Source organism: Trachypithecus francoisi, unplaced genomic scaffold (genome assembly GCF_009764315.1).
Source record: "Trachypithecus francoisi isolate TF-2019V2 unplaced genomic scaffold, Tfra_2.0 Lachesis_group14, whole genome shotgun sequence".
NCBI classification, from domain to species: Eukaryota; Metazoa; Chordata; class Mammalia; order Primates; family Cercopithecidae; genus Trachypithecus; species Trachypithecus francoisi.
Genome location: NW_022681459.1, coordinates 26,138,960 through 26,283,138, shown reverse-complemented (window position 1 = coordinate 26,283,138; position 144,179 = coordinate 26,138,960). Strand labels below are relative to the sequence as shown.

The 144,179-nt window shown below is 46.6% G+C and overlaps 3 long non-coding RNA genes across 4 annotated transcripts; 2 read left to right on the top strand and 1 right to left on the bottom strand.

The window, feature by feature from the left end:
• The first annotated feature begins 61,790 nt into the window (after positions 1-61,790).
• On the top strand, positions 61,791-90,109 carry LOC117095787. Its single transcript, XR_004442182.1, has 6 exons — positions 61,791-63,034; positions 67,578-68,048; positions 68,993-69,130; positions 73,896-74,072; positions 75,095-75,174; positions 85,061-90,109. It is a non-coding gene; the product is annotated as an uncharacterized LOC117095787 (long non-coding RNA).
• A 22,579-nt stretch (positions 90,110-112,688) lies between these two features.
• Positions 112,689-125,986, bottom strand: LOC117095785. 2 transcript variants are annotated; one of them, XR_004442180.1, is made up of 4 exons: positions 125,816-125,986; positions 118,266-118,354; positions 115,567-115,714; positions 112,689-113,766 (listed from the first exon to the last, which is right to left on the bottom strand). It is a non-coding gene; the product is annotated as an uncharacterized LOC117095785 (long non-coding RNA). The 2 variants fall into 2 exon arrangements; XR_004442179.1 differs by lacking the exon at positions 118,266-118,354.
• On the top strand, positions 115,394-118,722 carry LOC117095786. The gene is made up of 3 exons (XR_004442181.1): positions 115,394-115,458; positions 115,602-115,716; positions 117,307-118,722. It is a non-coding gene; the product is annotated as an uncharacterized LOC117095786 (long non-coding RNA).
• Positions 125,987-144,179: the final 18,193 nt, after the last annotated feature.

The window sequence follows — 144,179 nt, the reverse complement described above, 5'->3', positions numbered from 1 at the left end:
TGTCCCTGCTGCCCCGGCGCAGACCCCAGCTGGCTCCTCGTGGGGTTGAATCAGAGAGAATTTGAGCCTCAGACGTCAACGTGGGGATCAGCTTCCCAGAGTGCTGTCTCCAGCTGTTGGTCCTGGATCTGGTTCACTTTTAAGGAAAGGGGTGAGAGCCTGGCTGGAGCCCTGCATGGGGAGGGGCTGGCCCTGCCTAAAGACAGGACAGGAGTGTCTGAGAGCACCGACCTGGCACCAGCATGAACTCCAATTTGGGCTTTGCCTTGGCCAGCTGTGGGGCCTGGGGCACCCTCTTGTCTGCCTGACAGTCCCCACCTGCAAGGTCATTATGACAGCAGTACCTATCTCGGGGCCAATGGCGTGGGATGTAGTTAGCTCCAGGGCCAGGAAAGGCTCCTCATCATCATTGTAAACGCATTGCAGCCGTGACTGTCTCTCAGCGTCATGTTTAGTTTAAGAAGCACAGTTTGATCATCGAAGATCAATGTAAAGGAAATCCCATCATTTATTTGCACTTCTGGAAGTACATTAAAGGGGATCCAGCTTATCCCCAGCACCTCTTCTCATTTCATTTCTCCTTCTTCCGGCATTCCAATTTTCCCACACTGTCTGACCGCATTCTTCTGACCTCCTTTCCAATGCCTCTCTCCGGCCATGACTGAAGCTCCTGTCTTCTCTTCCCAGTTCTCCTTCATCTCCAAACTCAAATGCCCCCCAACACAGGGCAGAGGCAGCGTCTTCCTGGGAGGGTGCAGGAAGGGCAGAAATCTGGGGTGCAGAGCCGATCCCTCCAGAGTGGGCCAGCAGAGAGCAGTGGTGGAGGTCAGCTGAAGGCTAACTTTTATTTTGATATTAATAATACGTAGTGATTAATTTGAACACAGATCTGATGAAGCCTATTCCAAGGTCCTTCTCCCTGCTTTTTTTTTTTTTTTTCTTTTTTTCTGAGATGGAGTCTCACTTTGTTGTCCAGGCTGGAGTGCAGTGGCGTGATCTCGGCTCACTGCAACCTCTGTCTCCCTGGTTCAAGTGATTCTCCTGCCTAAGCCTCCTGAGTAGCTGGGAATTACATGTGTGCATCACCACGCCCGGCTAATTTTTGTATTTTTAGTACAGATGGGGTTTCACCATGTTGGCCAGGCTGGTCTCGAATTTCTGACCTCAAGTGATCCACCCGCCTTGCCCTCCCAAAGTGTTGGGATTACAGGTGTGAGCCACATGCCTGGCCCCCTTCTCCCTGCTAGACAGCAGATTGGAAGGGCCTGTACCTTAGAGGCAGGTTAACTGTAAGGCAGCATAGTGTTCAAGGGGTGCTACTGCCTTCTTGTTTTTGTAAAGGATCCAAAGCTCACTCCTAGGCTGCTGGACAGATGCCCAGTTGATCTGGAACCATTCTGAGGGTGTGGGCACATCCAGAAACACTCATCCGCAGCAGTGGCCATGTGGTTTCTTACTTTTGTGCTTGACCTCTATACTGCCGTCCAACACTTACTGAGCACCTTCATGATCAAAACTCTCTGGGGTGCTGAGTCATTTGAAGGAAAGAAAATAAAACAAATATTGACCCTGCCCTGATGAGACTATCATTTTTAGTGGGGAAATAAGACAAAGGTTCAAGAGAGCCCCAAAGTGCTAAATACTCTTGGAAAGCAACGGCTTCTTCACCTTTGGAGAGCAGGTGGATCAGCCAGGGCTGGAAAGGGCTAGGGAAGTTTCCCGGATGGGGGTGCTTGAGCTGGTCTGGGAAGGGTGAGGGAAGAGCGGAATAGGACTGGAAAGGAGTGGTAAGGGCTTGGAGGGCTCCATGTGTTACGTGTAAATGAGAAGGACTGGAACAGAAATGCAAACGTTCAAGCCAACTTAAAGGGGACCCCCAGCTTTGTTCAGAGCCATCACTAGAATGAGCTGTTCATGTTCATATAGGAGCAGAGGCATATTTGTTCTGTGCTGTAAAGAAGTAGAGAAAGCACACCCCACATTGGACATTGCACTCCTGGGACTCTGAGGCGAAATGCATAAGGCATGGGGCAATTCTTTTGCAGCTGCAGAGAAAGATAGATTAAATTGGAGCTGTAAGAAGTTAGCCAAACTGAGGGCAAGGCCTGCTCTCTCCCCATACAGCAACCTTCCCTGCAAATACAGGTACCCAAGGAGCTGTGTTCTGGCACCTGGGAGAGGGAGACAGCAGGCAGCTCCTTCTGGCCCACGTGGGGTCTCCTGGGCAGTCAGTGGTGAGCAAAACTCATTCACTTCTCTTAGAAGCCAGGGAGAGCCCCAGTGCTGACTCAGCACCAAGTACCACACTCTAAGCTGTGACCAGGACAAGTCCCTGGCCTTGGGAAGCTCACAGTCTACTCCAGTGGCTCTCACCTGGAGGGCGGGGCCCCGTCCCGAGTTTCTGACTCAGGAGGTCTGGGGTGGGGCCCAAGAATGTGCATGTCTAACAAGCGCCCAGGTGACACAGGTGCTGCTTGTCTGGGGACCACACTTTGAAGATCACTCATCCAAAGTAGGATCTCGAACTTTAGATGCCTGAGAATCATCCGGCCTGGTTTCTGGAGATGCTGATTCATAGACTGGGGTAAATGGAAAGGCGTGGATTTTGACAAGTGTCTGGAGATTCTGATGCCCATCAGTATTCGGGAACCATGGGCATATGGGGGTGCTTGTTGAACTGCAGGTCCCCAGAGTGGGAAGCTGGCTTCTGTAGCTGTGGGACAGGGTCTGGAACCTGTATCTTTAGCAAGCACCCCAGGTGTTGACACTTGTGCTGAGCATGTTAGAGACACTGGCCAGAAGGTGGAGAGAAGGTGGGAGTGGCAGCTCCTCCTTCACTGTGGAGGAAATGTCTGTTCTCTCTTTGTGAAGCCCTGGTTATCTCCCACCTCCCACTGCCAGGACTGGCCACACAGCAGTACAACCACTAGCGTGGGTCCAGTAAGTGCCCAGCTGTCCATCATGTTGTACTTGGCACCCAGCAACCTGCGCACACCATTTGGCATTCTCAACTGTGGAAATACCCAGAAGATGTCAGGAAAATTTTGACCTTGCTCAAGCTCAACAGGGCTAGGTCCTGAACTTCACCATCCCCTGCCCGGCAACTTTCAGCTGCTGTTGACTCTTTTCTTGCTTGGAGACTCGGTGAGTCTCTGCAGCGTTTTCTATCCTTACCTCCAATCTCCCAAGAAAGTAGAGATGCTGCCCAAGGGCTGATGATATGCAGGTGGTCATTCAAATATGTGCACCTGAATACTCGCTCATCTTGCACTAACAAGGTTTATATGCAACCTACTGCAGTGAGTCACGCCACTCCCACCCCTGCCCACCCCCACAAGCCCAGGAGACAGAGAGAGGCTAAACACCAGAGCTTCAAAACAGAGTGCAGTTTAAACAGGATCTTGCATCCTAAGCAAAAATGTTCCAGCTCCACCCCATGTAATTCTGTGACGAGTAGTTTCGGGAGATTCCCTTCAAAGAAGTTCCAGAAGCTGGAGGGAAGTTTAAGAGGTCAGAAGACAAGGGAAGAGGACAAAGAGCTGTTTTTGCCAGAAAGTCCTTTTGCGGGGCAATCTTGACTGTAAAACAGAGAGGAAGGATAATTCAGTCTCATGCAGCAGGCACGGAGCCCATGAGCCCTTGTTGCCCTACATTGAACCAAGAGGGGAGGGTGGGGACTCAGGTGCCAACCCGGCTTGCACACACACTGGTGGGCTCTGTTTTTGAATCTGTAAAATGGGAGGAAAAGTGTCCTTCCTACTCCCTGCACGGGGAGATGAGAGGACTGGTGTGCATGAAGCTGGCTCCCCTGGCATTGCTAGGCCACCATCCAGGCCAGCCCAGTGACAGGGGCCAGGAGCTAGAACCCTCCCTCTCCAGGCCTTGGATTTTATTGGGAGGCCCAGCTGGAGAAGCAGCAGGAGGACTGTAAGTGCAGCGGCGGGTCGGGAAATGGAAATGGCGCACTACCTTTGGCATGCATTTTTGCAGATATTCTGGGGAAAGTGGACCGTCCCGCCTAGTGACCATTAGTTATTGCTATTGTTTACCTTTGCATGGCTTGTCATGGCACTGGGACAATGGGGGGCGCAGCACTTCAAGCTTGTGAGAAGCCAAGGGACTCCCAGGACAATAAACAAGTGCATACTTGTCCTAATGATCATCGTCACAGGGTGTCCCATGCACCTAAGTTCATACCAAGGGGCTGGGCACCGGTGTGGAAGGCGGGGCCAGGGGGCGGGGCCAGCACAGGGCGCATGCGCGGTATATGCCCGCAGGTGCAAGGTATGCCGGCGCCTGGAGCGGCAGCCCAGCCAGGTGCCTGGACTTGGCGTCAGAAGACAGCTGCGAGGCTTCGCTCTGCCACCATCAGATGAATTCAATGACTCTGAACAAAGCATTACATTCCTTTGCGTCTCAGCTTCTTTATTTAAGAAATGATAACATACCCAGCTTGCCAGCCTAGCAGTTGTGGGGTTCTAGTGCAATGGCTTGCATACTGTCCGTAAACTGTTATGTGAGAAAAAAAAATTACCGTCAGCCGTTTCTGCTCCACAAAACGCTTTGAGTCAGTTTAGTTATTATGAAGTGTGAATGTGGCGAAGATGCTGCTGGATGACCGAGGAGTAACCATCTCCCCGCAGCCTCTCTCGGAGTCTGCACCCATCTGGCCCACAGCCTTGGTTAGGGGTCTCCTGTGTGTGTCAGCCCCGTGCGCTGAGTTTTTGATGAGGGCAGGGGTTCCTTCCTCTTTGGGTGCCATGACCTCTATGGGCCCCTTAATAGGAGAATGCTTTTGAATGTATAAAATAAAACACTCTGGGTTACAAAGGAAATCAATTACACTGATATATATTTACCCAAATATTTGTTTTAATTTGTGCTCTTTAAAAAAGTAATGTTTTCATAGATCTATCAACAGTTCTGCTAACTACTCTCATTTCCATGTAGTGATGGGCACGAACGCTCTTCTGAGACTCATGAAACAGACATAGTGTCATATGAAAGTATCTGTGATTTCTAAATGGTGACCAAGTGCCAGGTACTGTTCTTGCTTCTGTGACTTGTTGTGTATGTTCATGATGGAAGGAAATACTAATGTTCAGCTCAGCTAGAGATTAGTGGAAAAAAAAAAAAAAGTCATTTTTTCTCTATGCAAGTTCCAGACTGCTGGAATTCTGTCCACAGACAGGACACTTTGGGGGTCTGTGATTAGACCCCTTGAATGAGAGCTTTCCTACTAGGAATGTCTGCCTGGCACCTGTCCTCTTCTCCTTCTCCTTCTCCTTCTCCTTCTCCTTCACTTTCTCCTTCTCCTTCTCCTCCTCCTCCTCCTTCTCTGCCTCCTTCTTCTCCTTCTCCTTCTCCTTCTCCTTCTCCTTCACTTTCTCCTTCTCCTTCTCCTCCTCCTCCTCCTCTGCCTCCTTCTTCTCCTTCTCCTTCTCCTCCTCCTCCTCCTTCTCCTTCTCCTCCTTCTTTTTCTCCTCCTCCTCCTTGTCCTCATCCTCCTCCTCCTTCTCCTCCTCCTTTTTTTTTTTTTTTCCTGAGATGGGGTCTTGCTCTGTCACTAGGCTGGAGTGCAGTGGCGCCATCTTGGCTCACTGCAACCTCCGCCTCCCAGGTTCAATCGTTTCTCCTGCCTCAGCCTCCCAAGTAGCTGGGACTACAGGCACGTGCCACCATGCCCAGCTAATTTTTATATTTTTAGTAGAGATGGGGTTTCAGCATGTTGGCCAGGATGGTCTCGATCTCTTGACGTCATGATCTGCTCACCTCGGCCTCCCAAAGTGCTGGGATTCCAGACGTGAGCCACCACACCTGGCCCTCCTTATGGAGGGGAAAGGAGAGGGAGGGCTGGTGCTGAGGGGCGGAGGCCTCGCCCTGACCTTCAGCGGGACATGGAGCCCTGGGGGTTTTGATGTTCTTAGCTGGTAACTTAGAAGGATGCCACCCATTTTGACTTGGGGAAAAATCCAACACCTCAAGAAAAGGAAGACATAGAGACCCAAACCACAGAACTCCCAGCAGGATAAATGGACAGGGATTGAGAGGGGAGCCTCTCAACTGAGTGGGGCACCACCCTCCCCAGACCCCGTTTTCCTAATCACACACAGGCTGGCGATGGCGTCTGCCTAGGGGTCTGGGGCTCAGATAGTTTGTGTAACAACAGGCTGGTGACTAAAATTGCTTTTTATAATGTTATTTATTTTAAAAATAAACCTTAGGGGATCCCTTTGTAAGTGTTGTAAAATAAAGATTGTATTCTCTGGGTTGATATTTCACAGGATTTGTTGCCGTTTATAACCCCCCGGGTGCTATCAGATGTGCTGAATGCTGGAAGAATCAATACTCTAATCTTTGGTTCCTGAGAATCTGACTCAGGTTCATGAAAAATCAGAACTTCCTCTGGTGCGAGCTTTGCTTATAACTTTGACATAGGGGACCAGGAAGTTCTCATGGATGCAGAGAGACATCCGTTGGTACCTATTAGAGACTTTCACATTTAAAACTGATTTTTAATTGGAATTTGTTACATTTAGAATTAATGTTATGCCCTGGCCTCTTCAGGAAAGAAATGAACATCCCATTGCTCCCCTTAGGGAAAGCCCTTGCTGGCTGGCTTCTCCTGCCCTGCCCGCTCTCCCTGGCAGCACAGTGGGGCCACAGGATAGAACTGCCAGGGGCTCCAGGCAGTTTTTCCTCTCAGGGACTCCCGGAGCCCTGGGAGCCACTCCTGAAGGGTGGTTTAGACAGTGGCTTCAATCTCCCTGACTGTAACTCACAGCAAGAAGCCCAGGTTCTATTGTGTGTGTGCATATACATATGTGCAAAACCAAAAACAATTTAACAAAATACATATATACATACGTACATATGTATATATGTGTGAATATATGGATATATACATTGCGAATACATATATATAATAATAGGAAAGGTTTGTCTGAATAATACTTTTTTTTTTCACCTTTATTTTTTGTTTTTTTGAGACAGAGTCTCACTATATTGGCCAGGCTGGTCTTGAACTCCTGTTCTCATAAAATCCTCCCACCTTGGCCTCTCAAAATGTTAGGATTACAAGCACGAGCCACTGCGCCCAACCAGTACTTACTCTTACCATACATTGTGCACACTGCACGCTGACATTGTTGATTCTAGTCTGTGTAAGTGTGCCTATATCCTTATGTAGATGACATAAGCAGGTCTACATATGTGCATATTACTGAAAAGGTTTGACACAATACAGTACTTCCCCTAGATGTGCTAAGCACTCTGACCTATTCTAGTTTCACGTTTATCCGTTGCTGGCTGCAGACATTGGAATGGATTTCGTAACTATTTCGTGGGTTGCAACTCTGCACAGACTGCAGTTTGAGAACAGGATCTTGCAGGCGTGTGGGCAGGAAGAGGTGAAGCCTGTGATGCAGCCAAGTATTTCGTGGAGGCTCTTGCAGGGGTGGGGTTGGGGCGCCGCTTCTAGTGGCTTCTGCATTTGGATGGCTCAGTTGTGCTTCTTCCCCTTTTCTCCTGTCCCTGACCTCTGCCTGCCTCCATTTCCTCCAGACTTTATTTTTTTCTTTTAATTGAATCCGTAGCCCCTCCATGGCACTTATGAGCCATCTCTACGGTGTTTCTGCACCTTCTTCTGTTTAGCCACAAGAGATCGGCCAGCTGGGAAGGCCTGCTGACTTAGTAATAGCTCATGGCTCCGTGTGGCCACTACAGATGGCGTGTCTCATTCCATCCCACAGCCATCCTATGCAATTGGTACTATTCTAACCTGGTTTTACAGTTGAGGAAACTCTGCCTCCTCTAAGAAATGACGTGCCCCAGGTCCGCCAGCTAAAGGGAAAAAGAGCAGCCTTCAAACCCAGACCTGCCAGGCCCCAAGGCCTGCGTTTTTCATCTCTGTGCTGTCCAGCCTCTCATTTGCCTTTTCTGGAGACAAGGTTATTTGTTTGTTTTTGTTTTTTGAGACAGGGTGTCACTCTATTCTGTTGCCCAGGCTGGAGTGCAGTGGTGCCGTCATGGCTCACTGCAGGCTTGACCCCCTGGGCTCAAGCAATTCTCCCTCCTTAGCCTTCTGAGTAGCTGCTGGTACCACAGGTTCACCCCACCATGCCCAGCTAAGTTTTTAAGTTTTTGTAGAGATCGGATCTTGGTGCATTGCCCAGGCTGGTCTTTAACTCCTGGCCTCAAGCAATCTGCCCGTTTTGGCCCCACAAAGTTCTGGGATTATAGGCCTGAGTCACCATGCCTGACTGAGACCATGGTTTAAACAAAGAGTTCTGATAATTTTCTTTCCTAATATCTTCTTCTTTTTTTTTTTTTTTTGAGACGGAGTCTCACAGTCGCCCAGGCTGGAGTGCAGTGGCCGGATCTCAGCTCACTGCAAGCTCCGCCTCCCGGGTTTACGCCATTCTCCTGCCTCAGCCTCCCGAGTAGCTGGGACTACAGGCGCCCGCCAACTCGCCCGGCTAGTTTTTTCTATTTTTTAGTAGAGACGGGGTTTCGCTGTGTTAGCCAGGATGGTCTCGATCTCCTGACCTCGCGATCCACCCGTCTCGGCCTCCCAAAGTGCTGGGATTACAGGCTTGAGCCACCGCGCCCGGCCATCTTCTTCTTAATGGGAAGCAGTTCCTTAGAATTCAGTTGTCAACTTTGCCCAAGTTTGGGAACATTTCAAGATGTCTTGGGTGTGAAATTGATTTTTTTCTGCTTTTTAAAAATACCAGGAGTGAGAAGAGCTGTAGTCAGTGTTTCTGTGTTGGTTTGCTTGCTATTTCCTCATTTCCTCACCTGTTCTCTGTGTACCTGTTTATGGTGGAGGTGCCTGTTGATATTTGACTGGTGGGAAGGAGGTGTGTAAGCATACTGGTGAGGTTTAGGTACTTCTGAGGAGCAAAGAACTGCCCAGCCATGGGGTAGGATGCCCTGTGTAGGTAGTGAGCACCCCATTACTAGAGGTATCCAAGCCAACTTGCCAAAGAAAGCCTCCAGGAATGCATCATTTTAAATACTTAAGATTTAGCATAGTGCCTGCACACAGTAAAGGCTTAGCAAATGCTTGTTGGGTGAATGAGCTTTTGAGCATGAGCGGCCCTTTTTCCCCGATAAATCTCAGAAAGGGTGAATGTTAGAAAGGACACCAAGAGATTGGTCAAAGTACTCAACAAACTTTTATTCTGAAAAACCACCTGAAAGATGGTAGCCTGACTCTTAAACATCAATAGAGAGCACAATGCCGCTGTTCATAGCAGAAGCACATCCCAAGATTTCACATATTTCATAATCAGTTTCAAAGGAAATTCCTCAACTCTCTTCTGCCACAGGCTAGGTCCATCTCCTTTGCTCATTTTCATTGGCAATGGAAAGCTGGGTTGGAGGAGGTGCCCCTCCTGTGAAACGGGGTGCTTGGAAGAGGCTGCATCCACTCGGGCTTGTCCTAGAGCTGGGGTTGGCAAACCACAGCCTGAGGCCCAAATCTGGCCCTTTTTGTCTGTTTCTGTCAATAAACTTTTATTGAAGAGCAATACACTTTTTACGGATTGTCTGTGGTTGCTTCATGCTACAAAGGTAGAGTTGAGTAGTTGCCTCAGAGACCATCTGGCTTGCAAAGCCTAAAATATTTACTATCTGCTTATTTACAGGAAAAGTTGGCTTTCCTTGGCCTCTAAAAAGATTCAGAATAAAGACTGGAAAAACGAGAGGATATCATGATGAAGATGCACAGCATTTCCATTCCTGGGTATGTACCCAAGAGAGCCAAAGATAGCACTCAATAAATAGTTCTACACAAATGTCTGTAGCAGCAGCATTCGTGATAGCTAAAAAGTGGAAGCAACTCAGATGTCCGTTGTTGGAGGCATGGATAAACAAAATGTGGTCTGTCCACATACTGGACCATTATTCAGTCATAAAAAAGAGTGGAAGACTGGCACATGTTACACCCTGGATGAACCTCGAAAACATGATGGTAAGGTGAAGAAGGCAGATACAAAAGGTCACATGTTGTACGATTCCATTTATATCAAATGCCCAGAATAGGGGCATTCAAAGAGACAGAAAGCAGATTAGTGGTTGCCAAGGGTCAGGGTGAGAGATGGGGGAGGGAAATGGGGAGTCGCTGCTTAATGAGTATGGGACTTTCTTTTGGGGTGTTGGAATGTTCTGGAACTAGATTGCTCAACATTGTGAATGTACTGAATGCCACTGAATTGTTCCTTTGAAAATGATTAATTTTATATTATGTTAATTTCATTTTAATTAAAAAGAATAATGGGGATGCTAAGTGGTATGATGACATCCCAAGGGGTCACCTACAGCCTGGGAGTCCTTAACGCACCAGCCACTTGTGAGCCTCCATCCCCACGTTTATGCTGTATCTGTGCATGATGCATTTATGATGGTTCTAAGCCCCTTATGGGAATACTGTATACATTTCCACCTCAGAATTTATTTCCATGAAGGAGGCAGGCAGAGTCTTATTATCCCTCTTTGGAATTTCTCCATCAGGTATGCCCCATCTGCTGCTGATAAACTTCCCCATTCCAACCTTCACAGTGCTGGATTCCTGCACCTGCAGTAGTTCTTAGGTAAAAGACTTGTTTGCACAACCTGTCAGTGTTAGGATGTGCGTTCTTTTCTTGGCAGAGTGGGGTTGGGGGTTAGCAGGCAGGGCAGTCAGAGAATGGAATGGAAATGCATTAACAAACAGGGTCTTGTGAGGTTCTGAAAAGGACAGGATGGTGATGGCTTTGGGGAATGGTCAGAGAAAAAGTCCATGGTCAGAGAGAAATGGGCAATTAATATGATGACAGGGGTCTTAGGTTGGGGAGTAGTGAATTTGTTGAAGCCATGGTTGCTGTGCTGTGCAGTTTTGGAGGCATGCTCACATCATGGCTATGCACATGGAGTTCTTGAGGTGGTATAGTGCACAGCCTGTGCAACTGTACATGGTGGTCTTGAGTTAAAATCTATTCACTAGGCCAATCAATTAGCTTATTTTTTTTTGTCTCTTATATGTTAGCATAATATAAACAACTTCAGTGCTAGATACTGCAATTTTGGTTACTGATGATAAAATGTGTTTTTCGTTATATTTATTAACCGAAACCAAATTCTTGTTAATGTTGTTAAAACATTTCTGTTAAAGTTCTTAAGCAATCCTATATAACACTGCAGTCTGTTAGTTTGGCCAATTTAGCATCTTGGTTATTTGGTCAACTGGTATTAATTGAACAGATTTGTGGCCAGTGCCCTAGGCCCTGGGCAAAGCCATTGTCTGGCAAATGTCGACAATTGAGATTCTATGTGTACTGCAGTTTGCACAAGCCTAACCCTTCTTGATCAAAGACAAATCAAAATCCCAAGGAGACAAACAGATCCAACTGGACTCAGCAATGAGAGAACCAAGAACAAGGTCAGGGCTCCCTGTCTTCAAGGGTCATGTGTGTTTTTGGAGCATGCTGGGGCTATAGAGACATCCTTGGATGGGTTTGGACCAAATCAGATCTCTGGCCCATCAGACCTCCCGCCCACTGTGGCTATTCTGGGAGCCAGTGTGCTCCGCCTGGCCTTTTCACTGAAGCCAAAGTAACCATGACTCATGGGAATGGTGAGCTGCACTGATGGATCATGGATCCTTCTTCAGAATCTAATAAACATTAGGGGCCTTCTCCCCAGACAAATGTACACATGATAGTGTGTTAATTTCCCAGGGCTGTCAAAACAAAGTACCACAAACTGGGCGGCTTAAACAACAGAAATCTCTCCACTCAGTTCTGAGGCCAAAAGTCAGAGATCAAGCTGTTGGTGAAGTTGGTTCCTTCTGAGGGCTGCGAAGGAAGGCCCTGCCCCAGGACTCTCCTTGGCTTGCCGATGGTCTTCTCGTTGTCTTCTCTCTATGCATATCTATGCTCATGTTTTCCCTGCTTATCAGGACACCGGTTATATAGGATTAGGGCCCACCCTAATGACCTGACTTTACCTCGATGATCCTTTCTCCAAATAAGGTCACATTCCGAGATAGTGGGCAATGTTAGAACTCTAACATATCTTTTTTTGGGGGACACAATTGAATTCATAACAACCAACAATATAAATTTGCCTGCAATGTAGAGGACTCAGAGAGCCTAGTAGTTGCTTTTTTCCATAATTCTTCCTTTCCTTCCAGCCCTTGCCATGGCTTTCCTGGAGTATTTTTTCCAACCCCATAGATATTAGACTTGGCCACATGACTTGCTTTGGCTATTGGCAAGTGAGCCTAGGTGATGTAGGCAGGTGGAGCCCATGCTTGTGTGGCTTGGCCTAACTTCTTGGGCTCCCGCCATTTCCCATGAGAAAAACGTGCCCCAAACAGATGCTGGTAGGTGAGCCTGGTCCCAGAATGAGAGACAGGTGGAGCCCACCTGAACCTAGTCTGCAGCCCAGAGCAGAGCTGTGCCAGCCAATCTGCAAAAATGGAGTTGAGCAAGAAATACATGTTTGTTGTTCTAAGCCAGAAGAGTTGGGATTGTTATGTAGCATTATCACAGCAATTGCTGACTAATACAGTGGATGGCGAGCCTCAGATTTAGAAAATTCCTGCTGTGCTGTGTACGATAATTAATGGTTTTAACTTTGGCATGCAAATTATAGGTTTCTATGAGATCATTATGTAGTTGAGCACTCTTATTTTGTAGATGAGGAAACCAAGATCTTGAGAGTTTCAGTGTCTTAGCCAAAGTCACAGAGAAGTGACTTTGAGCCAGAATTCAATGCTCCTTTCCTGATGCTCCTCGCATGGCGGCATCACTGAAGACATTGGTGAAGAACTGAAATGGAACTGGAAAGTCAAGTTTTGAAATTTCCTCCCCTAGGCAATGGCTTCATCACCCTTGTCAAGACCTTTAAAAGGGACATTAATGAGCAGCAAGATGAATTTGAATCTCATCTTTTGGTTCTTCGCCCCTGGAGAAAGACCTGGGCAAAAAGTGGGTCAGCTAGAGGCATGTGGAATAGTGGATGGGTTCCAAACAGGAAGAGGACAAGGAAAGGGATAAGGGGAATTTGGAAGGAAAATCTTAGAGGAGGGGAAAGAAAGCTGAACCCTGTACATGAGAAGGGAGGCAAAAAATGGAGATTAGAAAATAAATGTGGCTGATGGCAGAGAGATTTGGTTCCACACAAGCACACCTTTGGAATCAGCTACTGGTGGGAAATTAAATAGCCCCAAATCTGCTGGTTCATGGGGCTTCAGGCAAGTCTCCATCCAGCCTTCAAGTTGCTATGAGCAACAATTGTCCTTTAAAAACCACAGTCTTACAGAGCCAAAGACAGCAGATTCGACACTGGGTGTTGCCAAGGCCAAGTTGGAAGAGGATCCAGACAACAGCTCATACAGCACACACAGAATCAAAAACAATCTTTTGAACCAGCCAGACACTAATTAAATTAAAGCAATGCTGGAAACAGCAGCACGTGGCAGAGGAGAGGTGCCAGGCCAAAGGGCTCTAGTCGCTTAGAAGGAAGTTCAGGAAAGAATAAACCAAGGCATCTGTCACATTTCAGTGATGGGAGCATTTTGTGCAGCAGCTTATGTGTTATTAGGTACACCTGTCCTTGGACCAGTGACACCATTTGTGAGGCCCCGTGCAAAATAAAAATGCAGAACCCCTTGCTCAAAATGTATTAAGAATTTTAATACGGTGACTGCAGATTTTTGAATCAAGTGTGGGGTCCTGAGCGCAAGGCCCTGTGTGGCTGCCTGGGTCATGCACCTCTGAAGCTTGCCTGTCTGTTATGAATAGTTTAGGGTTAGGGTGATTACACTCATTTCAGGTGGAACAGTTCATTTGCGGGCATGCATTAAGATGATACTACATTTTGAACCACAAATTAGGTACATTGCAATAACAGAAATTTGTGACCTACGTAGGAAATGCAAGAATCAAGCTTTCTACTCCAATTAATTGTTCCTTGGAGCAATTAAGTTTCTGCTTCTCACTGTGGAAGCAGAAGTGAGCTCATGCCAAACAATGAACCCTGTCTTTTGGCCCAGCCTCATGGAAATTCTCCCAGCCCGCCTCATGGCACCAAACACATGTCTTTTCCAGGGAGTTTAGAGTATTTCAAAGATGCTTATTATTTAGGTTGCCAGATAAAAATACGGGACATCCAGTTTCAACATGAATTTCAGATAAACAACAGAAAAGTTTTTAGTATAAGTATGTCCGAAGGACATTACTTATAGTAAATACTTATACTAAACACTTATAAATAGTATACTAAATACACTGAGTTATCTGTTGTTTATCTGAAATTCAACTTGAACGAGGCATCTTCTATGTGTATTTGTTAAATCTGGCAACCTACAGAATGCATTTTTAAGATGCTGAGACTACATATGGTCACCCCCAGATCACTGACATGTACTAGGGGACCCAGGTGGGATGGTATGTGGGAATGATGGCAATAAAAACCCCCCAAAATCATGGGAACTGTTAGAATTCAAGTCTGTATGAGTCCTGGGGATGCTGTAATAAAATGCCACCAACTCGGTGGCTGAAAACATGAGAGATTTATTCTCTTGCTGTTCTAGAGGAAAGAAGACCAAATCCAAGGTCTGCAGAGCCGTGGGGAGAGATCTGTTCCAGGCCTCTCTCCCAGCTTCTGGTAGCTCCAGTCATTCCTTGGCTGTGACAGCCTGAGTCCAACCTTCTCATGGTTCTCGGCGTCTCCTCATGTACTTCTTCCTTTGTATCTGTGTCCACATTCCCCCCTTTAACAAGGACATCAGTAATACTAGGTCAGAGCCCACTCTTTTAATACCCTCATTTTAACTTGATTATCTCTGTAAAGACCTTACTTCCAAAGTTTGGTCACATTCTGAGATATCAGGGGGTAGGGATTCAATACATCTGTTTTTGGGGACACAATTTAAGCTATAACATTGTCCCAGGACTGTCCAGGGCTTTCCTGTTCTCAAACTTCATGGGATGGCCTGCGTTTACTGAGCTGGAGAACCCTGATGTACCTGGTCTTTGTGTAATCAGTCTTAACTGAAGACAATTCAAAGAAGTGACAGCCACAGTGAACCAAGAGGTGTGAAATACCAGAAGGGCAGCTCATCAGAGGACACAGTCGTGGAGAGTTCCATGGCCATCCATGGAGTGTCTGTTCCACACTCCACCCATTGAGCCGCCATGTGGAAGTTTTCAAACAGAGTGGCAAACACGCAGCTTTACTCCTGCAGAGTAAATATTTCTGGCAGTGGCTTGCTTCATGGGAGCAGCCCACACATTTTGCACAAATGTTACACAAGCAGCCTGTGGCTTTGGAAATCATGGATGGAAATTATTTGCAAATTCTTTTGGAGCCTTATAACAAATGTTTGCTTCGGTCTTGAAGTGTTAAGCAAACAACCCCTCTACTTCAAAAATGTCTGCTAATGAGAAAGACATTTCAGCTGAAAGAAAAGAAGTGATCATTAGGGAAAAAAATGGACTGGATTATGCTGATCAAGCAAAAGATCAACTTGGGACTCTAACCACATTTGTTGCTTTTATCAGAAATTGGAGTGATAGTTGGTCTTCAGATAATATTATGTTGAATGGACTTAATAGTCATTTTAACAAAGACAGGCCTCTCTTATCTGGAATTGGCTATGTAAAATCAAAAGCCACCAAGATATTATTCAAAGGAAGCCTTGGCCATTGTGTGGGACAGGTTATCTGGCTTTGATCAGCCGTTTCTCTTGCTACTTCCTAGTGAGAAGAGGTGGATGGATAAGACCTTTTTGGCAGGCTGGTAAATTGTGTATATTTCGAAGGAGAAGGCAAGCATATAAAACCATTTCTAAGAGCACTTTCAAGAATTTTAGCTTTAAAGCTTGCAGAGTCTTGTAGATCAGTGCTGACCAATAGAAATATGGGGTGTTTTTATAATGGAAAGTTTTCTTTTAGTCACGTGTTAAAAACTGAAAAAAAATAGTGAACTTCCAGCTTCATTCATGTCTTTTGACTAACGCAGGAACAGAAAACCAAACACTGCATGTTCTCACTTTTAAGTGGGAGTCGAACAATGAGAACACATGGACACAGGAAAGGGAACATCACACACTGGGGCCTCTCGGAAGTGGGGGAGGGCAAGGGCTGAAAACCTAGATGATGGGCTGATAGATGCAGCAAGCCACCATGGCACGTGTATACCTATGTGACAAACCGGTGTGTTCTGCACATATATCCCAGTATTTAAAGTTAAAAAATAAATAGTGAAGTTAATTTTGATACCATAGCTAATTTAACCCAACATATCCATAATATCATCTCATCATATATTTGATATAAAAATGATTAGTGAATGATTTTATCTTCTTTGTCTCATTCTATTTTTGAAACCTTGTATGTATTTTTTTAAAATTATACTTTAAGTTCTGGGATACCTGTGCAGAACGTGCAGGTTTGTTAAATAGGCATACACGTGCCATGGTGGTTTGCTGCACACATCAACCCGTCATCTGCATTAGGTATTTCTCCTAATGCTAACCCTCCCCTAGTCCCCTATTCCCTAACAGGCCCTGGTATGTGATGTTCCCTTCCCTGTGTCCATGTGTTCTCATTGTTCAACTCCCACTTATGAGTGAGAACCTACAGTGTTTGGTTTTCTGTTCCAGTGTTAGTTTGCTCAGAATGATGGTTTCCAGCTTCATCCATGTCCCTGCAAAGGATGTGAACTCATCCTTTTTTATGGCTGCATAGTATTCCATGGTGTATAAGTGCCACATTTTCTTTATCCAGTCTATCGTTGATGGGCATTTGGGTTGGTTCCCAGTATTTGCTGTTGTGAACAGTGCTGCAATAAACATACATGTGCATGTGTCTTTATAGTATACTGATTTATAATCCTTTGGTTATATACCTAGTAATGGGATTGCTGGGTCAAATGGTATTTCTGGTTCTAGATCCTTGAGGAATCACCACACTGTCTTCCACAGTGGTTGAACTAATTTACATTCCCACTAACAATGTAAAAGCATTTCTATTTCTCCACACCCTCTCCAGCATCTGTTGTGTTCTAACTTTTTAATGATGACCATTCTAACTGGCGTGAGATGGTATCTCATTGTGGTTTTGATTTGCATTTCTCTAACGACCAGTGACGATGAGCTTTTTCTCATGTTTGTTGCCTGCCTAAATTTCTTCTTTTGAGAAGTGTCTGTTCATATCCTTTGCCCACTTTTTGATGGTTTTTTTTTCATGTAAATTTGTTTAACTTCTTTGTAGATTCTGGATATTATCCCTTTGTCAAATGGTAGATTGCAAAAATTTTCTCCCATTCTGTAGGCTGCCTGTTCACTCTGATGATAGTTTGTTTTGCTGTGTGGAAACTTTTTAGTTTAATTAGATTCCATTTGTCAATTTTGGCTTTTGTTGCCATTGCTTTTGGTGTTTTAGTATGAAGGCTTTGCCCATGCCTATGTCCTGAATGGTATTGCCTAGGTTTTCTTCTAGGGTTTTTATGGTTTTAGGTCTTACATTTATGTCTTTAATCCATCTTGGGTTAATTTTTGTATAAGGTGTAAGGAAGGGGTCCACTTTCAGTTTTCTGCATATGGCTAGCCAGTTTTCCCAATACCATTTATTAAATAGGGAATCCTGTCCCCATTGCTTGTTTTTGTCAGGTTTGTCAAAGGTCAGATGGTTGTAGATGTGTGGCATTATTTCTGAGGCCTCTGTTCTGTTCCATTGGTCTGTATACCTGTTTTGGTACCAGTACCATGCTGTTTTGGTTACTGTAGCCTTGTAGTATAGTTTGAAGTCAGGTAGCATGATGCCTCCTCCAGCTTTGTTCTGTTTGTTTAGGATTGTCTTGGCTATACAGGCTCTTTTTTGGTTTCATATGAAATTTAAAGTAGTTTTTTTTTCTAATTCTGTGAAGAAAGTCAGTGGTAGCTTGATGGGGATAGCATTAAATCTATAAATTGCTTTGGGCAGTATGGCTGTTTTCACGATATTGATTCTTCCTATCCATGAGCATGGAATATTTTTCCATTTGTTGTGTCCTCTCTTATTTCCTTGCGAAGTGGTTTGTGGTTCTCCTTGAAAGAGATCCTTCACGTCCCTTGTAAGTTGTATTCCTAGGTATTTTATTCTTCTTGTAGCAATTGTGAATGGAAGTTCACTCATGATTTGACTCTCTGTCTATTATTGGTGTATAGGAATGCTTATGATTTTTGTACATTGATGTTGTATCCTGAGACTTTGCTGAAGTTGCTTATCAGCTTAAGGAGATTTTGGGCTGAGAAGATGGGGTATTCTAAATATACAATCATGTCATCTGCAAACAGAGACAATTTGACTTCCTCTCTCCCTATTTGAATACTCTTTATTTCTTTCTCTTGCCTGATTGCCCTGGCCAGAACTTCCAATACTATGTTGAATAGAGTGGTGAGAGAGGGCATCCTTGTCCTTTGCTGGTTTTCATTTTTTGAGACAGACTCTTGCTCTGTCGCCCAGGCTGGAGTGCAGTGGCCGGATCTCAGCTCACTGCAAGCTCCGCCTCCCGGGTTTACGCCATTCTCCTGTCTCAGCCTCCTGAGTAGCTGGGACTATAGGCGCCCGCTACCTCGCCTGGCTAATTTTTTTGCATTTTTTAGTAGAGACAGGGTTTCACCGTGTTAGCTAGATGGTCTCGATCTCCTGACCTCGTGATCCGCCCGTCTCGGCCTCCCAAAGTGCTGGGATTACAGGCTTGAGCCACCACGCCCGGCCGTCTTTTGCTGGTTTTCAAAGAGAATGCTTTCAGCTTTTGCCCATTCAGTATGATATTGACTGTGGGTTTGTCATAAATAGCTCTTATTATTTTGAGATACATCCATCAATACCTAGTTTATTGAGAGTTTTTAGCGTGAAGGGTGTTGAATTTTATCAAAGACCTTTTCTGCATCTATTGAGATAATCATGTGGTTTTTGTCATTGGTTCTGTTTATGTGATGGATTACCTTTGTTGATTTGCATATGTTGAACCAGCCTTGCATCCCAGGGATGAAGCTGACTTGATCTTGGTGGATAAGCTTTTTGATGTGCTGCTGGATTCAGTTTGCCAGTATTTTATTGAGGATTTTTGCATCAAAGTTCATCAGGGATATTGGCCTGAAATTTTCTTTTCTTTTTTTTTTTTTTGGTTGTGTCTCTGCCAGGTTTTGATATCAGGATGATGATGACCTCATAAAATGAGTTAGGGAAGAGTCCTTCTTTATCTATTGTTTGGAATAGTTTCAGAATCTTGTGTGTATTTTATACTTGCAGCATATTTTAATTATAACTTGCTGCATTTCAAGGGCTCAACAGCCACAGTAGGTAGTGGCCATCGTATTGGGCAGCTCAGCTCTAAATCTTTGCTACTTAAAGTGTGAACCAGCAGCATCTGCATCAGCTGGGGGCTATTAACATGCAGAATGTCAGGCCGTGCCAGACCTGCTGAATCTGCATCTGGATTTTAATCCGGTGAGAGGCTCTGATCTAGGGAGCTTCTTTTCAGACCTTTCAGCTCGACGAAGGATGCATCCATTCCATCTGGGTGCACTCTGGGAAACTGTGGGTTATCTAAGTTCTTCTACTTTCCATAAGAGTGATTTCCTGAAGCTTTTCTGCCTTTCATGGGTAAGTTTAGATTCCCTTATATGGGACTCCTATAAATGGCAGTTCCATCCTGTGAAATCTACATGGAGGTCAGTCTGTGCATTGCACCTCTGGCTCATTTGCCTGCTGATGCAGGGGTAGATGCGGTCACGGCAGACACACCTGTGGTTAAAGAAGGACGCCTGGTGAGGAGGAGGGTGCGTTAATGCAGCCTCCGCCTCCTTAGGTGTCTGAGTGGAGCACTGGGCCTGTGTGTGTGTGTGCCCCTCGCTGAGGCCGGCCAGCGTGACTGGAGCGGGGTCCAGGCAAGGGTGGCCTCACTCCTCGCCAAGTCCTCTTGGTGTCTCTATTTTCCCATTGATAAAAATGGAGCTTACAGCCCCAGAGGGTGGTTTGTTGAGATTGGAGAAGACATTTGAGAGCCACCAGGGAGTGACGGAATGAAGTACAAATGCTGGAAACCACACGTATGTGCAGATGCAATATGGAGATGTTGGAGTGATAATCTTCAGGCAGGAAATCCAAGAAATTTCCAAGTTAAGATTTTACCAGAAAGGTCAAATCATCCTCAGGGAGGATAGCAAGAAGAGGAAAAAGAAAATAAAACAAAACCACCAAGAAATCTAAGAGATTATGGACAGAACTATCCAGCCAGATCTTCCAGGGTGCCAGTGACTCCATGGGAGAGGAAAAGGCCTGATGATGGCTGTATTAATATTCTGAATGCTTCTGGAACTTTCTGGGCTTGTGGGTTATGTAGGATTTGCTCAGATCTCTCTCTGCATTTCTTTCATATGATTTTAAAGAAAGGTTCCTAAGAGGACGCTGGCATAAAAATTCCTTTTACACAAACACTCCACTGGAAAGCAAGGCCCTGCTTATGGGAGGTGCTGGGGCTTCGGGCCTCTGAGGAAATGTCTGCTGAGAGAGCCCCCAACCTGACATGCTGTACCCTGCTGAGGGACTAACGGTCTGCTTTTCTGTGGAGAAAGGCAGGAGAGGAGTGCGTGTACTCCTCTGGATCACGTCTTGCAACAGAACAAAAACAGTAAAGTGTCCAAGTTGTCTCTGGCATGGAAGTTTCTAGAACAGTGATTACCTAGTGATAGTCATTTACCAAGCTCTGCTCCTTTGGGGACATCTGAGGAGTCAAATATGTGAGATTATTGGACTTTTTTCCTTCCTTTGGTCATATGGAGTGGAAGCATAAATGTATCAATCCTTTGCTTATGGCACCTCAGAAATGGAGTGGCACACTTGCCACCTTATACCAGATGTGACTTTTAGGTGCTAAGAGTCACCCTGGGGTGGTGCCAGCTCCCTCTGAAAGGATCTTACCTAAACACATCACTCAAGACTCAAGACTCGAGAGTGTTATTTTGAATGGCTCATAGTTCACCAACTCTTAAAAACTAAAGTAACTATCTGTTTTTCCTAATTCGCTAGGTCATATGTGCCCGTTGTATTAACAGAAAGTTGGAAAATTAGTGTAAAGAATGACATTTATCCATAATAATCCCACCACCCAAAATAGCCACTGCAAACATTTGGACATTGAACATATTGATTTGCATAGCTTGGATCTTACTATATTGGTATTTTTTTCCTGCCTTTTCCCACTTAATATTGTATCATAGGCATTTTCTATGTTACTGAAAATTATTTGTCAGCATGGTTTTTAAAAAACTTCTTACAAAAAATTTAAAAACTTATACCAAGTTAGAGAGCCGTTTATCATGAAGCGAATGTACTAACCACTCAGCCTCAAAAATTATCAATTTAGCCAATCTTGTTTTTTCTGACCTCTTTAATCTCTGCCTTTCCCCAATTGCTTTGAAGCAGTGTCCAAGAAGCATATAATTTTATCTCTAAATATTTCAGCGTGTATCTGAAAGATAAGGAAAAAACAAAAAACTTAAAAACAAATAACCACTATGCCGTTATCTCATGTAAAAACAATCTTTTAAAATATCAGCAAATACCTAGTCAGTGCTTACAGTTCCTCAATTGTCTTAAAAATTTTTTTGGATGATTTGTTTGAACTGGAATCCAAACAAGGTTATTCTGTTTAAATTGGTAATAAGTCCCTCTCTGGTTGTATGGTAATTTACTAATTGAAAAAAATTAGTGCATCTGCCTTGTAACTTCCTAGAGTGCCATGCTTTTGTCCAACATGTTTCTCTATACTTTGCTTTTCCTAAACTTTAGTAGTTAGAGCTAGAAGTTTGATCAGATTCAAGTTTAAATTCTTGAGTGTTAAGATGACTTCATAGACATTGTTGGGCTCTTCCATCAGGAAGTATTTAATGCCAGCATCTCTCGGGTTTTCTTGTAATTTCCATTGCCTTGATCCGTGAATTCATTAGGAGTTTCAAAATGTGACATTAGATAATCCCTTCTTTGTTTACTAATTGGAATCCTTTCCCCCGTCAATTCTTTTGTTATCCTGCAGTTTGTATTGTGAAGGCAAAGATTAGTAAATGCCTGATCTTTTCTCTTTAGCAATTTCAAAGTAACGATGTGGTTCATGACCATCTTCCAGTTGTGAGCAGTGAGCTTTTTAATATTATTATGAACCTATGGATTCGGCCTATTGTAGTTATTATTCTTATGATGCTTAAATTATATCTTTTTTTTTTTTTTTTTTTTTTTTGAGACAGAGTCTGTTGTCCAGGCTATAGTGCAGTGGCACCATCTGGGCTCATTTCAACCTCTGCCTCCCGGGATCAAGTGATTCTTTTGCCTCAGCCTCCAGAGTAGCTGGAATTACAGGTGTGCACCATTATGCCTGGGTAATTTTTGTATTTGTAGTAGAGATGGGGGTTTCACCATTTTGGCCAGGCTAGTCTCGAACTCCTGGCCTCAAGTGATCCACCTGCCTCAACCTATCAAAGTGCTGGGATTATGGGTATGAGTCACGGTGTCTGGCCTTTATTTTTGATGAATAAGATTTTATTCAGATGAACTCCTGATTTCTTTTGGCATGCCCCTAGTAATGTTTGGTAGCCTCTTTGATTTCTGAATGGCACAATTTTAGATTCATTGTGTGTATTTTCAGTTTGGATCTGGAATCAGCCATTCCTGCAGGCAGCCCCAGTTCTTTTTGTTAGAAAATGGTATTTAGAGACCACAGTGCAGCACGACAGTGCTCAGTGCTGCTAGGTTGATGATATATTTCTAGGCCTTTTCAGGGGACAGTATCTTCTTAAAGATGGTTTATATTTCCTTTGAGGTCAAATGCATCATGAACTTATACTGATAGATGATTTTGTGAGCCAGGCAATTGAGCAGGGACTGGTGAGGTGATTCTTCTGTTTCAGGAGTCCTGGACAGAAGTCACTTAATTATATTCAGCTGTGAATGGGTTGGTTTAGAGTATTTGAGTGGCTGGTGACTTCCATGTCTAGTGACTTGAAGTGGATGCCAGAAGGTGAGCCCTAGCTGAGGCTCAGGCCGAGCACCTGCAGAGTGCTTGGACTTCTCACCTGGCTTCAGGGTTCCTAGAGAGTATGTTCAGAGGGGCCAGGCAGAAGCTGCAAGAGTTCTAATGGCGAAATTCACACTAGGGGGCGGAGCAAGATGGACGAATAGGAACAGCTCCAGTCTCCAACTCCCAGCGCGAGCGACACAGAAGACCGGTGATTTCTGCATTTTCAACTGAGGTACTGGGGTCATCTCACTAGGGAGTGCCGGACAATCGGTGCTGGTCAGCTGCTGCAGCCTGACCAGCGAGAGCTGAGGCAGGGCGAGGGATCGCCTCACCTGGAAGCGCAAGGGGGAAGGAAATCCGTTTTCCTAGCCAGGGGAACTGAGACACACAACACCTGGAAAATCGGGTAACTCCCACCCCAATACTGCGCTTTAAGGAAACAGGCACACCAGGAGAATATATTCCACACCTGGCCGGGAGGGTCCCAAGCCCACGGAGCCTCCCTCACTGCTAACACAGCAGTCTGCGGCGATCTATCCGCAAGGCAGCAGCGAGGCTGGGGAGGGGCGCCCGCCATTGCTGAGGCTTATAGGTAAAACAAGCCACTGGGAAGCTCGAACTGGGTGGAGCTCACAGCAGCTCAAGGAAGCCTGCCTGTCTCTGTAGACTCCACCTCTGAGGACAGCACACAGCTGAAGTCCAATAGGGAAGCAGCGGGGGCCGGTGCAGACGTGAACGACTCTGTCTGACAGCTTTGGGGAGAGCCGTGGATCTCCCAACGCGGAGGTTGACATCTAAGAACGGACAGACTGCCTGCTCAGGTGGGTCCCTGACCCCTGAGTAGCCTAGCTGGGAGACATCCCCCACTAGGGGCAGTCTGACACCCCACACCTCACAGGGTGGAGTCACCCCTGAGAGGAAACTTCCAGAGGAAGAATCAGACAGGTACACTCGCTGTTCAGCAATATTCTATCTTCTGCAACCTCTGCTGCTGATACCCAGGCAAACAGGGTCTGGAGTGGACCTCAAGCAACCTCCAACAGACCAACAGACAATCCTTCTGACTGTCAGACGGAAAACTATCAAACAGGAAGGACACCTATACCAAAACCCCATCAGTACGTCACCATCATCAAAGACCAGAGACAGATAAACCACAAAGATGGGGAAAAAGCAGGGCAGAAAAGCTGGAAATTCAAAAAATAAGAGCGCATCTCCCCCTGCAAAGAGCGCAGCAATCGCAGCGCAGCACTCGCCATCAACTGATCAAAGCTAAAGAGAATGACTTTGACGAGATGAAGAAAGCGCTTCAGTCCTCAAACTTCTCAGAGCTAAAGGAAACTACGTACCCAGCGCAAAGAAACTAAAATCTTGAAAAAAAAGTGGAAGAATTGACAGCTAGACTAATTAATGCAGAGAAGATCATAAACGAATGACAGAGATGAAAACCATGACACGAGAAATACGTGACAAATGCACAAGCTTCAGTAACCGACTCGATCACTGAAGAAAGAGTATCAGCGATTGAGGATCAAATGAATGAAATGAAGCGAGAAGAGAAACCAAAAGAAAAAAGAAGAAAAAGAAATGAACAAAGCCTGCAAGAAGTATGGGATTATGTAAAAAGACCAAATCTACGTCTGATTGGGGTGCCTGAAAGTGAGGGGAAAATGGAACCAAGTTGGAAAACACTCTTCAGGATATCATCCAGGAGAACTTCCCCAACCTAGTAGGCAGGCCAACATTCAAATTCAGGAAATACAGAGAACGCCACAAAGATACTCCTCCAGAAGAGCAACTCCAAGACACATAATTGCCAGATTCACCAAAGTTGAAATGAAGGAAAAAATCTTAAGGGCAGCCAGAGAGAAAGGTCGGGTTACCCACAAGGGAAGCCCATCAGACTAACAGATCTCTCGCAGAAACTCTACAAGCCAGAAGAGAGTGGGGCCAATATTCAACGTTCTTAAAGAAAAGAATTTTCAACCCAGAATTTCATATCCAGCCAAACTAAGTTTCATCAGTGAAGGAGAAATAAAATCCTTTACAGACAAGCAAATGCTTAGAGATTTTGTCACCACCAGGCCTGCCTTACAAGAGACCCTGAAGGAAGCCCTAAACATGGAAAGGAACAACCGGTACCAGCCATTGCAAAAACATGCCAAAATGTAAAGACCATCGAGGCTAGGAAGAAACTGCATCAACTAACGAGCAAAATAACCAGTTAATATCATAATGACAGGATCAAGTTCACACATAACAATATTAACCTTAAATGTCAATGGACTAAATGCTCCAATTAAAACACAGACTGGCAAACTGGATCAAGAGTCAAGACCCATCAGTCTGCTGTGTTCAGGAGACTCTCCACATGCAGAGACATACATAGCTCCAAATAAGGGATGGAGGAGATCTACCAAGCAAATGGAGAACAAAAAAAAGCAGGGGTTGCAATCCTAGTCTCCTGATAAACACAGACTTTAAACCATCAAAGATCAAAAGAGACAAAGAAGGCCATTACATAATGGTAAAGGGATCAATTCAAAAGGAAGAGCTAACTCTCCTAAATATATATGCACCCATACAGGAGCACCCAGATTCATAAGCAAGTCCTTAGAGACCTACAAAGAGACTTAGACTCCCATACAATAATAATGGGAGACTTCAACACTCCACTGTCAACATTAGACAGATCAACGAGACAGAAAGTTAACAAGGATATCCAGGAATTGAACTCATCTCTGCACCAAGTGGACCTAATAGACATCTATAGAACTCTCCACCCCAAATCAACAGAATATACATTCTTCTCAGCACCACATCGCACTTATTCCAAAATTGACCACATAATTGGAAGGAAGCACTCCTCAGCAAATGTCAAAGAACAGCAACTGTCTCTCAGACCACAGTGCAATCAACTAGAACTCAGGACTAAGAAACTCAATCCAACCGCTCAACTACATGGAAACTGAACAACCTGCTCCTGAATGACTACTGGGTACATAATGAAATGAAAGCAGAAAAAAGATGTTCTTTGAAACCAATGAGAACAAAGATACAACATACCAGAATCTCTGGGACACATTTAAAGCAGTGTGTAGAGGGAAATTTATAGCACTAAATGCCCACAGAGAAAGCAGGAACGATCTAAAATTGATACTCTAACATCACAATTAAAAGAACTAGAGAGGCAAGAGCAAACACATTCAAAAGCTAGCAGAAGGCAAGAAATAACTAAGATCAGAGCAGAACTGAAGGAAATAGAGACACAAAAACCCTCCAAAAATCATGAATCCAGGAGTTGGTTTTTTGAAAAGATCAACAAAATTGACAGACCGCTAGCAAGACTAATAAAGAAGAAAAGAGAGAGGAATCAATAGACGCAATAAAAAATGATAAGGGGATATCACCACCGACCCCACAGAAATACAAACAACCATCAGAGAATACTATAAATGCCTCTACGCAAATCAACTAGAAAATCTAGAAGAAATGGATAATTTCCTGGACACTTACAGTCTCCCAAGACTAAACCAGAAGAAGTTGAATCCCTGAATAGACTAGCAGGCTCTGAAATTGAGGCAACAATTAATACCTACCCACCAAAAAAATCCAGGACCAGATGGATTCACAGCTGAATTCTACCAGAGGTACAAGGAGGAGCTGGTACCATTCCTTCTGAAACTATTCCAATCAATAGAAAAAGAGGGAATCCTCCCTAACTCATTTTATGAGGCCAACATCATCCTGATACCAAAGCCTGGCAGAGACACAACAAAACAGAGAATTTTAGACCAATATCCCTGAGAACATCGATGCAAAAATTCTCAATAAAATACTGGCAAACCGGATTCAGCAGCACATCAAAAGCTTATCCACCATGATCAAGTGGGCTTCATCCCTGGGATGCAAGGCTGGTTTAACATTCGCAAATCAATAACGTAATCCAGCATATAAACAGAACCAAAGACAAGAACCACATTATCTCAATAGATGCAGAAAAGGCTTTTGACAAAATTCAACAGCCCTTCATGCTAAAAACGCTCAATAATTCGGTATTGATGGAACGTACCTCAAAATAATAAGAGCTATTTATGACAAACACAGCTAATATCATACTGAATGGGCAAAAACTGGAAAAATTCCCTTTGAAAACTGGCACAAGACAGGGATGCCCTCTCTCACCACTCCTATTCAACATAGTGTTGGAAGTTCTGGCTAGGGCAATCAGGCAAGAGAAAGAAATCAAGGGTATCCAGTTAGGAAAAGAAGAAGTCAAATTGTCCCTGTTTGCAGATGACATGATGGTATATTTAGAAAACCCCATCGTCTCAGCCCCAAATCTCCTTAAGCTGATAAGCAACTTCAGCAAAGTCTCAGGATACAAAATTAATGTGCAAAAATCACAAGCATTCTTATACACCATAACAGACAAGCAGAGAGCCAAATCAGGAATGAACTTCCATTCACAATTGCTTCAAAGAGAATAAAATACCTAGGAATCCAGCTTACAAGGGATGTAAAGGACCTCTTCAAGGAGAACTACAAACCACTGCTCAGTGAAATCAAAGAGGACACAAACAAATGGAGAACATACCATGCTCATGGATAGGAAGAATCAATATCATGAAAATGGCCATACTGCCTAAGGTTATTTATAGATTCAATGCCATCCCCATCAAGCTACCAATGAGTTTCTTCACAGAATTGGAAAAAGCTGCTTTAAAGTTCATATGGAACTAAAAAAGAGCCCGCATTGCCAAGACAATCCTAAGTCAAAAGGACAAAGCTGGAGGCGTCACGCTACCTGACTTCAAACTATACTACAAGGCTACAGTAACCAAAACAGCATGGTACTGGTACCACAACAGAGATATAGACCAATGGAACAGAACAGAGTCCTCAGAAATAATACACACATCTACAGCCATCTGATCTTTGACAAACCTGAGAGAAACAAGAATTGGGGAAAGGATTCCCTATTTAATAAATGGGCTGGGAAAATTGGCTAGCCATAAGTAGAAAGCTGAAACTGGATCCTTTCCTTACCCCTTATACGAAGATTAATTCAAGATGGATTAGAGACTTCAATGTAGACCTAATACCATAAAACCCTAGAAGAATATCTAGGTAGTACCATTCAGGACATAGGCATGGGCAAGGACTTCATGTCTAAAACACAAAAGCAACGGCAGCAAAAGCCAAAATTGACAATGGGATCTCATTAACTAAAGCTCTTCTGCACAGCAACAGAAACTACCATCAGAGTGAACAGGCAACCTACAGAATGGGAGAAAATTTTTGCAACCTACTCATCTGACAAGGGCTAATATCCAGAATCTACAAAGAACTCAAACAAATATACAAAAAAAAAACACAACCCATCAAAAAGTGGGGAAATATGAACAGACATTTCTCAAAAGAAGACATGCATACAGCCAACAGACACATGAAAAAATGCTCATCATCACTCGCCATCAGAGAAATGCAAATCAAAACCACAATGAGATACCATCTCACACCAGTTAGAATGGCAATCATTAGAAGTCAGGAAACAACAGGTGTTGGAGAGGATGTGGAGAAATAGGAACCCTTTTACACTGTTGGTGGGATTGTAAAGTAGTTCAACCATTATGGAAAACAGTATGGCAATTCCTCAGGATCTAGAACTAGATGTACCATATGACCCAGCCATCCCACTACTGGGTATATACCCAAGGATTATAAATTATTCTACTACAAAGACACATGCACACGTATGTTTATTGCGGCACTATTCACAATAGCAAAGACTTGGAATCAACCAAATGTCCATCTGTGACAGACTGGATTAAGAAAATGTGGCACATATACACCATGGAATACTATGCAGCCATCAAAAAGGATGAGTTGCCGGGCGCGGTGGCTCAAGCCTGTAATCCCAGCACTTTGGGAGGCCGAGGCGGGCGGATCACGAGGTCAGGAGATCGAGACCCTCCTGGCTAACACGGTGAAACCCCGTCTCTACTAAAAAAAAAAATACAAAAAAACTAGCCGGGCGCAGTGGCGGGCGCCTGTAGTCCCAGCAGGAGGCTGAGGCGGGAGAATGGCGGGAACCCGGGAGGCGGAGCTTGCAGTGAGCCGAGATCGCGCCACTGCACTCCAGCCTGGGCGACACAGCGAGACTCCGTCTCAAAAAAAAAAAAAAAAAAAAAAAAAGGATGAGTTTGCGTCCTTTGTAGGGACATGGATGCAGCTGGAAACCATCATTCTTAGCAAACTATCACAAGAAGAGAAACCAAACACCGCATGTTCTCACTCATAGGTGGGAACTGAACAATGAGATCACTTGGACTCGGGAAGGGCAACCACACACTGGGGCCTATCATGGGGAGCGGGGAGGGGGAGGGATTGCATTGGGGAGTTATGCATGATATAAATGATGAATTGATGGTGCTGACGAGTTGATGGGTGCAGCACACCAACATGGCACAAGTATACATATGTAACAAACCTACACGTTATGCACATGTACCCTAGAACTTAAAGTATAATAAAAAATAAAAAAAAAAAAAAAAAAGAGTTCTAATGGCCTACCCTGACAAGTCTCAGAATGTCACTTCACTTCCACCATGTTCTTTCTTCTTTTTTCTTTTTAAGAGACAGGGTCAGGCTGAAGTGCAGTGGCATAGCTCACTACAGCCTGGAACTCCTTGGCTCAAACAATTCTCCTACCTCAGCCTCCTGAGTAGTTGGGACTATAGAGTTGCCTTTAATGCCTACCTGTTTTTTTTTTTTTTTTTTTTTTTAATTTTAGCAAAGATGGGATCGTGGTACATGGTGCAGGATGGTCTCAAACTCCTAGCCTTGGGTGATCCTCCTGTCTTGGCTTCCCAAAGTGCTGGGATTACAGGAGTGAGCCACAGCACCCAGCAAAGAAGTAGCAAAGAATATATATATATTTAGAGACAGGGTCTGTAAATCATCCAGGGTCTGTAAATCATCCAGACTGGAGTACAGTGGCCCAGCAAAGAAGTGGCAAAGAATATATATATATTTTAGAGACAGGGTCTGTAAATCATCCAGACTGGAGTACAGTGGCGCAATCATAGTTCACTGTAGCCTCTAACTCCTGGGCTCATGTGATCCTCCCACCTCAGCCTCTTTAGTAGCTGGGACTACAAGTGTGTACTGTCACAGCTGCCTAATTTAAAATGTTTTTTGTATAGAGAGGGTCTCACTGTGTTGCCCAGCTTGTCTCAAACTCCTGACCTCAGGTGATCCTCCAAAACGGAGATCATTTGATCCATAAGGAAAGTGACAAGGAACTCTCTTTGACATAAGTCCCCGAAACAGAGTTCACAGACACTGAATTCTCAGTATCCATGAGGAGGGTTGATATTTCCAGGGTCTCATCTTGCTGATAATCTAAGCCTCCTCAACTACGCAGCATTTTATGGTATTTTTCCACGAGCAAGAGTGGTCACTTTTATAATTTATAAAACTTTATAGCTTATATAACTTTAATAACTTGCTAAAAATAACAGCAATTATAATGCTTGAATCTGGGACATTTCTCAGTGCATGAGAGGAGCTTGCAAGGATTAAGAGAAGATTAAGCATGATCATAGGTGGTGGCTGTGTCCTGGCGTTTCTGTCTGTATGGCTTCTGTGTCATTGATCTATGTGTATGTATTTGTGTGTGTGTGTGTGTGAGACAAACTTGAGATTCACATACTGAAACTGTTTGAGGTAGTCAGCATAGGCTAACCTCTGTAACACACAACCCCAATTTTTCAGTGGCTCAGTACAATGGAGTTTCTTTCTTACTCATGTAAAGTCCAGGTGACAGCGGAAACTTGCGGGGGAGAAAGTCTACTCCACAGTGTCATTCAGGGACCCAGGCTCCTGCTTTATGGTGGTTCCATTCGCCAGGGCCTTTCCATCTCCTCCATTCAGCTGGAGGATGTGGGAGGAGAGTGCGTGCATGAAGGACCACACAGAAGCCTTTTTTTTTTTTTTTTTTTTTGAGATGGAGTTTCGCTCTTGTTGCCCAGGCTGGAGTGCAATGGCACATTCTCGGCTCACCACAACCTCTGCATCCCAGGTTTAAGCAATTCTTCTGCCTTAGCCTCCCAAGTAGCTGGGATTACAGGCATGTACCACCATGCTGGCTAATTTTTTTGTATTTTTAGTAGAGACGGGGCTTCTCCATGTTGAGGCTGGTGTTGAACTCCTGACCCCAGGTGATCCGCCCACCTTGGCCTCCCCAAGTGCTGGGATTACAGGTGTGAGCCACCGTGCCCGGCCCACACAGAAGCTTTTTATGAGCCAGATCAGGAAGGGGCATAAGTTCCTTCTGCACCTATTCCATTGGCCAGAATGGTCACACCCTCACCCATCTGCAAAAGACACTGGGAAATTTGGTCTGGCCATGTGTCTAGGAAGCAGAGGAGCAGGTGACAAGAATAGATGTGAACACAAGGCATTCTCTGTCATCCTGGCCAACCTGAGAATGAGTATAGCAAATGATCCCGGAAATGGCAAATCAGCTTTCCATGGAATCAGAGGATAGTAAGTTAGTATCTGCTATGTTTCCTTGGGATTGCATTGCTTTTCAACTCAGTGAGAAGGTGTGTAAAATTAATATTTTGTTCTTAAAGTCTTTCCCAGTGTTGAGGCAGACTCCATAGACCAAATTTAACTTATTTGTATAAAGGCCTAAGATACACACTTTTAAAAAGCATTGTGAAGAATTGTGAGCTATCTGAGATTTTACCTTACTTGCAAACTAACAAGTGGGCCTGCTGTAGTTTCATGGATTCTGGCAGAAGACTCCCAGGTCAGAGATTTCACCTGTCTTGTTCACTGTTGTCCACATAGTGCCTGGAAAACACTGCCTGACACACAGAACCCTCAATCAGTATTTATGAATGAGTGAATAGGTAAATGCTAGCTATTATTATTTCTTTTTTTTTGAGATGGAGTCTCGCTCTGTCACCAGGCTAGAGTGCAATGGCATGATCTTGGCTCACTGTAACCTCTGCCTCCTGGGGTTCAAGCGATTCTCCTGCCTTAGCCTCCTGAGTAGCTGGGATTACAGGTGCCTGTCACCACACCCGGCTAATTTTTTGTATTTTTAGTAGAGATGTGGTTTCACTGTGTTGGCCAGGCTTGTCTGAAACTCCTGACTTCAAGTCATCCACCCACCTCAGCCTCCCAAAGTGCTGGGATTACAGGTGTAAGCCACCGCGCCCAGCCAATGCTAGCTATTGTTATGACCTACTCTCATCAGGTCCCTTTCTCTCCCTGTATCCCCTGTCTCACATCTTTATTCTCAGTTGCCCAAATCAGAAATTAAGGGCCACTGTCAACTCTCTCTACCATGTGGAAGCCATCACATGCATGAAAACACCTACCACCTGAAAATGATTCTTGCATGTGCCAGCTCATGTTGACATGATTCTGTCATTGCTGGCTTGGAAGGAGGAGGAAGGAGCCATGGAATGCAGGCAGCCTTGTCTAGAAAACCAGTCAAGGTAAAGAAACAGATTCTCCCCTGGAAGTTCCAGAAGGAACCAGCCCTGCTGACACCTCCATTTTAGCCCAGGGTTTCCCATTGCAGATATCTGGCCTCTAGAACTGCAAGATAATCCATCTGTGTTATTGTAAGCCACTGTGTTTGTGGGAACTTGTTATGGCAGCAGCAGGAAGGCAATACACCTGACAAGGAGAGAGGGGGCTCACCAGGAGCCCTCCCTCCTGGTGGCAACTGGCCAGTGCTGCTGGCCATGCTCCTGAAGCATTTTGTTTGTAAGATGAGCACAGAGGGGAGAGGAGTGTCCAGTGGCGGGGTATGAGCAGGGATTGCAGAGTCTCTGAGGAGGTTTCCAGGCGAGACTGGAAAAGGAGCGAGGAGGGAGTGTATGGGCTCCTCCTTCATCTTACTGTGTCTTCAACATGCTCCTAAGGGCATGGGGGCAGGAGGGAAAGGAGTGGTTAAAATTAGCACACAGGTGCACCGTGGCTCCATAACACCAAACCCCTCTCTATGTTGTGAGAAGAGAATTTTGCTTTCCCTTGCAGGAATTCTGTGACTTTCCAATTTGCCTCACATCGGTGCAGTTAAGATCCAGGAAGCTTTCATGAGCTTGATTTTCTATATTCTGGTTGTTGTGAGAGTGGCGTTTTCTGTTTCCATGTCCTTTTTAATATTCTTGTCGTCTGCCACTTGTTCCTCTCTCCTGGTTTTCCAGTAGAACTTGGAACTTAATGAGGAAGAAAAAAATGCAGATAAGACTTCAAAGGCGAATGTTCTAAGTTTCTAAAAGGAGAATACTGAAAAGGAAAAATGTTCCAAGCAGCATCTCAAAGGGAAGGAAGAGAAAAAAAGTGAGAGCAAATTAAAAATGGGATTAGGCAATAGCCGTGAATGATCAGGGGTGAGATGGGAAGTAAAGAGAAGAAAGTGAAGGGGTCCCAAAGAAAAGCATAGCACCTGCCGGTGATCCTGTCTCCCAAAGAAGGGGACATGGGTGGAAGTATAACAAGGAAAGAGAGGCTGGGTATTGCCCAAAATGTTAAAAAGATCTAAGAAAGGAGGCATGCTTGACAAACATGATTGTTTGATTTTTCTCTTCTGATCTTTTCTATTAGATGTCTTTCCTCAAAGCTCCATGACGTCAGAGGGAACAAATGGCTTCAGAATTAATGCACTTTCTTTCACAAACTCTTTGAATAGTAATGCCGTTAATATAGAGATTGCAGAGTCTTGGAGCACAGATTCCATTTTCTTTCACCTGTGGCATCTTGGTGCTCTTTTGTTCCGTGTGAATTTGTATACAGTACACTTTTCACCTGATTCCAGATACAGAGATGATCCTGATGATTGAGAGGAACAGTATTGAATGATTTATGCAGGTATCTATTTCTGAAAAATGCAGAATGCTTTGTCTCGCCCAACATAATGGAATTTGTATGTCCTTGTTGGGTGATTTTGTGGATTTTTCAGTAATCATTCTCTCTACAACTGCTTAGATGTTGGAAAATGTCTCTTGATATTGGCAGGTAGCTGTGCCTCTGAGCTGACAAATCATCTCAATACAAAGATGTTGCTAAAGACATGTAGACGTGTTCTCTTGCTGTAGACACGTTCTCTGGTGCCTTTCCTTTCTGGTTAGAGCTTTGATTTGCAGCTGTTTTTTTTTTTTTTTTTGAGACGGAGTCTTGCTCTGTCGCCCGGGCTGGAGTGCAGTGGCCGGATCTCAGCTCACTGCAAGCTCCGCCTCCCGAGCTTCTCCGCCATTCTCCTGCCTCAGCCTCCCGAGTAGCTGGGACTACAGGCGCCCGCCACCTCGCCCGGCTAGTTTTTTGTATTTTTTAGTAGAGACGGGGTTTCACCGTGTTCGCCAGGATGGTCTCGATCTCCTGACCTCGTGATTCGCCTGTCTCGGCCTCCCACAGTGCTGGGATTACAGGCTTGAGCCACCGCGCCCGGCCTGCAGCTGTTTCTCAGTCACGTTTCTGTTGGGTTAATTATGCTTTGTTAATTTGTTAAAGTTTCGTGTTTGCTGTCATGTGTAATCATAACATTGTAATAAAAGCCAATAATTTGTAGGTGATGGCAGATGGTGAGGACCCAAATGAGTGCCAAAAGAAAGAAATGAATTTATAGATCACATCACAATATTTTTGTCTTCAAAGTTCCTTCCTGTTTCTCCTGTAAAATCCTTGCGTGTGTGTTGGGGGTGTGAGTGGAGGACATGAGCCTTTGAGGTAATTTTTCTCCGGGAAGTCCTTATGATGCCAGCTCTCCATGACAACTGTTGAAAACACACTGCGATGTTTTCCAAAACAACCAACACAATAATAATAACGAAATTACTGGAAGCAAGGGTAGAGAGCAGTCAAGGCAATTAAGAAGTTTCTGAGCAGCAGATCAGTCATTTCAGTCATGTTAGAAATTGTCATTGTCTTGAATCCCTTTGACGAGAAATCTCTCTGGATCCTTTGTAACTCCTTTGGAGTGAGTGTCTTGGAAAAAACAAGTGTCATTTCTCATTTCTCTTGGGGAAGAGGAAGATGGAATATTTTTTTCCCACTCTTGAGCAGTGTGTGATTTTGCCAGATTCCCTTGTGTAAACCTTGGGAGCAGATGGCATTGATGTGATAAATGCCACATGGTTCTGCAAATAATTTGGAATCCTGGGAATTTTTTCTGAATTGACTGGAAGATGAGGACTGTGGCACTTCCCAGGGAAGTAAATACTTGATAATGAATGGAGTTTCCACCATGGTATACAGCTGTTTCATGCCAGTTGCCCACCTAGAGAGGGCAGACCAACCTGCGCATGTCTAAGCTGGGAATGTTGACCAGCCTCAGCCCTTGGGGTGGCTGAGCTCTCTGAGGCCTGCCCACAGCCAGTGTAGCTGTGTCCCACAACTGCAACTTCAAGTCAGCATTCAACTACAGTTACACTAGGGTGGCATCCAAATGAAGATCTCCCCTGGGGCTCTTGTTCCGACTGCCATTACGAGAGTAATTCACTAATCTGGAAAGCAGAGGCCCTTCCAGTGGGGAAAATGACATTGGAATGGGTCTTTGTGTGGATTCTGGCTACTGTCACTGCACACTTGCGGGCTCTTTGGAGAGGACAGCCCCACTCATGGGCCTCTGGTTACAAAGACGTAGCCAACCCCAGGTCTTGCTGCCTCCACCCCAGAGATCTGGGTGTCTGAAGATGGGAGAGGAAGAAGGAGTTTGTCCCTTTCTTCCTTGACCCTCCAGGGGCTGATTTTTCCTTGAGGAGTGAAATCATGGTCTCCCCTTCTCCATAACCTCTAGCACTATGAAATGGTCACATGTTCTAGTTCATCATTGGAGTTTTGAGAATCTCAAAGTCTTTGAGAAAGATCCTCTAATTCACTGGAGTCTTCCCTGGAGTTTTCTTGAGGCCCTCAATTTAATAAGAACTGAGCCAGCAGTTAAGCCATGTTTGCATAGATTCATAGAAACATTGGAAGCTCCCTGATCCAAGACTCTGCCTCCAGGGCCTTTTCCATGCAGCACTTACTCCTTCTTGTGCCAAGCCAGGGTTAGTGAAATCTTCACGAGCAGTCCTGGAAACCTACAGCTATTATAACTCCCTCAGTGCAAGGAACTCCAGACCCAAAGAGCGTGCTGCCATTCCTGCCATCCCTGACAGGGTGACATTCCCAGCTACAGCATGTGCATGCGGGTCTGCCCTCTCTAGGTGAGCAACTGTCATGAAATAGCTGTGTACCGTGGTGGAAATCCCATTCATTATCAAGTATCTACTTCCCTGGGACGTGGCACAGCCCTCACCTTCCAGCTATCACCTTCTCACTGATGAGTCCATAGCAGGGACTGGTAAACTTTCTCTATAAAGAGCCAGACAGTGGGTATTTTAGGTTTTGCTGACCATCTAGGCAAGTACTCACTTCTGCCATTCTGGCCTGAGAACAGTTATGGACTATATATAAGTGAATAGGTGTGATCATGTGCCAATAAAACTTTATTTAAAAAAACAGGCAGGGGGCCAGATTTGGCTTGTGGGCTCTAGTTTGCTGACTCCCTGGCTATAGTAGCTCTCATTCCATAAAAAATGAAAGGGCGTGAATTAGGTTTTTTATGATCTTAGCTTATTGACTGTAAAGGCATAGTTCTCTCACACTGTGGTAAGAACAGAACAGATAGAGGAATGTCAGACAGATGGAGGGATGTAGCTAGTGGAGCACAAAGGAGGGCCCCTCACCTGCCCAAGTGGGGGCTAAGGTCGGGTGAAGAGACTTCTAGGTGGAGAGGGTGTGGGGGCTTCTCAGGTGTAGTGGTGATTAAGGTGGGTTTTGAGGATAATATGAGCTCCATATCAAAACCAGAAGAGTATTCAGGGGAAATTGACACAGCGTGTGCAAAGGCGCTGGGACACGGCAGAGCTGGGGTGTGGGGGACACCGCATGTTCTCTGGAGTGTAACTGCTTGGTCAAGGGGGCTAGCCTTAGCAGCAGAGGGGGCTGGGAAAGGCAGCCAAGACCGAGTCTGAGTGGTCTCACATCTCAGGCAAAGGAATTTGGGTTGAGAATTTTTAAGCAGGTGGCAGACATGATCAGAACTGGGAGGGTGGTGAGAAGAGGAGACCCGAAGTGGGTGGGATTTGGCGTGTGGGAACCAATGCTTGGCCCTGGCCTGAGGACCTTTAGGTGAGCTCTGAGTTCTCTGCAAGCTTGGTCCAGGGCTCTGGCTCATAATTCCTTCAAGTCTTCCAAGTTCAGCCTTTCATGTCTGCGTTACTTTGGGTCACTTAGCGGGTTCCGCACCCTGTGTGTGTCTCAGCAGCTTCATCTAAACCGTGCACCCGCGCACCTTATCCAACAACAGAGAAGCATTTCTGATGCCGTGGCTGGTTCTGTGTGTCAGGGTGCCCAGACTGCAATACCCAGTTGTTTAATCAAACCCTCGTCTAGGCATTGCTGTGGAGGCATTGGGTCAATGTGGCTAACAGCTGCAGTCAGTTGACTAATAAAGGAGGTTATCCTTGATAATTTGGGTGGGCCTCATACAATGAGTGGAAAGGCCTTAAGAGGCAAACTGAGGTTTCCTTGTGGAAGAAGAAGTTCCATCTGCTGACTGCAGTGTTAGCTCCTGCCCGAGAGTGCCCAGCCTGCCGGCCTGCCCTGCAGAGGTCAGACTTGCTTGGCCTGGGCCCACAATCATGTAAGCCAGGTCCTTGAAATCAGTCTGTCTCTCCTCTGTCTCTACAAACATTTTATACACACACACACATGCACATTTAATATATATTTATAAAATTACATTATATATTTATATACGTAATAGTAATATATATTCATCTAACAAAGTAATCCATAGATATACATATTTAATATATATTATGAAATATATGTTATATATTTATAAACATAGTAATATATATTCGTGTGTATGTGTATGATGTGTATATATCATCAGAATGTGTATATATACACACATTATATATTTATAAAGTATACATTATATATTTATATACATAATAGTAATATATTGGTATATACATATGTTTGTGTATGTATATATGTGTGTGTGATGTGTGTATACATGATCAGAATGTGTGTATATACATACATTTAACATGTATTTATAAAACATACTTTATATATATTTATATACATAATAGTAACATACATATTTGTGTGTATGTATGTGTGTTTATATGTGTATGTACATATGTGTTGTGTGTGTATGTGTGTTTGTGTGTGTGTATATGATGTGTATATACATGATCAGAATGTGTGTATACACACACACATATATATGAAACTGATCTGTTTTTCTGGTAGAATCTGACTGGTACACATAGTAAAGGTAAACTTGACAATACATTTCATTAATAAAGTGAAAATTTAATAGTATGTTTCCCACTATGAAGGTAGGAAAAAAATAATCATTCTTTGACGGATGAGGTTGGTCTATTTTTGCTTCTTCTGCCTTCATCCCAGAGGGTCATTAAGAGACACCAAGGCTTCTGTTGACACAAATTCTTTGGAATGTGTAGCTGTCCCTCCCCACCCCTCGAGTTTTCGATGGGCCTGGGCTGCGTGTTCAGCCATGATTCCCAGGGATGAATCAAAGACTCAAGGCATTGTGGGTGATTGTCTGACTCCAGCTCTGCAGGCAGGATTATTCCTTGTTCTCCATACCCTAGCAGGGCTTTGGGGAAGATCCAGTGATGTGTTCAGGCATTATTCACCCTTGCTAATGGATAAGTCATCTTGCGCAGATGACAGAGCTGGTCTGGGGAAGTAACTTCATGGGCTCAGAAGAAAGTTATGAGCCATGTCAAGTCTGAGCCTTAAAGTAAATTGCCCGGTTGACTTTCAGGCTTAATGCCAGGCAGGGGACAGCATAGGCAATAGGGACGGGGTCTTTTCACAGGCATTCTGTTGAGCCGCCTCAACACCAGCTTGTAGGAACAAAGTCCAACAAGTGTTTCTCTAAGTTCTCACAGGCAGCATCCACTGTGCAATTTGACTGACGGCCTGGGGGACCGGAAGAGGATTTCTGTGAACCAAGGTGGCAGAGGACAGGAAGAGCAGCCACTGGCTTGGTTCAGAGGCCCTGAACAGAGGGAAAGCCTTCTGATGCCTGTCATCATGGCCAAAGGCACAACTTAAAAGGGAATGGAGGAGATATAGGAGACCTGGACCAGGGGCCTTGTTTCCAGGAAGAAGAAACATTCGTAAATTTTAGTTGCTGTTGCAGGATTTAGGCTCCAAACTTGAAGTAGAGTGGAAGATTAGTCCAGATAGTTGAGCCCTAGCCAAGAGCTGGTTCCAATGAAGGCCACGTCAATATCATAAAATTAACAACTGCACCACTGTCATCACATGCCGCCAGAGGCTGGGCCCCGTGGTCTCTCCTGTGCAGCCCCCACGTAGTGTTTAAGGCCAAGCGCTGAAGGAGGGTGTGGATTCATGCTGAGAGGAAAGAAGAGAATGAACGTTTTCCTGGAAGAGATCAACCCTAACCCACTGATGCTCACAGAGACCCTATACTTGTTCCAGTTGCTAAACCTGTGCCTAGGGTTGCCAGATTTAGCAGATGAAAATACAGGATGCCTGAAAAGAATGGTGCTGGCACAATCAGACACCCACACATGAAGTTGGGCCTGTTCCCTACACTGTATACCAATATCAATCGTTGGCCTAAGTGTAAGAGCTAAAACTATAAAACTCTTAGAAGAAGACATAGGAGTAAATCTTGGGTCATGAAAACCTTGGGTCATGAAAAGCCTTCTTAGCTATGGCACCAAAAGCACAAACAACAACAATAAGAGGCCAGGTGTGGTGGCTCATCCCTGTAATCCCAGCACTTTGCAAGGTGGGCAGATCACTTGAGGTCAGGAGTTCGAGACCAGCCTGGCCAACATGGCAAAACCCTGTCTCTACTAAAAATACAAACGTTAGCTGGGCACAATGGCGTGCCTGTAATCCCAGCTACTTGGGAGGCTGAGGCAGGAGAATCTCTTGAACCTGGGAGGCTGAGGTTGCTGGAGTGTGCCATTGCACTCCAGCCTGGGCAACAGAGCGAGACTGTGTCTCAAAAAAACAACAGCAACAACAACAACAACAACAACAAGAAATAGATAAATTGGACTTTATCAAAATGAAAGAGTTTTGTGTTTCAAAGGAGACCATCAAGATAGTGAGAAGAGAGCCCACAGAATGGGAGGAAAGATTTGCAGGTCATGTATCTGATAAAGTCTAGTATCCAGAACATATAAAGAACCCTTAAAAATCAATAACAGAAAGATAAACAACTCAATTAAGAAACAAGCAAGGGATCTGAATAGATTTTTTTTTTTTTCCAAAAAAGATACACAGGCCAGGTGTGGTGGCTCTATGCCTATAATCTGAGCACTTTGGGAGGCCAAGGCAGGTGGATCAGCTGAGGTTAGGAGTTCAAGACCAGGCTGACCAACATGGCGAAACCTGATCTCTACTAAAAATACAAAAAAATTAGCTGGGCATGGTGGTGCGTGCCTGTAATCCCAGTTACTCAGGGTGCTGAGGCAGGAGAATCGCTTGAACCTGGGAGGTGGAGGTTGCAGTGAGCTGAGATCGTGCCACTGCACTCCAGCCTGGGTGACAGAGCAAGACTATGTCTCAAATTAAAAAAAAAAAAAAAGAAGAAGAAGATACATAAATGGCCAATAAGCACATGAAAAGATGTTCATTAGCCATTAGGAAAATGTAAATCAAAATCACAGTGAGATACCACTTCACACCATCAGGATGTCTATCATGAAAAAACTGGAAACTAATAAATGTAGTGAGGATGTGAAGAAATGAGAACCCTTGTACATTGCTAGTGAGAATATATGTGTGTGTGTATGTGTGTGTATGTATATATGTGTATATATATTTATGTGTGTGTATGTATATTTGAGACGGAGTCTCTCTCTGTCACCCAGGCTGGAGTGCAAGCTCTGCCTCCCGGGTTCACGCCATTCTCCTGCCGCCTCAGCCTCCCAAGTAGCTAGGACTACAGGCGCCCACCACCACGCCCAGCTAATTTTTTTTGTATTTTAGTAGAGACAGGGTTTCACAGTGTTAGCCAGGATGGTCTTGATCTCCTGACCTCATGATCCGCCCGCCTTGGCCTCCCAAAGTGCTGGAATTACAGGTGTGAGCCACCGCATCTGGCCGAATATATGTATCTTTTAAAAAAGTGCAGCTGCTGTGAGAAACAATTTGTAAATTTCTCAAAATGTTAAACATAGAGTTACCATATGACCCGGCAATTGTATTCCTATATATTCATATATATAATATATATTCATATACATAGTCATATATTCATATACATATTCATATACATATATACACACATACATATTCATATATATTCATGTATATATACACACCCCCAAGAGATGAAAACATATGTCTACAGAAACTTAAACACAAATATTTACAACAGATATCATAGCCAAAAACGTGGAGACAACCCAAGCGTGCATCAACTGATGATTGGATAAATAAAATCTGTTGTATCCATACAGTGGAATATTATTTGGCAGTAAAAAAGAATGAAGTACTGATACATATTACAACATGGATGAACCTTGAAAACACATGCTAAATCAAAGAAGCCACTCCTGAAGACCCCATGTTGTGTGCTTTCATTTATACAAAATGTCCAGAATAGGCCAATGTATAGAGACAGAAAGTAGATTAGTGGATGTCAGGGCCTGGGGCTGGGGCTGGCATAGGGAGTGGGGAGGGCCTACTAATGGGTGTGGATTCCTTTGGAGCTGATGAAAATGTTCTAAAATTGATTGTGGCAATGGTTGCACAACCTTGTGAATATATTAAAAACATTGAATTGTACACTTTAAATGGGAGGCTTGGATAGTATGTAAATTATAACTCAGTAAAACTGTAAAAATATGGGATGACTCATTAAATTTCAGATAACCAATGACTAATTTTTTATGGATATATTTCTTGCAATATTTGGGACATACTTATACTAAAAAATTAGTCATTGTTTATCTGTAATTCAACTTTAACTGGGTGTCCTGTGTTTTGTCAGGCAACCTCATGCATGTTGGCTGCATGTGAGAACGACTTTAAGAATCATCCCCTCCAGGGCTCCTATCTTTTTATCCCTTTAGGACATTTACTATTAGAGGCTGAATCACGGCTGTGGCTCCTGAGCTCAGAGGCCTTGTTGTGGCTCCTATTCTCTGAAAGCCCCACCTTGAAGAGTTTCCCTAGTAACCTCCAAACAACTCGTCAACCAGCCTGCAGGCCAGGGAGGTTTTTCCGCAGAACAGTCAATGACAGGACTTATAGGCTACAGAGAAACAACTGGATTCTTTTCTGCATGTTGTCCCATGAGATGAGCTCTTCTTCCATGGCACCTTGATCGAAATCAAGGCAGGTTCCTTAGTTCCTCTGGTGACTTTCTCATCGTCAAAAATTCTCCGGGCATTTTGTTCTCCATCTGCTAAGTAATTAGTATGTCCAGCCCCATCTACTCATGAAAACTCCTCACCTCACTCAAAGTGGAAGATTCTTTTCTTCCAGGACCAGCTGCAGACAGAAAATATGCCTTGGGAATGGGGGATTGGTTCTTGTTTTTTTTACTTAGGATAGCTCTGATAAGGTTTGGCTGTGTCCTCACCCAAATCTCATCTCGAATTGTAGCTCCCATAATTACTGCATATTGTGGGAGGGACCTGATAGGAGGTAATTGAATCATGGGGGCAGGTCTTTCCCGTTTTTTGCTGTTCTTGTGATAGTGAATACGTCTCATGAAACATGATGGTTTTATAAATGGGAGTTCCCCTGCACAAGTCCTCTTGTTTGCCGCCATGTAAGACATGCCTTTGCTTCTCCTTTGCTTTCGGCCATGATTTTGAGACCTTCCAAGCCGTGTGGAATTGTGAATTCATTTAACTTCTTTCTTTTATAAATTACTCAGTCTCAGGTATGTCTTATATTAGCAGCATGAAAACAGACTAATATAAGCTCCTTCCTCCTCTCCCCTCCCGCTACCTGTCTCCACGGAAGGGAGGGGCCAGGAGAGGAAGGAATAAAGGAGCAGGACCGTTCCTTCTTTCTGGTACCAGTATGGCACTGTCCTTGGAGGCTGTTTAAACAGATGGATACTTTCTCATGTTTTGCACAAATTCATGAGAATTTTTGTATTCCACCTCATACTGTAGTTGTTTGTTCTAATATGTGTATATTGATCACCAATTAAACACGTCACTCTTCTTCCCTCCATCTGGATTCCACCCCTACCCCTAGATCTTCAAGTTGAATTCCTGCTCCAAGTATCAATGGCACAGTCATCCTGGCTCATCCCAGGGGTGGGTGGGAATTGTCCAGTTAGGGGAACACTGAGCTTGCTCTTGGGATGCATGATCCCTGGAGAGTCATTCTTGTGGCCTGGTGGCCCAGGCTGCATGGAGGTCTTTTGCTCTTGGGAGCCAGTCTACATCACATGTACACACACACACACACACACACTTTATAGAGTGCAATGCTGTTACCTGATGTTTGCATTGCACTGAGCCTGCTGATAACCTCTAGGGAAAAATGCTGTTCCGTGCTCATGGAGGTCCCAAAAATATTGCCTGGCAATGGCTTCTCTGGGACATTCAGAAAGTGGGTTGGCACTGTGTCATCTGACCTTCCCTCTTTGAAATGCACGCTTGCTCAGGAAGAGAAGACTCAGATGTCCTTCCCAGCTGCCAGGGCCTGAGGCATTCTGCAGAGAATTGTTCTGGACCATTTCCTGAAGTAGTCACCTCCTCAGATGAGTACAGAGGGGCTGCGGAAGAGGCACAAAATCAGCATTGCTACCACTGAGACTGAAGGGTGAATGTCTAGGAACCAGCATGATCAGAGACACCACACAAATGCAGGGGAGAGCCCTGGGGCCGAGGTCAGGGGTAGGCACTATGAGGAGTGGTGGGGATGTGGGCAGGCATGGGTCCACTGTTGTGCACAGCCATGTCATTCTCAGCAGTCGAGAGGTGGAGGCAACCCAAGTTTACTTTGACAGATGAAGGAGAAGCAAGATGTGGTCTATCCACATAATGGAATATTACTCAGCCTTGAAAAAGAAGGAAATGCTGACACATGCTAAAACATGCATGAACTTTGAGGACATTATGATAAGTGAAATAAACCAATCATAGAAAACCAAACATATGATTCCACTTATATGAGGTTCCTAGAACAGTCAAATCCATAGAAATAGAAAGTAGAATGGTGGGTGCCAGGGGCTGGGGGGGGGAAGGGGAGTGGTTAATGGATACAAGTTTCAGTTTGGGGTGATTAAAAAGTTCTGTGGATGGATAGTGGTGATAGCTGCCCAACAGCTTGAATGTGTTTAATGCTACTGAACCTCACTTAAAATACTTAAGATATAAATTTTATGTTAAGTATAATTTGCCACAATAAAAAAGGTAAAATAAAAAGTAGAAAAAAAACTTGAAAATAGTAATTAAAAAGACAGTGTGAGGCACAACCTCCTCACCCCACACACGGAAAGTTCTGGAAGCTGGACTGCACTGTGTCCATCTGTTCCAAGGCCCACAGGCAGGACTGCTCTTCTTTGTTGTCTTTCATTTTTCAAAACCTAGCTCATATTTCCCTTCCCTCTGAAAGCATCTTTGGGTCTCTTGACTGGCAGCTGCTGCCTTTTGTATGTTCTCATGGCTCCTTGTTTCTCCAGGGTGAAGTCTGCTATGTTTCATTTACTTGTTTGTCTGCCTGCCTCCCCCATGAGACCCAGGGACCCTCCGAAGCAGGCTGGGTCTTGTTCACCTTTGTGTGTGGCTCCATGCTCTGCATAGAACTGAGTGCACCTGTCATATCGGTGCTGCTTCCTGGGTTCCTCTCGAACCGTATCTAAAAATCAGGCCCTTTGGGAGGCCGAGGTGGGTGGATCATGAGGTCAGGAGTTGGAGACCATCCTGGCCAACATGGTGAAATTCCGTCTCTACTAAAAATACAAAAAACAGCTGGGCATGGTGGCGGGTGCCAGTAATCCCAGTTCCTTGGGAGGCTGAGGCAGGAGAATCATTTGAACCCAAGAGGCAGAGGTTGCAGTGAGCCGAGATCACGCCATTGCATTCCGGCCTAGGTGACAGGGTGAGACTCCATCTAAAAAAAAAACGTCAGGCCCTGCCTATCTGTGAATCCCAGGAGCTTTTGCATGAAATCACATGGCCACGTGAAGTCTCACCGCTTGCATTTCAAATTTTCTCCCGTGGTGAGAACCCCCATGACTGTGATGAACTGAGAAAAATGATTTCTGCTTTGCAAGAGAACCAATACATTAGAAGATTGTGTCTTTCACAGCTGGGAATGAGTCTTATGTTCCTCTTGTTCCTGTCTTTCATTGATTTGAAGTCTCAATATTCTTTTGGGAATATTTTAAGTCTACAGTGTTCTGAATGTGGAATAGATTTACTGGGCACGGCTGGCACTGCGAGGGTTAGCCTAGCAAAGGGAAATTGCAAGTTGTTCTTTGTCCTTCCAAATGTATCTGTCCTGATCCCATCGGTATCCTATCGATCACGTTAAAATGAAGAATTTCTGTCCAAGACAGGGAACCTTAGATAAAGGGAAGAGGCAAGTGTCAGACTGGGAGAAAATATTTGTAATATCTAAAACTGATAGAGGATTGAAAGAGAGGTTCAGTGGCACCAAGAATTCTTGGAAATCAAGCAAACAATTGGCTCTATCTTCCTAACTTGGATTCCTGCATCTGAGTGTTTCCAATACCTCTTTTTCATAAATAAGAAAAAGTTAAACAAAAAAACGTTTGAATGAAAAACTATTTAGGTCAGTGAAGACCTGAGTCTCAGTTTAGGATGTTGTGACTGAAAATACCTAAAATATTAATGTCACTTTTGCACATTGGTATATTGGTGCAGAGAGGTAGCATGAAGTAGTAAAAGACCATGTTATGGATTGAACGTTTGTGCCCCACAAATGCATTTGTTAAACCCCCAACAACCACCGTGGCTCTCTTTAGGGCCTCTAAGGAGGTACTTACAGTTAAACAAGGTCTTAAGTGTGAGACCCTGATCTTTTAGGGTTAGTATCCTTAGGAGAAGAGATGCCATTGTGAATAATATTCACAGTAGCTAAGATACAGAAACAACCCAAGTGTTTGTCAATGGATGAAGGGATACAGAAACATCATATATATATGTGTATATATTATATAGATTTGATCTTTTTGAGTTCCATGTATAAGTAAGATCATGCAATATTCTCTCTGTGTCTGGCTTATCAGGCTCATCCATGTTGTGGCAAATTGTAAGATCTCATTGTTTTTTAGGGCTGAATAATATTCCATTATATATATATATATAGTTATATACATAGTTATATATAGTTATATATAATTATATAGTGATATATATAGTGATATATATAGTTATATATAGTTTTATATATATATATATTTATGGGTTGTGTGTTCCAGCCAGGCCAGCTCAACACAGATGGAGACAGAGACAGTGCATACACGAGTACGTGTCCAGGCACTGGGACTCTGAGGCTGTAACCTCAGGAACCATTGGAGATGATGGAAAAGGCCTAGTATTGCCACAGTCCACATGGAGTTGGGAGTTTAGGCCCACTTCATCTGGGCCTGAGGGGAAGGGGGAACTCCACCTGACATCTGGCTACAGCTTTAATAGTGAGAGTCTCTGACAGTGGGTCTGACTTTGTCTCAGTTGAATTTAAAGAAGTCAAGGTGCCACCATTTTCCCCAGCAAAGGCTGGGCTCAAAGTCACACAGGAATGTTTCTTGAAGCCTGTGCTGGAAGGAAATTAGGCCAGTGACCTTTGGGAGGCTTCTGGAGGTGTGATGTGTGCCTCCGTGTTCACTGTTCGTGTCTCAGCACTTCCTGGAGTGTCTCCATTGAGGCTTGAATGGGAACTTAGGCCACCAATGAGACCACAGGATGAAGTGTGCAGAACGCTCACCCAGGTCCTCGTGACTGCACACCGGTTATTGAAACACATGTGTGTTTCACACAGTTCCCAGGTGACACCCATTCCTAACACGTATGAACCTGCATTCGTTTTTATTGGAAACTGTGGACCCAAATGAGCTCAAAGATGGTGGTGTTCGGTGGGGCTGTTCATGGTAAGACAGCAATGTTCTTCCAGGTGGTCTGAATGGAACGGCTCTGTTAAAGGATCCTCTCTGGTGCCACCAGCCAGAATTGCGAATATCATCTTCACTAGTGCCATCAGCCACTGGAATTTTGAATATACCCACTGTATTAGGGATCTCCAGGGAAAGAGAACAAATTCTCTGTGTGTCTGTGTGCACGTGTGTGTGTGTATAAATATTTATTATAAGGAGTTGGCTCATGTGGTTATGAAGTTTGCAGCAGGCAGGCTGGCGACCCAGGAGAACAAAGGATGTGGTTCCAGCCTGAGTCGGAAGGCTGGACAAAACTGGTGCTCCAGCTCAAAGACAACCAGGCAGAGAAGAGTTCCTCCATGTTCTTGGAAAGTCAGCCTTTCTGTTCTATGCAGGCCTTTGGCTGATTGGATGAGGCCCACTGGCATGACGGAGCCATTTGCTTTTCTCAGCCTACTGAATCCAACGTTCATCTCATTCAAAACATCCTCACAGACATAGCTAGAATCATGTTTAACCAAATATCTCAACTCCCCATGGCCCAGGCACGTTGACATATGAAGCTAGCCACCACACCTGCAGAGCAATCCCCAGCGGTACCGGCTCACAACCATGGCCCTCTGCCTGTCATGACTGCTGAGGAAATGCCTAGATTTTATAATTGGCTACTGCTCTGTTTGTCTTATAATTAAAAAATGCTTCATTAGAAACTTTGACTTCAGCTGGACTAAAGACCTAAAAGTGAAAGGTAAAATCATAAATTCAGTAGGAAAAAATGTAGAATGATATGTTTGGTCCTAGGAATGGGAAAGGATTAGTGAACAAAATGCAAAAGATATTGTAAAACATGTTGTTAAAATGTTGTTGTCCATATGACAAAGTTAGGGAAAGATGATGGATTTGGAGAGGGTGTCAACTTGCAGAAGGCTATGTCCATAACTAAAACCAACCAAGAATATCTGAGAAATACCTACACATTGATAAAAGAAAGTAGGAATTCTAATGGGAAAATGGGTGAAGGATATAAATGGTAATTTACAAGAGAGGTAACCTTCTCCAAATACCCAAGCGTATGAGGAGAGTCTCATTAGGAACGAGAGAGGTGCAAAGCCAAGAAGAAGATATCAAATCCATTAGGCCACACAAGAAAGCCATCTGTACTTGGCATTGGTGGGTGAGTGGATAGAGCAGCCCCCAGACCTTGCTTTGGAGGTACAGATGGGGCAGAAGACAGAGAGCACATGGTGACACTTAATCCAAGTTGGCACAGACTCTCCATTCTGCAGCTGTGGAGCTGCTGGGCAGGGATTCAGTGTTTGGGACGTGGGTGAGGATGTGTGTGTGGTGTGAAGGGTGGTCCTGGGAAGCTGCACACACTTGGGTGCCCAGTGCTGGGGCTAGTGGTGGGTGATGTGGGGAAGCTCTTTGTAGAGCAGTGAATGGGAAGAAGGGTGGGCCAGATGTGCTGGGCAATCCCTGCTGGTTGTGCACATTCCATTCACATGCACCACTCTCTCCTTTTCCCCATCTATCCCCGCACCTCTTTCCATTTGTCTGTTTTCCTCACTGGTGAGCAAGGCACCCAGAATAACTTGCCATTTACTTTCAGAGAGTTTTCCTCTCTTTGACTTAGTTGTGCTATTCAATAATAATCAATGGAAAGGTCTTCCTGCCTTCCTTACCCTGTCCCTCCCTTCCTTACCCTGTCCCTCCCTTCCTCCGTCATACATGGGACTCCCACCCCGTGCAGGCACTGTGCTGTGTGTTAGGGAAGTGAAGAAGGGAAGAGTGACCTGAGGAAGCAGGTGCACTGACCACCTGGCACTTCACAGTCACGAGCTGGCCATCAGCGTGCCTTCATTTCCTGGAGAGGCGGTGGTTCTCAACTTTTTGTTTTTAGGACCCCTTTACATTTTCAAAAATTATTGAAGACACCAAAGAGCTTTTTTTGTGTATGTGTGTGTGTGTATTATGGTAAGCTGAGCATGTTTTTTTTTACTGTATTAGAAAGTGGAATTGAGGCATTTAAAAACATTGATTAATTCATTTGACATAATAGACTTATTACATGTTGATATAAATAACATTTTTATTTAAAAAACCCTAAAATTTTAAGGACAACATGGTCTAATAAGAAGAGCAGTAAGCTCGGGCGCGGTGGCTCAAGCCTGTAATCCCAGCACTTTGGGAGGCCGAGACGGGCGGATCACGAGGTCAGGAGATCGAGACCATCCTGGCTAACACGGTGAAACCCCGTCTCTACTAAAAACAATACAAAAAACTAGCCAGGCGAGGTGGCGGGTGCCTGTAGTCTCAGCTACTCGGGAGGCTGAGGCAGGAGAATGGCGTAAACCCGGGAGACAGAGCTTGCAGTGAGCTGAGACCCAGTCACTGTACTCCAGCCTGGGCGACAGAGCGAGACTCCGTCTCAAAAAAAAAAAGAGCAGTATTATTTTACATTTTTCAAGTCTCTTTAACAACTGGCTTAGTGGAAGATGGCTGGCTTCTCATATCTGCCTCTGTACTCAATCTATTGCACTACCACACATCACAAAGCTTCTGGAAAACTCCACTGCACACTGAGAGAGTACGGGTGGAAAGGGTAGATGACATATTAGTATGATCATAAAAATCATTTTGATCTTATGGGGGCCCTGAAAGGGTCTGGGGACTTCCAGGGGTCCCTGGCCTGACCACACTTTGAGAACCATGGGTGTTGGCCTTTCTGAAGGTTTGACGTAGTGCTTCGGTTCTAGAAGCCACTCAGTGCTTGATTCTAGAAGCAACATCTAGTGCTACAGTGAGGCCTGGGGCTGAAGTCTGGCTGTGACCTTGGAGCATTAATCTAGAAATTGGGGACTGAGGGAAACTGAAGTGGGCTACAGGCATTGGACTTTCCTTTTAGTGTTTCTTTGTGTCTTTTGAGGGATTTTTTAGTGCTCTTTTTACTGACTATAGGAAGTAGGATGTGGGTGGTGTATTATCTGAAGCTATCATTTCCTGAGCACTTCCTCCTGCATAGGCATGTTGCTTGTGCTGTCTGTGGCAAAAATTAGTTTATTCTTTGGAATTTGCTGTCTCTTAACGTAACAAAGGGTTTGGAGTAAAAATAATAGAGTATTAGTGGAAATTTAAAGGTGCTGGCGGGCCCTTTAATTGTTCTGGTAACATTGATCTTACTTTAATCTGTGGTGCCCCTCCATGCTTGTATATTGGGAACAAGGGGTTTCATGTCCTTAGACTGGAGGCAAATTCTCAGAAACATTTCTGGCAGAACTCAGGTGGAGAGGGGAACGTCTTTAGCTCCATCTAAAGTTTAAGAGGGAGTACAGATGTGTGCTGCCTGAAGAAAATCTACTTTTCACAACTGAGACACAGCCTTTGAGGGTCCTTCCGCATGTGATTTGTCTACCATTTCCACACCCTCCTCTGGCACCGTGCTAGTTGCTAGTAAGCAGATACCATTTGACACACAGATTTGCATTGTTTTATAATTGCAAAGTGTTGGCAACCACGTAATTGTCCCCTAAGAGAAGACTAGTTAAGTATGTTGTGGGCTGTCTATATAAATGGAATACAATAGGGCTGAAACAAACAAGAATGCATTTTCTTGTACCAATGGGGAAAAATTTCCAAGAAGTGGTGTTAAATCAAAAATGAAGACACGGAGCACGTTTTATAGAGTGCCAGTCTTTGTGGTGGGGGTGGGAGTATATCTTTGCTTGTATTTGTATAGTAACCTTTGAAGACTGTAAAACCGTCTATTAAGAATGGAAACTCATGGTGGGAATAGCGTGACTGTGGGAGAGGAAAGGGAAGGAATTGCTCATATGTTCACCTTCTTATACTTTTTGATACCATGTAGATGCATTACCCATTCAAACATTAAATATGCTTAAAAGTAATAGAAAAGCAAAATAAAATCCAGATGGCGAGCAACTCAAATCCTTTTAACTAAAGTCCCTTCACTTTTCTAGACAGGGAATAGCCCCACTGCGAACCGGGGCAGTCCTGCCCCTGGGGTTAATGCCTTTTCAGTTTTAACAAATGTCACCCTTAATGACCATGTAACCATGATAAATGCAGAAAGGCACCAACCCAGGTCCTCACTAGTTGGCTCAGCAAAGCAAACCTGTATTGATCCCTGGTTCGTCTCTTTAGCTTGATTTTTCGCAGGGAGACATAGAGACCAAGTGTTCAGAAACTTGTTGGATAGAGGGTGGAATTTTAGAATTTTAATAGTTGTCTTTGGACAGGTTTCATGTGCTGTGAACCTTCCTTGAGAGAGTGCCTTAGTGTGCAAATCCATCGTTGGAGCCTGAGGCACCCCTAAAGGAGCTCCTACAAGAAGGAGGTGCTGTTTGGCTTCTGAGGGGTGGCATGGTTGGCTTACATCTCTGGGGAAGCTCTGAAGAAACAAGGGGTGAAGAATGGACAGTAGTGGCTTTTTAAATGCAGGTGAGGAGTGTATATGGGCTTTGTAGATATCACAAGCATAAGAAGAAAGAAAAGGGTTGGGTACTGACAGAAAAGCATCACTTTCAAAATGTTTCAGAAGCACCTGTTTCTCATTCTGTTACATAGACATGTGTCAGAGTTTCAGTTTAGTTAACAAGACAAAAGTTGGAAACGTTACTTCATGCATTTTCCTTTCCTCAAATATGGTAGCCCCCTTTATCCATGGGGATCTGTTCCAAGACCCCCGGGGGATCCCTGAGACCTCAGAGAGTACTGGACCCTATACATTGTATGTTTTTTCCTATATGCACATACCTATGATAAAGTTTCATTTGTAAATGAGGCACAATAAGAGATCGACAATAATAAATAATGAAATAGAATATAACAATATACTGTACTGAAGGTTATGTAAATATGATCTCTGTATACTGTACTAAAAGTTATATAAATATGATCTCTCTATCTCTCTCTCTCTCAAAATATCTTAATAGTTTTGGACTACAGTTGATGGCGGGTAACTGAAACCTCAGAAAGTGAAGCTGAGGATAAGATGGGACGATTGTGTTAACAATGATGTTAACAATTTTAAGAAATTGGTGGAAGTAGGCAAAGTTTATATAGGTCATTTCTGTATTATTTTTGCTACTCTTCAGTAAATTTGAAATTATTTCAAAATGCCAACTTGAAAAAAATTACCTAAAAGAACAATAATAATGATACGGAGGATTTTATTTACAGAGCTGGGTTCTTAAGAGAGAAAAGCTTCCTTTTCGTATTGGGAGCCAGCCTTCTAGGCTGGACATTGCAGGTACTTCTCTAGAAGAACGTGAGGCCCAGGGGCTTTGGCTACCACGGCCCAGCCAAGACAGAAGTTCTGCAGAGCAGGACGTGTCATTTGCACCTTTCAGAGGAGTCGGGATGTTGTCAGAGACAGGCCCAGGGCCAGGCCTCCCGTTCAGACATCACAGATTCTCCATAAAGCAGAGAGGATGCAGGAAATGACGTAGGAATCATTTCCCAATGAGTCAACCTGCAGACTGAAAGTGGGGGAGCTAGAGAGGAGACCAGGGTATTATAGATGAATGTCCTCAGGAGGCCCCTCCAGGCCCCTGGCTGAGGTTGAGACCCTGGAACGTGGACAGGACTGAGGGACCGAGGTAGAAGGGCCTGACCCTTGCCCATCTGGAACCAGGAGGGGGCGCCATCTTGAGAACCCCTGCCCCAGAAGGAGAGGCCCTGGGTTGGCCTAGGAATAGCGGGCCTGGGGCGGGCAGAGGGCTCCAAGGCGGCCTGACTTGCTGGGTAAATGAATGTTAGCCTTTCCGATCACCATTTGATGTTGGCATTCACTCGCCTTGCTTTACTGGGGATCTTTTCTTCCCAGTGTATGTACCACATGCTCCCTAGAGCATTTCATGTTCCTTAGTGAACTGGAGCCAAGGGAGACCCCAGTGAACTTGTTCAACCTCTGATCTGTAGGTGACAACTCAGTCCCCAAATGCCCTCCTATTGTTCTTTGTGCAGATCTTAAAGGAGCTGTCCCCTGCTCCCGGCCCCCTGCCCCATAGGAGTGAGCAGGCTGGGAGGACACCATCTGGTGACAAAGGGCTGAGATCGGTGTCTTGTGGCTCTTGTTGGCTCCCAGAGGCTAGGTTAGCTCTGAAGTAAGGGCGCCTCTTGTGGTGGCTTGGGGTTACTCTGGATGGCTTTATCCTTCTTTGAGGTGTGTGGTTGTGAAAGGACCCTGCATGGCCGGTAAGATCAGTTCCTCTTCTTTGCCTGTGCTGGGTGGGGCATAGCTCACCACACTAGATCCCACGCAATGGGGAGCCTGGGAGTGGGCGTGATGGGAGGATGCTTTCCACCAACAGCTCTCTGCAGTGTTTCTTCTTTTCTTTTCTTTTCTTTTTTTTTTGAGATGGAGTCTTGCTCAGTCACCCAGGCTAGAGTGCAGTGGCATGATCTCAGCTCACTGCAACCTCTGCTTCCTGGGTTTAGTGACAAGTACTCTTCTATCTTGCTGCAGAAAAGCTGATTGATTCTACAAGCCACACGGGGAATGTGCAGGAAAGTATAGTAGATATGATCACTATTGCAATGCTTGTCATTAAACTCAATAGAACAAAAACTAGAAAGCATTAGCTTTCAAAGCTGGATGTCAGTTTGATGAAGTTAAATGAAGGGTGGCTGAGGAGGAAGATGGAGAGTCCATGTAGATTCTGAAAGGGTTTTCTGGTCCTTTCCAATTCTTTAGGAGTTTGTGTATTATTCCATTCATTGATTGAACAGATATTGATTAGCTCTGTGACCTGCCGGGCTCATCAAGACAAAGAAGTTGCTCTCAAAGCCCTTCGGTCCCAGTGCGGGGAGACAGCTGATAAAAATAAGCACAGTTACGCAGAAATGACAGCACATGCCAGCAGCGGTACCTGCATGAGGACAAAGAAGTGGCAGAGACTGGCAGGAAGACATGGGGCTATTGGGATGGAAGGGGTAGGACAGGCTTTGATGTTCAATAGGACAGTGGACTTGGGTCCTAGGGCTGCCCTGATAAAACACCACAAACTGTGTGACTTAAACCAACAGAAATCTATCCTCTCACACTGCCAGGTTGGGAAAGAAGGAGACCTGGAAATCCAAAATCAAGTTGCTGGCAGGGCTGCATTCCCTCTGGAGGCTTTAGGGAAGATCCTTCCCTACCTCCTCTACCTTCTAGTGGCTCCAGGCTTCCCTGGCTTGTGGCCCCATTGCCCCAGTCTCTTTCCCCATCTTCACATGGCCTCATCTCTGTATCTCTGTGTGTATTCTCCTCTTTTTATAAGAACACCGATCATTGGATTTTAGGCTCACCTTAAAACTAAGATATCTCATCACAAAGTCGTTAACTTAATTACATCTGCAAAGACCCTATTTCCAAATAAAGTCACAATGACAGTCTCCCCATGGACATGAATATTGGGGAGGACGTGATTCAACCCACTGCAGGTGGTCAGGGTAGGTCCTGGAGGGAAAAGAAGGTGGAATATGAGCTTAGAGCAGGTGTCGGGAAGCCAAACAGCTCCCTGCAGTAGGTGGGTTCCAGGGCAAAGGAGCAGCTGGGACAAAGCCCCTGAGCTGGGACAATGAGGCCACCATGGTGGGGGCAGGAGGCATGGATGGAAGAGGGAAGATGTGGATGTGGCATCACACAGGGTCTCAGAGACCATGGTGAGGCCTCTGCAGTTAGTGCTGAGTGATATGGGGGCCACGCAGGAGGCTGAGTAGAAGACAGATGCCACTTGACCTTAGGCGACTGTTGGGAAGCTGGTTCAGGAATCCAGGAGCAAGCAGAGTGGGAGGATAATAAGTGGTTGGCTCCTGGGCTTACTTTGAAAGAAGGGCCAGCAGGACTTCCTGACCAATTGGAAGAAGGGAAGGAGGGAGTGAGAGCAAGAGGAGAATGGACAGGGACTCCAGGGCTTTTGGCTGGAGCAGCCAAAAGGATGGTGTCACTGGGGGTGGGGAGGTCTTTGCAGGCAGCAAGTTGAGTATGAAGAGCAGGAGTTTAGTCTTAGGCGAAGGGAGTATGAGATACTGAGGCTGAGGTGTGGAGTTGTCTGTTGGACATGCAAGTTGGGAATCTGGGAGAGAGGTCTGGGCTGGAGGCACAAATTGGTGGGTGGATGACTTTTTTCATGACTGGCTTTTCCTAGATGTTGGGGTTTTTGGCTTACAGATGGGGAAGAGAGTGGGGAAAGGAGACAGAAAAAGATAGTGAAGAAGGTAAGGAGTTAGACAGTTTTATACTGGGGCCCCCACTAGGTGTTATTGGTGGAGGCAAAGTGGAGATGAGAAAGAAGGAGTCCTGGAATCAGACTGACCTGAGCCTCTGTTTCCACTGCTGCGAAATGGGGATAATAATAATCACAATGATGGTGACAATGATCCAACCATCAAAACAAGACAATAAAAGCTGCCAACCTTTGTGACACTCAGGATGCACCCCACTCTGAGTACTTCATGGATGTGCCCTCATTTAACCCTGACAATAGCTGTGAGGCAGGTTGGCAATTCTTTCTGTTTGGGAGCTGTGTAGTCTGAAGCACAGAGAGGTTGAGTCTCCTACCTGAGGTCACACAGCTGGTGGGAGATGGTGCTGATTCACTTAGGCCTGAGCTCTTTGCCCTGGCCTCCACCTACGCTGCTTCTCCACTGTGTGCTTGGCACATCTTTAAATACTCAAAAGGTACCCATATGTAAAATCGGGGCTTACAACTTGGCAGTACTGAGAATTATAAATAAAGGAGTCTTTTACATTGTGTCATGAGACCTGGGTCAGCCAGGCCACAGGGGCGGCCCCCCGGCTTTCCCCATCTGCCCCGGAGTTCCAGGTTATATGTGAAGCTGGGAGGGATGAGGGTGAATTTCAGGCCGGGAGATTATAAAGAGCCTCTCTTCTGCTGTCCTAAATGCTCCAGTGGACCAGCCTGGGGGCACTTCTCTTCATATCCTGTTACCTTGAAGAATAATCTCCTTTATTCTCGTTTTCCTGACTTGCCCATCTCTCTCTGGGTTTTAATCTTTTTTTGTGGAGAATGGTATCATCTAATATTTATTAAGTAATTAAGTGTTCAACAAAGCTGGGGCATTTCTTCCAAGCGGCCTGGCTGGAAGGCAGGTTTGGGAGCTCACTTTCCCTTGGCTCTGTGTCCCTGGGGGTCCCAGGGCTGTGCACTGCCTGATCAGGAGGCGGCAGCCCTGGCTGTCACACCTGGCTATGGGCAGAAGGCCTGGAGGCGGGGACAGGAGAGGGTGCAGACGTGAGGTGTGGAGGCACCGTCAACGCTGGACAGACAGCAGATTCGACCTTTGTGTGTGTGACGATTTCCCAACCAGGAAACGGCTTTGAAGAGCCACGTCACACACATGATCACACAGTGCCCTGTGAGTGATCCATTTTGGAAATGAAGCTGATCAAACAGTTGGAGCAGACAACTATGACCCCAAGTCAACCCCGAGAATGTCACATGGGGCTGGAGAGGGACACGCCTCCCATGCTGGGATGCACCAGACATTGACCAGCTATTTCCAACCTACAGGCCGGCGAAGGTATTAAAATTGATTTAAAAATATTCACGTGTCTCTATACCTAACATGCAGACAAGGCATGAAGGGGCTCTATTCCCAGGCGTCTCCCCGAGGCCCTCTACACAAACAGCGCTGCTCCCTCTGCGCCACTTCTCTTTCAAAAACAAAGCGAGCTGCCAAACCAAACAGCAGCCACAAACCCCACACTTTCTTCTTCTGAGTAGAAAATCATAAAGTCACTGTGGAGCAAATGGAAGTTCAGAAAGGTATCAAGGAGAAAATAACCACCTTCAGCTGTTCTGCCACTGGTAACCTTTTGGCCGACTGCCTGCTCGATATTTTTTCTAATATGTTCTCATGGTCACATTAGATTTTGAAAAAAGTGATTGTAACTACAGTTATTTTCGTGGGAACAGTTTCAGTGGACCCTGTTCATCATGTGAGAGTATATCATAATTGATAGAGCCAATTTGCTACTGTTGGATATTGAGATTGTTTCCATTTTTTTGCACAATTATGCTGCAGGGAACATTGTAAATAAATAAATCTTGATGCATATCTCAAATCTGTTGGTGTGGATAGTGACTCTCCAACATCCTGCCACAGTGTATCCCCCAAAGAGAAGCTTTGAGGTTTTCACCTTTTTCTTAGAATTTTAGGAGAATGTAGCTTTCTTCTTGAAAGTGATCTAATTTGTTGTAATGTTAAAATAACATCATCTTCAATTACTAATCCGTTAAATGAATCGTTAATTTAGCCCTACCTGCAGAGGCTTTCAGTACAATGGATGTCCAGGGAGATGAGCCCTGGGGACCCTGAGGCCTCAGGTCTCACTTGCTACTTCTCATGTTATGCCTCAGGGGTGACCAGGTGAGAAACAAGTCTTTGCAGAGGGTTGCAGAAACATAATTGCTGGGTTAACAGTGGGAACTTTTTTTTTTTTTTAAATTATTATACGTTAAGTTCTAGGGTACATGTGCATAACATGCAAGTTTGTTACATATGTATACTTGTGCCATGTTGGTGTGCTGCACCCATCAACTCGTCAGCACCCATCAATTCGTCATTTATATCAGGTATAACTCCCAATGCTATCCCTCCCCCTCCCCCCTCCCCATGATAGTCCCCGGTGTGTGATGTTCCCCTTCCCGAGTCCAAGTGATCTCATTGTTCAGTTCCCACCTATGAGTGAGAACATGCGGCGTTTGGTTTTCTGTTCTTGTGATAGTTTGCTAAGAATGATGGTGTCCAGCTGCATCCATGTTCCTACAAAGGACACAAACTCATCCTTTTTTATGGCTGCATAGTATTCCATGGTGTATATGTGCCACGTTTTCTTAATCCAGTGTGTCACTGATGGACATTTGGGTTGATTCCAAGTCTTTGCTATTGTGAATAGTGCCACAATAAACATACGTGTGCATGTGTCTTTATAGCAGCATGATTTATGATCCTTTGGTTATATACCCAGTAGTGGGATGGCTGGGTCATATGGTACATCTAGTTCTAGATCCTTGAGGAATCGCCATTCTGTTTTCCATAATGCTTGAACTAGTTTACCATCAGAGAAATGCAAATCAAAACCACAATGAGATACCATCTCACACCAGTTAGAATGGCAATCATTAAAAAGTCAGGAAACAACAAGTGCTGGAGAGGATGTGGAGAAACAGTGGGAACTTTTTAAAGATTCTTGGTATATATGGCTCTTCTATATAACAAAATTAATGCCACAAGTATAAAAGTTATCACTTACAAGTAAAGTTTTCATCTTCTATACTCTTGTGTTAGAAAAACTGTTTCAAAAAGGATAAATACTGATCTATTTTTAGAGTTAAGACATTTCTAGATATAGAAGCAGAAAGAACAGCATAAAAAAAGAATTTGACTACATATCTAAAGATGACGTTAAAATGAAAAGGTAAATAATAAACCAGAAATTTCTATTTGCTATATATGCTATATATTTGTATCACATGTGTATATAAATGTGTATGTAAGCATCAATGTCTTAAATTTTAAGAACAACTTAATGAACCGCAAACATCCAGTGGAAAAATGGGCAATGAACATAATTACCGATAACTATAAGAATGCATAGAAATGATTAATATATACATGTGAAAAACAGTCAACCTCACTAGCAATCAAAGAAGTGTTAATTAATAAAAAATGCCACTGTCACCTAATATAATTGGTAAGCTTTAAAGACGATCATGAGGGTCGGCAAGGGCACAGGGAAGCATCACGCTTCCTCGTTGCTGCCTGAGCAAATGAATTCCGTCCTGTGTCCTGCCCCAGCCCAGGGACTACGTAGCCACACACCTTGGCTTCCATTCTACCCTGACTCCCCCTCACGCCCAGGTAAAAAAGATTTCCCTTATTTTAACCCCGTAACACTGTCTGTGAGTCTCTTGTAGTAGGTGGTACAAATGATCTTACTTGATAATATCAATACTCAAAATAAATATTGTTTTCTAATAATTTGTTTGTTATTTTACTTTATTTTATTTCATTTTATTTTATTTTATTTTATTTTATTTTATTTTATTGAGACGGAGTGAGTGCAATGGCTCTGTCTTGGCTCACTGCAACCTCTGCCTCCTGGGTTCAAGCGATTCTCCTGCCTCAGCCTCCCAAGTAGCTGGAACTATAGGCACCCACCACCATGCCTGGCTAATTTTTGTATTTTTAGTAGAGATGGAGTTTTGCCATGTTGGCCAGGCTGGTCTTGAACTCCTGACCTCAGGTGATCCACCCTCCTCCGCCTCCCAAACTGTTGGGATTACAGGCATGAGCCACCGTGCCCGGCCTGGTTTTCTGATAATTTAGACATAAACAGTGCTACGTCATTGGATCTATTCAGCACTATGTACCAGGCACTGTCCCGGGCACTGAGATACTGCAGTGGACAAAACCAGACCTGGTCCCTGCTCTCGCAGAGCTGACCTGCTGTGCGGGAGACAGACTCTAAACAACCACATATGTTAGTGAACAAATGTATGAGTTCAGGATGGGTGGTGCCAAGAGAAAAGGAAGAAGGCCAGACAAGAGAGCAGTGGGCCAGGAGGGGAGGCATTTTAGCCCAGCATGTGAGCGAAGGTGGCTTCTGAGATGAGGCCTGATGGAGTGAGGGAGCCGTGAGAAGACCCAGGGAAGATGCTTCCAGCAAAGGGAATGGCTTGTGCCAAAGCCCCGCGTCAGCGGTGGATTCGTGCAGTTCAGGGTTCAGCCAGGAAGCCAGCATGGCTGAAGAGTGTGGGGACAGAACAGTGGAAATAGGAGGTGCCAGGGAAGTGGCCAGGCGTGAGAGCACACTGGGAGAACCTCATAGCTCATGGTGAGGCTTTAGGGTGAGATGGGGGAGCCTCTGGTCTGGTGGGTTTTAGGCTAAGTGATGTCATGGTCTGACTTAAAAAAAAAATTGGTGCTCATGCCTGCAATCCAAGCACTTTGGGAGGTTGAGGTGGGAGGATCATTTAAGGACAGGAGTTTGAGAGCAACCTGGGCAACATAGAGAGACTCCGTCTCTACAAAGAATAAAATAATTAGCCAGGCATGGTGGCGTATGCTTGTAGTCCCAGCTACTCAGGGGGCTGCGGTGGGAGAGTCGCTTGAGATCAGGAGGTCAGTGCTGTCGTGAGCTGTGATCACGCCACTGCACTCCAGCCTGGGCAGCAAAGTCAGACCCTGTCTCAAAAAAGTAATAAAAATTGGTATAAAAGGCACATAAGATCAAATTCACCATTTTAGTGATGTTCAAGTGTTTAATTCGGTAGATTCACAATGTTGTACAGCCATCACCACTTTCTAATTTCAGAACACTGTCATCACCCCCAAAGCAGGCTCACTTTCATCCACCCAAAAAGAGACTCAGTCTATGAGGAGTCATGCCACGTCCTCCCTCCCCCTAGCCCCTGACAACCACTTTCTGTGTCTGTGGATTCGCCTATTCTGGGTATTTCATATATATGGAATCCTACAAACCTTTTGTGATAGTTTCTTTCCCTCAGCAGAATGTTTTCAGTTCATCCACGTCGGAGCGTGGGCCAGCACTTCATCCCTTGCCATGGCCAAGGAATAGTCCATCATGTGGATAGACAACAGTTTATTTCTCTGTGCATCAGGTGACGGACATTTGGGTGGTTCCCACCTGACTCACTTCGTGAAGGAATCTCTCTGGGCCCTGTGTGGAAGCTCAAAAGAGCAGAACTGGGAGACCAGGGAGGATGTAGCTGCAGGAATCCCAGGGATGCAGGTGAGGGCTGGAGGCGACTGCCCTGCAGGTGAGTGATGGGAGATGCTGGAGGGGCCGCCAGCGAGGTGTGGGTCTAGAGCCAGCAGAGCATGTTTTCTGTTGGTCCTTCCTCCATGAGGATGTACACTTTAGGAGCCGAGCGACGATGACCTGTGGCTGAGCAGCCTGGGATGCCCCTGTCCCCAGTCTCTTCAACCTGAAGCAAGTTTGCGTTCTGTGCTCTCTTTCTTTGGAACAAGGATTGACTCCTAAGTGGCATCTGGAGAAGGCTGAGCTTCCTTCAGGGACCTGAAGAGGGTATTAATAGCAACTTTCCTCTCTGGAGTACGGGACCAGCAGATCAGGACAATGGGCCCCAGCCAGGAACCGATCCAGAAGTAACACCGGCTGCCGCTGAGTGGAGCCCACCAGGCCGGCTCTCCTCTCGGCCACAGCGGGGATTGCTTTCTGCATCCTGCTGAGAAAAAAACTGCATAACCATTTCTGAAAGTAAGGGCCATCCACTGGGTTATTTTAAACCAGAGCTGAAGCCTCCTTCAGTAGACACAAGAAAATTGATTAGCGTCTGAGCTTTGAGGGCCCTGAAAGCACTTTATGTCAACGTCCTTCCTGTGATAGTGCTTCTGTGTTTTAATAGTAAAGCCTGCATGAGTTTACTAAGAAGGAAAACCTTAAGTGTTTTGCAGGTATTGAAAAAAACTGTCACCCAGGCATTGAACTCAGCAGTATGGTTGGGCAATTACTGTCCTCCAGGCTCCTTTCTTTTATTATCTTTATCTCCTTAAAAAAAAAATTTGTTAAAGATTTTTTATTTCAAATGGTGCACAATCTTATACAAGATTTTAAAAATTACAAAATTAATTAGCAAAAAGTTAAAATCCTTCCTAATGCAGATGGCAAGAGGCTATGGCTTCCTTCCTGTGCGCACCAACATTCTTATTGGTATGTTATGTTTGTATCAGCTGCTTTGGAATCTGAGGCTGATTGGTTCCATCTGCATTTCTGTTGGACTTTCAGCTCTGAGATCACCCTAATTATAGCTCACTATCTAGAAAAAGCACAGAGACTGCTACAGAAGCTGCAGGCTTGTAGTTGATAATACAACCTAGTAACATACTGAGCTGGTCTGGAACCACTCACACAGACCCCTCCAATTACTGAGAGCCCAGAGCTGATGGAGCAAATAGAAGATACCACAACGCAAGGAAGGCTCCTAAAAGAAGTCTTAGACAAGGAGTCTGCATCTGCCAAACTCCATTTTTCTGGAATCCCAGCTGAATGGTGACCTATTCATGCTTCCACATTGCATTCTAACACCCAGAGCTGCCCCAGTTCTAATCTGTGACTCACAGTTACCCTGGTCGTCATGAGTATGGATGGCCTTGCCCATAGACACATCCATTCTCTCTTCCAGGCTGTCAGGTTTTCTCCAGGTTTGTTCACTTTTTTTTTGTAATTATTTCTGCATTTGCCCCCAGAATGTTTTTAGAAACCGAAACGGAGTCATCAAATTGCTCACAATGGCCAAATCTTGCCCTAAAGTCAAAGCTCTGAAGCACTGCACTAAAGCGCTCTCGGAACACCCATGGATTCCCAAGGAAAGGAATGGATGAAGTTGTGAGCAACAGAGGTGGTGGCCCTGAGGGTGGGTGCCCAGGGGAGGAGGCAGCCATTTCCTTTGTCTTTCCTCCATTCTTCCTGGATGCAATTCTCCGCCCAGGTTTTCTCTGTCGGGTGAACTCTCTGCCCAAGGAGGGGGCTGCAGCTCTGCCTGACCCAGTGCAGGCAGCTCACCATTCCTCTGCCGACAGGGCCTGGCAGGAAAGGCTGCTCACACAGCCAAGGAGGGCATCTTTGCAGGGTTCTGAGATGGAGGCCATATTTCTTAGAGCAAATCCCCTTGCTCTGTCTCTTTCAGAAGGCATGACCTTGTTGAATCCAGCCATTCTGCAAGTGCCTCCGTTTTGACTTTAGGGATGGAAGTCCTTCCAGGCATGCCAGGAGGGAAGGTAACATGGCAGGTGCACTGGCTTTGAAGTTGCCATGGTGATTGCAATCCTGCATCTGTCTCTTCTGATGGGGTGACCTCAGGCAAGTTGCTTGGCCTCCCTGAACCCTAGTTTTCTAGTGTGCAAGATGGGGGCCATATTGCCTTGGGGCTGACTTTGAAGACTGAGAGAAGTATTTTTTTTTTTTTTTCTTATTTGAGACAAAGGCCTTTCTCTGTCACCCAAACTGGACGGCAGTGGTGCAATCACAGCTCACTGCAGCCTCAACCTCTTGGGCTCAAGGGATCCTCTCACTTCAGCCTCCTGAGTAGCTGGGACTGCAGGCATGAGCACCATGCCTGGCTAATTTTGTAGAGATGGAGTCTCACTGTATTACCCAGTCTAGAGGAAGATAAATTCTAAGCATAGTACAGCACCTGGCTTATATGAAGAACTCAGTAATCAGCGATATTTACTTTATGTATTTATAGTTCCTAACATGGGTGTTTAGTCAGCCTCCCTTATGTCGCATTTTCCAACTGTTCAGATATTCTACTTGTCTGCCTCCTCCTCCATGAACCCTCCCTAGGTTCCCCCAATCCTCAATGATTTCCATCTCTTCTGTTGTCAGTTTGCCCCATTCCATAGCGCTCCAGTGAGCTCTCCACATTCCTGCCACTAGGACTCTGTGTTTCTTGTGCATTAACGTTGTTTCATTAAGAGTGGGGAGGTGGCCTCAGAAGTGGTTCAGTGGTGGTTTAAGATGCAAGGTAAGAGCACAGATTCTGCAGCCACACTGCCTGGGTTCAAATCCTGACTGGGCCACTTAACACCCATGCGATTTAGTTTCCTTATCTGTAAAATGGATTCAGTAACAGTTCCTCTCTCATAGAGCTGTGAAAAAGGATTAAGTGAGATCCATTTAGATCCATGCCTGAGCTTATATGTGCCGTGTAAGTGTTAGCTATTATTATGCCCACCTGTATAATTTTGGTAAGTTGGCGTATCTTTGTGAACCTCAGTTTTCTCATCTGCAAACCAGTAGTAATAAAGTGTAACCCTCTGGGCCGTGGGATTAGATGAAGTGCTGAACATGTGGGCGCAGTGCTGGGTGCATGGTAAGCACTCAGTCTTGGTAGTGGTTACTTCTGTCAGTTACTGGGGACAGGAGCTCGGTCTTGGTCAAGCTGGGAATTTATTTTCCAGAGTCTCCTTTTTTGGGGAGTTCTGATAGCACTTGGCCCGTTTAACAAACAAAATAACAGAACTTCTATTTAAAGTTGAATTGCAGATCAGTCATAGCAAATTTTCAGTGTAAGCATATCCCACATATTGCATGGGACATACTTATGCCTAAAAAATTATCCACTGTTGATCTGCAATTCAAATTTAGTGGGACATCCTGTATTTTACATGACAACCTCTCAAGAGGAACTAGCGTGAGTCTCAGAAAATCAGTGGACGGAGGCAGAGGTGCTGATGGATCCCAGTGTGTCTTCCCTCTCCTCTGCTCTGGCCCTGCTGTGGCTCCCCTGGGGTCCTGGCTCCAAAGGTGGACATGCTGGGATTGTTGAATCCTGGCAGGCTCTGTGCAAATCCCTCAACAATTGTCCAGAGTCTGCCCCCTCTCAGCAACCCCACAGCTACTGCCCTTGTCCCTGCCTCACTCTGGGTACCATCTCCCAGCTGTTCTCTACACAGCACCCAGAGAGATCCCTTTAAAGGTGACACTGCTGGTTGGTTACAGTGGCTCACACATGTAATCCCAGCACTTTGGGAAGCTGAGGCTGGAGGGTCACCTGAAGTCAGGAGTTTGAGAGTGGCCTGGCCAACATGGTGAAACCCTGTCTCTACTAAAAATACAAAAATTAGCCAGGCGTGGTGGCATGAAGCTGTGGTCCTAGCTACTTGGGAGGCTGAAGCAGGGGAATCACTTGAACCCAGGGGTCGGAGGTTGCAGGGAGCTGAGATCATGCCACTGCACTGCAGCCTGGGTGACAGAGCAAGACTCTATTAAAAAAAAAAAAGTGACATTGCCTTCTCAAAACCCTGCAGTGGCCCCCTTCTCATGAAGAATAAAATCTAGAGTCTGGACCTTTGCTTCCAGGCCCTGAGTGTTCTGGCCCCGGCCTCCCTCGGGCCTCTTTCCTCCCCTCTCTTGCTCACTTGCTCTGCCCTAGATACACCTGCTTCTTGATGTTCCTGGAAGCACCTGCTGGTCCCTTTTGGATGAGACATTCTGTCCCCTGAGTATAAGAATGCTTGCTCCCCCTCACTTCACGGCATCTTTGTGCAAATGTCCCATCCCCGAGAGCTTGACCCTGGGCTGGGTTCCCCTCTTACCTTGTCTTTTCCTCTGGGTTATCATCGCCTCCTGTCACTCCCAGCACTTTTCTGTTTGTGGATTGTTCCCTTCACAGTCCCAGGAGCCCACGAGGGCAGGGACTCGGAGCTGTCCTCTGCTCCATCCTGGCCACAGCTACACGCCTCCCTGGATGGACGCCCCACAGGCCAGTGTGAAATGAATGGGTTATGTAGTGGTGACAAGATGGGGAGGCTCTGCAGGTTCCCATGCTATAGAACTTGGCAAATGAGTCAAATTGTGCCAGGAAACAATTATTGGAGTTCTTGTAGCAGCTCAAAGCCTTAAGGTTGAGCACTGAGGCAGGTCATGTTGAACCAAGCTTCTGGAAGTTTCTGCCAATGAAACCCATGTCCAGTGGTTGGACTCACTTTGACTTTGTGCTCTTCATATCGCAGATTCTTCCTTCTCTTCCTCTTCCTGTTGTCAGTAGTACCGATTGGTCACTGGGCTCACTTAAGCATTTAAAAGGACGATGATGGAAATGCAGCCTTGCCCTGTAATAACGTGAAGGGCAAAAGGTTTCATTAGAATGCCATAGAGTTCTCTGGGGGGTGGGGGGGTTGTATCCTTAGGCCATTGCTACTGTTTGTATGTTCGTCCCTTCCAACTCTCATGCTGAAATTCGATCCCCAATGTTGGAGGTGGGGCCTGGTGGGAGGTGTTGGGTCATGGGGGTGGATCCTCATGAATGACTTAGCACTATCCCCTTGGTGATGAGTGAGTTCTCACTCAGTTCACGTGAGATCTGGTTGTTTAAAAGAGTCTGGGACCTCCCGTTTTCTTTCATGCTGTGGCTCTCGAGTGTGATGTGCGTAGCCTACTCCCTTGCTTTCCACCATGAGTGAAAGCTCCCTGAGGCCTCCCCAGAAGCTGAGCAGATGCTGGCACCATGCTTCCTGTACAGCCTGCAGAACTGTGAGCTAAATAAACCTCTTAAAAAAAAATTATCCAGCCCCAGGTATTTCTTTATGGCAATGCAAAAATGGCCTAACACATTCATTTCAGCTGTGTCAGTACCCCAACTGCCCTCAGAGGTAGAAGGGACATATGTTTTGTCCAGTGTGCACTTAGAAAACTAAGTGCAGACTGAGTGTGGTGGCTAACAACCTGTAATCCCAGCGCTTTGGGAGGCCGAGGTGGGCGGACCACCTGTCTGGCCAACATGGTGAAACCCTGTCTCTATTAAAAATATAAAAAAATTAACCAGGCATAGTGGTGCATGCCTGTAACCCCAGCTACTCGGAAAGCTGAGGCAGGAGAATTATTTTGCATCCGGAAGGTGGAGGAGGTTGCAGTGAGCCGAAAGCATGCCACTGCCCTCCAGCCTGGGTGACAGTGAGACTCCCTCTCAAAAAAACAAAACAAAACAAAACATAAAAAAAAAAAAACAACTGAGTGCAGAGGTTAATGCCTTCCCAAATGCTATAGTTGCTGAGTGTAAGCTGAAGCTCACCTTTTCTCCTTTCTTTTTAATTTTAAAATATTTAAATGCAAATATACACTTAAATAATTAATATTAAGAAAACAATAAATATTAAATACAAAGAAGTTTAAGATAAAAAATATAATGAGAAAAATTGTCCATAATCTCCCATCTCCTCCACAGTGATTTCTTTCATCTCGCCACCCCGGCCTCATTATTCCCGTGACATGTTTTCACATCATCATCACCAGAGGTATCACTTAAGATGGTTAGAAATACATTGTCACCTCATCCCATTGTCTGTCAGTAATGGTTTTCAGTGACCGCATAGTAGCCCAACAAATGAAAGCTCCAGATGATGTATCTTCAGGCTATTTCTCTATATTTTTAAACAACGCTTATTTTATAAACATTTTTGAGCTGTAAAGTTTTTCTTTCTTTTGAGCCCAAGTGTTAGGATTCTGTTGTGGGTCAAATTGTGTCCCTCAGAAAGACGTGTTTAAGTTCCAACCCCTGGTGTTTGGAAATGGGCCCTTATTTGGAGATAAGGTCTTTGCAGATGTCACCAAGTTGAGGTGGTCATTAGGGGGCATCCCAATCTAATATGGCTTGTCCTTATAAGTAGAGGAAAACGTGACGTGGAGACAGACACACATGGATTGTGACGACGAAGGCAGAGGTTGGAGTGATGCTGAGATAGGGTCTTTGCAGATGTGGTCAAGTAAAGAGGAGGTTATTAGGGAGGGATCCCAGTGTAATATGGCTGGTCCTTACAGGTAGAGGAGAATGTGATTTGGAGACATCGACACGCATGGAGTGTGACCATGGAGGCAGAGATTGGAGCGATGCAGCTACCAGCTGAGGAGTATCAAGGGTTGATCATCACCATCGGAAGCTAGAGGAGGCAAGGGGGGCGCTATGTGGAGTCTCAGAGGGACAGCAGTCTTGATTTTGGACTTCTTGCCTTCAGAAAGGTGAGACAATACATTAGCATTGTTTTAAGCCTCCTGGTTTGTGTTACTTTGTTGTGGCAGCCCAAGGGACTCTGAATCTGATATTCTGTCAGGTACACAGCAGAATTTCGCCTCTCCTGATTACATCACACCGATTCCAGGACGAAGCAGGCTGTCACAGGCAGGGGTCAAGCCAGGCTTGAGAAGATGGGCCGGGCTGGCCTTGGCGATCCTCCAGCCTGGGCTAATGCAGTCTCCTATGGAGGAATGACATCCAGGCCTTCACCCCTCCGGGTCAGCCGTGGCCGCCAGCCAAGGTGACTGCGTGGGCAGCCTCACATTCCTTCTCAGGTTTTGGTCCATGTCCTCGGCACTCAGGTCTGGAATTCAGCCCCAGTGTTGAGACTCAGGTGTGCAGCTCAGGGTGGCCTTAATTAACCCTCCCATGGACCTGGGCACTGCCTGCGTCTCATTCACTCTGGGCTGCTGGTTTTGTTCCTGACGCTGCAGCCTGACACTGTGGGCGGGCGTGCAGTTTGCGATGGAAGGCCCCCTCCGAATCGAGGAAGCCTTGACCTTGGGAGGGGCCTGCCTTTTTGCTGGGCTTGCCTTTCTCTGGGCAGCATTTCAGTACGGCCAATTCCCCTGGAACTGAGTTCACACCAGCCATGACGGCTTCCCGGCTGTTTCACGTTCTCTCTGTTTGCAGCTATCCTTTGGTGGCAGAAAAAGATGATTTTTCTTCCCCCCACTCCCATTCCCTTTTGTTAGTTTCTCTCCCTGAACTACATTTTGAGCTAAGTGAAGGTCTCAGGTTGGCCTTTAGAGGGAGTAAATCCTCTGATAGCATCAGGTAGCGGAGAGGCAGAAATGAGGTGTTAGGCCCTGGAGAGCAGGTGCCAGCAGCTTGCCTCCCACTGGGAAAGACATTTCTGTATCTTTGGCCCATGAATTATATTCTCTTCTCAAGCAGCTCCAAATGAGCATTTAGGGCTTTATCTATCTCCCATATGCATGACTGACTGGGATGTAGGACGGTGGTCCTGGGCGGGGTCTTGGCTCACCTGCTCACCAGCTGGGTGACTCGGCCTCACTGCCACCCAACGCTCACCCAGCCCCCTCCTGGGGCACTGGGGGGATTAGGGGTGGAGACATGGGTAAGAGGGTGAGCATGCAGGTGCCTGGGGAAACAGTTTCTGAAGGCACAGTTTGCCCTTGCCATCTCTTTGATTTTGCAGTTGGCACCAATAATCTCCATTTTCCCTCCAAATGGAAGGGTTTCCCGCAGCTGGCCAGCCCGCCATGCTGCAGACTGTGTTCCTCTTCTGAGTGCCACATGAGAGACACTCAATAGATGCCCACAGGCAAGTTGGAAGGTACAAGGGAGTCCTGGGGTTATGTTTTTGGAGGCATTTTAAAGGGTAGATGGCTTCCTTTCTGCTCTGTGCCTGTCCCCGGCTCAGCCCTCCACAGGGGGCCCCAGGCCCATCCCCTTTCCTCCTCCCTTCCTCCCTGCAGCTTGTGTTCAGGGCTCCCTCCATGAGCGCCTCACCCCCTTTGCACCCAGGTCCAGCTCCTACCGTGCTGCTCTCCTGGAGGGTTCTGTCCACGGACTGGCCCACCACCTTGCTCCCCATGTCCACCAGCCCTGCCTGCCCACCCAGCCTTCCTCAGTCCCAGTCTGCCTGGATTTCCCTGCAGAGCCAAAAGCCAGAACAAGTCGAGGCCACTCCTATTGCCCAACACACACCGTTGTCCCCAGCTCCACCCCAGAACAACCCAAATTCCCCAGATTGCTGTGAAGAGAGTCAGCCTGTGCTCACAGGCATTGGGCAATGTGGAGCCTCCCAGGGTCCCTGCCCCTGCACCCGGCAACAGCCAAGCGGCCTGAGCATCCGGGCTCAGATCGGAAGGCGTTTCAGGGAGGAGGACTCTTTCCTTTTGGGGTGTAGTGGGAAAATGTTGTTGGTGGGCAAAGGTCCCTCCACATTGCCCATCCTTCGGGGGATTTCAGTTTGAGCTCACGATGTCTGGTTGCTGTTTTGTTTAGGGTGTGGGAGTCAAAGGCTGGAGGGTGGCGTTCGCAGGATGGTGCGAACCTTTCACCTCTGAGTTGAAGGGAAGAGGGAAGCAGCTGCCCTCGCAGCAGGAAGCAGAGTCCGGCCTCGAGCTGACACCTCCGGCTGGCTGGGGAGGATGTCACCAGGCAGTTGCTATGTCTTTGATGTTGGGGCTGCCTTTTCTCCTCTCCCTGTCCACCAGACAGCTGGGTGGGCTGAGAAGGAGGCGCCCAGCACACACGTCCGTTTCCTGGAAAGGCGTGGCCACAAAGGTCACTCCATGGACTCTAAGCAGGGGCCGCGGGGGCTCCTGAGCCCTTCTGGATGGAGACCTGGGATTTGGCCCCACGTTGCATCCCCAGACTTTGGTGGATATTCCCAACCGCTCTGAGTGAATTCCAGGGAGGCGTCCCCTGAAGCAGGAGTCCCACCCCGATGACATGCTTGTCAATTCACCACAAACCCAAGCACAGGTGACCCAGGAGAAGAGGGCTGCCGCGTGAATGTCCTGCATGCATTTAAAGAGTTAATAAGGGAGGACCAAGGAGCCTGATTTAAAACAGAATAGGAAAGTCTTTTAAAATATCTTTTTAAAGAAAAATTAAAATACCTTTAAAAATCTTTCAAACATGTATTTTTTTTCCTTGTGAAAGATTAAATGATTGTTGTAGGAAATCTGGAAATGACAGAAAAGTATAGAAAACATGAAAAATCATCATCTTGAATCACAAGAAACTGCGAACCCTTGTTAACATTGTGGTCTAGTCTTGATACACACAACACAAACACACACCAACACCCGTGTTTCCACACTCGACCGAGACCATCCTGCAAATACAGCACATGTCTTTCTCAATTTCCCTTAAAATTCCATAACAAGCATTTTCCCATGTCTTCAAAACATGAATTTTTACAACCACCTATCATTCTTTGGAACGGCTAAGCAATGTATTTAACAAACTCCTTATAGATGATGTATAGCATTTAATTTAAACCAATTAAAATGTACACGTGTGCCTTATGAAATAGAATAAGAAACCTGCCACCCTGAGCCTCAGTTTTCCCCATCTCGAAAGTGGGAGAACTCTGCCTTCGCTCAGGTGGCTGGTGTGCTCTTTAGTTAAGATTTAGGAGGCCGGGTGCGGTGGCTCAAGCCTGTAATCCCAGCACTTTGGGAGGCCGAGATGGGGGGATCACAAGGTCAGGAGATCGAGACCATCCTGGCTAACACGGTGAAACCCCGTCTCTACTAAAAAATACAAAAAACGGCCGGGCACGGTGGCTCAAGCCTGTAATCCCAGCACTTTGGGAGGCCGAGATGGGCAGATCACGAGGTCAGGAGATAGAGACCATCCTGGCTAACATGGTGAAACCCCGTCTCTACTAAAAATACAAAAAAATTAGCTGGGCGTGGTGGTAGGCGCCTGTAGTCCCAGCTACTCGGGAGGCTGAGGCAGGAGAATGGCGTAAACCCGGGAGGCGGAGCTTGCAGTGAGCTGAGATTGGGCCACTGCACTCCAGCCTGGGTGACAGAGTGAGACTCTATCTCAAAAAAACAAAAAACAAAAAACAAAAAACTAGCCGGGTGAGGTGGCGACGCCTGTAGTCCCAGCTACTTGGGAGGCTGAGGCAGGAGAATGGCGTGAACCCGGGAGGCGGAGCTTGCAGTGAGCTGAGATCCGGCCACTGCACTCCAGCCTGGGCGACAGAGTGAGACTCCGTCTCAAAAAAAAAAGATTTAGGAAAGACCTTGCAATTTGTGGGTGAAGGATTGCTACCTCAGTCAAAGGTTTTGCGTAGTCATCCTTAATTGTTATAATGTGCTCATTATGGGCAATTAGCACATTGCAGGACAACAGAGAGGAATTTATTTGGGAGTTGATCTTTGTCATTGTCCTGTGTGAGCCAGGGTGCTGGAGGTTCAGGAGGCCTGTGTTGGCTCCTGGCTGGAGAGACAAAAATCAGCCAGCAGCATCCAGCCCTCAATGGGCCGAGATAATCGCTGATACTGGGCTGATCCTGAGGGTGGGAAGGAGAAATGCCGACTGGCAGGGCAGGGAGACTGGGTCTTTCATGGGTGCCAAGTGCCAGCTCTCCATTTTCCTTTGCCTTCCTGATTTTAATCTTCTGGAATACATATATGATTCACCAGGATTTCTATCTTCATATTGACTCATTGAGTGTGTGCACAGATTGTCTTAATGGCCCATGAGCTATGGTGTTTGTCTTTGGACTCTCCAGAAGTTTTCACATATGACCTTTTTTTTCCTTTGAGATGGGGTTTCACTCTGTAACCCAGGCTGGAGTGCAGTGGTGTGATCACAGCTCACTGCAGCCTCGACCTCCTGGGCTCAAGCAATCCTCCTGTCTCAGCCTCCTGAGTAGCTGGAACCACAGGAGCACACCGCCATGCGTGGCTAATTTTTGTATTTTTTGTAGAGACAGGGTCTTGCCATGTTGCCCAGGCTGGTCTCAAACTCCTAAACTCAAACGATCCACCCACCTGGGCCTCCCAAAGTGCTGGGATTACAGGTGTGAGTTGCCCCACCCAGCCGTGATTAATTTGGGCTCTCAACACCCTAAAATGGGAGAAGGTGGTGGCATAGAGTCTGCATGACTGATGAATTGTATGTATGTTTGTTGCAATTTGAAGAAATACAGTTAAAAGTCCATCTGCAGAGAGATTATGACCATTGCTTCTGTCTGACCAAGGTCTGATTTCCTGATCGGTGAGTACAGTTATGTAAAAGGTATAAAGGGATAGACTGTTTGCAGTGGTCATACTCCTGGGCTCAAGCGAGCCACCTGTCTCTGCCTCCCAAAGTGCTGGGATTACAGGTGTGAACCACTGCACCTCGCCCCTAACACTCTTGATTGTGGAGGTACAGGTTAGTGGAGGAAGAATTGTTTAGTGCATTCTTGTGTCAACCCCTAGTTCTCAGCTAGTCTGGGGAAAGATTTACATCCAGGAAGCTGAGGGTTCAGATTGTTGACTGGTCCAGATGTAGGCTGCAGAAGATAGCCAGGGAGGCATCCCCCATAGACAGTTTCCATGGCATCTAGGAATGGCTCATTCCAAGGCTAGGATGACCCACTGAGTTACTGTCAGACTTTGGAAAAAAATAAATTGGGATGGTTTCAAACCTCCAGGAAAAAAGGGAAGGGAGGATGGAGGGCATCCCACATCCTCCATCTCGATCGAGATAAAATACTTGAACTTTTGACCCCATTGCACAGTTTTAACTGGTCCAAGTGCTTCTGCAGATTTTGAGCTGAGTGATAAAAGCACAGCGCTACTCAGATTTGAAATACTGAGAGCTTTTCTATTTCTCACCTCTAGGTGTATTTGTGAATAGTACATGCGGACATGCCTTCATTTTACCAGAACTTCTCGAATTGAGATGTTGAATGCACCATAGTTATTATTATTATTATTATTATTATTATTATCTCTAGAGACAGTGGGCTAACAGAAAACCTAAATCCTACAGGAGTTTCTCATCTCATTTTCTAGATCAGGTGCCTCAGCGTGCATTCCCAGGACTTTATAAGATGATGCACTGCAGGATTTCAGCAAGAAAATTCTGGAGTGTCAACTGATACGTTTTTCAGTCTCACCTTGCTCACTGTTTGAGTATTGTCACATACACATGCGTATTATTAGAGGTGAATGCATGAAGTTTTTGTTACTGAGAGAGTGGCCCTAGACCAGATGCCAGCAAACTGCAGCCCACAGCCCCAGTCTCGCCTGCTGCCTCTTTTCATATGGCTCACAAGTTAGTCATAGTATTATATTTTAATAGTGTGGGAAAACATCAAAAGAAGAACAAATTTGGTGGAACATGAAAATGATATGTTTAAATTTTAGCATCCATAAAAGGAGGTTTCATTAGAACACACTTCTGTGGTTTGAATGTCTGCTCCAAAACTCATGTTGAAACTTAGTTCCCAGTGTCACTATATTGAGAGAGAGGGCCTTTAACAGGTTATTGGGGTATGGGAAATCTGCCTCATGAATGGATTAATCTATTCATGGGTTAATGGATTAATGCATTAATGGATTGGTGGGTTATCATGGCAGGGAAACTGGCGGCTTTGTAAGAAGAGGAAGGGAGACCTGAGCCCTCTCACCACGGGTTGCCCTGCACCACCACAGGACTCTGCAGAGGGTCCCCGCCAGCAAGAGGATCTTCACCAGATGTGGCCTCCATAGGCCTATGGAGACTTCTCAGCCTGAGACTTCTCAGCCTCCATAACTGTAAGAAGAAATAAATTCCTTTTCCTTATAAATGACCCAGTTTTAGGCATTCTGTTTTAAGCAACAGAAAATGAACTAAGACAGTGCTCATGCTCATTCACTACATATTATCCACGGCTGTTGCCTGCATTTTGATGGCAGAGTTGAGCAGTTGCAACAAAGACCAAATGGGCCAGTAAAAGCTGAAAATGTTTACTATCTGGCTCTTACAGAAAACACTTGCCAACCCCTGCCCTAATCATTGACTTCATTTCCTGAGATGATAGTTTTGTACTTATCCAACTTTGTGGATAGCATTTCTTTCTTTCTTTTTTTTTTTTGAGATGGAGTCTCGCTCAGTCGCCCAGCCTGGAATGCAGTGGCACTATCTTGGCTCACTGCAACCTCTGCCTCCCAGGTTGAAGCAATTCTCTGCTCAGCTTCCCGAGTAGCTGGAATTACAGGCGCTCACTCCATGCCCTGCTAATTTTTGTACTTTTAGTAGAACGGGGTTTTACCATCTTGGCCAGGCTGGTCTTGAACTCCTGACCTTGTCATCCACCCACCTCAGCCTCCCAAAGTGCTGGAATTACAGGCGTGAGCCACTGTGCCTTAATAAACTTTCTCAAATAACTTACATATATATTGAATGAGTACCGCCCCCCTCAATAATTTTACCTGGGATTGGGGAGGAGGCATTAGAAGAAGGCCAGGAAAAACATCCTGAAGCCAGCAGACTGTGAAAAGTCAAGAAGCTGCACAACGAGTTGATTTGGTGGTCTACGAATGAGCGTGAGGGCAGGCCATGCGTGTCCTCTTTAATCTGCTGCTGTCTTTGTTTGGATGTTGATACTGTAGTCAGCCGGTGGTTACAGTGTCGCCTCCAGCCTCATGTTAGTGTCATGCTGCCTTGTACTACACTTACTGAGCACCTCCTTCCCCAGGAACCCACAGATCTACGCTCAAATTTATCTCTCCCCTTAACATTCCTGGGAGAGGTGCTTTCATTGGATACAATCTCTTGTGATCAATTCACTTTTTAGGTACATGAAATTTTAAAAAGAGACAAACCCTCATCAGAAACGGGAGAACCTTCCAGCAAAGCCTAGGTGGCTGTTCACAGGTGTTTGCTGTTTTTTTTTGTTTGTTGGTTTGTTTTTGACAGAGTCTTGTTCTGTTGCCCAGGCTGGAGTACAATGGTGCGATCTCGACTCACTGCAACTTCCGCCTCCCGGGTGCAAGTGATTTGCCTGCCTCAGCCTCCTGAGTAGCTGGGATTACAGGGGTGCACCACCTTGCCTGGCTAATGTTTGTATTTTTAGTAGAGACGGGGTTTCACCATGTTGGTCAGGCTGGTCTCGAACTCCTGACCTCATGATTCTGTCTGCCTCCGCCTCCGAAAGTACTGGGATAACAGGTGTGAGCCACTGCGCCCGGCCTATTTGCTGTTTGAATGTAGGTGAATAACTGGGTCCAGCCCCATTTATTGATTCCAAAGCTGAACCTTACTTGTCTGACTCTTATTTGATCAGCTCTTCTGCTATTTTCTGTAGGAAGATTTAGATTCCAGGAACCCTGGTTATCTCAAAGTTTTGATGAGCATGACAGGCTTCTGCCAGCAGGTAAGATGTTCATCTCACTTAACAAGATTTTTTTTTTTGGTGGATGTCCAAAATAGAAGTTCTTGAGAACCCAGGTGAGAGGGGGCATGTGGGTTTCGGCAACTGGTCAGCCCCCCAAAATAAGATCCAGTAAAGGCATGACAGACAGAGGCTCTGGTGCAGGAAGTAGCTTATTCCAAATGTTAGGAGGAAACAAAAGAAGTGGCTGGGTTGTGAATCTGTGTAATTTACCAGTGGATACTACAGTTGGATGACAAGTAGAAAACCTCAGAGTGCTGAGTAAGAAAAGAAATGGTTCTGAGGAAGAAGACCTAACTCAGAGAAGATGGAAGATTTTATTCTGGGAGGAAGAATAGACTTAGTAACATGCGGTGGACTTTACTAGCTCAGAAGTCCTCTGGAGTTCTGAGTCAACTGCTTATTAATACAGTGTTACGTAATGACAGAAGGATGCACAAAGTAAACTTTCCAGAAAAGCAAAAACCACAAAAGTGGGCAGAACCTTAATTTCCCCTTTGTTTGCTGATTAGTGGAGGCTCACGTGATTTCTTTTAAGGCTGGTACAGTCCCTCCACTGGCATCCAAGAAACGGAAATCTCCCAATGTTAGTAATCCCGTCAGAAGTTTCGGTTTTCTTGGAAAACATGCCTGGTGGCCTGCTGGGGGCCTCCAGGCCACACACCTCCACTGCTTGAAGCTATCCCTCTCAGGGTGCATGGGTGACATTGTGTTCAGATGGATGCTTTGAATCCAGGGCCCCAGCCCCCAGCTACTGAGACCTGACACCAGTGCTGTGATTGCCTGAAAAAGGTAATTGGCTCATACTTCTCTCAATATGAAAAGTTCAAAAAATATGTGAAATGATCATGCTAGAGAAATAAATTCAGTAAGTCCAAATCCAAAATAATCTAATCTGATTATTATTTTCAGTTTTGAATATTTATAGAAGTCTTAAAATACTGCCAGTCATGGTGCTCCCATGATTTTTGCACGTAGACCGCCTCACAATGAATGAGGTGAACGGCTCCTTGTTTCACTAGGGGCACAAAGTCACAACCTGGCTTGTCCCTGGGATTTGCCTGCTGTGTGTTCCCTCCTGGTCTTCATGAGAGGGGTCCAGGCAGAGCATCCTGCCTGGATTCCCACATCTGTACAGTGCCAGGAACCTGACAGTGGAGGGCTGTGATGTGGTTTGGCTGTGTCCCCCACCAAATCTTACCTTGAATTGTAGCTCCCATAATTCCCGTGTGTTGTGGGAGGGACCCAGTGGGAGATAATTGAATTATGGGCACAGTTTCCCCCATACTGTCTTTGTGGTAGTGAATAAGTCTCATGAGATCTGATGGTTTTATAAGGGGAAACCAGGCCCGGTGCAGTGGCTCATGCCTATAATCCCAGTACTTTGGGAGGCTGAGGTGGGCGGATCACAAGGTCAGGAGATTGAGACCATCCTGGCTAACACGGTGAAACCCCGTCTCTACTAAAAAAAAAACAAAAAACAAGAAAAAAAATTTAGCTGGTGTGGTGGCAGGCGCCTGTAGTCCCAGCTACTCGGGTGGCCAAGGCAGGAGAATGGTGTGAACCTGGGAGGTGGAGTTTGTAGTGAGCTGAGATCGCGCCATCGTACTCCAGCCTGGGCAACAGAGCGAGACTCCATCTCAAAAAAAAAAAAAAGTGAGGGAAACCCCTTTCACTTGCTTCTCATTCTCTCTTGCCTGCCGCCGTGTAAGGTGTGACTTGCCTTCTGCCATGATTGTGAGGTCTCCCCAGCCACGCGGAACTGTGAGTCCATCAAACCTCTTTTGTTTATAAATTACCCAGTCTTGGGCATGTCTCTATCAGCAGCATGAAAATGGACTAATACAGGCTGCACCCTGGTCCTGCCTTCTGCTGTGTTTCCCTGAGGCAGCAGAGCAGAGCCTCCTATGAATTGTGTCTCCCTTTACAGCCTCTCTTTAGTGTCTGCCTCACCTCCTCACTCCTCTTATCCCACGTTTCACTGCCACTTCTATGATGAGCCGCTGCTTCGGAAGGGGTCCCCTAAATGGTCTGCTGATGGCTTGGCCTTCTGAGCCTCCCTTCCTCTCTCCCTGTGCACTGGAGGAAGCCCCTTCTCCTGCAGACAGGCTCTCAGGCCACAGGGGATGGGTGTGGAATGGCAGGTGTGGCCGGAAACATGAGGATGTGTGAGGATTGTGTGCATGTGGGGTGTGTGAATGTGTGTGAGCATTTGAGAATGTGCACATGTGAGTGTGTGCATATGTGTGTGTGCGTGTGTGTGCATGTGGGGTGTGTGAATGTGTGAGCATTTGAGTGTGCACTTGTGTGTGCATGTGTGTATGTGCGCGTGTGTGTGCATGTGGGGTGTGTGAATGTGTGTGAGCATTTGAGAATGTGCACATGTGTGTGCATGTGGGGTGTGTGAATGTGTGAGCATTTGAGAATGTGCACGTGTGTGTGTGTGTGCGTGTGTGTGTGCATGTGGGGTGTGTGAATGTGAGCATTTGAGAATGTGCACATGTGAGTGTGTGCATGTGTGTGTGCGTGTGTGTGTGCATGTGGGGTGTGTGAATGTGTGAACATTTGAGAATGTGCACGTGTGTGCATGTGTGTGTGTGCGTGTGTGTGTGCGTGTGTGTGTGCATGTGGGGTGTGTGAATGTGTGTGAGCATTTGAGAATGTGCACATGTGAGTGTGTGCATGTGTGTGTGCGTGTGTGTGTGCATGTGGGGTGTGTGAATGTGTGAGCATTTGAGTGTGCACGTGTGTGTGCATGCGTGAGTGTGCACGTGTGTGCACGTGATGTGTGTGTGAATGTGTGAGCATTTGAGAGTGTGCACGTGTGTGCATGCGTGAGTGTGCACGTGTGTGCATGTGATGTGTGTGAATGTGTGAGCATTTGAGGGTGTGCATGTGTGTGTGAATGTGTGTGAGCGTCTGAGAGCGCATGTGTGCATGTGGTGTGTATGTGAATGTGAGCGTTTCAGTATGTGTGTGTGCATGTGGTACATGAATGAATGAGAATGTGTATGTGTGTATTGGGAAAGTGAGTGTGATTGTGTATGTGTGAGTGTATGTGAGCATGAGTATGAGTGGCAGTGAATGTGCGGATGTTCATGTATGTGTGTGCGAGTGCATATGTGTGTCGGTGAGTATTGGTCTGAGAGTGTGGACACCAGAGTGAGTGCTTGAGAGTGTGTATGAGTGAGTGTGCAGGCGTGAGTGTGAGCATGAGTGTGTGAGTGTGAGCATAAGTGTGTGTGTGAGGGGCGAGGTTGCAGCAGGTGTCTTACTCATCTAACTTTGCCAGTGGAACAGGTAGGCGCTCCCCTCCTGTCTTGAGGTGCCCTGTGTGGCGAGCTCAGGGCTTCTGAGGACAAGAGCGTGGCAGAGGGCACTATTTATGACATGGGTGAAGTCTGCTGGTGGCTGCTGTAAGCTGTTTGTCACGTTGCCTTACAGGCACATTCTATAAAGGAAATTGGTTTGCTTTTCCTTAAATGAGCCTAGGGAAGCCAGGGGTAGGGTGACAGGTAGCTGGAGAGGAGGATCTTCTCACTCGCTCCTAGAATTGTACTGTGGGGTGAATGGGCAGGTGCATGAGGGGTCAGTAGCAGGTGGGCTGGGCGCAGAGCCCCGCTGCACAGGGTCCCTCTGACCCACATGGGCCAGTCTCACCCCAGCCCCTTCCCAGGTGCTTTTACCTCCAGCACCTTCCGATCTGCTCAGACTTCCAGTAGTGGGGTCTTCGGGGATCCTCGGGGCTCTGTCCTGGATGTGCCTTGAACTCCAGCCTGTTTCCTTTAGGGCCTCCATGGCCTCCCGGGGCCCCAGAAACCTCCATATGCCTGTACTGCCCTGGCTGTACCCCTGCTCGTTCTTCTTGTCTGAGCTCCACACCCGTGTGTGTGTCTGCACATCCTGCCCCCACCTCCCCACATTGCTTCTCAGAACCTCCATAACGCCCTGCTATGAATAATTCTATGTGGCAACTTGACTGGGCCATGGGGTGCCCAGATATTTGGCCTAACGTGATTCTGGGCATTTCTGTGAGGCTGTTTTTGGACGAGTTTATCATTTAAGTTGATGAGTGAGCAAAGTAGATGGTCCTCCTCAGTGTGGGGGGTGTCATGCCATCAGCTGAGGGTCCCGAGCTGAGTAGAACGTGGCTGGCCCTCCCCCAGGTGAGAGACAACTCCTCCTGTCTGCTAGCCTTCCAGCTAGCACGTGGGCTTCTTCCTGCCTTTGGGCTAGGACTCAAACACCAGCTCTTCCTGGGTCTTGAGCCTGCAGCTTTTGGACTAGAACCTACACTCTGGGCTCTCCTGGTTCTCAGGCCTTTGGACTCAGATGGGACTGTACCCTCAGCTCTCCTGGGTCTCCAGCTTGCTGACTGCAGATCTTGGAACTTCTTTGCCTCCATAATCACACAAGCCAATTCCTTGTAATACATCTCTATCTATCTATGTGTCCTATGGTTAAGTTTCCTGGGGAATCCTGGAGGATACACCCCCTTCCTCTCCCTCAGCACAGAGTTGTTCTGTGCACTTGGATAAGCCTCCACAACTTCCCTCAGGACAGAGCATCCATCACCATCTCCCACCCGGACAGCAGCAAACACTGCCCCCGTGACTTCCTGGTGCCATCCTTGGGTCCTTCCCGTCCATTCTCCAGCGGCTGCCAGAGTGAGCTTGAAGAACCTGTGACATGTCCTTCAGAGCGTTCTACTTCCTGTTCCAGAAGGATGGTCCCTCATACTTTCCCGCGGGCCACATGCCACCCCTTCTTCAGCGCCCCAGGCTGGCATCCTCTCCCTGCATTCAGCCTTCTTTTCTGAGGTAGCGCTGATACCAGATGTCGCTAAATAGCAACATGCATAACTGTTCAGCTTCTCTCTAGTAGAAGAGATCATAAGCCTCATGAGATCCCAGAGTCTCTGTCTTCTTCAATACCCAACAGCACCCACCCCAGGGCAGGGCCACAGAGTTGTGGAGTGCCCAAGTGGTGGATGAACATGGAATGCAAAGGCTGAGGGTGCATTGACCAGGAGCACGGGGGGCAGCAACTTGTGGAACAGCCGCAGCACAGATGAAGTGGCCAGGCTCCTAGGGAAGCCTGACTAGGGAGCTGGAGGGAGGCCTGGGAATGGCGGGAGAGAGGGAGAGGGTGTGTGTGGTCATGGCCTGGGAGGCCAGCAGGCCAGAGCTGGGAGTGCTTTGCACATCTCTCCGGAGCTTGGGTCCATCCTGGAAGCCATGGGGAGCAAGGATTGAAACTGGGAGCGGGCTCTGGCTGTTGGAGGTAAAGCTGCTGGTGCCACTGAGCCTTAACACTCAGGAAAGTGGTCCTGGCTGCAAGGTCAGGGAGCCAACGGAAGCCAGTGCCTGGCTTCTGGGTTGAGTTTTCTCAGCTGTCCCCCAGGAAGAGGCTGCATCGGGAATAAGGGCACAGAAGCTGGCTAGGATGGCTTCTGATTCCAGTAGGGCCTCTCAGGAGCCATGGCAGCCAGCCTCTTGGTCTGACTAATTCAAAAGAATATTCTTATTTTATAGGCGTGGGGCAAGTTTTCCTTATCTTAGAGGTCAGCAGTGGGGATGCACTGTTTTATTTATATAATCAAAATGTTTTCACAGCAACAAGAATGACTTTAATCCTGCCAGCATGTTGGCGTTGTTTGTGCAAAGGTACGTCTGTCTGTCGGCATTTTAGGTGATCCAACTTCCTCTCCAGATCCCTGCCTCCCACCTCAAAACACATCGCAAGCTCCACGGAGCAAGTCTCTTCGTTAGTGGAGGCACTGGCCTGACAGGGCTGAGGCGGAACACACAGCCAGTGCCTTGGGCCAGCGTCAGCCTTGGCTCTGGGGGCTGTATTTCCAACTGACTCTTGGCTGGCCAGGAGGGGAGTGAGCCAGGTGCTGGAGGCTATGAAGAGGAAGCTGTGTTCAGAGAGGTTCAGCTATTGCCCGCTCAGGCAGCCGTGAACAAACACCGTTTTCTGACCTCCAGCGGCTAGTAAGAAAGTGCAGGGAGGACAGAACAAAAGCTGAGGTCAGACTGTTTCTTCCCCCACACCTCCGCAGTCTCTTCCCTTTTGGGGCATGTGGGCCCTGCCCACTTACCGCCCACTTACCTAAGCCCCACTGCCATTCCACTGCCTGCACAAAAGCAAGTGAGAAGCTCCTGCCCGCAAAGAGCCTTTCCCCAGGCCCTGCTGAGGTGACCCCCCACTTCACCTCCCAGGACACAGACCGCTTGGATCATGGGTTCCCAGTGTTTTGGAATGAGGGTCCTTTGTAATGGCAATAATTCTTAAAGATTCAAGGGATAGTTTGGTATTTGTTAGTTGAGAAAATAACTCTTGTCAAGTAGGTGTTGTAAATAAATGATTGACCCTGTTAAGGCAATTGGGGTTTGTTAGTCTTAATAGCACCTACATATTTATTGCAAAACAGTCAATCAGATTTGTTCAGATTTCAGACAATGCTTGTTGGACACCTGAGTTCCTAGACACCTTGTCGTAATTCTGTGCTTTCTCACCCCTGGTCTGTGGCTCCCCCAAGATGGGGATTACTGAAGTTACTGAATGATGCATTATGGTCCTGAGTTCAGTGCTGGGTGAACATGTCTTGTCTTCCCAGGGAGTTTAAAAGGCCTCTTGGAGGGCTGGGACAATGGCTGGTGGCCCCACGCCTTGTGTGGAAGCGGACACGAGGCAGGCATATTGCTACCGATGACCCCACAGCAGAACCAGAGGGGTTTTATCCCAGAGGCTGTTTTAGGAAAAACAGATCTCCGATGAAAGCTACACTGTAATCACATGAGAAGAAACTGTCATTCAAGAGGCCAAGATGATGGCACAATAAGGCCATTTATTCAAAGGTATATTTTGTTAGAGAAAAATAGTTAAGGCTGTGGAAATGGTTAGGGCTCAAACACCAGTTCCGTACACAGGGAGAGGGGTGGACACTAATTGTGTTTGAGCATCACAGAAGGAACAGTGGAAACTCACCCTTTGTAAAAGCAGAAGACACACAGACGGGAGCAGGGTCGGGGGGACGGGAGCAGGGTCAGGGGAGCCGAGAGCACCTGAAAACAAAAGCAACAGGGTGGCAGAGGAAGAAAAAGAAAAAAAGAGACAGGTGTCCACCAGCACAGTTTGGCTTCTCTGGCTTGTAGGAACCAGAAACAGGCTCAAACAGCTTAGAACAGATATCCTCTCTGAGGTGACAAGACGGGAAACGTCGCGACTTCCTTAGAAAAAGCGGATCTATTAGCACTGGAGTTATTCCTGTTAAAGATGCTCCTCCAAAGAAGAGAATTATGTGACTCATTATCAATTAGAATTCAAAAATTCTTTCGTTCACATCAGGTCAGGCCTCTAGTTCTTGCTTTTTGGGAACCGTGAGAGCTTTTGAAGCAGAGCCAGGTGCTTGTGGCCATGTGACCTAAGCCCTGTGGCTTTTCTAAGTGAAAATTACGATATGGTAGACCTCGGGGTTGTCCTGGTTCTGCTGCAGCCGGCTGGAGGACCCTGTACCATTTCCCTGTAAGACCCCCTGGGCCTTAGTATGTCTATCTGTGAAATGGGAGAGTGGACTTCATTGTGTCTGAAGTCCCTTGAGGTATAGGTGTCTATCGTGGTCTAGAAAGTGTCCCAGATAATTTTTCTTTGGGGACCAGGCAACGTGAGCTCCAGCTCTAACTCTGTCCCAATCAGCTGTGTGACCTTGGGCAAGTTGCTTAACTTCTCTAGGCCTCAGTTTTATCATCTGTGAAATGAAGTTAATAGAGTGTTTGTTGTTGTTGTTGTTTTTAGTTTGTTATTTTAAATCTTATCAGTCGTTGGGAGGATTAAATGAATTTGTGCAGTGCCTGGTGTCTGGCACCTGCTCAGCGAATGATGCAAACCCTGGGAATAATAGTTACTCCATCACACAGCAACCCCACGGGCTGTGCTGAAATCTCTCTTGGGATCTGAGGCATCATCTAATTGGCCAAAGGAACCCATTACAAAGTGAAATAGGTGGCAGGTGAAAATATGTGCAGAAACGCCCTGGGTTCGATTAAAAATATGTGGTAAGAGATGCTAGAATTCCAGGTTCTAGCATAACAATTTGAATATTCATTAGATTGCAACAGCGGTTCTCAGGTTTAGTTTGTGTCGGAATTCCCTGGAGGGCGTGTTAAAACATGGATTTCAGAGTCCTGATTCAGAAGATCTGGGTGAGGCCCAGGAGTTTGCATTTCTAACAAGCTCCCAGGTGATGCTGAGCTGCTGGCCCTGAGAGCACACCTTGAGGACCACTGGATTACCGATTCTATTGTAAAGCTGCTTTTTTTCTCTCTTCCAAATTTGAGTAATGCTTAGATCCCATTTAAAGGGGAAAAAACAATGGATTCTCTCTCATTTGTAAAACACTGTGTTAGTCTTATTCTACAAAACTGTCTTTCAACTGTGAATTTATGAAAGTAGAATAATTTTTGGCCAGGCGCGGTGGCTCGAGCCTGTAATCCCAGCACTTTGGGAGGCCGAGACGGGCGGATCACGAGGTCAGGAGTTCGAGACTATCCTGGCTAACACAGTGAAACCCCGTCTCTACTAAAAAATACAAAAAGCTAGCCGGGCGAGGTGGCTGGCACCTGTAGTCCCAGCTACTCGGGAGGCTGAGGCAGGAGAATGGCGTAAACCCGGAAGGCAGAGCTTGCAGTGAGCTGAGATCCGGCCACTGCAGTCCAGCCGGGCGACAGAGCGAGACTCCGTCTCAAAAAAAAAAAAAAGGAAGTAGAATAATTTTAAAAATTTATATTGTCAACTGAATGGAAATATAACATGAAAACATTTTTCTAGAAAGTTCACACCATGTGGAATACAACCTAAGAAACATTATTCTAAAACAGAAACGTTCCTGTTCTCTCTATACCTGTAAGGGTAACGAGGAAGTAAATGCAGGAAGGGGATTGTGAGTGGCCAGGTTTGGATTTTGAGTCCTTTTCTGCCTGGGATCCCCCTCTGTGAGGGGCCGTGGGCTGTGCACGGCTCTCTGGACCCTGTTCCTTTGCTGGAAGAACATTCAGTGTGAGGCTCTGAATCTTCGCCATCAGCTGCTGGGAAATACAGGACCTTCTGCCGGCAGGGTCAGGCTGTCAGGGTTCTTGGCTGAGAAAAGAGGAAGCTGGAAGCTGGGTGGGACAGGGTGGGAGGTGCCAGGGCTTTGGCGTGAGTTTTCCTGTTATTCTGTTCTGTTGGCTAGCTCCTAAATTTAGTTTAGGTTAAAAAAAGAAATGTTTCAAGTACAAAGTGAGTTGAGCAGTCCCCTGGGGCAGCTAGCTGTGCCGTGGAGATGCACACTGCTTGCACTGACTTGATATTCTTTTTTCTCATCAGGTGTCATCTCGCTGGAGGGCAGAAGGATTCCCTGGAGCCTGGGGGCCAGCAGGACAGAGGAAACAGAAAGTACCTGGCCGATGATGTCTTTCGACCACAGAAAGGGCTGGAAGAAGCAGGGGACCCACTGTTTAAATAAACCCAGTGGAAAAACAGAAGCCCCATTTCATACTTGACTCAGCTCTTCAAGTTTAAATCTTGAATCCCCTCAACTACACGGAACAGTGTTTCTCCCAAGTCATCTGACACCCACTCTGTTCTCTGGATCATTCCTTCCTAGAGAACCTTGCTCTTGGAGAGCTGTGATCTGCTCTCACCCACTTGCCTTTCTGATCCACTGAGTGCATCTCAACAGTCATTTGGGGTGTTCTGATCACTCATGACCAGGAAGGGTTGGGTGGCTCGTGGAGCTTGGGAAGCACTCTCATGTGGTGGTCCCCATCGGCAGTCATGGGGTTGCCATGTTGAGCCACGTTTCTGCCCTCATCTCTCTATATGTTACTGTGGAATCTCTGACTGAGGACCCATGGACTCACCCAATGCGATAAAGTCCTGAAGCCCAGCCAGGACTTCCGACCCCAGCTGCAGGGCTTTCCAATATACAGATGCATAGAACTTGGGAGGAAATCGACTTAGAAACCTGAAGTTGGAAAACTGGTTGCCTGACATTCTGTGCAAGACTGAATATCTGAGGAACGAGGGCTGTGTAACTTTGGGAACATGTCTTTTCCGGCCTATGTAGACCCCAGGAAACTTTGCAGTTCTTCCCCAAGTATGGATGGAGTCAAACTTGATGTTCTTTCATCCCCCCATCCCATCCCCTAATCTATATCCCTTGGAAATTTTAGAGTGCCAGGCCTCATGTAAATACACTGAAAACAATTTAAGTCATTTATGTTCTACTAGGCCAAGAGTTCTTAGTGGTGGAAGAAGATGGAGTCTTACATGAATGAAAGGATCTTGGCTATTTGCATTGGTATCAACAGAAGGACTAGACGCTTGCACTGAAAGAAAAAGCTGAGAGATGTGGCCAGGAATTGGGGAGCTGGGACCCAAGCCCCACCTTCCTGAGTTTGCCTGTCACCAGGAAGGCTGGAGATGCCAGACACTGTCCTGATGCTCCTCTGGGTGGTGTCTCTACCTGCTTGTTTTCAGGAGAGGCCTGGCAGAGTAAGTACAGGACATTGCTAAGTGGATTGAATAATGTTCCCCCAAATTCATGTCTAACCAGAACCTCAGAATGTGACTTTATTTAGAAGCAGGGTCTTTGCAGATGTTAAGTCAAGATAAGGTCATAGTGAATTAGAGTGGCCCCAAATCCAATGCCTGCTCTCCTTCTAGGAAGGGGAAACACAGGAAGAAGGCTGCGTGAAGCTGGAGGCAGAGATGGGGGCGGTGCAGCCATGGCCAGGGAATGGTGGCTGGGACAGGCAGGGAAGGTTCCTCCCTGAGCCTTCAGGGGAGCGTGGCCCTTCCACCGCCTTGTTGCCAGACTTCTGCCTTCCAGAATTATGAGACGATAAATTTCTATTGTTTTAAGAACAAAAGAATTAACACCTAGTTTGTGGTCGTTTTTATGATAGCCCTAGGAAATGCATACAGCTGGGGAGACCTTCTTCCAGGGACCTGCCTCTGAAAGCATAAAAGCAAGTGCCTTCCAGCTTCTGGCAGGGCGGTGGCCCCAGCCTCGGTGCTCCCCCTACCCTCCCACCCCCCGCCCCGCCACTCCGCTGTCTCCCTCCTCACTGCTTCCTGCTCAAGGCTCTGTGGCTGCCCGCAAGGCTCTGTGGGGAAGGGGTTCAAGAGAAGGCCTGGTGTCGGCCCACGGTCCATTCTGGACAGACAGCTTGGCTTGCTGCGGTGGTCCTTTTCCTCTTTGTGAGCATGTGCTGGAGAGATAAAGATGAGGGAGGAAGTGGAGGAGGCTGGGGCTGCAGAGCCGAGGAGACCGATGGAAACCCTCTGAGAAACAGCAGCCCAGCGGGTGTGAAGGTTGGCCTCAATGCGGTGGACAGGGCCCTACAGAGGAGGCTGGAGTGGGAGAACTTCGTCGTCACAGCTCTGCCCCTCACTCACTATGTGACCCAAGCAGGACACACTTCCCAGCTGCCTCAGTCTCCTCATCTGAGGAATGGGCTGATTCACACAGTTTCACATCCTAGGGTGTGCTGAGGATGTCACACACATATCCCTGGCAAGGCTGCTGGGAGGACCGAGTGAGTGAGCAGGCGCAAGACCATTGTCTCCCCGGTCAGTGCTGTAAAACAGTAGCTGCTAGAGGATTACAGTGATATTGTTGTTTCCTTAGTAACAGACGTTGCTGTTTGGGAAATTCCTATAGCCAACGGCCAAGCTCCTGGCATTTAATGCTGGTGTCTCCAAAGATTGGTTCTCATCTCTCGAGGGCTTGTTTTTAATAAGGGCACACTCTTGCCCCCACAGCATGCAGGCTGATGTCACACGCCGCCCTGAATCACACCGTGGTACCGCCTGTTTCCCTGACGTAAAGCTAGGAGAGGAATGATGTGACCATCCCTATGTTCCAGTCACCCTGACCTTTAACCCTGGCTTCTAAGAAGGCTCCAGATGTTTCTTGTGGTTAGATCTCCCAGAAAATGACTCCTTCCTCTATGAGACATCTGATGACAAGAAGATTCTGGGCGATGTGAGAGAGTGCAAATATTTTCATAGTATCTGCCATTAGAATGACTTATAAATGGAAGGCCCAGGTTGAGAAATTAGGATCCCATGCACGCTGCACTCTTGTGAGGAGGTGCAGAAGTTACCTCTTCCCTTGGAAATTCTCTTTCTTAGAACTCGGGTATTTATCAACCACCTAACTGGCTGCTTGAAGGATGGTCACCTTTTTCTGTATTGGTTTGCAAAGAAAGGAAGTTGCAAAAGGTCACAAATTTTAGCGTGCCGGGCCTCGTGTAGATAAACTGAAAACAATTTAAGTCTTTTGTGTTGTACTAAGTCAAGAGTTCTTTAGCAGTGGAAGAAGATGGGGTCTTGCATGAATGGAAGGGTCTTGGCTATTTGCATTGGTATCAAGGGAAGGACTAGATGCTTGCACTAAAAGAAAAAGCTGAGGGATGGGAACAGGAAGTGGGGAGCAAATCAGACTGAATAAATGTAAATAAAAGAGCTAAGATTGTTGAGCAGGTACTAGGAGCTGGGTCAGATTTTATTCCCAAGAAATCTTAGTTATTCTGCCTCCTCCTAGATAGGGAATGTGTTGCTTACCTTTGCGTCCACACCTGGCTCATACCAACCATGCAACCAATAAGTGTTCATCAGATGAAGGTCGTCAAAGGCTTGGACAACCCTTCAGTAACTCTTTCAGGGAAGCCACCCGCCCATTTCATCTTATCTGCTTGGCTTTCAGTGTTTATCATGTCAGTGACTCTTTATTCCCAGACCGGAGGTTGATTTCGGTCACCTGCCGGGGTCATTAGCGCCGTGATGTCATCACACACCTGGCCTAGCTGGTTGGGACTGGGACTTCGATGCTGTGTCTGTGACCAGGCTTGTTAGGCTTAGCAGAGAGCTGGCATCCTGGCCACTGGCCGGGGTCGGGATTTCCCAGCAGGGCGTCTCCTTCCTGGAAATACCCTCTTCTCCCAGCCTTTGGTCTCCCCTCCTGCGTCTGGCACCCAGAACGTCCCTGGGCCTTCTCTATCCCTCCAACCGCCTGCCTGGACTTAGCTAGCTTCCAGATTCAGCAAGGAGAGGGGTGAGGGGCTGGAAGGCAGGGCCTGGCCTGGGGTCTTCTGATGCCCTGTGCTGTGACTTGGCTCCTTGTAGCTGCTGCAGCTGATCCAGTCTCTGGGCTGGATCAGTGGGAGGTGGAGGCTCTGGAAGGATACATGGCAGCTCCAGGGTTCTACCTGGCAACAGCGTGAGTGGAGCTCTTCATTATCAAAGGAAATACTTACAGGTCAGAGACACAGTTCCTTATGGCTTGATTTGGGCCATGACATCTCCCAGAAAGCCTCTTCTGAGGTGAGAGATTTTGGCAACCTCCAGAGCAACAGGTTTCCTCTTTGCACCTCATTACCATCTTTCCCGGCTTAGAAATGAATGTCAGCCCCGGTCAACGTACATTGTGTGTCATTTAAGAACTACTAATATATGGGTGGAATTACGCTAACATGTCCTCACTGCGATGGTTCCTTCTGGGTTCCATAAGGGATACAAAGGTGGACTGAGCACACATCTTGTCTTCAAGAACTCTGGCATAGCAGGGACACAAGTGCATACACGTGTGTATGCAGACACATACACACGCACATGCTGTATTAGGTCTGCTGCTGCTCTAACAACTTATCACAAACACGGTGGCTTAAAGCAATGCAAACTTACTATCTTACACTCCTGGTGGCCAGCCGCCTGACCCAGGTCTCCTGGGTCTAACGTGAAAGTGGCGGCGCTGCTCTCCTTTCTGGAGATTCTGTTCTCCTGTGCTTTCCGGCTTCTTCCTGCCCCGGGCTGGTGGCCCCTTCCTCTGTCTCTGACCCTTCGGTGCTTACACCTCTTCGTGCCCACATCGGGGAAAGGATCCCCACTTCAAGGGCTCGTGTGATGAGATTGGGCTCACCTGGATAGTCCATAAGAATTTTCTTATCTCAACCTTGATCACACCTGCCAAGTCCCTTTTGCCGTGGAAAGTAACATGTTCATGGGTTCCAGGGATTAGGAGATGGCCCTATTTTGCCATATTTTGCTGGGGGTGGGGAGGATGTTATTCTGCCTACCATAAACATGTACACACAAATAGTAACAATAAGTATAAATTTCTGTTTATATATGTATAAACAATTACTATAATACAACATAGATGAGTGAATCGGAGTTTATTGGAGCTCCTGCCTGGGGATGTACTCCAGATCTGGGTTGGAGAGCGGGGGCAGTGTTGTGTAGGGGATGAGTTTGCAAAAGCATACATTCAATAACAATGAAGTATGACGTACATCGCTATGTCATACCTTCATATCTGTCAATCATCTATCTACCTATTTTTATTTTATTTTGTGTATTTTTTTTTTTTTTTTTTTTAGTGACAGGGTTTCAATCTGCAGTGGCACCGTCTCTGCAACCTTGAACTCCTGGGCTCAAGCGATCCCCCTCCTGTAGCATCCGGAGTAGCCAGGACTATAAGCACACGCCACCACACCCAGCTAATTCTTAATTTTTAAAGGTTTTTGGTAGAGACAGGAATCTTTCTGTGTTTTCAGTGTTACTCGTAAGAAGTCATAGCTGAGAAACAGTGACTGCTCTGTGGGCACTAGGGAAGAAAGAGGTACTTTTAATGCTTGGGAGTTGGAAAGCCTTAAAGAGGAGAATCCTTGGAGGATGTCAAGCTGGGCATCCAAGGATGGGAGGGTTTCGCAGATGGGAGGTCAGTCTGGGTAGGAAAAGACATCACAGGCAGGTAAGAGGATCCCTGAGTCTGTCAGTCAGGTTGCAGGTGGGGGCTTTATAAGGAGCAGGGAACTGGCAAGTCACGGAGGTCAGGGCCCCTGCCAAAGGTGTAGGCCCAGGCAGCTTTCAGAGATGCAGAGCAAGACGGGGAAATACCCAGGACTGTCCGAGGAGCAGAGCATAGCAGCAGCAGAGATGGGGTGGCTGGTGGGTGTGGGGAGGACTCAGCCCTGCTGGGGGCAAGAAGGTGGGGATGGAGGAGGGTGGGCACCAAGGCTGGTCCTGAGGCAGTGGAGGGTGGGTGGCTCCCTTCCAGAAACGACCATCACGGGGCATCTTTATCCAATCGCAGATCAGCAGGCTCAGCACCACCCTGGACTCGTTGGAAACGCCGATTCTCAGGCCCTGCCGGGCCCTCCTGAATCAGAAATGCTGGGGAGGGGCCCCGACATCTGTGTTCTCACAAGCCCCAGGGGATTTTGTGGTGCTCAAGTTGCATAGCCACTGTCCTATTGCGTTTTCCTCCCTCCCAGTCACCCTCTTCCTTCTCCTGAGCTTGCCCTCCCCAGTGGTGGTCAAGGCTGGGTCTCCATGCATCCCGCACTCAGCTGTCTTCCCATTGGGACAGGTCATGGTGAGCCTCTACGGCTTCTGAGACGTCACCCAGATGACTCAAAGTTAAATCACCTGCTTTGCAGCAGAGCCAGGGGGTGGTGGGGGCATCACTCCTTGACAACAGGAAGGGCTGTTAAACAAAGGCTGGTGGCCAGGAGTTCCCCTGCTTCCCAAGAGTTTGAGGAAATAGCTTCCTTGCAGTGTCAGGGATTCAGGGAGAGGAAACAGGACTCCCTTCTAGCGTGTGATGTCAACACAGGAGTAACAATGGACTTCCCACCTCCAATGTCCCTAAAAGCGGGCGCTCATCCACTGCGACCCTATTTCAGGGTGGGGAAATGGACAGGTGGCTTCATGCAGCCCAGCACCCTTCCAAGCATCTCGTCAGCTCCATTCCTGTCTGGAATATTCCAAGAAGAACCTTATAAGATGGAGAATGAGGGTCTTCTTGTAAACCTCACTCAGGCTACAGCAGAAACCTACGGGGAGGCCAAGTAAACTGGGGGCTCTGTGGATTGCACGTCTCCCCCTGCTTGTCCAAGTAAGGGACGGTTTCACTCCTGGGCAGTGCCGCCTGGTGCCGAGGGTGAGCTGGGCCAGGAATGTAACAATGATGGGACGAGAATAGGGAAACAAAGCTGAGTTTCTGTAGAAAATGTATCACCTATCAGGTCTTTCACTTTGTTTTCTAATTTGCAAAGATACCTCTGATTTTCCTACTGTCAACCATCGATATCTTTCTCAGATGTTCTTTTTCCAGCACGAGAGAACCAAGGGCATTTGAGGCAAATACTGAACCCATGAACAGAGAGGAAGGTATGGTGTCTGATCTGCCAGGGCCTGAGCAGATGGACCTCAGCACAGTGCAGGAGACTGGGTTGTGGGCAGAAACAGCAGAAGGTGGATAAGGACGAGGGTCTCTGGGTTGGATGCTGGTTCCACCACTTACCTTCATGTCATCCCTGGCGAGAGAGAGGACAGGAGAGAATGAGGCTGCCCCTGCCTCCCAGGCCCATCCCCACCTGAAACCACTGTCCCCTGTGACTCTGACACAGGCAGCCTCCCTGGCCTATCCCTGCTCTGATGGGAAGACTTGGTGCAAAAAGGGGTGCTGGCTCCTGATTTTTTATTTAAGTGAACTTAAAAAAAATCATGGTAAAATATCTAACATAAAATTTACCATTTTAGCCCTTTTTGAGTGTACAATTCAGTGGCACTAAAGACATTCATACTGCTGCATAACTACCGCCATCATCCATCTCCAGAACTTTTTTTTATTTTGCAGAACTGAAACTCTGTACCCACGACACACCAACTCCCTCCCTCCGTCCTCCTCTCATCTCCTGGTAACCACGGTTCCATTTTCCGTCTCCATGATTTGATTATTCTCAGTAACTCATATAAATGGAATTATACAGTATTTGTCCTTTTGTGTCTGGCTTATTTCATTTAGCATAATATCCTCAAGGTTCATCTGTGTTGCAGCATGAGTCAGAACTTCATTTCTTTTTAAGGCTGAATAATATTTCATTACATGCATGTATCACATTTTATTCATCTACTGATGGACATTTGGGTTGTTTCTACCTTTTGGCTATTGTGAATAATGAACATTGTTGTGCAAATATCTGTTCAAGTCTTTGTTTTCAGTTTTCTAATGTAGGTATCCAGAAGTGGAATTGCTGTATGATGTAGTAATTCCATGTTTAATTTTTCAAGGAATTACCATGCCACAGACACCGTATCACTTTATATTCCTACCAGCAATGTGTGTGTTCTGATGTTTCCAAATCCTTGACAACGCTGCTTCTTTTCTCTCTTTTAAAAAAATATTTGGTATCCTATCCTGTACATAGCAGTGGGCAAAGATTTTATGACAAAGACACCAAAAGCAATCGCAACAGAAGCAAAAATTGATAAGTAGGATCTAATTAAAACTAAGAGCCTCTGCACAGCAAAAGAAACTATCAACAGAGTAAACAGACAACCTACAGAATGAGAAAATATTTGCGAACTATGCATCTGACAAAGGTCTAATATCCAGCACCTATAAGGAATTTAAACAAATATACAGAAGAAAAACAACCCCATTAAAAAGTGGTCAAAGGACATGAACAGACACTTCTCAAAAGAAGACATACATGCGGCCAATAAGCATATGAAAAAAAGCTCAACATCACTGATCACTAGAGAAATGCAAATCCAAACCACAATGAGATCCCATTTCACACCAGTCAGAAAGGCTATGACTAAAAAGTAAAAAAAAATTAATAATAGATGCTGGCAAGGTTGCAGAGAAAAGGGAACTCCTATACTCTTTTGGTGAGAGTGTAAATTAGTTCAACCATTGTAAAAAGCAATACGGCGATTCCTCAAAGAGCTAAAAACAGAACTACCATTCGACCCAGCAATCCCATTACTGGGTATATACCCAGAGGAATATAAATCATTCTACCTTAAAGACACATGCACACAAATGTTCACTGCAGCACCGTTCACAATAGCAAACACATGGAATCAACCTAAATGCCCATTAATGACAGATTGGATAAAGAAAATGTGGTGCATATACACATGCAATACTATGCAGCTATATCAAAGGATGAGATCATGTCCTTTGTGGGAACATGGATGGAGCTAGAGGCTATTATCCTTAGCAAACTGACACGGGAACAGAAAACCAAGTCCCACATGTTCTCACTTATAAGTGGGAGGTAAATGATAAGAACTCATGAACACAGAAGGAAACAACAGGCACTGGGGTCTACTTGAGGGTAGAGGATGGGAGGAAGGAGGAGCAGAAAAGATAACTATTGGGTACTGGGTGGGCTTAATATCTGGGTGATGAAATAATCTATACAACAAACCCTCATGACACACCAGTTTATTTATGTAACAAACCTCCACAGGTACCCCCGAACCTAAAATACAAGTTTTTTTTTTTTTTAAAGAAAGGAATGGAAAAAGAGAAACCCACTAGGTATCCTGATGGTTGAAAAGTGGTAGTAAATGGTGGTTTTGCTTTGCATTTCCCTAGTGGTTAGTGATGTTGAAGGTCTTTTCAGGTCCTCACCGGCTATCTGTATGCCTTCTTTGGAGAGACATCTATTCAAGTCCTTTGCCCATTTTGGAGGCTGGCCTCTGATTTCAGTTCCAAATGCAAGACCGGCTAGTTGAGCCAAAAGATCCCAGTTTCCTTTAAATTTTTTTTTCTTTTTTTTATTTTTCTTTTTTTCTTTTTTTATTTATTTTTTTGAGACGGAGTCTTGCTCTGCCGCCCAGGCTGGAGTGCAGTGGCCGGCTCTCAGCTCACTGCAAGCTCCGCCTCCCGGGTTCACGGCATTCTCCTGTCTCAGCCTCCCGAGTAGCTGGGACTACAGGCGCCCGCCTCGTCGCCCGGCTAGTTTTTTGTATTTTTCTTAGTAGAGACGGGGTTTCACCGTATTAGCCAGGATGGTCTCAATCTCCTGACCTCGTGATCCGCCCGTCTCGGCCTCCCAAAGTGCTGGGATTACAGGCTTGAGCCACCGCGCCCAGCCTCTTTTTTAACTTTTACTTTGAGATGAAGCCACTTATTCCTGTAACTGGCTGGACGATGTTATGCTTAGACAAAGATGTTTCTGCACTGTGAGTGAATGGCAGTCCACTATAACTCTGTCTCTGTGGGATGGAGGCATTCAGCTACTGTGTTTCATTGCCTCCCAGGTACACCCACAGAGATTATGATTTGCTTTAGCCAATGCCTACCCCTTGCAACTGGAGAAAAGGAAGATTTCGTAGGCTTGGAAAGCAAGTGGTTGCAACTGCTGAAGTACACAGCTGTGGTGATCAAGACAGAACGGCCAAGGCAGAGGGAGGAGGCTGGATGTTTGCTGTAGGCCTAAGTCTTGGCTTTGAGAACAATACGGAAGAAAATCTTCAACCTCTTGGTTCTCACTCCCGGCCAGTAGGTACGTATTCATGCTGTTTGTTGTCAGGAAGATTTTGGGAACATTCTATGGTTGTTTAAATGGGTCGAAGCATATTTTAAAACTGGACGTTATGGTGTGGGATACTGACCGTGAGGGAGGCTTGTGTGGGGTGGCAGGGACAGGGAGTACATGGGAACTTTCTGTGCTTTTTTGCTCGATTTTGCTGTGAACTTAAAACTGCTTTAAAAATAGTCTATTAAAAAAGAAAGGGCTTTAATACCAAAAAACAAAAATATAAAGATTTTATCATAAATTAACGAGTAATATAAAACATATCTTTGGAGAGGTGTGACTTTCATAAATAAGGCTTGTCAAAGCTAGATTAATATTTATTGTTATTTAATATTTATTGCTCAGCCTTGCATTCTGAGAGTTAGATATCTGTATATTATATACAGTAATTGAATAAAGCCCCGTATCACAGGTCATTCATTTGTGTATGTGTCCATACATGCATGCACACACACAACACACATGCACACACAGTCACGCGTGTGCTGCACGCAGGACTGGAGAGTCATGAGGGCTTCAAGGCAACAAGTGCTTGTTGAATGTGCACTGTGGCGTGGATAAGGTTGTTGCGTGTTTTCTGACTATGAAATCTGCCCTTACTTCTCCTTAACTAAGTTTATTTTGCTTTGATGAGCATCCTGCCTTCCACTGCCCCAACCACTGGGGTTGCCTGGGCCCGGCATCTTCCTACATGCATGGCCTCTCTTCAAGTTCTTAACCTCTGCGACTCTTATCATAAGATCATGCCCCACTTCTTGAAATGATCTTGGCTTCTGGGACCCCATTTTTTTCTTGATTTCCTTTTTATTTCTCTGATTCTTCCTGTCTGATCCCCCTGTATTGGTCGGATGGCCCACTAAGATGTGGCAACTTAAGAGTAGATTTTATTAAAGGTACTATTACAAAGCTGGGGGCAGGGTTTAGGTTGCTGCAACACCCCAGGTCTAGAAACAGTGGGGAGCCCTTACCAGTGCTGTGTCTCAAGGGCCGGGGGAGGCAGCAGTTATCATCAACAGAACCTGGGGAGAGAGCTGGATGGAGCAGGTGCATCTCCTAAGAGCTGCTGTTACCTCAGGGTAGAGGGATGTGGCTTGCCCGAAGCAAGCAAGCAAGCAATCAATCAATCAATCAAGAAGGGAGGGGCCTGGAATAAACAGCCTCCTCCTTCCTCGCCATGTCATCATGTGCTCCCGCTTCATGGGGCCGGGAGGCAGCGAGTCATAAATGCATTTTGTGGGTCGGTGTCCTGGGGCAAAGGGTAGAGAGGAAAAGCAGGAAGGGTGGGTCTGCGGGTCCACACAGAAAGTGTCCGGCTTGCACCACACCTGTTATGGGCTGAATCGTGTCCCCCAAAATCCATAGGCTGAAGTCTCAAACCTCAGCACCTCCGAATGTGACTGAATTTGGAGATAGGGCCTTCCCAGATGTCATTAAGATAAAAGAAGGTCATGGGGTGGGCCTTAATCCAATCCGACTGGTGTCCTTATACGAAGAGATTAGGACACACAAAGAGGGAAGACGGTCTGAAGGCCTGGCGGGGAAAAGAGGCCACCTGCAAGCCAAGGAGAGAGGCCTCAGGAGAAACCAGTGTTCCGGGCACCGTGATCTCAGACTCACAGCCTGCAGAAGTGTGGAAAACTAAATGTGTGTTGTTGAAGCCGCCCAGTCTGCGGACTTTGTGATGGCAGCCCTAGTGGATGAATTCACTGCTTAAGTTTGCAGCCACCCCCTACGCTTTCTTCACTCACCTTGCTTCATTCTTCTGCTGCATGTATTACCGCTGGCTGTGCCCAGTGCTACATTCCTGTCTTTCGTCTGTCTCCCGAGGCTGTTCCCTTCCAGTCAGCCTCCTGCGGGTGCGCAGTCCCATCCTTCCTGCTGCAGGCCCGGTGACTAGAACAGCACCTCACACACAAAAGGTGCTTGGCCGTGGCAGGCATTTGTTGAAGGAAAGAAAGTTTTCCAAATCTCTTCTTTCTAATGTTCTTCTCTGGTTTCTTCTCCTCTGCTCACTTCTTAACCCCAAGTACCCTAGATGCCACTTGCTGGCCTTGACCTCTCTAGACTAGTTCCCCCTCCTGGTTCCTCACTTGGGTGAACAGCTTCGCAACCCAACCACTGCCTGGAGCCAGGGACCCAGAATCAACCCCTGTCTCCCACGCCGTGCACATCCCGTAACAAGTCCATGCCGTCTGCACTGCTGCGGCCTCATCTCCGCTACACGTGGGGATATTTTCCACTCCCTGCTTGGACCCAGAGTCAGGCTGAGGTCATGTGGCGAGGTCAGGTATTCTGAAAGTTAATGCGTCCCCATTTTTGAGTGCCCCTTGGGGGTGGACCATTCCAGGAGGGGCTTATAGGAAGTGTGAGGGACGCACAGTGGGGATGTGTGTGTGTGAGAGAGAGGGAGGGAGGGGGGAGACAGAGAGACACACAGAGAGACAGAGACAGAGAGACAGAGACAGACAGAGACAGACAGACAGAGACAGGGAAACACAGGCAGAGAAAGAGCTACAGAGAGAGACAGAGACACACAAAGAGAGACAGAGACGGAGCACTGAGACAGGTCCGCAGAGACAGAGCTAGAGACAGAGACAGCGTGCACGGTGCACATGTATATAAAGCATGTCGGGCGTCTTTTCTTTTCACATAGCGTGATCCAGTCCTGTCAATTACCAGGATATTGGCATTTGTGATCAATGCGTCGTCTGGAATTTTTTCCTGGAAAAAGGAGGAAACACAGCCATCTGCCCAGAGCCATCCAGAATGTGTCCCAGAGGCCTGTCTGTGTGTACGCACACTCAGAAGCCTGGGGGCCTTTCCTTCTCTAAATGCAGCTCCCCCGCTGTGCCCCACTCCTGCACAGGACCGAGGCCTGTGTCGACTTCAGCAGAGCTAGGATGAGGACAGGCCCAGGGGCAGGGAACTGGATGAAGGGAGTTGGAGGCCTTTTCTTGGGAACAGGTGGACCATTGCCCTGCATGGGGACAGGGACAGCACTGGTGGGGGAAGGAAATCTTGAGCTGGCTTCAGCCTTGACCCTCAGCAGCTGACCCCGGGGCTCTCGTGCTCTGGACACCAGGGCCGTGGGTTCCTTGGACGAGGTGAGCATGAGCCTGTGCGGTAAGTGTTCGTGTTTGTGCACGTGTGTGTCTGTATGAAAGAGAGAGTGAGAATACGAGAACATGCCTGTCCTGACACACAGAGTTGGTGAAATAAAATCAAAGACCCAATGAAAAAGCTCTTGAAAAGGTAAGAGGTCTGCCCAGAGCCAAGGCTTGTTGCCGATCCCGGGATTAGCTGACTTCTGGGCATTTGGAGCCCGCAGCCGTCTGGACATGATCTGGGGACAAGTGGAGGCCAAGAACTGAATATCAGAGAGAGTTGCAGAGAGAAGGAATGTGGACAATGGCAGGTTGCCAGGGATCACTAGTGCACACGGATGTTTTGTTTCATATTTTAGAAACTTCAGGAAAGGAAATAAAGGGGAGAAAATGTAGAATATATTGCATTTCAGAACTTAGGATGCCAATAACAAATTGCAAAACTACTGAAGCTTATTATGGGGGTTCGTTAGTATGTGAACTTAAATGCAGCCACCCTGTCCCTCGCCTCCATTCATTTATTCATTTAACTGTTTAATAAATAGATGTTGAATGCCTATGATGGATTGATTAATTAATTCAGCCAATCACAGATATTATCACCGTCTTGCTGTATACAAAGCATTGTGCTAGAGTTGATATAATGTCTAACATGTTTGAGGAATAATTTCATTCTGGAAATTATTCTTTTCACCTCTTCAGCATCCTAGGAGAACTCCAAATAAACCTTAGCAACCTTAGCATCTTATTTCAATATTTTTACATCACTTGTTTAAAATTTCTTAAAACCAAACCGGGTTTATTTATGTCAAAGCATATGCAAAATGTATGTGCACGAGAGATGCCATCTGCAAATATAAAAGTCTGTAAACCAAGTCCCTGCCCATGACGGGGTGACACAGGGTGGAAAGCGTGTGCAGGCTTGCATTCTTATCAATGCAGATGAAATGCACATTCAAGAGTGGTTTGGAAATGATTATTTCCTCCATTTGTCGGCCAAATGTCCCAAATCCTTATTTTGGCTTCTTCCTTCTTTTGTTTGGAAAGCCCCACGTTGTCCCTGTCAACTTCCTCACTCATGCTGGTCTCCGGAATGAATGGTTCCACCTCTCCCTGGGCTATTCACTGCAACCAAAGACATCCTAGCAATGTGATGTATTTTTCCCCTCTCCAAAGTCAAATAGATGTTTTATATCCAGTGGGCCAGGTTGTACAGGAGCTTGTCTTCACCCCCACAGGCCACAGGCTGGAGCCTCCCTGGAGCAGAGGCTACACTGGCTGTCTTTTGACAAAGGTGCCTGGCTGGGTCCTGGCACTTCTTTTGTTCGGAGCTCAGGGAGCTGTGTGTCTGGCTGCTGACGTAGCACAATGTTCCCATCTTGGCCCTCTCCTTTCAGGGGAGCAAGTTCCCCTGATGATGGAAGGAAAGAGGCCCCAGAGAGGAGAGGGCAGAGACGAATGATACGGCAGATCAGATGAGGCTTCCAAAAAGAAGGAGGCTTTCGGGTGCTACGGAAGTGTCTGCTGGGCTCAGTGCTGCTAAAGCCTCACTGAGGGGTGGATGGAGAACCTTGGAAGGCCAATCTTCTCCTCCGTGGACATCCTTAGGGGCAGAATACCATGGGTGGGGGTTATGGGATTTGAAGACTCCTGGCCACTGGAGGCCGGAGGGCTTGCAACCTGCAGAGAACCCCTAGGGTTATTCGCTTCTCAGTAGATAGCCCTGAACTGCTCACAGGGTCCTTGGTGGCCTAGCCCTTCCCAACCTCTGCAGCCCCCTCTGAAGCCCTCCTCACCTCCTCCTGCTTTTTTCCACAACCCTCCTGAACTTCTCCAGCCACTGGAGCTGCTGCGGCTCACCTCTGGGTGAACAGCACACACACTGTTCACTCTGCCAAGACACATTTCCTCCTCCGCTCAGTAGCATCCGGCCCCCCCGGCAGGCTTCAGTGCCCATGCTACTGCTCCCTCCAGCATCCAGATGTCATGGCCAGTGGAGAGCTGTTCAATATAAGAACCCTGCTCATCCAGGGCCAGGTGCTGAGTGAGGAGGAGAAACGTAGGGATAAGGAAAGGCAGAAATGTGCCCCAGAACAAGGATCTCCTGGGGCTGGGCTCTGGGAGCCGGGAAGTCAGCACATGGTGTGGCAAATGCTCCGATACGTGGGACTCCGGGGTTCTTTGAGAGCCTGGAGGAGTAGTGCAGGGTACCTGGCTCAGAGGAGGGTGGCTGCAGTCAGAGAGGGCTGCCTGGAGGAGGTGATCCCAAAGCCCTGAACGGCTCATTCCAGTCAGTGTTCTTCTTATTGCCTAGTGCTGCCCACTTGACCTCTGGATGAATGGAGCTGTGGTCGTGAGCTGGTGTCCAGGAGCCAGGGGTGGGCTTGGTGCACCCAGGACCCCAGGGATGGCGCGTGTTGCCTAAGGCACCCAGGCCAGTGGGAGCCCCGTGGCCTCTGGCTCTCTGTCTTTGTAATGGTTTGTTGGGACTGTCATGGCAAAGGACCACAGACTGGAGGTTTATTTTATTTTATTTTTTTTTGAGACGGAGTCTCGCTCTGTCGCCCAGGCTGGAGTGCAGTGGCCGGATCTCAGCTCACTGCAAGCTCCACGTCCCGGGTTCACGCCATTCTCCTGCCTCAGCTTCCTGAGTAGCTGGGACTACAGGCGTCCGCCATTGCGCCCGGCTAGTTTTTTCTATTTTTTAGTAGAGACGGGGTTTCACCGTGTTAGCCAGGATGGTCTCGATCTCCTGACCTCGTGATCCGCCCGTCTCGGCCTCCCAAAGTGCTGGGATTACAGGCTTGAGCCACCGCGCCCAGCCTCTAGACTGGAGGTTTAAACAGCAGGAGTTTATTTTTCACAGTTATGGAAGCTCAACGTCACAAGTTCAAGGTCAAGGCACCTGTGGGTTTGCTTTCTCTTGAGTCCTCTCCTCAGCTTGCAGAGGCCCCTCCTCTGTGCATCCTGGGGTCTCTGTGTCTTTCTCTAAGGACACCAGTCAGATTGGATTAAGACCCCCAAAACGGCCTGGTCTTAACTTAATCACCTCTTTAATCATCTGCTTCTAAATACAGTCACCCCTAACTGCGAGTTAGGCTTCAACATATTAATTTTGTGGGGGGCACAGTATTGCCCATGACAGTAGGTGAGCCACACGATATTTGCATAATTTGTGTAACTTTTACCAACCTCTACAGAGTATGTAAACTGCACCTGAAACGTTTTAAAATGTGAATATGTCTGCTGTCGCTTTTCTTGGCTGGTTCTTGAGTTCTCCCTGGTCACCCACTAGGTTTCCTAACCCCAGCTTCCCCCAGCAGGTGCATCCCAGCACAGAAGGGTGGCACAGAGGCAGCCTCAGAAGACTGTGTCACTACCAGGTCACCAGGACCTCTGGACCACAGCTGGGTCACGCTGTTTTCCAGTTTGTTAAACTAGGACTTTGGGGAACATCCTGTGAATTGGTTTAATTTTTATTTTCCTAGAGGATTTTTGAGGTCAGCGTGACTGCTGTCACTGTAAGTGTGGGCTGCGCTTTCCCACAAGAAGCATCCTGAGTCTGTGGGAAGGTGGGGACTTCTAAGTTTGGGGGCCTGAGGGTCCCTTCCAGGGAGCCGCAGTGACCGAGCCACCTGGGTCTTGTCCTCATTAAGGAAAGCAGGTAATGGTGGACAAGCGGCACTTTGTTGCCGCCTTCCCCTCAAGGCTCTTCAAAGGCATTTTGAAGAAATTTGATTTTCAAATTTGATTTGATTGCCCCATCCCCACGTTAGGGGACCGTCCCTAGCTTTTCATTCTGTGATTTTGCTTCCCAGGCAGTGACTGTTCTGAGGAACCTATTCGTCCACAGCCCCACTTTTGCCCCTAAAAGAAACAGGGCTGGAATGGCTCCGTACAGCCCTCCTGCAAGGCCCTTGACTGAATCCGATACAGAGACCTTTATAGGCACTAATTATACCCAAGGACTCCATGCTGTGTTTTATAGGCAAGTCTTCCCTGCTCTGTTTAACGTCCTAGCAGAAACCTCATAACAAATTAACATTTATATGGGCCCGTTAATCTTCAAAGCGTTTCACTGACTTGAGTCAATTCCAGTGATCCTCGTGGGCAGTAATAAGGCTTTCAGGACTCCTATCCTTTTCCCTTCTCCTTCTACTTCTTTGTAGATAAAGAAAAAACAAACCCAGAGAAACGTGTCGTGCTCTGTGCGAGCCCCTGCATCAGAGTTGTGGGTGGGTTTGGCTGGGCAGTGTTCCAGGCGTCTGATTTCATGCTCTGACCAACACACGCCTCCCCTCAAAGCTGCTGTGGAAAGGCTCAGAGCTGTATTTCATTCCCAAAGCCTTTGACTCACTGAACAAGCTGCTTTTCATTAAGCACGCACACACGCCTGTACACTCACGTGCATACATTCATGCACGCACCTCTCTCAAACTGGATAAGAGGTCTCTCTGTGAGGAGTGGGGAGCAGAGGGAGTTGGAATTCTCTGCAGAGCCCATGCCAGCTGAGCAGGGTGTGGACTGGCTGCTGGGTTCAGTGTGTGTTGACCAGGGGCCAGCCCCCTTCCCACTCTAGTCCAGCTCAGATGTCAGTTGACAGCTTGTGTGTGCAGAGCCAGGCTGAGTTATAGAGCCTCATACTTTATTTCCAAATCTGCAATTCCACCCGCGTTTTTGTCAGTTAATTACATACAGAGCCCCTGTATTTGCAGGGAAATATGTGAGCCGAGTTCTTTCTTTGTGGGTGTGGACGAGGCAGCTCTCTCTCCTGCGAGGACGCGTCCAGCTCGTTGAGGAGTACCGTGGCGGGGAAGGGGGCAGCACTGTCACGGAGTCAGATCTGAGGCACGTCCACGGAGCGGTTTACTGTGGGAATTACCTGGTATACATTTTAAATTCCATGTTGGCTCCCATTTGCTACTCTTTCAGAACTAAAAACAAAATCTGAAGTTCCCCAAGTGACTGAACAGACCCCCTCTTGGCCAGGGGGACCCCAGAGAAACCTGAAAACTGAGTTCCCAGCCACGACGGGACGGGCAACCGGACATGCCTCGTCACAGTCCCTCCCTTTTGTGGTTTAGACGACAATGACTGGCAGTCATGCTAAAACAGAGACCACGAGACCGACAGCACAGACTCTTTATGGCAATAAGACACCAAATTATAAGCAGCACCTGAGGCCATGCCAGGCAAGAGTCGAGCCGCACACTCTACACTTAGAGAACGGACTCTGCCCTCACGCCACAGCGTCTTCTTTTTTCCAGCAGCTAAACATGCACTGGCCCCGAGGTAAGCAAGACCCAGGCGACTGCAGCTCATCCACCCGCAGACGCCGGCTGACCCCGTTCCACAGCCCTGACTATAGCTTTGACTGGACAAGAGGCTGATTTCGGTCTCCTGATAAGAGCCCCCCAACCATAGACCCGGTTCAGGCCGGTTTACAGAAGCTGCATACTTGTACGCCTTTGAGTCCCTGCTTCACCTTTTGACATGTGGGGACTCATTGTAATGCCTTTAAATGTGAAGCCTCCACCCCAAAGTGAACATGGGACCCAGGTATGTTCAGTGGGCATGGCTCAGGACTCTCTTTGTGAATATTCATAGCTCCTCCTGGAACCTGAATATGTATGTTTGGCCAGTTCAGTTCAGCATGAGGCTCCTTCCCCAACGCCCCCTCCTTCCAGATGCCTGTCGGCTGTTTCTGCCAGAGGCTATGTCTCCCAGCCTGTCAGAAAGGCCACCCTGCAGGCTGTAATCCTTTAGAGGAAATAAAGATCCCCTTTGCAAATGTATAGATCTTGTGATTTTTTCCATTCACATCCTTGTATCTTGTAATGCCTTGTCCCCATGGGGGTTACATAGAAAACCCTCAGCCTCTTGGGCAGATGGAGCCAGGACTGAGGGTGGGGGTGGTGAAGGATCAGGAGACTCACTTTAAGGACTTTCTGGTGCCAGCAGTGTAGGCTTGCCGGCTGAAATACAGGACGGCCGGCAACATGAACTTTCATAATTTTTATAGTTTAAGTGTGTTCCAAATATTGCATGGGACATGCTTATCCTGAAGAATTATTCATTGTTTATCTGAAATTCAAATTTAACAAAGGTGTCCTGTATTTTTATTTGCTAAATCTGGTGACCCTTCACTGGGGAGACGCTTTTAAACAGCCTCAACTTAGAAATCCTTCTTTTCCTGCCAAAAGCGCTAGGATCTATATATGGGTGCATGGAAACACGAAATTATTGTCGCAAGACTGAAGTGTATGTAAGACTTCTAGTAACCACCAGCTGTGGCAGGGGCCTGTGTGTGGGATACCTTGGCAGGGAGGGAGCTGCCTTAATTTTCAACCTCGGACAGAAAAGCGCATCTCTTAGACACAGCAGAAAGCAGACTTAATGTATGGTTAATGAGGACTATGCATTTGATTGTCGTGGGTTAAACTGTCCCTGCGAGAGACACATTGAAGTCCTAACCCCTGCTGCTATGGCTTTTGGCTTTATTTGGAAACAGGGTCACTGCCGATGCAGTTAGCTGAGATGAAATCATACTCGTGTCTGGTGGGCCCTTATTCCAGTATGACTGGTGATGTCACAAGAAGAGGAGGACAGGCACAGAGACACACTCCAGAGGGAGAAGGCCATGTGACAGTCAGGGGCTGCTGGAAGCAGCGGAATCTAAAGGCAAGGGAGGGAACAGATCCTCCCTCCCAGTCCTTGGAGAGAACCAACCCTGCCGACACCTTGATTTCACAATTATGGTTTCCAGAACGATGAGAGAACAGATTCCTGTTGTTTCAAGCCTCCCGTTTGTGGTGCGCTGTTATGGCAGCCCCAGGGACTAATGCAGTCACCATCACTTGATTGCAGACAAAACAACTAAGGGTTCTCTGCAATAATTTCAAGTTCTGAATGGAAAGAGGCTTCAGAGCCTGAAGAAAGAGGCAATGGCAGCACTCTCTGGAGTGGGATCCACAGAAGCAGAGACAGTCCATGGGATGAGCAAATCCAGAACCCAAATCCGCCTGGATCGGGCCAGACCCAGAACGGGGCTATCTTGCACACCGGTCACAGGCTTGGGGACACTAGAACTGCATTGCCGGAGATTCCGGACTTCACATGTGTGTGTGTTTGTGTGTGTGTAGCTGAAGCCATAGGATTTGCTTGCCACACTCTGAATGATGCTGTGTGGATAAAGCTATACTATCTATTTGCTACACTCTGAATAATGCCTTCCTCAGTGATGATCATAATCAAGTGAGCTTTGGATTGTCATTATGAAGTCTCAAATTAAAACAATTGCTTGAGATACTGTCAGCAAGGCAACTAGATCAGGGATTGCAGCTGCTGATGCCAGTCTAGTATTTAGGTAAGAGGATGCCTCCACCCTCTTAGAACATGTGGCTTGCACATCCCTTCTTTCAGCGCAGGAAGGGCTGGAGTGCCCACTGCCTATTCCCAACCCCATCAGTTGTTGTATGGTCCAAAATGCATAGTAATTTTAATGTGATCCAAGATGCATACAAAAACATTTTTAAAACAGATATGTTATGCATTGCTTAGAATAATGCACCGGCCACTTCATCAACAAGCGAGAACTAACTCTATCGTTGACTTCATCCACAAATAATAGAGGTGATGAGCTTGAGGTCAAAGCTCCCAAGTCAGACAGCATGGGTTTATTCATCACCCACTATGTGCAAATCCTGGATGTCACCAGGCTCTGCTCACTTGGTGTCTTGGCCACTCTGGGTGATATTTACACAAGGCTTGGTGGCTTTGAGATGGGTTGCAAACAAGAGATATCAGTTGTTGGACCTTTGCTGATAGCTTGGGGTTGGACATCCTCTATCCCTCCATGCCTCCTTGCACCCATCAGCTGTGATCTTTGAAGAAAACTTTTTCTTTGAGTCTGGTTCCTTGTCTTCAGGTTCTAACCACATGGTTTTGGATCCTTGTCCCTATGGTTGTGACCCTCCCCGTCCTTGGCTCTAGTGCTCTTTTTTTTTTTTTTTCCTATTTCTTTCCTCTACCTGTGCACATCACCTCTTTGAAGAATTCACCTCCTCCAGGAAGCCTCCCTGGAATCACCCTTTTGCCTTCCATTCTCCTCGTTTATACAGTCCATCTGATTATATCCTAATTGGATTATCGCGGTGTGCTGATTTCAGCAAAACCCTCTACCGTCTCTAGTCCGGAGTACTCAATTTCATGTGAAGTTCACTGATATGCTCCTCCCTCCTCCTCCTGCACGCATGAGCAGGTACTCAACACTTTCTGGTCCAGCTACATGTGACATGAGGCCACTCACGCTCTTTTTAATTAACCCTTATGACAATCATGTGCGTTATGGAGAAAATTAACGGAGGAAGAATTCCAGAGTCACCCGAAGCAGTTGCACTGCTTATCACCCGGTGTTTGAGCCTATTTCCCCCTGTAATTAGATTACACGTGACGCAGCACCAGCTAATGGTCTGTGCCACCCACCGGGGAACTCCAGCTCTATCTGTGAACACCCAGGCCTTCTCGCCGCAGGACAGATGTTGGGTGAGGCTTGCCTCCCACGCAAACATCTGCTCTGTTGTTCTGAGCCAGTCACGAGAGCCAGCCAGCTTAGACAAGCAGGGGGTGAATTCCTGGGCGAGATGCTTGATCCTGCCAAGTTTCTGAGCACCAGGCTTGGACCTCTTGAACAGTTCCATGCATCTTCCATGATCGGCCAGTGCCTCTGCTTCTGCATTCAGAAACCAGAGTTCACTTCTGGTGGCCTCAAGCCAAAATGAGTCTAAGAACCAGAAGTCTCTTGACATTGACACTGATAAACTTTGACATGGAAACATTTTTATTTTTGGCAACCATCATTTTTTTTTTTTGTCTTTCCTCAAACACATGCGTGGATGATGTGAGAACTGGTACCTGGAAACTGAGAGACTGCCGTGTGTGTATTGGGCTCCTAGCTGTATCCGTAACTGTGTTCTGGGGCTTCCTAGGCAACCTGGGTTTTGACCCTGCTGCCACCTGGTCCAAGAACTCTGCCCTGTGGCCTGGTAGGAGGCCTGGCCCAGCCAGGGACCGTGGGGGCAGCCTGCGGTGGCGGTTGATTTTTTTTTAAGCACATAATAATTTGCAGACGTTGGCAGTTACCAGCGAAGCCAGAGCAAAGCTGCAAATGCCAAACCACAAAAATATATCATTTTAACCGTCTGATTCCTGGAAATGAGACAGCGTCATAGTAAAACAATTCACAAAGACGAATATGCCTGCTGCCTGTGGGCAGCCTACTGCTGCCAATTTGGTGGAGATTATCGACCATTTATCAGTTGTGTTGCTCTACAGAGAAAGAGAGAAATCGCTTTGCTTCTATTTGTGCCGCAGGAAGATCACCTGTCTTCCTCAAGTGACAGTGCGTCTTTAAAAAACTCCAGTCGCACAGAGTTCGTCTCAAAAGTGATGCAACAGCATTGGTGTAGGTTTCTATCGTCCATGCCAGTGGCTCTTACCTGTTCTGTGTCATGAACCCCTGTGGCAGCCTGGGGAAGCCTATGGACCCTTTCTCAGAATTCAGACTTCAAATGCATGAAATAAAGTACATGGGCTTCCCAAGGAAACCAGTATGTTAAAATATAGCTAACAAAATGTAACAAAACGTAACAATCCCCACCCCCACCCCCCAAACTGTGATATGATAGTGCACGTGCTTTTTAATTAATAGCTTAAGACAAGACTGAGTTGTCCACCTTATAACTACCATAATTACAAAGCAGAGATAAGGATGAAAGTTATTGACGATACCTGCAACAGCTGCAATGCAGTATGAAAATATCCGTGATTTCGACAATCACAGGTGTGTCCCCCACTGTGTGTTTTGTTGCCTGTGCTCCTAATGGAAGAAAAGGCCAATTAGTAGTTAGAAGTCAGGGAAAATAAAAATGGAATTTCTTTTCTATCTAAGTTCACAGACCTCCTGACTCCTCACCCAGGTTAAGACCCCGTGTTCTGTGATACAGTGGTGGCAGCTCCAGGCATGCACTGGCCCTGCCCTGCCCCGCCCCGGACAACCTCATGTGCAGAGTCCAGCCTGGTCCTGGCAACTCGGGTAGTGCTCTAGCTCTGGCCATTTCCAGGTCCTGTTTTACCTTCCCTCAACTCTGCTCACTGAACCAGGTCCTCATGATGAGGCTAAGGAATGTAACCCCTTTCAAACATTTACACTGTTGGTGGGAGTGTAAATTAGTTCAGCCATTGTGGAAGACAGTGTGGAGATTCCTCAAAGACCTAAAGACAGAAATACCATTCAACCCAGCAATCCCATTACTTGGTATATACTCAAAGGAATATAAATCATTCTATTATAAAGACACATGTAAGTGAATGTTCATTGCAGCACCATTCACGATAGCAAACACAGCATCAACCTAAGTGCCCATCAATGTGTATGCACATAAAGAAAATGTGCATGCATGGCATGGAATACTATGCAGCCATAAAAACGAATGAGATCATGTCTTCTACAGGGACATGGATGGAGCTGGAAGCTATTATCCTTCGCACACTAGCGCAGAAACAGAAAACCAAACACCACAGGTTCTCACTTACAAGTGGGAGCTAAATAATGAGAACACATGGACACATAGAGGGGAACAACACACACTGGGGCCTTTTGGAGGGTGGGAGGAAAAAGAGGATCAGGAAAAACAACTAATGGGTTCTAGGTTTAATACCTGGGTGATGAAATCATCTGTACAACAAACCCCCACGACACAAGTTTGCCCATATAATAAACCTGCACTTGTACTCTTGAACTTAAAATAAAAGTTACAAATAAAGAAATTTAACTCCTTTCAAGGAGTCAAACACAATGGAATATTGAGGTTCTTTTTTTTTTTTTTGAGACGGAGTTTTGCCCTGTCTCCCAGGCTGGAGTGCAGAGGCGCGATCTTGGCTCACTGCAACTTCTTAAGGTTCTTTTTAGATGGACCTATCCTCATATCATGGGTCCATTGCATTCTAAATATTTTCCCAAAGAAGACACCAAATAAGGAAGTCTGGTTTTCAGCGAGGGGAACTCACGGCACCTGTCTTAGCTTCCTAGGGCTGCCATAACAAATTATTAATAGCACAAGCTAGGAGGCTTGGACAGCTGAAAGGGATTCTTGAACAGTCCTGGAGTGCAGAGTTTGAAACCAACGAGTCAGCAGAGCCACATTTCCTCCGAAGCTTCTAGGGAGAAATCGTTCATGGCTCCCCCTCACTCTGGTGGCTCCAAGCATGTCTTGGGGTCCCCAGGCCTGTAGGTGCATCATTCCAATCTTGTCCCTTACTTCACCTGACATTCTCTGTATCTCCCTGTGTGTCCTCTCTTCTTAAAAGCACCCAGTCATTGGATGGAGGGCCCACCCTCAATCCAGGATGATTTCATCTCAAGACCTTTAATCACATCTGCAAAAACCCTATTTCAAAATAAGGTCGTATTCACAGGTACCACGGGTTAGGACTTAAACATATTCTTTTTGAGGACACAAGCCAGCCTGCTACAATGCCTGAGTTAGGAAGAGCCTGAAGGAGCGTGGAAACCAGGGGGATGACAAAAGCTGAAGCTGGCCTAATCTAGCCCCCAAACCTTGGGTTCTGTCAGAACAACACAGCCTTGCTTTCCTGAGAATTTACACTGTGCCCCACACTGAGCGTGGGGCTCTCTCTGAGTCGTCTCAGTGAATTCCCACAACCACACGTGGACAGCACAGGGCTGCTGAATTTGAATCCAGACAGCCTCCTGCCCAAGGCTCCGGTGAGCTGCCTATCATTGTTCTTCTGGCTCCATCCAGGAAGCTAGCCACAAAGAACATGTGGTTATTTAGATTTAAAATAATTAAAGTTGCCGTGCACGGTGGCTCAAGCCTGTAATCCTAGCACTTTGGGAGGCCAAGGCGGGTGGATTGCCTGAGCTCAGGAGTTCGAGACCAGCCTGGGCAACATGGCGAAACCCCGTCTCTACTGAAAAATACAAAAAACTAGCCGGGCGAGGTGGCGGGCGCCTGTAGTCCCACCTACTCGGGAGGCTGAGGCAGGAGAATGGTGTGAACCCGGGAGGCGGAGCTTGTAGTGAACCGAGATCGTGCCACTGCACTCCAGCCTGGGCGACAGAGCGAGATGCCGTCTCAAAAAAAAAAAAAAAAAAGAAAGAAAAAAAATACAAAAAATTAGCCGGGCGTGGTGGCTTGCGCAGTGATGCGCGCCTTTAGTCCCAGTTACTTGGGAGGCTGAGGCACGAGAATCGCTTAAACCCGGGAGGTGGAGGTTTCAGTTAGCCAAGATCGTGCCACTGTACTCCAGCCTGGGGCACAGAGCAAGACTGTCTCGAAACTAATAAAATAAAATAAAATAAAGTTAAATAAAATTTAAAATCCGGTTCCTCTATTGCCATTGTGGTGAGGGGCTACCATTCGCATAGCACCGAGCGGGTGCATCATGAACATCAGCACAGGAAGCTCCACTGGGCGGCGCTGCTCTAGACCAATGTTCCCGTGTATTGTATAATTACACCTGCATTAATTGCAGAACAGCTAACCAGAATCCTCAGTTAACTCAACTTTTTTTTTTTTTTGGACAAATAATTTTGTGGAGAAAGAAGCAAAGGAGAGGCAGACAAGTGCACAAAGGAATTTAGAAAATGCAGCCGCATTCCAATGAACACCAGGGAGCAGCCGACTAAAGCACCATCTCGGGGTCTTGTGGAATTGTCATAGAAACGTGACTCCCAGGCACACACCTGTAATCCCAGCTACTCAGGAGGCTGAGGCAGGAGAATCGCTCGAACCCAAGAGGCGGGCTTGCAGTGAGCTGAGATCGCGCCACTGCACTCCAGCCTGGTGACAGAGTGAGACCCTGTCTCAAAAGAAAAAAACAAAAAAAAAGAGAAATGTGACCCCCACGTACAGACCTCCGCATTCAAACTAGCAAGATAAAATTATATACACTCTACTGCCCTTGCTAAGGCAAGAAGATAGACTGTGATTTTCTCCACTGATGTGCCGAGATTGCAATGGCTTCCTTGAACCAGCTGGGAAAATGAGCTTATACTCTTCATTTTTGAGCATTGCACTTGATTACGTTTTAACTGTGTTCAAAGACTGGGGGAAGGGCAATTGCTGGCCATTGAACCCCAATTCATGGTTGGGGGATTTCTTGAACGTTGATCTATGTTTTATGATGATGCTAGTGAAAAAAATTTCCAAAGGGAGGTTGACTCTCTCACGTTCCAACCATGACAGCCTGAGCAAGGCTTGTTAGGGAGTGGGTGCTGGGGGAAATTGGCTGGGCACACTTGGTTCCTCAACAGGGAGCTGTTGGAAGAACAGGGCGTGGTGAGGGGCTACAGAAGACACCAGTAGGCGGAGGGATTCACTGTGGCTGGCATGCATTGAAAGGAGACACAGTGTTGGCTCTGTCCCAGGGTTGCTTAGCACTTTTGACTGCGACTGGGGCTTGGCAGGTCCACAGGGTGACTTCCATAACCTGTACCCTTTTAGGTGAGGCAGGTTCAAGCTGTAGGCAAATCTCAGAGGCCATAGTAATCATCTGTGTGCATACCTTGGTCCAGATAAGAATCACCCACTCTGTGTTCTTACTGACAGCTGGGGAAACTGAGGAAGCCCGTGACCAAGGTCCAGAATGCACCCACGGGAAAACATGGGAGTCACAGGATGAGAGTGCGCTGAAGTCCATCCCTGGGCTGCTGTCCTCAGGGGCACCGGAGCCACAAGGCAGCCGGAGGCCTGCGGGGCCATTCTAGGTACCTTCCCCTGCCCTCTGTGCCTTCGGTTCCCTGGTTGCCTTTCTCACCAAGTTGCTGCTTTGGAATTTATATTGTGGCATAAGCCAAACTGCAGTGGCAGGTGACCTTTTTTAAAGGGAGGGCTCGATGGATGCTCCCATCTCTCCCATGAAGGGCTGGGGACCCCGGGGTCTGGGGACATCCTTCTCCACCTGTCATCCTGACTCATTCATGAAAGAGTGGCTTCAATGCCTCTCTGTCGAGGTGTACCGTTTTCCTGAAAACGTGGGGACATGGCCGGGTCACTCAGCATGCCTGGTTCCTCTAACCTGGCATGGCAGAGACCACTGGAGGCTGAGTGTATGTGTGCGGGAGATGGGGAGGTGCTGTCAGATTCCGTCTGAAAACACCCCCACACTCCAAGAAGTCCTGGAAAGTCTTTAGGGAAGAAGAGGCAGCGGTGAACCAAGTTGAGATTTGCCAAAATGCCAATAAATCCCCCACAGGGTGACACCATGGGGATGGGGGAGAGGCGGGAACCCTGAACTTATACAACCGCCCCTTGCACCCACCCAGATCAGCTGGCCCTCTGAGGCCACCTGGCTAAATCCACAACAGAGCCCGGGGTGCGGTGGGGAAACACTTTCTTCAGCCTCCTGGGGGCTCAGTGCAGGCAGCCCTGTCCCCCGACCCAGTGGGGCATCTTCCATCACCCAGGTGCCCAGACACATGGACAATGGGCAGAGGCACCCCCCCGCGCCCTGGGACAAGGCCTGAGTATCCTTTCCTATCCACATCCTGCACTCAGTATGGTTCCCTGCACCAAGGTGCGTCCATGTCCCATAGGCTGACCCTGGGATGTGCTTGGCTAATCCAGCAGGAAAAGCCCGCAGGTCATCTTGCCTATGCATTTTCAACCGGTGTCTGCTGAAGCCCATCAGGAAACAGAGAAAAAAAATTGGCATTTGCTTCTCGATTCCCTTTTAATTGTTTTTCTATTCTTCCTGCATGGCTTCAGTAACTTAGGCATCTGCAATTGTTCACTGGGGATGCTGGGGCGGGGAGGTGGGAGGAACCGGCTCTCTTGAAATCTAGGAAGGCTTCTTGCAGGAGGTGAAACGCTTTTCTTTATAATGGCTAATTGCCAAGGGAAAGGAGACATGCCACAATTAGCTGAAGGAATGTGGTGTGAGGGAACACAGGAAGGAATAAAGAGCTGATTGCAAAGGTTGGCGGGCGGATTATCTGAAGCCCACTGGGGGCTGTTCCCAGGGATGGGTAGATGGTGCCTCGGGAGTGGCCCCACTGGAGGCCAGCCTTCTGGTTATGAAATGCAGTTTTGAAAAGATAATTATACCATAGTGCTGCTTACATTTATTTCAAGAACTTGTAAACCTGCTCACTCACTGACTATGGGGTCAGGGTCACTGCAGACACAAGTAACAGGTCCTTTTTTTTTTCCAGAAACTTTATTAGTCACATATATGGTCTTGCCTGCTTCTCTTCCTGGTTTACTCTGTTTTGCTGCCTCTGCAGTTGTTGGTAGCTGGGATGGTTTCACCACTGAAAGAGGTCAAAGGGTGGTCCTGGGAGAGGTGGCTGTGTGCCCTGGGCACCACATTCCCCAGAGGGAGCTGTCACAGGTGATAGGCACGCTGCTTGAAGAAGTCAGTGCTAGCTCACAAGTGTTAGTCTTCACTTGATTCATCTGAGGAACTTTCAGACATGCAGATTCCCTGCGACTCAAAATCACAGTGAGATGCTATCTCACACCGGTCAGCATGGCTAAAGCGATAGATGCTGGCGAGGCTGGGGAGAAAGGGGAAGGCTTATACACTGTTGGCGGAAGTGTAAATAGTTCAGCCACTGAGGAAAGCAACTTGGAGATTACTTAAAGAACTTGACACGGATACTAGGCTTGATACCGGAGTGATGAAATCATCTGTACAACAAACCCCATGACACAAGTTTACCTATGTTACAAACCTGCTCATGTACCCCTGAACTTAAAAGTTAAATAAAACACTAAACAAAAGCCATGTTTTCCAATATATTTCAGATTTTTAAAAAAGAGAAGAGAGTATAATGGGATTGTTTGTAACACAAAGGATCAATGCTTGAGTGGATGGATACCCATTTTTCATGATGTGGTTATTGCGCATTGTGTGCTAGTACCAAAATATCTCATGTACCCCGTAAATATATACACCTACTACGTACCCACAAAAATTAAAAATAAAAAAAAAGAACGTAAGACAGAGTTACCATTTGACCTAGAAATCCCATGACTGGGTATATGCCCAAAAGAAAATAAATAATTCTACCAAAAAGACACACACTCATATGTTCATCAGCACTATTCATAATAGCAAAGGCAGGGACTCAACCTAGGTGCCGATCCATGGTGGACTGAATAAAGAAAATGTGCTACATACACACCATGGAATATGACATAGCAATAGAAAAGAACAAAATCATATCCTTTGCAGCAACATGGATGTAGCTGTAGGCCAATAGGCTAAGGGAATGAAATGCAGGAACAGAAAACCAAATACCACATGTTCTCACTTATAAATGGGAGCTAAACAATGGGTGTTCATGGACCTAAAAATGGCAACAATAGAAACTGGGGACTCCAAAGGGAGAGAGGGAGAGACAGGGACAAGGGTTGAAAACCTAACTATTGGGTGCTATGCCCAGTATCTGGGTGACAGGATCATTCCTATCCTAAATCTCAGTGTCATGCAACATATCTACATAACAAACCTGAACATGTATCCCCCGAATCGAAAATAAAAATTGAAATTATTTTTTAAAATGCAGATTTTTGGCTCTGTCCCAGGTTTGGTAGGCCTGGGAACCTGCATTCTAATGGGCACCTCCAGGTAAACTCCAGGTTGGGGAACCCTGCTAAGGGTCAGGAAAGCAAGCTTTCTCCATGTGAAACTGTCCCAGAGGGCACAGTAGCACTCTTGTGCTTTTTTTTTGGAGTTAATATCATTTATTAATATAGATGTACATTATTCTAAATAAAATATAAAAATAGAAACAACCCAAATGTCCATCAATGATAGATTAGATTAAGAAAATGTGGCACATATGCACCATGGAATACTATGCAGCCATGAAAAGGATGAGTTCATGTCCTTTGTAGGGACATGGATGAAGCTGGAAACCATCATTCTGAGCAAACTATCTCAAGGACAGAAAACCAAACACCGCATGTTCTCACTCCTGTGCTTTTGATACTAAGTGCCAATATTTCAGTTTTTCTCAAAAGAGGGCCAGTGCTGATAAATATTCTACCTAGAGAATGTTCTTTTAAGCGCTAAAGGAAATGCAAAAGCCTAAATCCAAAGCAAGTGCCCCTGCTACTCCTAACAGCCACAATCCCCACGGAAACATTCACTTTCGTTAGATGGAGAGGAGTTTCTCTTACTTTGTTCCTTGAACCACTGTTTATAGGGGCACTTCCGATTACCAGACACAGGTGACGAAAAGGTGAATGAGACTGGACCTCATGCCTGCTTCCTGGAGCCCACATTCCACGGAATGAGATCGTTATCTTGAAACGCTGATTGCTTTGCTTTCTTTTTCTGCACTTCTTACCTGTCTCTTCAACTGAGGCATCCATTGTCTTGCAGGAAAAGGAACACTCAGAGTTTAATTTGACTCACAGTTCATGGTCTTGAATGCGGGGCTTCTGATGGCGAGGCAATGCGTTCAGCGCCTAAGCAAAGCATCTAGCTCTCAGGACCTGTATTAAACCCATATGGAATGAGTCTTAAACAAAGTTATGAAGGCTGTCTTTGTAGCCCTTGAAACCAACTCCACCTTTTTAAACCAATCCAGACCTGACTCTGGTGCTGTCCATCGGAAGGACCACACGACTAGGATGTCACCTTTAATTGACATCATGGTGGCTTCACCCCTCTTCAGTGCCTCCATAGAACCTTCTAGCATACAGGCACCCTCCAGTCTAACTTGGAGAACTCTTGGGATAAACACCTCTGTTGTTCACAGAGTCAGAACTGTGGTGGTTTCTTAATTGTAGAGCCAAAGCCGTGGCCTTGGTACAGGTCAGCCACGTCCTGTGAAATGGAACATGCTGCACGGATGAGGAAGGAGCCCATCCCAGCTCCCTGGCAGCCCCAGTCTGCTGAGGAGGCAGCATGGGGGTGGGTAGGGCTAACAACATTCTTCCCCTCCCCCAAGTGTGGGTGCAGCACCAACCAGTCTGATGAAGTCTCATCAGACCCACCACACCCACCTCTGAGCTCTTCTTTAGGCTGGTTCCTTCACCTGGAGAGCCCTTCCTGCCATATCTACCTCCTGCACGAATCCCATGCATTCATCAAAATCTGGCTGAGACGCTTCCATGACACTTTCCCAATCACACCTTTAAACCCCCACTGCACCATTGTCGTGCCTACGTTGTTTTCAGGTTGGGGTTGCCATGGCGATTTTCCTACTTTACTTGTGGGAGGGGATTTCCTTAGTTACCCCAGAGCATCCGTGTCTGACCCTGAGCTGGGGAAAACGCCCGATAAAAGGACTTATCTGTGCCCCTGCAGTTGCCTTAGACTCAGCCCCACAAGACGCTGTCTTAGACCCCAGGGCTGAGAGTAGAGTGTAGGGAGTCTATGCTCAACTGTGCTGGCTCACACTGGGCTGCTGACATGGTGATACAGTGAGAGAAGCAAAAATTACCCTTCACATTGTGAACTGCCCACATTGCCAAGCGTAGAGACAACACAACAATGTTCCTGAAAGCTTCCATTTACCAAGTGCTCCCAGTGCACAAGGCAGTTTATAAAAACTATATAATTCGACTCTCACATTACCCTGCACTGCTTATTCAATCATCACCACCATTTCACAGTTAAGAAAACCAAGGTTTGGGAAGGTCACATGTCTTGCCTGAGGTCTCATACTGCTCATTAGGGTCAAGGCCAGAGTCTCAACTCAGGTCCTGCTTCCCAAACCCATGCTTCACCCTAAATTCCCTAAAACTACGTTGTTAAAAAAAAAGCAATCATATAGTTTATGTAAAAAATGGTATTAAGTGGGTTTTCTTTCATTAGCTCATGCAAAAGAAGAGGGAGATTTTAGAAATGACTTGACATAATTGTAATAGTAATGAAGTCTTGTTCAAATCCCTGCTTCTCATCTGGCTACTCATTGGAATTGCCTGGAGAGTTGGTTCAAACCAGACTCTGATTCTGCAGATCTGGGATAACCCCTGCTTCCAAGTGATTTCCATGAGCTGCCAGGTTTGGGGCCTCCAGTGCAGGTTGCCATTTGGCCCAGAGAGCCAATCTGACCAAGGTGAGGCTTTATTCTTTTTAGGAGACCACTAGCTGAGGGCTCCATGACTGTTGGGACTTGAGACCCTTCTCATCTCCCCCAAGACTCAGTGGGATGGGGCTGCTGTCCCAGAGCTGACTCCAACATGCCGGCCTTTTGGAAATTTGCCTGGAGGCTGAACTGAAGGTAGGTCCCTCTTCCCTCCCCTCATCATTGATTTCTTTAACTTAAAAACACTTTTTTGGGGGATCTCATATGTTACAATCTATTAAATATTTCCTTCCTCTCTCCTTCCCTGGGTGGAGTAAAGGTATGTGGGAAAGAGAATGTCAGAGCAGGAGTAAGGAACTCTGGATTTGCTAAGACATCCGGATCTACAGCAGGCCCAAGGTACCCTGATGTACCCAGGACTAAAGATCCCTGGATGTGCATTTGAATTAATGCCTTTGCACAGTTCTCGTGGTTTACATGGCCTCAGAAAAGCAGATTTTGAACACTCCATTTCTTCTTGTGTAAATGATACAGCAGGTCCACCCTGCCCAACTCACTGGGTTACTTGGCACAAGAGAACCATAAAAGTGCTTTGAGAAATATGAGGCCTAATGCAATGGAGGGTGGGATTGGGAGCCACATGGCTGAATGGGACTGGCATGGGCTTGGGGCACAGGTGGGGTAACCCAGCCCTCTGGTTTGCCAGGGACAGTCATTGTTCATACTAGTGACCATTCAACTCTCAAAACTGAAAAGGATGTGACTAACTAAGCCCCAATCCTTGGAATCCTGGTCCAATCTCTCTACATCTTGGTTTCCTACTCTGAAATATGCAGGTCATATCCATGCATTTAGAGACAGATTGTGAATGTCAAAAGAAATTCCAACTGAGAGCTCTTAGTAAACTGGAAATAAAAATCACACAATGGGTGTCATTGTTATCATGAAGTCTAGGTGGTGTGAAACCAGGAAGCAGTATTTTGTGTGCCCTCTGGAGTCCGGTTCTTTACCAAGGGCTGTTCCTTCCTTCTTTTGGATTCCTCCTTCCTCTGGCCCGAGAGACCACTTGCTTTCTTTCCCTGAGCCCCAGTTAGCTTTTCTGAAAAACAGAAGAATTGGAGTCTGAATATCCAAGATGCCTCCCAGTGGTAACATTCTATGGTTTCATTGATTCTAAAGAATGTTTGGCCTGCTGGTATTGGTTGCTTGTTTTCTTAAGAACAAAGAAAGCCAGACAACCTAAACATGAAATACAACCCCAGCAATGAATTACATGGGCTTTGAAAAAGGCATTAAGCAAGAATGATTATGTCTAATATTGGGCCTTCTGGCCTTCCCAGGGCCTGGGACCTGGCATCAGATGTCTGAACTTGATATACACCTGCAGGTACAGTTACGGCTGTTAATCTGCCAAGCCCTGTTGTTCAAGTTGTCTGAAAGCATTCAATAAATTTCTTTTAGAAGCCATGTGTTATATGATTCTTTGTTTTCCCAAACAATATTACTGATGTTTCATTTTAACTTACTTCAGCTCCTTGGCCTTGTGCAGAGGGTTTTTTGTTTGGATTTGCTTTGCTTTTGTAGAGTTTCCATGCACTCTCTGGTGATGTCTCCCAGCGGTTACATTAACATTGTATTATGTATTTGGGGAAACATCTTGGGTTTCTTTCTTGCATTGTATAATGTGATTATCAAAGGGACATCTGGCTAGAAGATTTACAGATGGGATATGAGGGTGCAGGCTTCTCAGAACTTTGGCTCCAGGTAAGAAATAATAGCAATGAGAAAGAGAGAGAGAGAGAGAGAGAGAGAGAGAGAGAAAGAGAGGAAGATTGACTCTTTAGATCTAATCCCAAGTTAATCAACTTTGGGCAGCAGGGCCAGTCTAGGCTGGCACACAGGTGAGGGTGGGCTTATGACCCAGGCAGGTGGTCCCACTCCTGGCCATTCCTGAGCCCAGGCTCTGTCCTCCAGAGAGGACCAGTCACCCTGGGTTCCCAGAAGACCCACACAGGAGGCTGGCCAGGAATCCAGTGGTCAGATTGTCTTTGTTTTTCATCTGCATTGCTGCCTAGCTCATGGCTGACAGATCGTAGCTGTAAATCCCTACCAGTTCTCCCTGTTTGGGGCAGATGAAGTCTGCTTTGCAAAATACAACGGAACAGACAGACCTGCCTGGGCCTCCTTTCTCCATACGGCTTCTGCCTCGATTGGTATTTCTTTGACGCTCTATCCCATGGCCAGTCTTGACAAATGGAGCCCACACATCAAACCCTCTCTGAATGTTGCGTGAGTTCATTCATTTGTTCTTTCATGCGTCTGTTCACAGATGTCAACTGTGGTAACTAGGCTTCTTAAATGCTAGGCTGCATCAAACCCACTCTGCTGGTCACGGGAAGTCCAATTCCTCTGAATTCCTGCTTTGTCTGAGTTGGTTCTGTTTAGGAACTATCTCATCACCTGCACACACGCACAATCTCCATTTCTTTCTGTGCCTACTGAGACATGGAGTTCATTATAAATACACTCCATTATAAAACACTCACACATGAGGCACACAAAGCATTGTGTGTGTGTGTGCAGATTTGGCCAGTGGCTTGGGGACCTGGAGCATTTATGCTCCAGTAACACCAACAACTTTGGGAAACGTATTTCTGTGCTTAAAAGCATCCTTCACGGGCCATTTGCTGGGTTCCAGCTTCCGATCTCCCTTCACGGTTTTCAGCTCTCTGCCCCCTTGTCTCTCCTGCCTCTCTACTTTGCTCTTTTCCTTTTCTCAAATTCTGTTTTTGTTAGTCTGTTTTGTCTCATTTTTTGAGATGGGGTCTCACTCTACTGCCTAGGTTGGAGTATGGTGGTTGATCACGGCTCACTGCAGCCCTGAACTCCTGGGGCTCACACGATCCTCCCACCTCAGCCTCCCAAGTAGCTGGGACCACAGGTGCATACCACTGAGCCCAGCTAATTTTTGTATTTTTTGTATAAATGGGGTTTTGTCATGTTGCCCAGGCTGACCTTGAACTCCTGGACTCAAGTGATCCTCCCATCTAGACCTTTCAACATGCTGGGATTACGTGCGTGAGCCACTGTGACAGGCCCCTTTCTCAAATTCTTAAGATAATTCCTAATGCCACAATTCAGTGATTTCTTTTATATTGATCCATGTCCTCATTCTTAATTTCCACCCCAAGCAGCTGTATTGAGATATTAAAGTCATAGATATTTATCTTGCTAATATTTTGTGAAGCATCCAGTCTTAGGAGAGGGAAGATGACCAGGCCCATGCTCTGTGCTCAAGGTGCCTTCCGTCTCAGAAGACAGTGCTCAATGACGGGACTGACGTGCGTCGGAGGTGTCAAGATGGGGATGGAGCGGGGGCATCCAAAGTGTTAGTCAGAGTGTCAGGGAAAGCTCTGTTAGAGGAAAGAGCCCTTCAGTAGACCTAACAGAGGTTGCAAACATAGAAACGGAGAGTGGGGAAGGGAGAGGGCCCCCACGTGGAGTTCACGGTCCTCAGAGCTTCAGAGGCAATGCCGTAGATATCAGAAGGTGAGCGGATTCTGGGAATGGACAGAACAGACACATTTGCAGTTTCTGGTCTGGCATGTGAAGAGCCTGGACGTCATCACTCCTATACACACAATAAGAAAAGAGCCCAACCAAATCCCAAAGCAGCAATTCTTAGATCTGTCAGGGAGTTGAGGTCACAGAGCAAACCGCTGACCCCAACACTGGAGAGGCAGACAGGTAAATGCAGAGTATCACAGCTTATGGGAGCAAAAGCCTCGGTGGGAAACAGCACTGGGCTCCATTGACCCAGTGCAACAGATCTGGTTTGGAATAAAATATTACAAGGAGATCTAAAAGATATAAAAATAAAAGGAGTTAGAAGAGACAGAGCAAGCATCAGAATCTGACTCAGATGTGGCAGAGAGGTTGGAATGATCAGATGGGGAGTTTCAAAGAACCATCATTACCGGGCTAAGGGCTCTAATGGACAAAGTGAAAGGGGTGGGAAGCCCTGAAGACAAGGCTGGGGCATAAAAGACAGGCTGGGGCCCTGCGGAGAGGCGTGAGCGCAGGTGGGCGGAAACACACCTGTTCCTGCCTCACACCTCTCTGGGGAGGCTGTGCTCACCCTTCCCAGCAGGACAACCTCCTCTTCTCTGTCCTCATGTGCTGTTGGACACTGGCTGGGTCTGGGCCCTTCTAAGCCACTGATCTCTCTCTGGGTCCCTCTCCCAGCAGCCCCAACACTCGGGTTAACAAGGACAACACCACCAACAACATGCTAAGGGCCTACTGGGCTTGCCTTTGTGTAAGGGCAGGATTGAGCTGGAGTCCAGCTTCCTGGAGTTAAGGGCAGGAAAGGGGGCTTGGTGATCACAGCATGACAAAAGCAATGACTTTTTATTGTTTTAGCAGACAGATGTGAGAACACATCATTCTTCCTTTTTCCTTCCTTCCTTCCTTCAATCACCTAGCATTTACCGACAGGCTATGCTGACGTAAGCTGCTCACTCTCTTAGCAGCCGTGATGAGCACTGCCCGTCAATGAAGGCAATATTAGGAAGATGGTGGCTGGGCCCATAAGGGGGTGTAGATGGGTGCTGTGGGGAGATTAGAGGGCTCAGTGGGAAGAGAGGTCACGTGGGCCTTGGGTAGGGCCACCAAGGATAGACCTTGCAGGAAGGCCGGTTCTCTCTTCTCAGAGGGGATGCTGGTTTTGCTTTCCCAGACCTCTTGCCCTCCTTTCTGATGTCAGACCTTGCCTCCCCTGACCACGAGTGTAGGTGGCATAAGACAGCTGGCCATTGTTAGTGATGTGGATTCAGGCACAGCGATACCACCAGACACAAGGCAAAGCAATCAGCAGCGATGCTTGCAATTTCTCCTCTCAGATTCTCTCTGATTCAACCTTCTGCTCTGACATGACAACACACGATTTAATGGACCCCTAATCCTTGAAGTGGGAGCTTTTCAAATCCAGCCCACAAACACTTCTGTATGCCCACCACCCTGCATAAGGCAGTGGGCTGGGTCCCTATGCATGAGGTTTTGGTCATCCACAAAAAAGTGAAGGGGGTGCTTGACATCGCTATCATCTCCATTAGACATAAGAGTTCAGTTTCCATTAGAAGAAAGTTAGAGTCACAACAAACATGCCCTTGCAAAGGTGTAAGCCCAGACCCTGACACTCAGAACGTCCTCAAAGGGGGGATGAATGTCAGCACTGCGAGGTGGACCCATAGTGTGGTCATCACAGGGTGGGGCTGGGTGGGGGCTTCAGGTAGAGAGACTACATGGTGAGCCCAGAAAGCAGCTTTGGTTCAGGGTGCACACGAGCCCACGTCGCAGGTGCAGGAGGCTTCGCTCCATTTCTGTGTAAAGTAAGGACACTCCTTGGGCAGGACAGAATCTTTGAGATTTAGCATTTCTGCATTTCTGTTTGCAAACAGGCCTGGGCTGATCTGGATGTTGCTTTACCTGATCCAGGAAAAGATGGTGGCAAAACTGTTGAGAGGAATGAATCAGAAATTGGCAGAATAGATGACACAAAAATCCAAGATCAAAGCTCTGATGCTATCACCCTTTGGATGATCCTCCACGAGACAGGCATGGAGGACATTACTATGCATGATTTAAGAGATAAATGGTTCTGAAATTGACACGGCCTCTTTTGTTCAAACAGAATGAACTTCTCAGGGCCGTCGTCCATCACCAGCCCTAACTAGGAACTTCCAAGCTTGGGCGCAGGGTCTGTTTGTTGAACGCTGTGTTCAGGCTTTGTTTTGCCATGCCTGTCTGCATGAATGGAGGTCAAGGCTGACCCCGTATGAAGCCTACTCTGTGAAGACATCCAGGAGAGCCTTACCTGGTCTCCCAGGAAGTGACAGGAGTTTAGAATGGAGGAGAAGGTGCTAGTGTGCTTCCTTTTTAGTTTTGAAAAAGGCGTGTGGGCTGTGCATTGGTCTAGAACCTGGCCCCGGGCTGCCCGGGGCTGCTGCTGTGGCTGTCTGACCTCCTATAAGCCGTAGGCCTTTCCTAAACCTCAGTGCAATCATCAACCAAAGGGATAGTAACTGTGGCCCTAGCCTATGTCATTGGGTTTTTACTGGAATAGAATAATGCTGGGCTTACTATTTGGTTAGATGGTTGGGGATATTTTTGTCAACAGCTCAGCTTTACTTGTTTTCTCACTGGAGTGACCTCACGCTTGTGAATGGCTTTGGAGGTGGTATTCTCGGTAAACCGAACAGGAGCTGTAGGACTGAGCCGGTTGTATTTGCACTGTGTTGGCTCCTGGCTGCCTGCGGGGGTGGCTGTGTCTGGCTTCTGTGAGACCTGCCCTCCTCTCCACACAGCCTGAGGTCTGAGGCTGTTAAACCACAACAATTAGAGGGCTAGTTTTATGGGGAGGCTCAGATTGTTCACTCACTTCGCCTGGGTAATTACAGTGAAGTGGAAACTGGTGGTTGGCTCTCCTAAGAGTTTGGATTTCCAGAATCAACCATGGGACTTTCTCCCTGCAGATGTGGACCTTTCTGGAGCCCAGAGGTCCCCCCAGACAACCCAGTACCTCTCAAATGTTCTCTGCTCTGTATCTGACACCACCTTCACGTGACTTCACAATACTCGGCTTAACAATGTCATGGTCTGTCCAGGGTTCGGAAGATATTTTGATAATCACAGAACATGAACTAGGGTGCTTAGAGTTATAGTCCTCAAAGTGGCCACATCCAAGCTAAAATGCTTTCAGGGATAATGAGAACCACCTCTCCTGATTCTCAGTCTTGCCGTCTCAGGGCAGGGGAGACATTGCCATCACGATTCACATGGGAAGATGTCTCAGGTGCCGTCATCCCTTCTCCCGGGGCAATGGTTTTCTATAGAGGCCTTGATCAGGTAACAGGAGATCCTGGTTATTTAATAAATTTCATGGAACTTCCTACCACACATTCCAAAGCAAACCAAAGCCACTCAAACATGAGAAATGATTGTACGCCATAGGAAAGGCGGCTGTCACGAAGTCAAGTCCCAGAGAGGAGATTTTTACCAAGAAGGTAGGAAGAGCACTGGGTTTCTTATTATCGGGGGATGAACCCCCCTTATCCCTGCCCTGTCCCTGACACCTGGGCCATGAATGAGGTGCAGCATGATGGGGGCTGAGTCATAGGAAGGCAGAGAGCTGGGCGGCAGTGTAGGTTCTGAAATTTCCCAAAAGGGGAGACTCGGGGATGCAATCTAGTTGGAAGAAATGATTAAGTTTACGTATCACGTTGGCAAATTCTTACTTAGCTTTGAAAAAGAAAATTTTCAGCTGAATTAAATTTAAAGGAGTTTAATGAGCAATGAACGATTTGCAAATCGGGCAGCCCCCAGAGTCACAGCAGAGACTACCATGCAGCCACGTGGTGGAAGAAGATTTATAGACAAAGAAAGGGAAATGATACACAGAAATTGGAAGTGACATACAGGACAGCTGGATTGGTTGCAGTATGGCGTTTGCCTTATTTGAACACAGCCTGAAGACTCAGCAGTGTATGAGTGGTTGAAGTGCAGCCGCTGGGCTTGGCCAAGACTCAGCCTCTTCCAGGCGCATTCTCCTAAGTTAGGTTTTCAATCTTGTCTACCTGTTAAGCTAGGTTGCAGTTCTTCCACAAGAACTCAAACATAGCAGTATGGAGTCCTGGCTGGGCGCAGTGGCTCATGCCTGTAATCACTTTGGGAGGCCAAGGTGAGTGGATCACCTGAGGTCAGGAGTTCGAGACCAGCTTGGCCAAGTTGTGAAACCTCGTTTCTACTAAAAATACCAAAATTAGCTGGGCCTGGTGGTGTGTGCCTGTAATCCCAGCTACCCGGGAGGCTGAGGCAATAGAATCACTGGAATCTGGGAGGTGGAGGCTGCAGTGAGCCGAGATTGTACCACTGGATTCCAGTCTGGGTAACAGAGTAAGACTCCATCTTAAAAAAAAAAAAAAAAAAAGTACTGACTCCTTCTCAGGCCATATTTAGTTCACTTTAACAGCTGTTTTGTTTCAGATTAAATCAGTAAGATGCTTTAATCCACATTTTCATAGGATTGAGAGTATCAACTCTTTATCAAACAATGTTATTTTCATCATCTCAAGGGGTGGCTTTGAGGTTGCTGATGGAAATGAAGGCAGGAACTAACATGTCCCCAAGCTTCCTTGGCTGGATAGCTGGAGGTAGCCTGCCACTTCTCTCCTGAAGCTGGCGAATAGCACACCTCAGACAGCTGCCTTTGTGTCTCTCAACCTGTCCCTTTTTAAGGACACGCTGTCAATCACAATCCCTTACTTCCTATGTTTTCTGACCTCCCTCCATACTCCATTAAAGGAGTCTGGATTTTTATCCAAGTTCTATCACAGCTGTGGGTGACCTTGAACAAGTCACTGATGCTCTCTAAGCCTCAGGTTCCTTATTTATAAAATGGGAATCAGAACACTCCCTACCTCATAGGGTAATGATCAGATTAAATAAGACAATATTTGGAAAGCAGTTGCCACAGCGCCTGGTATATTTAAAATATTCTCACCATTGCTGTCATCATCACAGCAGCAGTAGTAGTAGGTATTCGTATGTGTTTTTGCAGCAGAGGCTAGAGTCTCGGAGGATCTTTAACATGCTCAGAGGTATTAAAACATTGCCATCTTTGCTGGAGAAAATGACTGATCTTAGCTGTGTTTTGTTATCTAGTTAAGTTCAAAAATGCCCACCTGAGATCGGGGAGGGGGCAGTGCACCCTTTTAAACTCTGAGAAATGCAAATTAATTATGACAGCAAAAAGACTACCATCCTAGTCAGAATGAGCTAGGCTTATTGTGCTGTAACAAACAACCCTAAAATCTTAGTGCCATAATATGCAACAGCTAATTTCTTGCTCACTGCAAGCCCATCATAGGTCAGCAGTGGCGGAGTCTGCGCTCTACCCCGTGCAGGGACACTGGCTCTGCTCTCCGGAAGTTTGCTGGTTGCCATGGGGGAGAAGAGTGCGACTGGGGAAAGGCTCAGGGGCGTTTCACTGCCTCAGCCTGGAGGCGCAGGTCAGTTCCGCTTGCATTTCATTGGCCAGTACTGGTCACATGGGCTGAGAATTCCAGGTTCCTATAGCTTCAGGAAGGAGCCTGAAACTGGCCGGCTCTGAGCTCAGTTTATCCTTAGCATATCCGCAAAGGGCACAGCAAAGACTTTAGGCAGCGCCAGAGGCCATGTGGCCAGGGGTTTTGTTTAGAGTAGGAGCTGACAAACATTTTCTTAAGGGGCCAGAGGGTAAATATTTTAGGCTCTGAAGGCCATGTGGTCCCTGATGCAACAACTCAGCTCTAGGAAGAAGCCTAAGCAATATATAAACAAACGGACCTGGCTGAGTGGCAGTGAAACCTCATTTGCAGAAACCGGTGGGCCCTGCAGACCCTGGTTTAGAGCAGCCCAGAGCATCCCTTAGAAAACCAAAATCGTATTTTTAATAAAAACATAATATTCCAAGTGATATCCCTCAATTTGCCAGATGAACAGGGCTGCTGTGAGTAGATGAGGATAATGTGAGGGGTATTCAAACGACCACAGTTACCATCTCAGTGACAGATGTGAAACCAAAAGTAGCGGGGACATGTCTCAGTCAATTTAGAAAGTTTTATTTTGCCAAGGTTAAGGACGTGCCCGTGACACAGCCTCAGGAGGTCCTGAGGACACGTGCCCAAGGTGGTCAGGTACAGCTTGCTTTCATACATTGTAGGGAGACATGAGACATCAATCAGTATTTGCAAGATGTACATTGGTTCTGTCTGAAAGGGCGCCAACTCAAAGTTGGTGGCAGAGGCAGAGTGACTTCCAGGTCATAAGCACATGTAAACATTTTCCAATTGGCAATTGGTTGGAAGAGTTACTATCAATAGAAAGGAATGTCTGAGTTACGATGAAAGGTTGTGGAGACCAAGGTTTCGTCATACAGAGGAAGCCTCGAGGTAGCAGGCTTCAGAAACAAGCTATTGTACGTGTTTCTTATCAGACTTAAGGTCTGTGTTGATGTTGGGGTGATGAGGCATGTCTGACCCCCGCTTCCCGTCCTGTCCTAAACTAGATTTTCGGGTTAACTCTGGAAGGCCCTTGGCCAAGAGGTGGGGTCCATTCAGATAGCTGCGGGGCATTAGGATTTTATTTTTGGTTTATACAGACAATGATGACTAGCTTCTATTCTTGCCCCATAGATTCTTAAAGTACTTCCGTTATTCCAATGACTTTTTTTTTTTTTTTTAGAAAAAGAAGTAAACGATCTCACTGTTTTGGAACTCTGAGTTTCTAATTTGAAACAGCAGAACGGGATATTTAAGAGCAGGGGAGAAAAGTTAGCAACTGCTGAGTCTTCTTTAGCATAATTCATTTAACATATAACCCAGGTAGCCCTTATTTTCACATATTTTAAGTGTTCTAGAAACACCTTTGGAAGCTGCTTCAAGGAGAAGCCAAACTTAGAAGTTCCTTTTCTCTCCCTCTTCTTCCATAAATACCCCAACGCGGCCACTGCACCAAGTGCTGTTCTAGGCATGAGGATGTCAGAAGAGAGGCCCAGTGACAAGGTCGATGTTTCCATGGAGGTCACAATTCAGGCAAAAAGTGCACAAACAAACAAGTAAACGCAGCACATTTAAATACCAGTGAGTGCAACAGAAAACAACTCAGTGAGAGGGAGGGTGGTGGAAGAGTGGATGGCGTCCATGAGGAAAGCAGCATCTGTTTCTAAATGTGAGGCTGCCGGTGTCCACCTGCAGAAAAGGCCGTCCTTCTGGCTAAGTTGAGCAGAACAGGATTTAATGCAGGGTATTAGGTGCTTTCAGAATCCCTCAGAAGGCCAGGCCTCCGCAGCAGCTCCCCAGATCACACCCCAGTGGGCTGCCGGGAACCGTGCTCACAGCTGCTGTCAAGAAAGTCAGGAACCATTAGCTAGGGTAGTAGCCACCGGCTCAAGAATGTGTGACAGGGTGGGGCACAGTGGTTCACGCCTGTAATCCCAGCACGTTAGGAGGCCGAGGCAGGCAGATCACGAGGTCAAGAGATCGAGACCTCCTGGCCAACATGGTGAAACCCTGTCTCTACTAAAAACACAAAAATTAACTGGGTGTGGTGGCGCACACCTGTAGTCCCTGCTACTTGGGAGGATGAGGCAGGAGAATCACTTGAACCTGGGAGGCAGAGGTTGCAGTGAGCCGAGATCACACCACTGTACTCCAGCCTGGTGACAGAGCGAGACTGGCTCAAAAAAAAAATGTGTGACAGGCCAGGCACAGCGGCTCATGTTTGTAATCCCAGCACTTTAAGAGGCCAAGGTGGGAGGATAGGAGGATCACTTGAGCCCAGGAGTTTGAGACCAGCCTGGTCAACATAGTGAGACTCCATCTCTCTCCACACACACACACACACATACAAACACACACACACACACACGAACATGTTACAGGCTGGATCCAGGGGTCTGGGAGCAGTCTGCCCGTAACCATGGGAACTGCCTCATGACACTCACAAAATGAAGACTCTCGACACTGTTGTAGGAACCCCCAGTGCTGCCACAGCTGGGCCACCCAAGAGCAGCAGCCAAGAAGCAGCAACAGAGCCACCTGCTTCCACTCACCTCCACCATCCAAACCTCACGCAAGTGCATTGAGTTGGGGGCCTACTCTTCTAGAGTCCTCGCAGGGGATCAGAAAATACAATGGTAGCCTTCCCAGCATATCAGCTCCCTAGAGCTGCCATAACAGACTGGGTGGCTTAAACAACAGACATTTGACCTGGCGTGGTGGCTCACACCTGTAATCCCAGCACTATGGGAGGCCGAGGCGGGCGGATCACTAGGTCAAGAGATCGAGACCATCCTGGCCAATATGGTGAAACCCTGGCTCTACTAAATATACAAAAAAATTAGCTGCGTGTGGTGGCACATGCCTATAGTCCCAGCTACTCGGAGGCTAAGGCAGGAGAATCGCTTTAACCTGGGAAGCGGAGGTTGCAGTGAGTCGAGATCGCACCACTGTACTCCAGCCTGGTGACAGAGTAAGACTGCATCTCAAACAACAACAACCACAACCACAACCACCACAACAACAAAACAGACATTTTTTGTCTCATCATTCTGGAGGCTGGAAGTACAAGATCAAAGTGTCAGCTGGGTTAGTTTTCCTGAGGCTGTGAAGGAGAATCTCCTCCAGGCCTTTTCCCAGCTTCTGCTGGGTTGCCGGCCATCTATGGTGCTCCTTGGCTTGTAGACACATTGCTCCGATTCCTGCCTTTGTCTTCACAGGGTGTTCTCCCTGTGTTCGTGTCCATGTCTAAGTTTCCCCTTTTTATAAGCATGCCAGCATGTTGAATTAAAGCCCACCCTAATGACCTCATCTCAACTAATTACATCTGCAGTGACCCCATGTCCAAACATAGTTTCATTCTAACGTACTTGAGGTTAGGACTTCGGCATGTGAAACCTGGGGAGACATGACATCCAGCTTCCTCAAGGCAGTCGGAAGTTGCCTTGGAGGAGGATAGAATGGCTGGTGATTAAAGTCAACACACTCCACCCCAGGCCAGAAGGGTGGGGCCTGGAGGTGGATTCAGCAGAGGGAACCGCTGGGGCCAGAGGCCTAAAGAAGACCCAGTGTCATAAGAAGAACTGAAGAGAAAACTTTGGGCATAGGGAGGATGAACTAAGCAGATGAGGAGTGAGATGGGGTTGGAGAGGGAGCTAGGGTCATAGGATGTGGGCTGTGAGGCCGCTTAAGCCTCAAATTTAACTGCATATGTGCTGGGAAGCCAGTGGGGGCTTCTGAGCTGGAACTGATGGGACTGGGTGTACCTTCTGGGGAGGTCACTGGCTGCTGCATGGGCCAGGGGCTACAGCAGGCCCAGCAGGAAATGGGAAGCTTGTTCAGGCAGCTGCTGTAGGTGTCCCCAGGAGAGACTGTGGTGTCTTGGACCGGGGGAGCAATAGGGCAGAGAGAGGGGATGGATCTGGGGCGTTTTGGTGACAGCTGTTTAGACTTGCAGTGGGTAAACACACAGGCCCACACAGATATGGTCATTGTTGAAGCTGGGCTGATGGCATCTGCAGACACCCTAGAGCTTTTTAGCTGACGTTTGAATACTGGGATGACACCTACAGTGCAGGTGGACAGGTTTCTGTCTGACTTCTAGTGACCCTACTTCTCGAATCCCAGATCAGGGCTCACTCTTGTGAGATGTCTCAGCTTTGTGCTGGCCAATGCAGTGGGAGAGGAAGTAGACAGAGTAATATTCCCAAAGCTGCAAATGTGTCACCTGACAGCAGAAGGAACTTTGCAGACGTGATTGTGTGAAGGATCTTGAGGGGGGTAGATGGCCTTGGGTGATCTGTGTGGGCCCAGTGTAATCACAGGGACTTTATGAGGGGGACTTGGGAGCATCCAAGTCAGAAAAGGTGATGTGACGATGGAAGGTGGAGAAAACTTGGGTTTTGCTGCTGCCTTTAAAGATGGACAAAGGGGCCATGAGCCAAGGAACGTGGGCAGCCTCTGGAAGCTGGAAAGGCAAAGGAACGATTCACCCTTAAAGCCTCCAGAAAGAACCAGCTCTGCCAACACCTTAATTTTAGCCCAGCGAGGCTGATTCTGGAGCTTCCAGCCTCCAGAGCTGTAGGATAGTACATTTTTTTTTTTTTTTTGAGACGGAGTCTTGCTCTGTTGCCCAGGCTGGAGTGCAGTAGTGCGATCTCGGCTCACTGCAACCTCCGCCTCCCAGGTTCAAGTGATTCTCCTGCCTCAGCCTCCTGAGTAGCTGGGACTACAGGCGCGTGCCACCACGCCTGGCTAATTTTTGTGTTTTTAGTAGAGACAGGGTTTCACCATGTTGGCCAGGCTGGCCTCTAACTCCTGACCTCGTAATCTGCCCGTCTTGGCCTCCCAAAGTGCTGGGATCACAGGCGTGAGCCACCACGCCCAGCCATGTGTGGTTTTAAGCTGCTAACTTGTAGTGGTTTTTAGGAAACTAATACGGGTAGAGAAAAGGGAGGTAATAGAAGTCAATTCACCAAGAAACAGTAAAATGAATTGAGAGATTTTGCAGGGGCCCATGTGCTTCTTGCATGTGCCAGTCATCTCGGTCAGTGACAGGTGTCAGGGAGAATGGTGGGCAGGTTGGGTTGCGACCTCTGCCTGGAAGAACTTCATTGTGAGTTTCCCAGTGAGAGAGAGACAAAGAACTAAGCCAATCATGCACCACTGGATGATTTATTGTTCTTTTGTTTTTTCTCTCTAGACAAACAGAATATAATTACAGAAGCAGGCATGTGTTAGCCTAAGCTCTTGTTAATCACACCCAAGTTATATTTTCTTCAGCTTGCAAGCTCCGTTGCCACTCCTTATTAGAAAGGAGTACATCTGAGTTGTACTCCTAGGCAGGTAGGCACGAAGCCTTTATGTCTCAGGTATTGTGTTTCTAGCGAACTCTAATCTGCCTTCCCTGCGTGATGGAGAGCTGGAAATGGAGCAAGAAGGGGAAAGGTGCAAGACAATGGGGAAAGTTCTTATTGTCACAACAGGAGGAAACATCAGCTTAGACCTGGCTCGTTCTTTGGGATAGAATAACACTGGTAATAGTTGAGTTTAAGCTTCAGTATAATTGAGTTTCAGCCTAGCTCTGCGTGGTTGGAAAAATGTAATGAAGTTGCAGTGTATAAACTGGTCCATTGAGTTTTACTTTAAAATCTTCTTTAAACATACTTAGCAATTAAAAAATGTATTTGGAATATATCTGTGACCTGTCTGTGTACATTTCAGATTGAATGAAAAGGTTCGCCCTTCCTGTCAAAGTTTCAAGATTCCTGTTAAACGCTGATATCCTCACTTTCTTTTTCCCCTCCAGTTGATTTTTTTCTTAGGTAAGCCATTCTCTAGTTGAGAAGGAAGACTTTGTTTTGTCTTCATGTGCAGAATCCCTTGGCCTTTGTTTGGCATTGAGTCGGGCTCTCCTCTCTGAGTGATGAGGCTGTGTCCCTCAGAGGTCCTTGGACCAGGGCCTTGGGCAAAGCTGAGCCCACTAGGCATCAGACAAATGCTGTGGGTTCGGTGTGATTATCAGCATGTAAAGCGCATACAACACTTATTGGTCCTCACCCAAGGTATTTCGAGAGCCGCCAATTTGTTTAATATCACTGGAGACTGTTTTAGAGCAAGCATTTCAACAGATTTGAATGTCCGTTGGAAAGAAAGTGGAGTAATATGGTTTTCTGGAGGGATTTATTGTTCTTGTTGAGATATTTGAAGACCCACGTCAGGCCTTATACTCTCCAGGAAATTCTCCAGGAAGGTAGGACCCCACAGTAAAGAGCTGTTGGTCCACAGTGAACCCTGAGCTGGGACTTTCTCCACCACTCACCACCTCACTCTCAGCCTCAAGTTACTCGTTAAAGGTCTTCCCTGGCTGTCTGGTTGGGCCACATGCCTTACTGGTCACTCACATGACATCCTCACTCTCCTATTGCAATTGGAGTGGCTTAAAACAACACCCATGGATTATCTCACAGTTCTGTAGGCAGAAACCCAGGCGCGGTGGGCTCAGGGTCTTGCATGTCTGGAATCAAGCTCTCAGAAGGGCTGTGTTCTCTTTTAGAGGCTGTATGCATTTCCCGTGCTGCTGTAATAAAGTGCCACAGCTGGGTGGCTTCAAACAACAGACTTTGCTTCCCTCCCAGTTCTGGAGGCTGGAAGTGTGAAGCTAAGGTGTGGGCAGGGCCCTGCTCCCTCTAAAGAAATGCCCTTCCTTGCCTCTTCCAGCTTCTAGTGGCTCCAGGCATTGCTTGGTTTGTGGCTGCATCACTCCATTCTCGGCCTTCACATGGCCTTCCCTCTGTGTCTGTGTCTTCTCTGCTTTCTCTTATAAGGACACTTGTCATTGACTTTAGGACCCATTGTGTAATCCAGGGTGATCTCATTTTGAGATCTCAAACTTAGTTACATCTGTCAACTCTCTTTTTCCAAAGAAGGGTCCAAGGGTTAGGACAGGGATGGTCTTTTGGGGGGCAACCATTCAACCCACTCCAGCTGCCTTGCTTGGGGGAGCTACTGTTAAAAACTCTCTACTCAAAGCCTCCCAGGGGTTTTACCAAGACATCTTATCATACTCATTTTAACATGAGTCATGCCTGAAATAACTGCAGTGTAGAAAAGCAGCATCTTGAGAAACATAACAAAGAATTATGTTCTGTTCAGTGGAAAACGGCTCAGGGCAGTGGTGCAAAACCCAGGTTAATCATCTCCGAGGTTAATTTAAGTAGCACCTCCTAGGATGTCTGCTTTGGAAGGGTTTGCACTTGAGGGTTGAGCTTAAATTGCTTCTTCATCTCTGACGATCACTCCATTGCTTGTTTAAAAGGCATCAGTACTCAGTCAAGTTAGCTGGAATGGGTTGAATTGTGGCCACCCCAAAAGATATGCCCACAACCTAACCCTCGGACTCCGTTTGAAGTTTGGGAGTAGGAAGGAAAGTTTCTTCCATGTTGAGCTGTTGTAATTTCTAGTTTTACTCTGATAAGCCCTGTATAATAAGCCCCTGAAGACTTTGAGACTTACCGTCTACTCATTCCTAATCATGATCTGAAAAACAGACTGTCTTTAGAGAAAACAAGAATTGGTTTATAATTTGTGCTTCTACACATTGTTCTCCCACCTGGGAGCAAGGGGGCTTGGCCAGCAGACAGGACTGGTGTGTGTACTCATGACGGGCATAGGAGAAGAGGCAGGTGGCAATCCACGGCTCCTGTATCAGTTTGAATCCTTCACCACGTGTCCCTTCCTGTTGGTAAACAGAGATAACAGCCTAATCCTGGGGCTGCTGCGAATGACACTGCCACAGCTCCAGGCACCTGCCAGCCAAGGACAGATGGCGACCACTGCCACCCACAGGCTGTCCCAGGGAGAATTTATGGTGAGACTCCTGGGGTCCGGGAACATCCATCCATGGGCTGATGTTTGAGGGTATGCACCACCTGGAGGAATCGTAGAGTCTTTCTATCAGTAACATCCCCATTGACACCTAGCTAGATCCTGGCCTCTGCTCCCACTCCACCATGTCCGTCCCCTGCTCCACCATCCTACACCCCAACGATGTCAACATTCCTCTGCCTGCTCCCCCTTGGCCTCAAAGTGTGTCTAGCAAAAAGCAAGTCCAGTCATGACTTTCCTCTGCACAGAGCAGTGACTGTCATCCCACTGAGAGGCAAAGTCAAGGTGCTCCTAGTGGCCGCCTGGCTTCAGTGTACCTGCCTCACCTCTCACCTGCTCATCCTCATTTACTCCATGTCCGCAGCCACATGGCTCCCAGGCTCTGGCTGGCCCTACTTCCCCCTAGGCCCTTCCCACTCCCTCTGCCTGGAAGGACCATCTTTCCCCCAGGTAACCACAGAGCTCCCTCTGCACCTTCTCTCCCTGTTGGCTCTAAGATCACCTTTCCAACAAGGCAGCCCCTCCTCCTGCCCCTCCCCAACTGTCTTTACCCCATAACGCTTAGTTTCCTTATCGGTTTCCTGTCTGTCTCCACCTGTCGAGTGGAAGCTCTAGGGAAGAAGGGATTTTTTGGGTTTTATTTTGTATTTGGCAGCTACTTCCCCAGTGCCTACAGTGGTGCCCCGTGCTCCGTAAGCCTGGAGGAATTTTTGTTGAATGAATGAATGAGTGCAGGAAAGAATTAAAAGCAGCATTTGCTAAGTGTCCTGTCAACCCATCTGTTCCTAAATGGCTTTGTCATTTCTGTCTGAAATGAGTCACCTGCTTAGGGGCCTCACGATTCTTCTTTTCTCCTCGCCCACAGAATTTATTTTTTAATGATGAAAGGCTGGATCGTTTGAAATCACTGTGGGATGTGTGCTTTTCTAGCCCCAAGTGTGGCGCTGACCATGTAATTTTCCATGCACCAGTTTAAGAAGGCAGTAGATTTCCACCAAGAAAGAGGAAGGAGCTGGCGGCCAAGTCAGGAGTGGTATTTTACTGGGGAAAAACAGGGGCGGTTGATATACAAAGCAATCTGCAGGCTTGGTGCTGACACCATAGCCTTCCAGCGACCAGGTGCAGAAACTCAATATAGAAAGCTCCAAAAACGGAATGTTTATTACCTATTACCTGAGAAGTATGCACGTTCAATTTACCCTGCCCCAAAATGGATTTCTGGGAAAGCAGCCTTATCTCTAGTGTGGCTTGGTAGCAACAGCTCTGCTTAGTGTCATTATCTGGAGTGCAGCTGTCTACACTCACCTTTTAAGAAGGTGCTTATAACAAACAAGCAGTCTAATTTATTAAGCAAGCTGGCTTGGGCTGAGGGAGGAAGGCAGGTGCTTTCATTCAGCTTGCTCACAGGGTATTGTTCTCACAGAGCTTCCCACTTGTTTGTTTTTTATTCCCTTCATTTCCCTGCTTAAGAGAGCTGTTTGCCCGGCACGCCGATTTACAGAACGGGGAGTGATCTGGATTTATCTGTGGGTTCACTGGCCTTCCACAGGGCTTATGGATGGTCTCAGTTTGAGCTGCATCACACGCTGCCCGATGAAATTGACAATATTTGGCCAAACACTAACTGCGTGTGATTCAACCTAAGCGTAATTTACAGTGAAGGGCAAAGTTACAGATTTCAAAACAAAAGACCCAGATTCACATCTGATCACCTGCTGACTGGCTACGTAACCTTGGGAATGTTCCTTGGTTTCTCTGATCATTCCTGGTCCTCACCTGTAAAACAGTTCAGTTAATAGCCAGCTAGGAAGCCATGATGGGAAGCACTTGCAGCTAGTTATATAAAGCACTCAGCACAGTGCCTGGCGCAAAGGAAGCTTTCAGTAAGTGGTAGCTGGTGCTTCTTTGTGGCCACGGCTGATTGAGACTGGAAGCTGCAGAGACTCCGGTGCGCGATGGTAGATGCTCCATGAATGCTGGCAAGAAGAATGAGCATGGGGTGAGCTGAGAACTGAGAACTCTGCTTCTTAGATGCCTGCTTTGTGTATAGTTTTGCCCTGTCTTAAAGCCCAACGTGCACCCATGTTTTGCGTCATTGTTCCTGTTGTATATGTTACTTATCACTTGTTATGAGCTTGTTTATATCCATCCACAGTCAGGGGTTCTCCTCCTCTCTCCTCTGCAGACAAATCCATGTCTGGCTTTCCGGTGAAGAGCGTGGGGTGGGTGGCGGACCAGGAGGTCCTGATGGGGTTGGCTTCACCTTGCCCTGGGCATTCTGCAGCCTATGGCCTCCCCACAGCCACTCTGCCTTTTATCTCTGGCTTCTCTAGGCCTAGAACAGGATCTGGCTTTTTGTAGGCAGAATCAAATACACAATTTGCAGGGCCCACAGTACAAAAGGAAAATGCAGGACTCCTTGTTCAAAAATTAAGAATTTCAAGATGGCAGCCACTGAGCATTAAACCACAAGCGGGGCCTTCTGAGGGCGCCCCCTGTGGCACGACTTGCAGGTGCCTGTGATTCCAGCCTTGTTGATAGGCAAGAAATGTTTCTCAAGTTAAACTAAATAAAACTTAATTCAATGCACACAGATGCCCGGGTGCTCCCAATGTATCCTGCTGTTTTGAAGCAGCATGAGTAAGTGTCAGGCTGAGGGACATGAGTCACTGATGTGACCTGAGCACTTGGCTCGCTGGGTGATGCTCAGCTCTGGCGTGGGTGTGATAGAGCCTCCAGAACATGCCTGTGCTTGGGCTCCATCCCAAGAGATTCTAATTTGAGTTGATTGGGTCCTCAATACGAGGTGGTTTTTTCTGTCCTCAGCAACGATGACAGAATCATGGCAAACATGTTTTTTTTTAGTATTAATTTCCATTGGTAAAATACACATAACATAAAATGTTCCAACTTAACCATTTTTCCAGAGAGTTCTATGATACTAGGTACATTCACATTGCTGTGCAACCATCCCCACTATCCATCTCCAGGCCTGTTTCTGTCTTGCAAAAGTGAAATTCTCTATGCATGAAACCCTAACTCCCCATTCCCTGCAGCCCCTGGAAGGACACCATTCTACTTTCTGTCTATGGATTTCATTCCTCCAGGTGCCTCATGTAAGTTGAAATCATACAGTATTTGCCTTTTTGTGACTCGGCATTATGCCGTCAAGGACTATCTGTGGTGTGACCTGTGTCAGAAGCTCATTCCTTTTTGAGGCTGAATAATATTGCATTGTATGTGGAGACCACATTTTGTTGATCTATTCACCTGTTTGCTTCCACCTTTTGACTATTTTGGGCGAACGTATCCTTTTTATAGTAGTGTGGTTTGATTGCCAGTCCCATTCACAGATAGGAAAGCCGAGGGGAAGAGTGTGAGTAGCTTGTCCACACAAGCAGAGAAGTCTCCCGATTCTGACCTGTCTGCTTCCTGCCCCTCGCTGTCGTCACCTTTCCACACTTCCTTTACTCCTGCAGAAGGGTGCTTGTTTTTTGCATTGAGATAAGCAGCAACTATTTACCTAACGACTGGCTGAGTAGTTTTCCTCCCTTTCATACCCAATGGATCAGCGGCTGCTGGTAGAAAATTGGATACACACAGGTGTCCCCTTATTGGAGTCTTGTGTACGCAACACCTGTGAGCACCTGGTTGCTTCAGTGACAGGGCTTGCTGAGCAGGTGAAGGGGTCGCAGCCCCTTGTGCTTCTCCAGGGCCTGACACAAGACACGTGGAGAGGACAGACACAGAGGGGGTCCCACAGCAAAATGCAGCCCCACAGCAGAACTGGTGGCTGTGAAGTCTGTAAAGTCATTAATTTCTACTAATTCCTTTCAAGTGTGGTGGGAAAAGCTGCGCTTTGAGATACCTATCCTGATCCCACCATTCCTAAGATGGGAAGTTGGTGTTCATGACTTACTGTCCCCAAGCCTTAGTTTCTTGATCTTCTCACCGTTAAACAGAGATCATAGTGCATACCTCGCTGGACTTTTGTGAATATTAAATCTGCAATGAGGGTTAAGCTCCCAGGATACAGCAACACCCACCATCAAGACACACACATGTCTCCTGCTCTTTCTGTTCTCTCTTGGAAGCATAAGTTTTTAATTTATTTATGTTTGAGTGTGTACATTTTGAAGAAACTGGCCTGTTTTGTGGCCAAAATAATGGAAATTTCTCTTTATTCAGTATGTGAAGAGGAGATTGGCTCTGTACGATCAACCTACTTGTCTTTTTTATTTGATATGAAAGACGTAGGACATTAGTTTTTCCAAAAGTGTTGAGACTGAAAGACAATCTTTTTTCTAAACCTATAAATGTGAGAAAGTAGACAAAGAAAAGGCAGGGGTTCAGGTTTTCTAATGCGTCCTTTAAAAAGAAATCTGATTCTTTTGGACTTTCTTGGATGTGCTGCTCCTTTGATGACTATGATGAGGACCTAATTGGGGAATGGAAATCTCTGGGATGAATTTTAAAAAATGTGTGTGTTTTATTGGCATATTTCTGAAGACCTTAAAGTACTTCTGTAAAAACAATCTCTATGAAAGATCAAGTTCTACAACAGGGTAAACTGAGTTTTAGGTAATCGAGCATGATCCTGTAATTGACGAGGTCATTGGTCTCTTTGGTGTTGCCTTCACCGGTCATTTTCTTTTTTTCTTTTTTCTTTTTTTTTTGAGATGGAGTCTCGCTCTGTTGCACAGGCTGAAGTGCAATGGCACAATCTTGGCTCACTGCAACCTTGGCCTCCCAGGTTCAAGCGATTGTCCTGCCTCAGCCGCCTGAGTAGCTGGGATTACAGGCACCTGCCACCACGCCTGGCTAAGTTTTGTATTTTTAAGTAGAGACGGGGTTTCACCACGTTGGTCAGGCTGGTCTCAAACTCCTGACCTCAGGTGATCCGCCGACCGTGGCCTCCCAAAGTGCTGGGATTACAAGCGTGAGCCATCGTGCCAGGCTTACTGGTTGTTTTCTGCTCAAAGGTGGGGAGAGGGATGTCCATTCCCCTCCTGGGCTATACTGTTGGGCCAGGACTCTGTCCACATATTTAGTGGCTCCAGCTGGGGCAAGGTGGTGTTGACAAGGCTTGTCGTGTCTTTGCATATTCATGGTGACTTCGCTGCTGTGAACATCACTAGCCAGGGGATCTGATGCGCCGTTTAGACCTTGGTGTCGTTGAATGACACTGTCATCATGTCAGCTGTGTAGCGACTGTGACATCACCAGTCGTGTCAGCCAAAATGGATGCCAGACGAAGTCACCCATCTGGCTCTGCAGGCCTCTGCCCACGTATTTAATCTGTCATAAAGATTTGCTAAACTCCTGTCCTCAAAGATCTTACTAGCAACCCGAGTCAGCAAGATACCTGTGAAATACACTGTGTGCCATGGAGCTTATAATTCGATTAAAGCTGGAAATTACAGGAGGAAGTGGAAGGCCTGTCAGTGGTCGGGGAACACCTTGTGGGGAAGGAGGATAGAGTGCTGAGATCTGAGGTGGGAAGATTTGGAAGGGAAAGGAAACCAGAGAGGGCTTTCCCAGCCAGGGAACTGGCTTCTCCATAAGTGGAGAGGTGGGGCCAAGCCCAGGCTTTCATGGAACGTTGGGGTTCAGTAGAAGCTGGAGCAGGTACTCGGTGACCTGGGGTCCAGCTTAGCCATGAGCTTGCTGAGTGAGCCTAGCCAAGTCACTGGATCTTTTGTGGCCTTGTCCTTCATCTATAACATTGGAGCATGGAGGTACACACCCAAAGGAACTGCAGACAGAAACTCAAGTGCTGACACACTAATGCTCAGAGACACAGTAATTCACAGTAGCCAAAAGGTGGTGGGAAGAACCCCAATGTCCATCAGTGGAGAGACGAATATCTCCCTACAATAGATTATTATTCAGCCGTAAAAAGGAATACATCCTGATATGTGCTACAGTGTGGATGAACCTTGAAAACATTATGCTAAGTGAAAGAAGACAGATCTAAAAAGGCACATATTGTCTGATTCCATTGATATGAAATACTAGAATAGGTAAACCTGTACCCACAGAAAGCAAATTGGTGGTGTCCTGGGGTAAAGGGATGAGGAAATGGGGATTGATTGCTTAATGGGTTTGGGGATTATTGGGGGGTGATGAAAATGTTTTGCAACTAGATAGAGGTGGTGGTCACACAATGTTGTGAATGTACTGAATCTTTTTTAAGTGCTTAATTTTATGTTCACCTCAGTTTTAAAAAAAATGGGGCATCGTATTAAATCCAAGCATTTCAGCTTTCCTCTATGGGTCCTGAGGAATTCCGGGGAGAGTCCCCTACAGGGCGGGAGAAAGGTTTTACCTACGCCTGTCCTCTCTCTCCTTCAACGAGCACAGCTCTACTTTAAGTATGTGATACCCTGGGAAGGCAATAAGATTTCATGGGAAGAAAAACTTCCCAAGGACTTTTTCCTTTTTTAAAAATGATGAAAGGTGAGCTCAGCTTTCTGGTGTCTTTGCTGGATGGGAAATTCTATCATTTCTTTGGGAATCGGCCACGTTTCATTTTTCAGCATCACTTAGACCTCTTTGGGCTGTGGCCCTTCTAAAACAGCCTTCTATAACCTCATTTGGCAGATGAAAATGGCGAGCACCCCTGGCTCTTGCCATTTTATTTATCTTCGGAAAAATTTTGGCCAAGGGAGTTTGTAGGCATGTGGGACTTAGGTTCCGATGGAAAGGCTGTGGACAGATGGGATGAATTCCCCTTTGCCTCCTCCCACCCTCAGCCTGCTGAATCAGAGTCTGTATTGTCATGAGATTTCCCAGGTGATGGTCACAGTGTTGAAGTTTGAAAAATGGTGGTAGTTAGGCAAGTTCAAAGGCCTAAAGGTCAGGACCTGACTCCACTTCCTCATGGTAAAAAGAAGAAAAACAAAGACAACAACAACAAAAATCTTGTAGAATCTAACAGAATTTAGGAATAGATGCTGCCTTCAGCCCAGTCCTGAACACAGGGGAATCAATCACTCCATGAAAAATTGGGTGAATCTCACTCTAACATCTTTAGGACTTCATAGGATCTCTAGGAGTTGCCCTGGATGTAAGTTTCAACCCTGGGGAAAGTTCCCATTTCACTTTAGATTCAGAGTTGAAATCCAACTTTTGGGTCTAAAGATAACTCAACTGGGTTTCTCTTAAACAAAAATAATTAGGAAATTGAAAAATATACACCCACGAACTTATACATAGAGATATTTAACTAGTTGATGTTTCTGGATGGTCTTTAAAGGGCTCTTTACAGCTGTGTGTAGATAACACTCATGGGCAATGTACTCTAACTGTCCCATAAACCAGGAAGGCAGGGAGTGTTGCACAATACATCACCCCATCAACTACTTCCTTGATGAATGTGTACCAGTCCTTTCATATGTTATTTGAGTAAATGATAAAAGTGGCAATTACGTTTTAATAGGATATGTTTCCAAATTTTTTTTAAACATTGCCAACATATACAATGAACAGTCTGTATATTTACATGCTCCAAGGTGGAGTCTAGGTTATTTTATGGTAAACATATGGAAACTTGCTGTACTTAGGAAGTTTTTTCTCCTGCCAATGAAGTTTTTCATTAACCAAAGCTTTTGTTTTGGTTGCTCCATTCCTGTTCTATGAATCAGAAATAATAGGCATGTTATGATAAAATATCCCCTCTTTAATGCAAACAGAAAGGCTAAAACACTGGGATGATATCTCTGAGACTGTTTGAGTGTTGTATTAGTATGTTCTCACATCTTTAATAAAGATGTACCCAAGACTGGGTAATTTATAAAGGAAAGAGGTTTAATTGACTCACAGTTCTGCAGGGCTGGAGAGGCCTCAGGAAACTTACAATCATGATGGAAGGGGAAGCAAACATGTCCTCCTTCACGTGGCAGCAGCAAGGAGAAATGCCGAGAAAAGGGAGAAAAAGCCCCTTGTAAAGCCATCAGATCTTATGAGAACAGCAGCATGGGGGTAACCACGCCCATGATTCAATTACCTCCCAATGGATCCCTCCCATGACGGGACTATGGGAACTACAAGTCAAGATGAGATTTGGGTGGGGACACAGCCAAACCATATCAAGTGTTTAAAAAGAAAGCCAAAGGTAAAAAGAAATGTTTCTGAGATCCTAAGCACATTCACCTTTCTGAATCATCCTGCATTTCCGGAACACAAATGAGCTAATTAAAAATTGCTGGTATTATTTAGATTACAATGAGAAGTTTTTCCTTCCATTATCTCTAAGCTTTTGATCATTTGCACTTTTTGAGTTTTCTTTGCTGTAGCTTGAGTTGTTTCATATACAGCAAATTTTCATAATAAATGCAAAACGATTATTCTCCAGCTTAAAATGTGAAACTAAGAAGAATTGCTTATAATCAGAAGCTTTTCAATGGATACTGATAGTTAATAACACATGGTTCAAAATCAAAGAACCATCTCATGTATCTGACACCTGTCACCTATGCTCTTTCAATCAATCAGTACTACTTCTTGAGCATGTATGCTATCAGCGTTGAGTCAGATCTTACAAAGGTGTTGAAAATGCAAAGGTCACTGAGGGTTTCACCAATCTTACCATCTAAATGCTTTCTCTGAAGCAAAGGAAATGAGCCCTACATTCTGTGTTGAATCAGTGGTGTGGATGAGGCCCTGCTCTGTCGTTCAGAACAAGCACAGAGCACTGATGCTTGGGGGTGATGCCGCCACGAAGCCTATCCTTCATGCTAAAGTCAATAAGGCATTTTTCCCCCCAGAAGCCAAATATATCTTGAGATTCCATTTTGAAATAATGTCTGCTCTTGTTTCTGTTCTTCATGTTCATGCTGAGGAGATGCAAATGCTGGATTAAAGAGCATCTCACTCAATTAATAGAAATTAATTGAGGGCTACCTGAATAGTGACTGGAGACTGGTGGCCCCTCCTGGCAGGCTGCCTCCGAGAGCATGTCCCATGGTGCAGACACCCAGGAAGGAGAGGGATGATTTGTTGTGTATGCGCTTCCACATATTCCCCAAGATGTATGTGCTTTCACATATGCCCCTGGTGCTCCTGCCCTACAAGAGTGCTTGGTGCACCCTACTAGACCCCTGCCTTATCCCAGCGTCCCTTCCTTCTCTTTTCCTTCTGAGGTCATTCTTCCCTACCCCTGGGGACAGGGCTGCCCTGATACCTTGCGGTCCCAGCAAATCCTCCCCACAGAGAAGAAGAAATGGTCTCAGAGGGCGAGGAGTCTGGAAAGGAAAATCTCTTGAATCACTCCTGAGAACATTACTGGCCTGTATCGTGTATCTCTCATGTGCAGGGAGCTGCCTGAGAACACTGCAGGGGTGTACACTGATGCCCAGAACCCCTCAATAAAAAGGGAAAGCAGAACATCATGATAAACCTGACTCATAGGTGATGGGGCGGGGGTGTTCTAAGTGTAAGTGACAAGAAGTTAGAGGCACAGAAAAAGCAAAACAAAGGAGGAACAATGTCAGGGGATCTCATGGCACTCCTGCCTAGGCGCCTCCCAGCACTTCATAAGCCGGGTTCTTTTCTGACCTGCTAACCCACCCGAGGAGGTGCGCATTTCCATCGTGGTCCCGGCAGGCTCACGCCCTGGCCTCCTTTCCTGGGGGGTGACTGAGCTGGGGCAGAGGATGCAGAGGAGCACAGAGCCAGTGCTGGGCCATCTGTACTACTACTCAGGGTGTCTGGCTTTTTCACAGTTCTGGGAGGAGAAGAGAGACAAGGAAGAGCGCTTTGTTTTCGAATCTAAAGAGACCTTCAGCATTCTCTAATTCCCAGCACTCTTCCTGTCTGTAGCTTTTTCTAGCCACTCTCTGCCTCTTCCCTTCCACTGGTGGGCCCCACTGGACACAGCAGGCTTGGGGAGGTGTTCTGTCCCTGGTCTGCCTCCTGGGACACTCCTGGCCAGGTACTGCC